A 144,179-nucleotide genomic window follows, 5' to 3' on the forward strand; every position below is an offset into this window, starting at 1 on the left:
CATATATAATAGATGATAGGTAAATTTATATAGTATGAATGGTACGAATCAACGATAAATAAATTATATAAGTGACTAAACGGCTATAGTATACCACAGAACGAACGACTAACGAAAAATATTACAGTTAGCTCATCTGCTGCTCACTAATTCAGTAGGTGGTTAATTGTAATTTGTAGTTGCAACTTGTAATACGTACACTTCTCTGGGAAAATGCGAAATACGTTTAACCGATTTATTGGGAAGGGAAGTGCCGTGCGAATTTCGAATGTGGTCATGGAAATTCATATTTATTACGTGCTAAAAATTGGAAAAAGAATAAAATCGATAAACCTAAACAGTTATGTTTGGCAGGGCTGGAGAAACGTTCTCCTTCATGGTAATATTTTTATTTTATGCAAAATATGTAAAATTACAAAAATAGTCTAGCAAATACATGAAAATTAATTTTATAAAAAAATTGTAATATTTTCTATATTCTTGGGCCAGAGAAATTAATTCAGTTATAATAAAGTAATCAACTATGCAAGTATGCCGTATTGAATGTTTAAAATTTGAAAATAGTAAAAAATGGGTGTATGTTCAGTAAAGCAACAATGATCGTTACTTTTATGACATAGGTATAATAATAGGTGTTATAATATAATTGAGAAACTATTTTCTTTATGGAAATAATGGAAAAAAAGGTAAGAGTAAAACATTTATCAATTTGTTTCCACTGTATACAACATTGTTTTTTAATCCCAATAAAAATTACTGAAATAATTTCAATCAAAAAAATATTTAATTACTCTAATAACATAATTACATAAGTATTTATATTAATTAATAGTTGAAGCATATTTTAACACAGTAAAAATAAAAAAAATCTTATACAGATAAAAACTAAAGTTAAATAGAAACTATTAAAAGTATTCATATATTAAATAATAATAATAACGTAATAACATCATTTAAAGCATACTTGTAATTTAAAACATAAAGAATATAAATATAAAATAAAACCGTAATAGTATAAAATCACAAAAATATCATATATATTTTTTATCTTCCACTCTTTTGAGAAGTAAAATAGTTTATACTTTGTAATAGTTTATATTTTGTGTACCTAACTTTTTTTATACATAAGAAAGGCAAGAAATACAAATAAGGCACAAACATTTGAACATTTTAATAACTTTTAACAAAAAATAAATGTATAGAAATATATTTTAAAAATTTGATCTTATAGTCGTAGTATATAGTAGTAATAAATATTATTAACTTGGCCACGTAAATTGGCCGACAATTTTTTAATTTGTTCAACCAAATGGCACTGTTAGTACATTCAGTGCATGCTTAAATTTTCAGACTTTTGTTAATATTAAAGTCAAATTTTATACATAAAATACATCAATTTTTGTTCATTAAATTACTCTTGATGGATGACAACAATTATGATTTATAATTGTAATAATAATAACAAACTGAATTTCCTTATCAGTAAAATATGATTAAATTAAAAATAATATAGATAAGACTTAACAAAAAAATAAAATAAAAATAAATTACTGTCAATCAGTCCATCAATTGAAAAAACAAATTTATGAACATCTTATAAATATTTTAAATTTATATAATAAAATAAAATTTTCGATGAGATAAAATTTAGGTAAGCGTGTATGCTCAATTTGAACCCGGTCAATCAACTTTTAAAACCTGACCGGATACTGTCGTTGTCACCGAAGCGCATCTACATTGTAGTGTCCACCACCGTTCGACATTCTGTGATCACCACCATTGGACATTCTGTGATCACCATTTGACATTCTATAGTCGCCTCCATTTGACATTCTATGGTCACCAGCTACTGATGGTTTCTTGTATAATTCAAATGCACTACCTCGTTGGTCACGATGTTGTGTTAAATCTAGTGTATTTGGATCTCTATGGTGTTTGTAGTATACATGGCTACGGTCCATCTGTTGAGAAGGCTGTTGTCCGTTACCACCTCGTCGATCATAACCTCTATCTAAGCTACTACCGTGACCTGAATCAGCAGTATTTACGTCAGTTGATTCAGATGAATACTTGCTAGGTGATGATGGCATCTATGTATAATGGTTTTAAATTAAAAATATTAAAAGTTGTCAAAAATAAATGATTCATCAAAAACAACTATTATCAAAAATACTCACCCCATTGGACATATGTGATGAATATGTGCTATCTGCCATGCTGAATGATTTTGAGTGCTGGAAACCAGCAGGAGGTGGTTGATAATATTGCTGTTGATGTTGCTGTTGTTGCTGCTGCTGTTGTTGTTGTTGCTGCTGCTGCTGCTGTACTGGTGGTCGGTAGTTTTTAGGTTTTGGAGGTGGTATAGGTTTATAGGGTTGTTGTTGTGGAGGTGATTTTGGTAATGGAAGGGGTTTACTAGTCGCATACTCAATCATACCTCCAGAAGTACCACCTGGAGGTCTACAAACAAACAAAATGCTAAATAAGTAAACAACACTACTTATGACAAAAAATTACTAAAATTAATAAACTACAATAAACTACTAGGAAAAATGAATTATATCAAAGCTATACAATATATCTTTCATAAGAAAAAGATATATCATTTATTGGATCAATAACATTCAAGCTTCTATAAAACTGTAAAGTTTTTAATTTTGAAATTTCCCTATAAATCAGAAATAAAATTTGAAGGTATTTTCTTAAAATTAAAAAAAATAAATTGAATTTACTGACCTGTATTTTGGATAATCTGATATTTTTGTGTCAACTGGTTGTTGAGTTGACCTAGTAAATCTATAAGGATCATGATGTCTACCTAAAGTGTTATTACTGCCTGCCTTAAGATCGTCTTGTGAGTTTGAACACAAAGTTGTTGTGAGGTTAGCACTACCATTGCTGCCCCCATTCATGCGTACACCATAACTATCATATGACGATACACTGTCATAGCTATTGTGCATATCATACAACTAAAAGATAAATGTACATTTTTTTTATAATTAACTAAATTATAATATCTTTACAAGATTTTATTATAACATACTTGTTTACTAGTGCTTGTGTGGGTCCTTTGGTGATGGGGTGTTGCATTTATATAATTGGGTATATCTTCCATACCGTTTGGACTAAATAATCTATCTGTGGCTGATCTTTGACCATTAGTACGGTTTCCATGCATTGGTTTTGTGTTTCTATCAACGCGAGGTGGTAGATCTGGAGGACCATTACCATTTACCATTAATGTTGTGTGAGTAGGTGGACCAGCCATACGTAATGTTTGAGGAGGCTCATAACTTGCCTATTTAAATTAATTGATTCATATTAGGTTTATATAATAAATAATTTTTTTTTTTACTAAATGTGAGGAATAAAAAATATGATTTTCTTCAAATAAAAAAGGACTTTTAAGTTAATTTCTAATTTTAATAGATTTTTTTTTCTTATAACTTAATAAATAGTTCATACTTGTTTAAACACTGATGGTGAGTATGGTGGAGGTGGATTATAATTAGGAATGGCTGAATCATCTTGAGTTGTAATGCTTGGATCACTTGAACTTTTCACTAGCCTTGAACCAATTGCAGAAGGACTGGCTGCTGCAGTGGAAGTTGGGGACGCTAATGTTGTGTTACTAGTCTCCATATCACTTTCAGGAGATGATGCATATGACAAACGTAAGGAGGTCATCGGGAATAACAAATCATCAGACAGGTTTTCTTCAGGCTGAACACATAATGCATGCCACATACACAAAACAACATGTTAGTAACTCACAATACATAAATTAGTTAATTTACAAACACAAATTAAATAAAGTTAATAAAGGACATAATATTATGACGACTTAAAGTTATCTAACAAAATTATCAAATATCTAAAACAACTAAAATTGAATAAAAATTTAAATAGAAAATAGGAATAGAAACATTTTTGTAATATTTATTATTAGATCAAAAGTAACAAAAATTAAGAATTTCTTTGGTAATTTATTAGACATAATTATAAGCAACTAAATCTAGAGTAAATAATATATTTTAAAATAAAAGTTAATTATTACGTAGTATAATAATATTTATTAAAAAATAATTTTTGTTATTTAAGATCAAATTTTAGATCGTTAAATTACAAATAAACTGTTAATCGTGCAATATATTATAGTATTATAAACAACAAAAGGACACACAAGTAGTTAATCAGAATTTCATATGTAACCAAAAAAGTCATTTGGTTTTCTAGCATAATCAGTATCACTAGAAATAACATAAGGATCACAAAATGGATATGACATGGGAAGTAAATAAAGATCCGATAAGAAGTCTACAGTCTATAAATAATAATATATTTATAGGTTTAGAATACTATTTTTTTTTAAATATGTGTATCATTTATATGATAATAACAATACCTTTGTCTCGCTGACCCAAGTTGGAGAACTCTGGTGTTTATCGATTAGTTCTCGAAGCTTGCGATACCAAGCATCTCCTCCATTTAAAGTAAGAGATGAAGTAAATACATGTGACCAAACTTTTTCTAATTTTTGACATTGTTCCAATAGCTTTTTACTACTTTTATGTGCAGTTCTATAAAATATCATAATTAATTATTAGTAAAAATATACACACAAAATAGTTAAATATTCATTACTTTGGTAATCCAGTACGTAGTTCTTTAATCACTTGTTTGTTATCAGCTCGCAACATGATGACTATAGGATAAAATTGAGCATAGTTTAAACGGTCTACAGCATTTGGAGTGACATCTAACAAGGCATGTTTCCCTCGGTCCATAATATCACGAATAGCACTTAACCGTATTATACCACTGATTTTCTTGCTACCGTCAGTAGTATTGTTTTCAAGTTCTAATAAACCAAACCAATTTCATTAACTATAATTGAAAATTATGTCAAAATGTAGATATAAAAAATGTTAATACTTACGAGGAGATAAGAATTTGTCAGGAAAATCTTTAGTAAGTTTTTCTCGAGCAATATCTGATATCGGTCCAAACAATACGACTGGTCGTACAAACCCTGTATGACTCAACACCACTTTTTCATAGGCTGGAAACTTGCTTATACTATCCCCAAATACCACATCATCCCAATTTTCCTAAAATAAAAAGCCAATAAATATATTTTCTTATAGAATAATGTTTATGATATTATTACCTTGCTCAATGATTTTGATCTGCGATGATTGTGTTTTCGGCGTCTAAAGAAACCCCCTTTACTTTCTGAAGCATTCATTTCTTTCTTAGTAGCGTTAAACTGTGCTGTAGCTAGTTCTTCAGCTCTAGCCTTATTCGGTATTATACCCTTTTGAACTTCTTGATTGTTTCTCCCAATACGGAATACTTGCCAGGAACCGACTACACCATTATGCAATGTGTCCATTACATGGAACACATCACCTTTGCAGAAGCTCATTTCACCTTTGTTCGGTTGCTCATAGTCAAAATGAGTCCTATGGAGTTTTACAAAATCATATTAAAAAAACTGTTGAATCATTTATTTGAACCTGGTTATTAATTACTTGATATGGAATGAATCGCCTCGTTGATTGTTCATAATTTGTTCATATTGATCGCGTCTGTGTTGAACGATAAGATGTATTTGATCTTGAAGACTCAATAAAAATAGCACGGCTTCTTCACGAGTCACACCTTTCATATCCATATCGTTCACTTTTAATATCTTGTCACCTGGTTGCAGACCTTGGGTGAATGCAGGACTTCCTGGTTGTACGGCAGTGACAAATATACCGACTTCGTTACCACCTGTCAATCGAATGCCAACTGACCCTTCTTTTTGGAATGTAATAAACCGAGGATCAGGCCTGTTATTAAAATTCAAAATTAATTTAATTGCTCATCAATACTGATTTTATAATTAATAACTAACTTTAAATGTTTTGATTTTTGAGGTAATGTATCTTCATAAAACTGTCTAGTCGTGCTGTAATAATCTGTAAAATAATAATAAAAATAATACTTAAAAGAGTGTTTTTTAGTTGTAATCAGGGATATACTCAAAAATTTCCAATTGTTTTTTATTTTACATATTATTGGCAAACAATAAATGCACATAAATTTAAGATAAAAAATTAAAAACAGATAATACTATACAATATTATGTACACTTATTTAATATATTTTGAATTTTTTTTTTTTTTTTTGTAACTTAAACATATATATTTATAACTAATATTGGTATTAAAATGATTTGATAATTTATACCTCTATTTTTTAGAGCATTTAAGTGATTAAACTTGTTTATAAAATTATCATATTTCAATGCTTTGGTTGATGTATGATACTAAGTATACCACAGGTTTGTACACATTTGCATAAATTTTTTGATTAATTTTGTTTCATAACATTGACTATATAGATTAAAAATACGAAATTTGTTTAATTCATTTTCTTGGAATTTTGGATATTTAGATTTTTTGACATTTAAAAAACTTTTTTTTATAATTTTAACCACACTCATTTTTTAGTGAAAATTTAAGTGTTTTCTAGAAAATGTCGAAAGTAATTATTGTTATTTGTCAATACAAAAACTATTATTGAATTTTAGTTTTTATATTTATCGATTAAGATTGAAATAAGTTATAAACTGATTTCCCGCAATTTCAATAATATTGAATAATTTTCCACTATCTGTAAATACTATGATGAGAAAATATCGATTTAGAACTCGGGCAATTGTCCATTGATATTATTTTATGTACCTATAACCTTTTGATTTTATACTATTATTGTTATTATTACTATTATTTTGTCTGCCGTCGCTTTGTTAAGGCAATAAAAATACTTTTTTCCTCGATTTCATACATTTTCTATAATAATTTTAGGAATATTAAAAATACATAATTATATAATTGTATATAATTGTATTTGACAAGCGCTTGAAGCTCAAATGGACAAAATTTGTCAAAACAAAAATATGCAAATAAATTTAAATTTTATAATTAAAAATAAATTAAAAATGGAAAAATTAATAAAGCTATGACGGGTAGTTCTTTTTAAAATCCAAAATTCAAGAAAATATGTAAGCACTAATGATATTATAAGACAAATTTTAAAGTTCAAATATCGAAAAACTCGGATATTTAAACACAATGTAAAAACAATATTCGATTTAATTTTATAATTTACATTTTTCTATAGCAGTGAATAACCCTAATTGCCAAACTTAAATAAAAAAGAAACATTATTTATGATATCGTATTTTTTATTATTTGTACCTTCGGGTCTCGGTGGCGGCGGTCGCGGAGGTTCTGAATGATCTTCAGCACCACTTCTACTACGACCATGGTTGTATGTAGGTCCAAGATCACCGTTATGTAAATTATTAGCTAAAAAAAAAATACCGTATAAAGCATAACATTAAGCAATCTGGGCACCCCATGTAGGCACAAATTATATATTATAATCTTATAACTACTTTTAAAACGTATTAATTGTTATAATAATAAACTTGAAAGTCTAAGTACAAAAAACATCGTTTACAATAAACATACTAAATAATTTATGAAATTTTAAATATTTTTAGTATTAATAGTCGATCAAATTAATTACACAATTTATAAATTTTCAATTTCCCGTTAAAGGTCACATAAAGGTTTAGGGAAGAAAATGTGTTCTGCACTATGACGACAAATTAAAAGCACAGGGTATAACAATAATACGTTGTATAGTATGTAGATTATTTTTTTATACCAGACGTGTTGTTGTCCATGGCAGATGTGGGCCTGTCCAATTGACTCAAAGAAACGGAATCCAACAGCGGATTACGGGACCGTCCACGAGGTGCTAAATTACTTTTGGCTTCTTCCAACATGCTCCTGCTGGGTGGCTGTACGTACAAGTTTTGTGACGGATAAGCTGATCCGTTAATGCCGTCCATGTAGTTGTTGTTTTCTAAATAACAAAAATGAAACAAAAAGATAATAATGTTAATATTGAATGTTTTAATTTTTTCAAATCAAGTCAAAATATTAGACACCCTCTCATAGTCCCATCTAACTAATTAGCATCCTTTAGACGAGATTGTATTAGTATTTTAATATTATAAAACACTATAGACTCTATATTATTAACTATAGAGTACCTATAGAACAAACCCAACGTTTCGCCTTAATATACCTTTTGTGTGCAGAGATGTCGGTTCGGATGAGCCGGAATATTGTAAGACATGTCCGTTGGCACTCCCTTCTCGGCGCACGGTCAAACTTAGTTTGTCTTTGGCTGATTCGATCAATCTCCTAGCTTCTTTCAGAGTCATGCCGTCCACCACTGAATGATTGTTGATCTTTAACAACACGTCACCTTCCTGGACGCTGTTGTCGCCACCTTTCGTCCCCTCTTTGATGAATATCCTGCTGCCCAAAACGATTCCGAAATCTAAACGGAATAAAATACATTCAATACTAAAAGTAATATTATGTTCATACACATATATGTATCGACTATCGGTTATATAAATTAATACTATACGCTTTCAAGATAATATACAAGTTCAGCGCATGAATTTGGAATAACTGAAATCTTCTCTTATACATAGATTAATTAGGTATAAACTATAGTAAATAATATTATAAATCTTTGGTAAATACTAAGTATTTTTTAAGGTTTGAATTTACCATATCTATTACATATAATTAAAAAATAAATAAATTTTAAAGAAAAATGTACTACATTAATATTATAACTCTCCAATTCATGAACTACAAACGTATAATCGGTCTAAAAATTCGAATAATTACCGTCTTTTTTCCTGGTCTTATTTAGATGAATACGCAGCGTGTGTGGCGTGTTTGAGGGCAACACTAGACGACGTCTCAGCGACAATGTTACGTTCTCGCCACATTCCCTCAGCACGGCAACAGCCGTACCGTATTCGACGTTGTCTAGTGACACGCCATTGGCGGTCATTATTCTATCGTTAACCCTGTAAATATTAAAACAAAAATCAGCGTCTGCCAGATTCAAGGATGAATCTATATTATATTGTAGAAGGCGATTGATTCACGTTATACGCCATAATGATAGTTTCAGTAATAATATAAAACACTCACATAAGCTTTCCTTCGGCAGGACCGGACTTCAATACATCAGACACGGCTATTGAAGGGTCACCATTGGCAAAATGAGGATTGTCTCGGCCACCGCTAACCGCAATTCCAAACCCGTAGCCGGGAACACGGTTCAGAGTGACTTGATGAAACTCCCAGACGATGCGATCTCCATTCTGCAGCAAATAAAAAAAAATAAATATTAAGTATTAATTCTTTAATATATGAATATATCTATGGTACATGATATCCATTAATAATATAAATAAATAACAATTATTATATAATGAACGTAACAATAACATATAGGTTTAGTATTGAAGTGGGTGGACTATAGAGGAAGAGTAGAGGATAATAATTACTTTTGACGCACTTCATAAGCAACCATTACTTTTGAAATATAAATATTAATTGTAACAACATTTTAAATGTATATTATATACATATAATATAAATATATTAAAATAACGAGTGAAATATATATTATAGGTAATTAACAATAACAATTATTAATTTTGTAAAGCGCGGTTATATATTAAAATCTCAGCGCTAATAATTTTATTATGATGAATACAATATACTTCATAATTTGTATAAATATAGTATAATATGTTTAGGTATATATATATATATGTATTACTAGCTGAACTAGTACGGCATTGCCAGAAATTAAATAATGCCAATAGATTTACTCTGTCTTAAAACTATATACAATTTTAATGATAATAATTATTAAGTATGTACCTATGCTGTTTCAAAAAAAAAAACCTAACCAAGAAGTTTGTTTTTGATTTTTACATCGTTTAACCTTATGGCATGTATTTGGGAAAATACGGGTTATTATATTATAACATTTGGGTTAGAGTTGTGCGTTGATCGAATTATCAATTTTTAAACCCCTTTTCACCTCTCTGGAGGTTTAATTTTGGAAAATCCTTTCTCAGTGGGCCTCTATATCATGAAACAAAACTACAGATCAAATTTCATCCTAATAGCTTCAGTGGTTTAGGCTAGGCGATGAATCAGTCAGTTAGGACAATATATAGATACACATTGGACAGAAGCAAACATTATTAACTTTCAGATGGTTAATTATGTTCGGCGAATTAAAAAAATAATAATAAAAACCTAACAATAATATTCAATTAAAATGATATCGTTACAACTACGTAACGTTCGTATAAAAAGTTGTATGTGCGTTTACACATGATGCAGATCCACTACCTACTTACAAGTAGGTTGCTCTTCCTAAACATCCTCGTTTGATAAAATATCTAACACTGACGCATAATGCATTCTCAATTGATAAGCAATATATGTATATTTATACTAAGTATGTGACCTATAAAAAAAAAAGATATTTTTCTTAAAATGTTCAATTGTTATTATAAGTATATCTTATAATCCTATACCTACTTATAGAAAAGAGTATATAATAACAATAATTTAGTTTATACATACGAATTTTATACAAATAAAAAATGATTCCCTATCCTATATATTATAGGATATTATTATACTTGTAGTAATTAACGCCAATTCATTGAAAAAAAATATATAGGTATATAATTACAATTCAAAACTGTCAATCGTCTACCTGGGGCAATAAGTATAGACATTAGACAGCAATAAACTAATAATATAACCTAGATTTCTACCGTATATTTATAAATATAAATATATAATTAATATCAGAACGGATATAAAATCTTCATTTTTCAGCATACATAAAATTATAAAAACGTATCCAGCGAACACAAACACATAATACGACACGATCGCTAAATTACTAAAGTTCAACAAACACTACGAAATTACATAGTAATATCATAAAATTAATAGTCTTACACGCATGTGTGGTATCCATTTAACTAACGTAAAATATAGCAAATTTGTGTTCAACGAAATCCTGAATCAAGGGCGTATGTAATTTGTGCCACATCTAAAAATTAATTTTGGTAATTTGCACTATTTTTCAAAGTTGTAGTTCGCGCGTCACATAAAACTAAATTAAAGAGCATTATGTAATTTGAGCAATAATCTTGTGCCTTCGAAAAATTGTATAATTTTCACCATTACTCATCTTATTCAATTTGTAATTTGAGCAACTTTAAAATAACTTAACATTTTTTTTTTTATATAGATTACTATATTGTATTTTTAATTAATCATTAATCAATCAAGTTCATTTAAAAATTACTAAAAATTATTTCAAAAAATATTAAAAAATTAAATAAGAAAAAAAATATATAAAAATCCGTCATATTAAAATTATAAATTTATAAATAAATGTATATAAGTTATTTTCCAATACATTGTTTTTCCTATAATGATCTTTATGTTTTATATGCCTAAAATAACATATACCTATAAATTATAATACTTAAATAAAAACTAGCTTACCCGACTTTTTTTCATACTTGTAACCTAGGACGAAACTTAAATTTTTCTATCAATTTTCTTATGTCTATAGTCTTCAAATATTTTTTTTAGATTAAATTAATCTAGATTAGGCATGTGTCGGTATTATCGTATAGCTGATGCAATATTAGTAAATTATCAGCTGGTAAATTCCAACAATTGAAGTTAAAAGTGTGGTGCAGATAACATATTATCCTATTTAATTTTCTGTCGTACCGTAAATTACCAAAATTCATTTTTAGATGTGACGCAAAATACCATCTCCCTGAATCAGTTATGCTGTTTAGAGGACGCTTCACCCGCATGCGTTGTTTCTGTCCTACAAACGTACAACATATTAAAAACCGTTTCACGCGGGCAAGGACCACTCGGCTATAGTCCAAGTTAAGCAACTACATTTTTACTCTAGGTAAAAGATATTTGGGACTGTGCAACACTGCAACATCGTTTATATTTATTTTCGATATCAGAACTACAAAAAAACTTCTTATAGATTTAAAATTCATTGTTTTTATGTTTTTTTCAAAATTGAATAACTTTATCTGTAGTTCTGATATCGAAAAACGTTTAATCCCTTGCATGATATTTTTATTGCAATTCTTTTTTTGAGTCCCAAGTGCAGTTCGACCATTACTTTATTTCAACTCAAGTGCAATCCGACTATCTCGTTAACTTTCGCAGAAGAGTTAATTTATCAATTATTATCAAACTTAAAAGTAAAAATATCACAAAGTGTACTTCTGAAAATCGTTCGCATTGATCTTAAGAACAAACCTACAAAATATAAATACGTAAAATATACGTAACAAATACATTCTGGGGAGTATAAGTTTCAACAACCATAGAACTATTGTCGGCTATGAACAGGTACCTACATCGTTAGCCGAATCCATGTACCTATTCATCATTTTTTAGAGTGTACCCGTTGACAATAATGAATTTTTTTTTAACTATCAAATAGTATTATAACGAATACAACAATTATTTTCAAGAGGAGACATATTTCTCTCGTCTAAATAATATTAGTTTTTATGTAATTAAATTTTAATCTTACTAAAACTGTGTCCAATTGGCAACTCAAATGGTGAACGGTCCATTTTATATCTTATTTAATAAAGTTGTTTATATATTTAATACATCACTAATCACAATTATATATATTAGCACTACAGCACTCGACTGTGCATGGTGGTGGGAAGAAGATGATGGATTTGAGGATGCTACTGATAAACAATAATATTAAATTATGTATTTAATTACTTTGTCAGTACTAGCGTTGACATCGTAACAGTTTGCCACCTTATCTGGAAATACAAAGTTTGACGACCAATCTGTCGCAATCGAATTTTAACATACGATACTAAATTTATTGATTTTTAACATCAATAATATTTATTATATTATTAATTATTACAATAATATGATATATTGTATATGATTTTTGAACATAATTGTTATTTGGTAGCTTTAAGGTCAATACTAGCGTACCGTAGTACAGACTACGGTGTGATTAGGCTAGTGAAAACAGCTCAGAATTTAAAATGGAATATTCAGTGTGATTAACTCCTCGTCATATTTCAATATTTTATACTCTACTAACAAAACGTGCGCGTGCACACGTGCACGTACTATTGAAAGAATAATCGATTTGAATTTTGATGTAAATTACAAACGCAGTTCAAAAACGTTGGTACAAACTACAAATTATACATGTTTTATATGTGTTTGGTCAATTATGGTGAAAATTGAATACAAACATTTACATGTTATATGTGTCGCTGGGATTTATTTTTGGAAGGTCTACACGAAAATTTCATCGCAGACACATTATATTTATATACTGATTATATATTTGTATTACTTGAGAGTACCGTCAAAGAATTAAAAATAAAATAACATTTAAATAAAAATAAAGTATCAGACGCGAATATTTTCACACACAGTTGTACAGTACCATTTATATTTTATACTTACATGTCACCTACAACTGCAGGGGCGGCGATGTGGTCACTATATCATATTAATATATATATATATAAATACGTATTATGATATATGGCATATAGGTTAATGTATTATATACGGGTCGAGAATGGAAAAAAATAAGAATATTTGGCTATCAGACTAAGTTATAAAAAACGAGTAGTTTTAAAGCTATACAATGATAATAATTAAACGTATATATATATAAGAATGATAATGATTTATAAACTATTCTTGACTTCTAGTGTATATATATATATAAAATATATGAAATAATGTATGTATGACGCAAACAAACATTGGGGTTGGGTAGAATAAAAACTCAATTTTCGCTGTTCGTGGACATGTGTGTGTATGTAATAATAATAATTATTATTGTTATTAGTTTGTCCGTCCATGACAATAAAATTAATCACTGACTTGATAATTTACTACAAATGCCGGTAAACAAACCCGAAGAAACTGTTTAAAAACGTAAAAATATTACAAGAATCAGATTATTTAGTGCAATAAAAAAATCGGTTACGGTGGTATTTTAATAACCGGAACACACGATGATCTGGTTTCGTTAATATTATTATTATTTCTAAATACATATTACCACAAATAACACACCTCGTTTTTGTCGGGAATCGCATATGCAAAACGACGGTTTAATTAATAAGGTAATGATTTATATTTTCTATCACTCGCACACATACTATTTTTATAATATCTCCGTGCTTGCATATAAAATTGAATAAATTTTATTTGACATATTACATATAATAACATAACATACACCTAATATAATTTACGTACTGTGAATGCCAGATGTCTCGATTTTTATTTCGACAACATTGGTGATTACGTAGGTGTTTATAAAACAAGATTTTGTAGTTTTATATTTAATCAACAAAATGAAATAATAATAAAAATAAATAATAATCGTAATCACTTAGTATCATATCATAATTTATAATATGTAATCACGCGAAGACGACGCATATTCGTTAAGGTTGATGAACTAATATCAATATTATATTCAATAATTATTATAAGCACGCCGCGCGTATAACAGAAATCAATTCGTAAAAAATACGTTTTAAACGAATTCGAATCGACGGTAATGAATGTACATGGATACGTATTATATTATAGTTTTCGATGTAAACTATTATATTTATCGACCGGTTTCATAAAATGGAATTCTTAGTAATAGTATATTACATAAAATGTTGTATCAATACACGGAGTTTTGACCTTTGGCTTGGTCACGATAAACAAAAACGAAAATCATCACAGTTTTTGACACAATAATTTACATAGCATTGCTGTATATATAATTTGTCAAAATAACACGTAGTCAAAATCAACATGTTTCAACGAAGAAAATGTAAAAATTATTAAGTTGATAATGCTACGAAGCAGGACGACGGTCGGAAATTTTTTAACGGTTTTTAAATGTTTGTGTGTAACAACGCGACACACATAAACAAGTTGAGAGGAATATATAAAAATAAAAATTGTATATACATTGATTTTTTTAAATATAATATGTGTGACGAGTTTTGCGGTCAAATAATAAAAACACTTTGACTAATAGGAAAAAAAATTCTTTACAAACAACACGCGTGTAAAGAAGATAATATAAATAATTATTACGCGATAAACAAATTAATTAAAAATAATTTCAAACATCTTTACTTTCTAAGCCACCTGTCAAAAACTGGTTGTACATAATATTTTTACAATGAAGCAATGATTTAGTTCTAGGCGAAAATCCCTAATCCGGTCTTAATAATATTATTATTGTATTATAAATTCATAAATTATAATAATTATAGTAGATTCTTCTCCATTCAGATTTCTTATTTTATTTAGCATTTAATTCAGCTAAGTTTTCGAAAAAAGTAGGTGTATAATATTATTACATCATCATTTATCACATACAGTGACATACTCTGATATCTATTCACATGTGCGAAACAAAACTAAGAAAAATAATATATTACATATTTGTAATATTAACAAGCAAATATGTTTAAATTATTCACGGTTTTACTGTGTATGATAAGTGCTAAAAATTAAAATTTCCGTTATAATAAAACTTATTCGTAATACTAATCAAAATATATACAAAAGAAGTAGCTTTATAAAGATTGTAGACTCAAGGCTGCATGATCAGTTTAACTGGGACCTTTTTTTAGAAAAACACCACCATATAGAGCTAAATCAAAAATCTACATAGAAACTAGTCTGAAAGGCATGGCGATTTATACATATTTTATAAATAGATAATTATAATTATATGACTACATATTCAACATTGAAAAAGAATAATATAGTGGAGAACTATAAAGTTATTCGTTGTATGTATCCCAAGTTAATAAGCATGAACACTATTTTTCAAAACGTGAGGGAGGATTAAAATATGGAAAACCCAAAACCTAAGGACGAAACTAAAAAAAACTAAAACTACTCTGTCCAACGAGAAAACGTGTCAATTTTACACATTTCTATTCCTTAAACAACACCCTGCCATCGAAATCGGTTTTATATAGATTTTACATCGACAAGCATTAAAATCAATTTGTATGATTATAGAAATGAGCTGGATAATAGATGTGTAAAAACACATTTAAATAGGATCTCATTATAATATCAAAAATATGGTGTACAATGATAGATCACTTTTTTGTACCAAGTGTATTGTATAAGAACTTTAGAGTGACTGAGTTTATATTAATTTTTAAGCAAATTAAAAGAATTTTTATAATTTTATAACTCGATTAAAAATTAAAGTATCGTAAAAAAACGACAAGAAATAACATATAATGTTTGTTACTTTAAGTTTAATCATAGATCAATGCATTTTAATGTTAAAGATAACAACACAAAATCAGTTCTATAATAAACGCATTTGGTATGTCTTAATCATAACTTATGGTAATTATGACATACAATAATATAGTATATACTATTATAATAAACTAAAAAAATAAGAAATACAGAAAATAGAATGTTTGAAACGATTTTGAGATTGATAATACTATTGATTTATACCTTATGGTACAGCTAACTTTTTTCGTAAATATTATATTATCGTATTACAAATAACTTTTTATTCTAATTCGGCTTATTGAAAATAAGCGGTAGTTTATTCATAAGTATGAGCATTTTTATAAATATTATATTATAATAGTGTACTTTACGTTATAAATCTATCCCCTTTGATTGCGATTTCCCACTTCATCAGACCCACCCATTTTTCATCTATATCAAAAACATAATACAATAATATTAATATCGTCAGTTTTACTATAGTAGTTGTCTCACATATTGACAAACCCCAGTTGTAGAAGTTTATAATTTATATAATACATATTATACAGATATGAATATTATTATGAGTTGTGTTTCACGGCCACTGAGATATATAACACTATTAAAATATAAACATGTATTATAGGTATGTATAATGGATATATATATTCACAATGAAATCAATTTGTAAGCATATATCTAATACCTATCGGACCAACGGCCACAAATGGATTTCGATAATTCCCACGAGGGGTAAGGGAATAGACTATAGTGTAAGTATATTATACTTTTTTATATTCTTATACGACAAGTCTTACCGCGGCTGACCGTGACTGCTGCAATGTGATAAATATTATAGTCGAACGCATACTGTATAATAATAATAATATTATATTATCTTACACCCCACGATGCAAAGAAAAAAAATTGTATTTAACAAAATCGGTGGTTCTATATATTTGTAAACTCATAGCTTTTATAGGTAATACAATAAAAATAATTTATAAATTATATATTGTATTGTATAGTTGTATACTTATGTACATATATTATGTGGTAAATTACGCGTAGGAACGAATCCGATGAGCCCCATTATACATATTATTATTATTATTATTATTATCATGATAGTATGTTAGACGAATTTGAACAAAAAATGTGAGCTGACGAACAATATTTGAAAAATAAAAAATTTAGGTATTTATTATTTAGATATTTTTAGATAAAAAAGAATTTTTTAACTGTTTTGACCGCTACTGTGTACACCACTGCTGTCGCCGTCTTAATGCAGTGTGCGCAAAATTTATACACTGTTAAACATCGAATATAAATAATATATATTGTAATGAAAAAATACCGTAAACGATTGTTTCGTGGTTAAAATCGTGCAGACAACAGCACCTATACATATATTATGATATATACCAATTCACTATGATACATACTATAACATAGACATATATCATATTCTTGCGGTCATTAGCATATAAAGATGACGACGGCTTTGGATTGTATATTTTCGTCAGATACGTATAGAATTTTAAATTATTATTTAAACGAGAACGAATACGGAAAAAAACCAAAAACACATAAAATCGTGTAAGTACATGGCGTCGTGTATACATTACTTTATAGTACTCGTAAATACTGTATATTATTATTATTATTACGACATACACGTCATGTTAATATCATTATAATGCACCACATAGTTAACATTTCGACGGGTATTGTTGTGCTCGGGGGCAAGTGGCAGTATGTATGAAGGGGAGGGGGGTATCGAATCTTCCACTACGGGTGACGGGCCAGCCTTATTCGGGCTCATTGTTTGAATAATTGACTACCAATATCTTGGTGCCGTGAGGAGGCATTAATGCATTATTATTATTATTGAATACTTTTAATACAGAATACGTGTTTAAAACAAATAACTATGTATAAATAATATTATTATCAGTGGCGAATGCTGACTCCAAAGTATGGGCATGCTTATTTATCATAAATCATAATGTATTATAGTTCTATTCAATTTATAATTAATAAATAATAGACAAATTTGTGTTTATTTATAAATAAATATAAATTAATAAATCATTAACGAAGCGCAACACGATGAGGATACGATTGAGTAGGACTGACTCAAGTATTTAATACACCCAGGCAAACTTGAGCCCCTTACATGCTGAATCAAATATTTTTTTTATCTACCTATAATAGAAAAATGTTAAATGCCGCCCTAGGTGTGGGCCTATCGTCTACTCCTTGAGCTGGGCCTGACCTTGGGTGGTTAATATTGCGACTTCACAGTGAGTAGCTGGTCTCGGAATAACCGATTTTTCACAGCGATAACAATTAACAAGCGTTGTAGGTATTATAGCGCACATTGCGCACATGGTTATCACAATATGCTCTGTCAATAAATGTTAAGACCAAGATAAACACATCAGATAAGTATAACATAAATAGACGAAATTTTTGTCGTACATTACGATTTTTTGAAATACATAGTATGTTATTGATGACATAAGCATGCGGCGTATGTTGAGCATACCCGGAAAATTCGCCACAAAAATATTATAATGAATAAGTTAAAAACTAAAAAGATTTAGTGTTCGGTACATAGGAGTCCTGATTGTTTCACAATAAAACGTTTTTACTACTTTACGAACAATTTATTTCCCCCTTCCAAAAAACACAATAACGACAAAGACTTTTTTTTATCATTTTAAGCAAAGTTTTGTCTAAGTATAATTTATTATATTTATTATTTATATTATGATTTATGAGGGCTATACATAAATACCGTTAAACCATTGAATTTTTCAAATTAAATTTTAAATTTTAATATAGTCAAATATTATTACAATACAACGAATTCAACAATTATTTTTAAGGGGAGAAATATAATTAGCCTAAAGAGCATTAGAGCTTTTATGTTTATTATATCGTGAATGAGAATATTAACTTGATCATTGTTCTTAGTAAATATCGTGTATTTATACGTACATGAGGTTTTTGTTTTTAAGCGTATAATACACATGACTGGTTATGGTCGTTTCACTTAAAGAACATTCTAATAGAGTACTCGATATTATTATAAAATATAATAAATAATATAATGATATAGGCGCGGTCTTGTTTAAGCATAATATTATATTATATACCGTGCGTATATTGCGTGTGTGTATTATTATTAAAGTAAATAATAAGATTATGATTAAACGCGTTTATTGTTGACGGGACGAAAACAATAACTGTATTGTGTGAAATTGTTGTCGAACTGACGTACCGAATACACTCAACGTATAATACTATATAGTATAATATACTATAACAGTATACATAATATTATAGCCTTAGTCCTTAAAAATAACAATAATAAAATAGTATATTATGATCGCAAGGATATATTTTTTTCTATAAAAACTGATGAATCCAATAGCCAGGTAGTATGAAAAGTATAGGTATTGTATAGGGCAACAGGTTTAGATTTCAAGAGAAAGCCGGAGAGAGTGAGCTACTATATGTATATATATATATATAATATATTATATACTATACTAATCAGTCATTTTAATTATAATATACACACGTGTGTTTCGATTTGAGCCGTCGGGTTTCAATGCCTCATTGAGTTCATCGTAATAATCGTCATCGCCGTCTCGTCCTATGATGGGGAGCGCTGTGTGTGTATCATCAAGAATATAATATACCTAAATCATACCACTTCAGTGACGGTGCAAGCGGCAAGTCAGTGACAAACTGACCAACACCTATATACATATATATCATATAGATGCCTAAGTAGTAAGTACAACTGCAGCTAGTGCTTTCTACACAAGCATAATATGTATATTATACACAACTCTGTACAATTTATATTTATGTATAATATATTGTGAAGTACGTGTGTGTGTGGTACGTACGTTTTTAATAATTAAATGAAAGTAGTAAGCGTGCGCGTCCTTGGGAACTGGTTTCCGAACAGCAAAACAGGGAGTCCTACTGTATTTATACATATATAGAATATATATTATATAGTAGTATTATAATATACATACTGCGGAGCTCGCGCGAGCACTCGAGATGAGATAACCACAAGGAATGTGGTTTTTTTTGTGCACATACACAACAATTTATTTTCCTGCCTAATCGTAAAAAATAAAAATTGATAGAGCTAATGCAAAATACCCTCCCCCTCCTTATAACACATTTTTCGGCGAAGGCTTATTACTTGTAAATTGTATTACTTTGCATTAACGATAATAATACATGCATCATGCATGTATAATACTGAGTGTGTATATAAAGTTATTAAATTATGTACATTGTACACATAATATAAGAAATTGCAGGGGTCAGCAGTCGTTGACGCCTTCACATTTAAAAATTAGAGGGGATTACACTGAGAATTGAATGCACAGAATTCCCACTAAATTTGTAAAGCGCATGATTAAAATGACACACGATAACTGTGAAAATATCATCACTTGTTACAGTGGTGGGGGTGGGAAAGTAGCTTATCGTTAACGCAATCGCAGATATATTCCGAATTAAAAACTGATTTTTTTTTTATGTCAACTATATGTATACATCCATATAACAAGTAAAAATTCCAATTGGTTACATAAGTCACAATTTAACAATATTACATCGATCTAAGCTGTATAAACATAAATATTATATGCACTACAATACATATAAAAGGGTGTAGTTAACATATTATATTACGAAAAACAGGGTCACCAAGGTGCCCTGGGGACAAAATGAAAGCGACATTGCTTGCTGAAATTGGCTGGTGGCAATTTTTATTGCACACGTGAATATATAATAATATTATTATACATATTAAATACAATATTGGTGCAGCATATTATATAGGTACCTTGATGCATTTAAACACAAAGCGTCTATGAGTTTTTTAAAGAAAGGGTAAGAGGTTGAGGACGAATGGATCGCGGAGTGATAGACATAAACATATAATGCACATATATATTATAAAGGTTTCAATATGAAAATATACACATCGTATTGAGATCGAATTATTTAGGTAGACATTAATTAAGATTAACAACGAATTTACCGATTCAAACGTATTATGGAATAGGAACTCGCCGTAAAAATCAATTATGGCATCTCCGTATCAGATCGATTTAAAATTTAAATTGTGAAAATCTCACGTCTGGAAGATATCTTCTGTTGGATAACAGAAAGTAGGTGTGGTTTTTATCAACAGAAATACATTAAATAAATAATTACAAACATCATTCGAAGCTTTGCATACTTAGCATATCTATAATTATTAACAGTTAACACATATATATTTTAATAATAATACATAATAATATTATTCTGTTGCGATAGAGGCATGGATGAGCTAAACGATATTAGGTATAATTGTTGAATACTTTATTCATTATTATAGGTACTTATTATACGAGACAGTAATTATTTGCAAACTGATGAATGAACGTTAAAGTACGAAATCACAAGTCCTAAGTATCTATTAAACTCACAATAGTTTCGTCGTTTTGGGTATTAATTGATCGATGTATCCGGATTCATATTTAGTGTGGACTTATTTTCTTAGTAGATATAATATATTAACGTCACTAAACAAATCGACAATATAAAAATATAGGTCGAATGTGAGAAAAAATATGCAATTACATGCATGTTTATATAGGTATTATTATAATAAATGGAATTAAAAATTATGGATCATATTTCCAAAGCAACCGTCGTAAAAAAAAGCATATTGTTTTTAAAAAAAACACCATAGAGTTTATGAGTGTGTACACTGTCACATAAGTAGATATATATTGTGAGTATAAATATATAAACTATGTGTTTCATTAAATTGATGAAAAAACTACTGTTAGACCTGTGACAACTCTGCGAGTCTACTTTTTTGCTTAAGTCATTCGTGGTTATTACAAGAACGTACAAAAAATACAAAACAACTACCTAATGACTATTATAATACATTCCTTCCGTTCGACCTAGTAACCAAATAAAACTAGTAAATCTCGTAGAAATATATAAACATATTATATTGTCGTCCCATTATGGTATAGATGATATACATATAAATATACCATCGTGTCCGCAATACGTTTAACCTACTTAAAAAGCGGAAGGTATAATCGTGATCGTATGATGACGGTATACACGATATACATTTGTCACGGCGCATACTTACAATCTTCGAAAAAAATCACCATACGTGTTTTAGATAAGTGAAACACAAAAACAAATTGCACCGTTTGTTTCATAAATTACTTCAGTAAAATGAAAAAAAAATTATGGACGAGATAAGATCGACTATAAGACATCGTTTTTTAGGTTCATTATAACAGCCACTGGACATTACGTCATGTTAATATTCAATACAAATGTTAAATGGTACGTAAAAAATTAAAGCATTATTTAATATCGTATGTAAGTCAGCACTCTAGAAAACTAACAGACATCGTATTATAGATATTTACTACTAAAGCACTTTCTAGAAAACAAAAGGTTTACGTTGTTATCTAAAAACAAGACTTTCGGGTCGGTTTATTGGTTAGAATGATTTAAATAGTGCTGTATGCAACTGAAATTAAACAATAGTTTTTCATGTTTTTTACATTAACTATCAAATAGTTATAAATCATTGTATTCGAAAAGCGACGATTAATTGAATCAAAAATGATTAAGAATTTGTACATAAATGGATTTGAATAAACTTCTACAAAATTGTATTCTGATTTTTAAAATATTCCCGAAAACACTGATAATTTAAAAATTAAACTAGAATTTTTACTCAAGTTCACTTCAGTCTACACAAAGATACAGTAGAGAACTTTTTAAGTTATTTTACGGTATAATAAACAAAATATATATATATATATATATATATAAATATAATAAAATCAATTGATTGGTTAACTCAGAATATAAAAGCAATAGTTGGCAACACCGATGGTATAATACACCTACACGATTTTGGTCATTTTTTAAAAAACTATTTTAATTTAAACACTTAAATATCACTATACAGCATACACACAAGACTCAACAGTAAGCATATTTTGAAATTTGAACATATCGCCCATAAATGCTTTTCCACATTTATTTCAACCGAGTATATCGATTTATACTTACGATAAAATAAGAATATAATTATTAATTAATAACCTATTATTAGTAATACATATTATGGGTACCAAACAGATATATGACATCTTCAAGTATCAAGTATAGTTGTTATAAAAATTCTATGTGCGTAGGATGTTTTCTGCACATAATGCAGTATTATATAATCAAACGGCCCGACAACAATTATGACTGTAACTCATTAGAGTATGACTAAACCATCGATAATAATAAATCACCACAGAATATAAAATTGCACAGCCATTTCAAATTTTCCAAAAAAAAAAAAAAAAGACTAAGGAAGATGAGGATCGCAATATTATCACATAGATTAAAAAAATATATTAGAACTATCTACTTGTTGTAAATTAAAAAGAAAAAAGAAATGTGAATCCAAAGAAAACGATTGTCTAGTACAAGAACGTCAGTTTGCGAGAAACGTAACTGGTATAAAACTAAAGTATTAACATTGTTAAAAAAAATCGGTTATAAAATAGCAAAGGTATGTATGCAGCGTTTATGCTGTATGTGACTTGATTCGTCGACCAATGCAGGTGGAATTGGATAGTTCGCATGCTCTGCGACAGGTTGTGCACACGTAAAAACAAAACTGGTCTATTATAGTATCCCCCGTCGTCGCTCGTCGACTAGTCGCTTCTTTCATTAAACATTGGACGGCTACAATGTCGAATATATATTTATATTTATTATTATATACGAGCGACATATTTTGTGAGCATTTCTAGTTTCTATGACATTAATAGTAAATAATTATACATAGTAGATGCTAAACATAACGACTATCACCAGTGGTTTGATATATTTATTAATATTACTGTTTGAAATTGCAATACAATATATCCTGAATCGCAAATAGCGAATATAATATAGTATCATCGATTATGTCTAACGAAACAACTGTGAGATCTTTATGATATAATACATAGAGGATTGAAGACTATGTTTATATTTTCTTATTTGGACCACTAATCACGATAACGGTGAAGGCAAGCGTACTATTATATCACTAATAAAATATTGACGATGACGATGCGACGAAAAAACGAGGTGGTCTTGGATGCAGGTTAAGTAAAGAAAAAAATAGAACAAATCTTTATTTTTTATCAGGGAACAAAAATCTCAAAAACCAACTTTAAGCAACTTATCTGTACTCACGAAATATTTTCTATACGTTTTAATCATATTGAGAAGCAACAAAAACGTAATTTCCTTAAATAACTACATTATCATTATCAACGTAAAAATTGTACTGAATAGCAACTAGCAAGTGTGTGTGATTTGGAAAACACGTGGTAGTTCGTATATGATTTTATTCTGTGAACCATAATAGTTTGTCATCGCGGTTACCTATATAATATATCACTGTTCATTATTTTATTTTAATTAACAATAACAATGCCCAAATTATCTAATATAGCAATTTACATAGGTAGTTAAAAAATATTCGTGACCGAATAATAGCAATTATACAATATAATATGGATTATACAATTGTTGGAACAAAGCTGTCCGCCACAGGCATAAATTAATTTAGTCTCATGAAATATCGGATTGTTTACTATGTAGTACAAGTAAATTATTTCAAGTGGTTCCAGGGGGGGGGGGCAGGTTAGGTACACTAGAAGGCCACTAAGTGTCAGTAGGCATATTATTCTATGTTGACGATTTTTAACAGTACGGCTATGCATATAAATATATACATTGAAAGTGGCGATATTGTCCATTTCGATTAAGTTTATGTGCCATAAGTATTTACCCATGTAGCTAAGTATTATAATTGTAAGTAAACGTCATTTTATTATTAATATATTAGATATATTATTATACACAATGTTCGCGACTTTGACTTGGTGCCAAAGAAATCGGAACCTATCGGTTAGGTATTCGCGTATTCGTCGACCAGCGCGGGCATACCGAGTATATTACGCATACGATTAGGACGAATTCCAAGAAATTTGTCCTTACCACGCGTGAAATATTGTGTATATTATCCTCAAAAACGATCGATATATAAATCACGCTCGTACGAGTTCACCCTAACAACAAGTATAATAGGTAAGTTATAACACGACCCCAACCGACAGGGTCAATACATACACACGTAAATACAAAGGTATAATTCGTCCGAGAGCATTAGTACGCACACGGATTCGAGTGCCCCACGGTGAGTGAAGAATAATATAACACACAATGATATACGATGAAGTCTTCTTTATATATAGTATAAACCTGTTCGTATGTATTTTTTAGACGGGGTGTAATTAATTTACTACCCTCGGGCTATGGTCGGCCAACAACAGGTGTATAATATACGTGTTATCCAAACGTATATATTATTATGTGCTCGGACGGGGCGTTACTAGGACTCACTCGGATTTAAGATATCACCTAAACAATTAGGTCGTACATAACACCTATATACCTATATAACATCCAAAAGCACCTGTGCATATAATATTATAGTAGACATGAGTAGTATATTATCGACATTACTTCACTCGGCATTTGGATTCTATTACGAAAGGAATGAAATTCGGATATGTACGTGAATCACAGTTATATGTACGTCATATCGTTCTCCTACGCTCAATTATATCTAATAAATTATGGCACGTCGCACGAACAATAATGTACAACAGTTATATTATGAAACGATGTAATCATAATTTGATCGTTACAAGTAAAACCTAAGTACGTAAACATTCATCATTATTATTGGTTAACGAGGAAATTTAATAAGTTAGATAACGCCAATTAATTCAAATACAATAATCTAAAATCTATGTTGACACACGCACACATTTATAAGAAAACAATAGGATAAATTATAAAAATTGATATTGTTTATTCAATACTAATTGTTGGTGAATAAATATAATGTAAGCGATCCAAATGGCAAATAACTATATAATTATATAGTTTATAAAGGAAAATTTTTAAAAGAAAGATTCGATACTCTAACTACTTAACTATATTTAAAAACATGTTTTATAATAATTGTGGATAATAATAATAAATAAATAATATAATAAATAATAAGTGGAATTTGAATCCGCTTTTAAGAACTACAGAAATTCTGGGCAATAATCAGTTAAAAAAAAAAAAAAATCGATTTTAAAATATACCTATTCTATAGTTTAGAAGCTGAATCGAAAATCAATACAATCATTACAATCACGATTCACTAAACAGTCAGAATACAACGCCAAACAACAATTTGTATACATAGACTGTGCATACTTTTTAAGACAATAGACGAGCATTGGACTCAAGCATCCGCAACCATGACGAGAGACCAGAGGATGATCCTTGGAACAATATCCAGGCCATTTCATATCTACCTATATACATCACTATATTTCCCGGAAACACGAGTAAGGGAGACGATAATTATTACAACGAAGAAAACTCTGGGAGCGAGGTATATACCTGATCAGTGTGATTGGCGGGGGGCGGAAGCGGTTGTTGCTGATGCTGCTGGTGTTGCTGCTGCTGGTGTTGCTGTTGCTGATGTTGTTGATGAGGTGGTTGTAGTTGTTGTAGTTGCTGCTGCTGCTGCTGCTGTTGAGGCAACGGCGGCGACACGCGCTCCCCGTATTCCCTATGGTCCATATCCACGCTACAAGACGTCTCCGACCCGTTATAGCATCCTCGGGGGTCGAGGAACACACCGGACGCGCACAAACGCTCAATTTTGGATATAAAGACGGAACGGTTTTTATGTATGAAAATATGATACAAGTACGAAAACGACGGTTACGGTCGCGCACTATCAAACGACTGAGACGGACGAACTTGTCGTACAGATATAGTTGTAAACGCCGAAAGAGGCAGAGAGACGTAATCAGATAAAAAAAAAAAACAAAACGATAACGAAACGTAAACGCGGCGTATTCGTCGGTTTTTTTTGAATTTTTTAAACGCACGGTGGTGGTAACGGCGATAGCCGACGACCGATCCGGTGGCTGAACGGTTACGGAATGCGGCGCGTACAGCAACAGGTATGCGCGCACACGCACACGTTCACGGCGGGAACGCACGCACACACACACAACAGTGGTTACGACTTACGAGGAGGCTACGACGGCGGTGACTGCGTTTAAGTACCAACAGTACTGCGCGTGCGTGCGACGGTATCACGCTCGTTCGTAAACGTGTACGGTGTACCACACAATAATGAATAATGATATTATAAACTATATTATATTATCGTATTGTACGAAATCCGCTTTAGGCTATAATATTATTGAATTTTATGTACGAAAAATTATAATATCCACGTAAGAAATGAAATACGCAAACTGCGACGGGAAATCGAGTTTTGCTTGACGGTGTGTGCGTTTGTGGTGATTCGGGGAAAATGCCTCAACCACCATTATCATTCCAACCGATAAAGTGCGAATCGGATTCTTATTTTTAACAATTTTTGGGAGCGACACCGATTCTTGCGCTACGGATCAAACGGGTTTGAAGTTGAAAATTTCGATGGGTAATCTTCGATGGAAAAAATATATATTATTTTGATGTATCACTGTAAAGTGACAAAAAAAAAAAAAAGCGGCAGGTAAGTATACGTGCGTATCGTCAGATTTCCAACGGGGAAGGAAGAAAGCGACATGACGGGGAGACGTACACCGACCGTCGGGCGGGGGATGCGGCCGGAGTCAGTGACTGCGCGCCGCCGTTAACCCCCCCACTACCAGTTTTGAACGGGTGCGCGCGCGCTCTCGCCGGACAACGTGCGTACCACAGGGTCCGGTTCCGACGTGAAGGTTGTCTGCGTGAACATTCAAGGTCTTTCGCTATAGCTCGCTCCGCCCCACACCGTCCGGGGAGCGAGGAATGCAGTGCCGCGGCACCACTTTCCGGCCACGACGACGATGTTATATTATATTATAGGTACCTGCGCGGTGCACTTGCCTGCCTATTACTATACGACGAATGACGACAACGGTCCATTACGCGCTCGGACCGAACAAACATTAACGACGATCACGAAATAATAACAATAATAATGTGAGCGCCCGTCCTCTCCGACCCACCGACGGGGTATTACGTCAGTTTTTTATACAATATTATTACTATTACTGAACAGACTCTGGTCCTCTGGCTATCTCTGTTATTGTTGTTGTTCTTTTTCTTTTTTTGTCTATAATTTTTCTTCGGAATAGCGGTAGTATACTCATCGTAACAATTTTGTTTGTCTCCCTCCTATAGTTATCAATGAAAAACTTTTTGAAAACCGTATAAAGATAAAAACAAAATACAACAAAGATGCTGTGTACAAAAACAACGAACTAGTCGTTCGTTCCTCGATGAGTACCTATTATGATAATATATACCTACCTACAGTGTATATGCATATTTACGGACTACAGTGGTTAGGTTATAGAATAATGACAAGAGATTACGACTTAAAATTTAGGGATAATAGTAATAGTGTGTACATGCAGAACTATCCACATAATTTTATATTAAAATATACCTAAAAAATAAACTAATTGGTTTTGTCTAATCAAGAGTATATGGTATACGATTATACGAATAAGACAGAAACGACTAACTCGGCAGAGAAACTGAGTTTTGATCGGAAATCGTAATTATTATGGAACTGACACAGGGTTTATAGAAGTAATAATATGTGCCTATATATAACTCTTCGAATACGCATTCAAACACGATTTATATCAAGGAAAACCTGGAAAACTACATTACTCGCCATAAAAGTCAGGCAACGGGACGTACAACGTCATACTTCAGTTCAGCGCAATGCTGTAAATAACATGTCTAATGTATATTTTTAACTATACAGATGAGTTCTAAGTTCTTATGAATTTGATTAAATATTATAATATACTTAAGTACACATATTGAATCACATGATACTTGATAGATGAATGACATAATTTTTTACACCTCTGTCCTTGCAAGGTTACGATGTAGGTAAATCATTTCCTTTTTTTTTTGTAAGGGTCATACTTGAACTCTAGGTGATCGGCTTTGTAAATTATTCCCGGAATCGAATTTTACTACATATTTTACCAGCCTATGACGTCCATTCTGGAAGGGTTCGACAAACCTAATTCGGCTACTGAATAAATAAGAGCAATCATGTGGTACGAAATTCATGAATGTAGGCTGTTAATGGGTATATATAGTATACACTATACCAGTAAAGTACTATACGTATAAAAATCTATTAACATTATATATTACCACCCTCTATATAAAAAACAAAAAATAAAATTTTATATAATACGAATATCAAACACCAACGTTTTTCGATGTAACATTATATTTTTTTGTTTATGATATATATTGCATGATACGAGTATTGATTTCACTCGTTATAGACACTACGTTTTTCGACTGGAAAAATCAACTTGATTATGCCATTATTTACGGGTGTTGGATAAAAGAAAAGTACACGCTAGATCATATTATATGATGTCGTTGCGAGAGACCGGAGTGGTAACTATAGTGGTGTACGCTGGTAACCGAGGTTCATAAACGTTTATAATGAAAAAAAAATAGCAAAAGCATTATACATATTATATGTTATTCTGCAATTTATACCCTAAACGAATTTGAGACTTGCATTATTTTTTTCATCTACTCATTTCACGAACAAGTCGTCACAGTTATTATGCGTAAGACATAAGTTGTACTATAATTATTATATTTATAAGTTGAATATATATACAATATAAAAGTCTAAAACATATTAAAGTACTCGAGTTATTATCTGAAGTATAAATGTGCATCATGTGCAATAATTTATTTACTTTTTAAGCAGAATAAAAATAAAAAATTACATAAATTCTATTTAATATCAACGAAAACATTGCAAGTGAGTGCTAGCAGCATTGGCAATGGATTATACATTTTAAACCGCTTTTAAAGCAGTATATATAAACCGGTTACTCGCTACTTTTTCACATATACAAAATAAAAATAACATTTTAAACGTTAAAACTGTTAGTATGATGGTTCTATATATTATTTAAATTTTTAGCGATTACTAAGAAATTAATTTGAACGACAAATTAAAAACATATGATTTACAAGTAACAATAGAAGATAATATATTGTTTTAATGCATTTTAGACGACAAATCAATAACCATCAAATCTATACTGTTTGCTATTCTGGAATTCATTTCAAACACTTTCAATCCTGTTACCATTAACTAAATCAATTAACACGCGCATAATCAAAAAGTTACAATTATTCCAAAATTAATTGCAAGTTTAATAGTTATATTTATGATACAAATTCTAATATACGTACATAAACAATTATGATTACAGTAAAATAATTGAATTTTTCAAAAAATATATATTCAAAAATAATAATATTAAGATTTTGTATAGAAAATCAATAAAAATCATAATAAATAGTAGCAACTACCAACTATTATTTTATTTTAGTCCTGGTACAAGTGTTAAGCGTGTGTAGGTATGTGTTATGAGGGTGCGTAATTTAATACAAACAATATTTTTGGTCCACAAGCATCCTTGATCGGTATTATTTATGTAAAATGTTATTATAAGAATACTATAATGCGACTGATAATAATATAATATTTTCGATTCTCTGTCGTAAATAAATAGTATTATGTAATCGATATAAATTATTTTTATACAATTAGAATAAACGCCTGGAAACATGCGACATATACTGCATCGGTGTATACAGTATTGTGTATACGAATAATAATCGGGCGTAAGTGTTTTTACTTTTGTAGTATAAAAGACAATAAAAAGTGAAGTTTAAAAACAATATATTTTTATACTTAGAAGGTACCTTAATACCTAATAATACTCTAATTTCAAGCTTTAACCTTAGAAATCTAAGATCCACCGTCAATTTTACATTGAGATTTAGTTAAAAAATTAGATTTATTACCCTTTTTTTTTGTATATTTTAAACTAATATACATCACGCATAATTTGAATTTGTATACAAAAGTTTATTTTGTCAATACAATATAAATTTCACTATTTAAATAACATTCTATATACACTTTTGTAGGATTACTACGCCACCATAATTATATTTTATTTGTGCATACCTACACTATATACACCATAAACCATAATGGATACCAATATTAAAATGTTTATTCAAATTTTCTGGATCACATGAAACCTAACCTAACCTATTATATATATAATATAATCAGTTGTCTAATAAGTTTATTTTAAGAACCATAGCATAGAGGTATAGTCAGTAGGTATTGTAAGATAAGATAGTGGTGTAAATGGGCAATATTCTTAGGGGCCATAGTTCCTCAATATTTTTAAAAGTATAATTCAACTTTTTAGGAAAAATCAAGAAAGATGTATTGAGCAGGTTCATACACACATATAGTTAATCACATGAATATTGTTTAAGGGCTTTTTAAGATTTGGGAGACATTTATTTTTAAATTGAAACTATTTTTGACAATTTATAGAATTTAAATTAATATAATTTATAGGTAGGTATAAACTATATTTATAATTTAATTATATTCAATATATTCTAAGCGTTTTGAAACCAAATCACTGAAATCAATTATGAAAATGAAAAACACATAAGTTGTTAAATCGGTTAGGTTCATGTTAGCATTTCCAGAATATTAAAATCACGTATTGGCTTAGAATATTAAACGAAGTAATAGGTATATTCCATCAAAATTTGATTAAAAAATCATAAAATATTAAATCGTTTTAAAAAATAAGTGATACGGATAATATTTACAAAAAAATAGATAATCAGTCTTACAAAACATTTGTTAAATGTGTATGAGAAAAAGTAATTTAGGTTTTTATAAAGCATTACACATTAGTAATATATATCAAAATCAAATAAAACAAAACTGACCTTTTTACGCCTATGCCTTCTACTAGACGATGACACAGAGTCTCTTCTACTTCGCTTTCGACTAGACGAACACACAGACGGGGATGGAACATAATTTAAAGGCTGACTCGTGCTTGGCCACATGAGTTTTTTAAATAACCCCATTACGAATTTGTATTTAATTATATTTACGAATCACAGACAATAACCATTTCAACAAGACTCAAGGAATACTGAACAAACGTATACAAAACTTAATGTGAATTGCAACACTAGTCTGGTCAGACTAAATTTACGAAGCCCCTTATGAAAATGATATGCACTAACTAATAACATGTCATTTTATTCCCTCGGGTACAATGACATAACTGAGAGGCGTATTCGCTATACAACAGACAGCTATCAATCCAATTAGGTTAATGTTACATTACACGCGCAAAATGTCAAAACAGCCATGCGATAACGTCATTTACATATTATATGGACATGTGGCAAAGTACTTACTATTTCCTCCACAGGCTCTTCGAACATTTCTGACCCTTCCTCGTGTTCCCCGTCGGGCCGTTGCTGGCATTCCGTGAATGATGGAGGCGGCGTTGACGACCGACTAGAACTTTTACTCCTATAAGAAATATTACAAAATTATTTAAAAGTATTATATACAATTATATTACATTCTACCATAATACAAAACAAACTATTTCCTTCAAGATATAATTCTACAGCAATTCGTAAAATCATTATAAAGAAATAATATGAACTAAGATGGTTATAACTCATAAGAAAAAATAAGCTTATAATAATAATAATATTATACTAAAATATACTTTTAATTAAATATTTATATTATACATATACCTACTGTTAATTCAGTGTTTCCCAACCTTTTTACCCCATACACCCAAACACGATTCATTTTAAAATAAATTGATGAGCTTTCTTTTTTGGTTATAGCTTATTAGCTTATAGGTTAACCTAACTATTGTAACTTGTAAAATGATTAAAACGAACAAATAAATATATATAAGTTTTTTTTTAATTAAATACTTATATTGTTCAGCGGTAGATTTATTTGTGTTAAATGATTTAACTTTATCTCTGTTTAAAATAAAATTAATGAGACGACAGCATATAATTATAATATATAATATGTATTCTTCAATATTTTATTACCTTTATTTGTTTTACTATATTCGATGTTTTGTGTGTAACTAAATAATTAAAATTACGAATAATTTAATTACTAATGTACCTAATTATTTTTATTTTTAACAGCATAACACGCATATTTTGTTTGAGCGGGAAAATATAATATTAGATACAACATACTTATAACAACGAACACAAATTAGAGAATTTATTAGTATAATTATGTATAATAAATACGCATCTGCTACAGATTACAAAATTCATACAATTTATTAGTCTATAGTCAGTCTATAGTCACAGTCTTGACAAGTGTTCACTGACTCACTGTTCAATCTCTAATGATTTTTTTTGTATAACTATACATTTTTTTTAACCAAACACTGTTAGTTAAATTTTTTTGTTTGAATACTTGGCTGACATAATATAATGTGGGAAAATGTTGCCCAATTAATTTAAATAAAAATTATTTTTAAAAATTAAACATTTTTTACACTTAAAATAAAACACATAATGGGTATAATATATAATTATTACGTCTATAATCTATATATACATATAGATATGCTTTTACGACATCGTAATGTGGAAACTTTTTTTATCTGAACTAACTCTTCTTGTTTTAAAAAAAAAATATATAGGTAATACAGAGTACTGATTGAAGTTTTAATGATTAAAAAAAGCTGAATATGGAAATTATATAGATATACCTAAACGTAATAAAACAATTTCAACATAATTTTAGTATTTTGTACCCTACTTAGTTTATTTCAAGTTTTACCTATAACATCACAATCGCGCAAAATGTTATCATCAAATAAATATGACAGCTAGATTACCTCATTTGCTGAACAAACATGCAATGAGTATACAACGATAAACAAAAAAGGATGAGGTCAACTGTAGCTAAAATAATGAATGTCTTAACAAATATTTTTATTGGAGTATAACACACTACATATTTTATTGTTCCCATTATTTTTTGTTTCTTAAACTATTGAAGTACAAGTATAGGAAATTGTTTAATTTCTTAAGCTGAAGTTAAACGAAAATTCTCAATGAATATGAAAAAATGTATGTTTTAGCCTTAAACCTTATCAAAATAATTAAACTGAAGACAAAGTTTATACTTAAAGCTCATATCATGGACACAAAACGTTTATTTAATATAATATAAATCATATGTGAAATTGATGAAACTTCTACCTCATCGTTGGACGTAAGTAATTAAAATAAGGTATCTAAATAGGTTTATAAGCTGTAGATCGTCTGATAACTGCAGTAATAAATATAAAATAATAAAGAGAAATAATTAAAAAAATAATAATTATATTAAATATATAAAATATATATTATTAATAGATAAAATTATCAGCACCCAGTGGATATGGTGGTAGTGCATTGTTTATATATCATTATAATCGTAATATAATAGGTATAATGTATAATATATAATATACATTAATCTAAGTTAGCCCAAACAAATAAATCAACGATAAAAAACAGAATTATTTTTAAATAGATTTTAGTTTACTCGAATATTTATAAATATTAACAGAGTTATATTATCAATATATATTATTTTGTTTATTTATTTATTTTATTATCATCATATTAAATAATTTATAATTATAAATTGAAAAAAATGACTATACAATTCTACAGTATATTTAGAAATAAATAGGAATAGAAAAAAAAGTAATAAATAATTAATAAGATAGGTTATCCGTCAAAAGGAATAAACGAACAAGCCATTAAAACTGCGTGTCATGTGTAAGTTACAATAAGTACATATATATTATACACAAGACAACGTAGGTTGTACCCGAGCTTTGGCGTCTACGATTACTATACATGACCAACGGAAATGCCTTATACGCCCCCTCCCTTCCACCTACAGTGGTGATACTTTTTATTACTACTGTATAAAATACTAGCCATCGATGACCGGCCCTGCAAAATATTGCACTATATATATATATATATAGTAGTGCGCAGGACTGATGCAGATAGGCCAGGTATGGACTTTTGTCTTATATACACTTATACGCTTACTTCGGGCATTCTAGCAAGTGACACGCGCACATTTTCCGATAGATTAACAGCGCCGTCGCGCAGTCCGGCGCCGCCAACAACTGTCTGGGAGCAACGGAAGTTGTCGCATCCACGACGCTGGAGCACCGTTGTGGTTTCCTTGTCCTGCTGCGAACTGGGATAGACCCATGATGGTAGTCGACAGTGCTATATTTCCACGAAAACGACGGCGACACGGATCGCCTCTTGTCGCGATTGTGCGCGAACGACATGATAACGCGAGTGAAACACAACGTGATCGATGCGGTAATAAAATATTAAGAATATAACCGTTTTATTGGATCGTATGTTTTATGTTCAATTATTCAATTCATCGCGGGTTATAGATCATATTTTCTTCTCACCCGACGGACTTTAATTGATTGACCAACCGTCTGAGCCGGACTCACCGCGCATGTGAAAGAATTCGATCGTTTTCATATTATTATATTAATATGAAGTATATTATATGCAAGCGGAAACGATGACAATGACAATATTCAGAAATAATAATGATATTACGCAATCGGAGGGCGCACAATAAATTATAAATCGCGACGCAGTTTTCGGGACCACGCGTGCTGTTACGCGAGTCGAGTCGTAGTTATCCGATGGGTTTATAGCAAATGTAAGCCGACGTAGGCTGAGTAATACTGTGGTTGATATTATAGTAGTGCAAGCAATCGACTCGATAAAATACATGTATACATTATTATTAAGACGCGACACTGTTGAGTAAATATTTACGCCGTTGGATTGGTTTTTTTTTAAGTGTTTTATCTATTACCTTCAAGCTGAATAATAATCTTAAAAATAAACTTTAGACAGTCAAAAGTCAAATAATAATATAACAATAAAAATCAAATTATAGTATAAACGATGTATGTTATAACGATATGATGGAATAATTTAATAATATAGCACTCAACTATGCGACACTGTGAAACGCAGTTTTGCGTGTAAACCGAATGAACAGGGACGCGAGACTGTCAAATATATAGCGTTTATTAATAGTCGTTCCAGCGAGAGCGTCTCCAGGATCTTGGCCGGGTTGCCAAACGGATGCGAACAAGCAGAATAAAAAGAACAATGGATCTTTTGTGGACGTAAAAAAACACACATTGACATATGATTAAAATGTAGTAAATATGTACTGAACGAGAAGATGACGACAAATCTGTTTGACTTCGACCCTTGACCAACATCAAATATCAAATACCTAACATTCTGAACCGTTTGGAATGTAGATTATTACTACCTACTTCATTCACTTTCAGCTACAAACAGAACATAAACATAATTCTTGACTGTCAAACCAACATTATAATTTATAATACGTTACAGAATCGTATATGCAAAAAAAAAAATATTAACTATTAAATGGTTATTTACATTAGCTAGAAAATTCATATTTTATTCTTAATTGGTAATCTGTAATACCAAAATAATAACAGATACATTATTGTAATGTATAAAAAAAATTTGTAAATGTACCCAAAGGTCGTCTTTACAAATGTCCAGTTAAGTTTCCGCTAACGCTAATACCCACGAATAATAAAATTCGCTAACCACCGGTTAAGCGTTAATGAACACTTAACCGGACATTATAAGATCGGCCCAAAATTTAATTAATTTGCGATAAAAAATAATATAATACAAACATTTTGGATGTTGATAGACACAAATAGTATTTTAAATTAGGGGAGGGGGAATCAGATGACTGAATTTTTACGAAGCTTTTCTGATATTATAAAATCCTAAAAAATGGTCTCGCTAATATCAAATGAAAAACTATTAAAAATTATACAATAATTCTTTCACACATATTTTATTCAATGTCCCTACCTTTATTTATGCCTATGTGGATGTAAGTAGAGAATTCAGAAAATAAATATCAAGCAAATTAATCATGAGTTTTAGTTTTTATACATATGTAAAATTTGTATAGAAGTTGATTTTTTATATCATTCTCACAAATGTGTTAAGATAAAAATAAATTGTCATTAAGTTTTTGTTTCAAATAACTAACCAAATTTATTGCAAGTCATTGAACATGTTGAATTTAAAAAAAAATGATTTTCATTCAAAATCGCACAATGTATCAAAATATAGTTCTATTGAATTTAATAATAAAAGTAAAACGAAATATTAATACAATTATATTAATTAATATTTTTCCATAGTAACACGTTAAAAATATGTTGATATAATATTTTTTAAAACCAAATATTGTTTATAATGCTGCTACACCACTGGGTATATACTATATACGTACCACAAGTAAATATAAATTTATCTTTGAGCTCTCTGTTCACATTAAGAAAACCTTAGGTATATATTATATAATAATTATATAATATAAATACTTATATTTCTTTTTAGTTTTTAAAAGTTACCAATACTGATTAAATTTTTATTATAAACAATACATTAATACTAATGGTTTAAATATTGAAAAAAGTGAATGTATGACACAACATTAATCCTTCCTTACTAAATATTTTAATTTTTCTGATTTAATAGTTTGATATAATGTGTAGATATAAATAAAATATTTTGTGTAGACATTCTTTTAGTATTTATAGATATTTGAGTTAACTAAAATCTATTTAAAAAATACTTCTGTTTTTTATTGTTGATTTATATGTTTGAGTTAACTCAGATTAATGTATATTACATATTATACATAATATAATTTATATTATACTATATTAATATATAAACACAATGCAATACCACCATATCTGCTGGTAATTTTTGCTTGGCCAAAAATATTTTTAAGTTAAGTCAATAAACTAGGTACAGTAGAGCCTTGATAATCTGATACCCCTGATAATCCAGACAGCATAAGCCCATTTGTTCTTAAATACATTTTGTAGTTAGTTCAGAAAAATTCAAAAAAAAAAATTAGTGGCTAGGTTCTATTATTAAAAAAATTATTTTTGTAATTCATAATGTTAAAGTTATTTATTATTTTTGTAATTTAAAGTGAAATGAATAAAATAAGGGGGTAGAATTAAAAATAAAAATCCTAGTCATTTGTGTAAGTTATCTTGAAAAACCTCCGGTAATCCGGACTATCGAGGCTCTACTATTGTATATCAATTGAGAAACACTTGGTTTTTATGACTTTCATACTTTTTTTATTGATTATATTAAAAATTTAAGCTATAAATTAAAATTAAAAAATATAGGTTTTGAGACACTATTATTAGTTGTTACTGTTATTATAACTGAAATATAGTATTTACTACTTAAAAATTTAAAAATTTTAATAAAGAAATTAAGAAAATCCTTTTTAATCAAATTAAGATGATAGTGGCAATATATATTGTTATAAACGACAGTAACAGTAGTGTGTGAATATATAAAAAATTATTTATGCTTTTGATTCCGTTTTAACATAACACAAATACCAACTATTGCTAAATAAAAATTTTATTTTCTTCTTATATAAAAAGATTAACCATTTTAAACATTGATCATTTGTATTTTTTAAGTGCAAACAATCACCTCTTCCACCATTTATATCCCACTATTACCAACAGCTGTGTAATTCTTCAGATGTGTCATGTACTTGTTTTTGACCTTTGTATGTGTATTAAATATATTTCAGAATACAATTTTATATTAATATAGAATAATTGAATATTTGCATTTATTGTAATTGTCCAGAAAAATTTTATCTTACAATGCATATTTAATAAAAATATAAGTATATTAATTTCTATCTCAATTTCTATGTATATGTTGTGAAAATCTTAAAAAGGACCAACTTTGTTGCTAAGTAAAAAAAGCTGGAAATCCTTAGATTAGAGTCTAGAGAAACAAATACAAGTAAAGTAACAATTTTAAAAAAAAACCTTGTATTATTAAGGTAGGTATACATACCTACACTAAACATAATGAATTATTATTTAGGTAGTTTAATTTATAAAATTTACAGGAAAAATTTTAATTATGAAAAATATAACAGGTTTATTTAATTAGCAAAATAATCTAAAATCTATAATGAACTATAATAATACTTTATTTAGATCTCGATTTAGATTAAGAACATAATTGTACAGAACCAGCTTATGTTTATACTGGTTAGACAATGCTTATCCTTCATTCATACAGAGTTTATCATTTATAAGGCTGGTCTGAGTATTTTCTTAATCTAAATAGGATACTATAGATATGTGTAGGTAAAAACATAATTTTAAATCTTGTCAATATTGATTGCTGATGTTATGTTTTAAATGTATGACTTATGAATAAAAAGAAATATTTTAACCTATTGATTTTTAAATGCTTTAAAAAATTTTTCTCAAATACTTGGACAATTAAATAGTTATTATTTCAATGATAAATTACACAAGATTATAATTAAATCAATGTATAGGTATATACATAGGTATGTAAAAGAAAATACTTATAATCATAAATGCCCATTTAAGTATAATTGATATAATATATTATGAATTTGTATTTATCTCAACAATTATAATTAAAATCTACAAGATAACATCCTTGTTATTGACACACACAATGAATAGTGATATACAAATTATTTGTTATCAACAAGAAAACAATAAAACAATATATCATTTATATTGATATTATTCTTTGCCTATTTAGGTCAGTTGATGCCAGTATAAACTAGAGGCCTTCACGTCATTTTAAACTAGGTACTGACAAGTGATATTTACTATGTTAGTAGTCAATATTATTCTTAATAATCTCATGGTAAACATATTTATATATTTGATTTTATTGTCATAAAGGTTATAATATTATAAGGTTATATAAGGTTTCATGATTTTACTATTCTTATTTATTATAACAATATAATAATTTGATATACCTAGGTAATTTAAACAATTTAATCTACAATTTTGCATATATGAATAATTAATAGGGATAAGCATTTTGTCATTAATGTAACTTAAGTTAATTTATATGATATAACATTATGTAATAAAATATATGTTTAGAATAGGAAGTTTTAAGTAGGTTAAAAATAAGTTAATTGAATAAGAAGAAACATAAAAATACCATACCTATTTATAAAAAAGTGTTTATAGAAGATTCATTCATAAAAATCTACTATGATTTTACAACAAACAACAAATTATTAAATGAACATAAAATAACAGTACCTAACTATTTTACCCATTTTAGTTAACATACATATATATATATGTATATATCATTCTAAATTATTATTTCCTGTATAAATATCATAAGCACCGATCACTATATTATACAAATATTGTGAATGCAAAACCTCTTTTAAGTGGATGGTACTAAAAGTTATGAATTATAATAAAAGTCAATAGGATATAAGTAAACAAGTTATTGGTGTTTGAACATCAATACATGATATTTGTTCCGTATTTTAGTGAGAAAAATTCACTATTTACTGGTACTTCCTATTAAGAATTTTATTTTTATGCAATATAATTTAAAGCTGATATTATCGTCACTGATCAATTTTAAACACACGAAGAATTGAAGTAATATTTTAATTTAATGATATAACTCACTTGTTGTCAGAGATCTTTTTTCCACCTACACTTTCTTCTTGGTCATCCGAATCGATGTAATGCATTTCTTCGTTTTTAACCATAATAACTATTTATATATTATATTTTCGTTCACGTAAAATATGATATTTGTATATAACTTGTATAACTCGCACAACGAAACGAAAAGAGTACTAGGACTACCGTTCAATAATCATTAACAAATAACGATGATAGTCTACGCCTCATGATGTCCTACTTACGTATTTCGGTAAAACGATAAACGATACTTCGAAAACAAAATGAACGCAGCGCGATTTTAACGAAAAACTGGACGATGTCAAAATAAATGCCCCTATCATATTATAATCACACGGGTTAGAATAAAATGTTTTTAAACCCGAACAAACGATGCGAATAATAATAACATTGATACCTACGCCACCCACAATTAATAATAATATTATTATTATTTGTTATTATACTATAACGAAACCACTTCGGACACAGCTATGTAAACAAAACATATCACACTATCTTGGAAAGTTCACGTTTTTAACGCTCTTATCACGGGTCAAAGAGTTCGCAATGACTTGATAACCTTACAGCGGTATCTTTGACAACGTTACCACAAAGTAAATTTAATTTAATCTATCCTGTGATGTTACCGCCATCCAACTATCCAAATCCTAGTCATCACAAAACCAAACAAATATGATGAGTAGGTAGGTATTAAGAATTTCTGATTGAGAATTTAGATCATTAATTTATCTTATTATTATTAAGTCGCCCGTATATTCATCGACCATCATAATCATATTGAATATTGATAAGATATTTAGGCACTTAAAACTTATAAGTTAAACCAGTTATAAGTTTTATAACTTATAAGTTACAATATTATGTGTATGGTATCTACTATCCACTATTCACCCACAAAACCCACTTCATAAATATTTTTACATATTAATTACCTATTTACCTTTTCATTTTTTTTTTTAGTATTAATTTTACAATGATGTGTTATACTATGTGTTTATCATATTTTAAGGTAGTAGTTAATAACTATTAACTAACAAGTTCCTTGTACCTAATGCTTTGTTTGTGATATTTAGTAGCAAGATTAACATAGTTGATACTTTTGACTTTTGAGAGGAGAGTGTGATGGGTCATTTATTCATTAATAAAAAAAATTCAGTTGGTACTTTACAAAATAGCTTTTAAAAACAAAAAAAATAACTAAGGGAAACCTAACCTAACCGTAGATACTTAAAATTTTCACTAAATGTATAAATTAGAATTTTCTTATCATGATATATATAATATGTTATCTGTATGTTATCTATAGGTATAGTTAAACTTTCAAAATATTTTAACTTTTTTTGAGCTATTTTTAGACAACTGAAATTTTCGATTTTTTTTTTTAAATGTCGATAAAAAAATGTTGGGTGTCCAAAAAACTTGAAAATTTAATCTAAGGTTCCTTATGAGTTGTTTATAATAGTTTTAAATAATCAAAAATCGTTAGTCACAATTTATTTTTATAAGCATTTATAGTTCAAACTTTTGCGATATATGTCAAAATCGCAAGATTTTGCAAGTAATTTTGTAGTTGAAAATTCATACAATTTTTTGTGTTTATATTTAAGGTTAAAAAAATCAACACTAAGTTTTCCTTCATATAGCTATTGAGAAAACTCGAAGCGTTATAATAGAAAAATGTTATGAGCGTTTAAATTTTAAATATTTACAAAATTGCGTAACGATAACGATTTATCCATAATCGATTTTAAGTATTTGTTGTTATTCATAAAGTATAAGTTGTATATACTTAAAAATTTCATCAGTTAATAAGATTGGCATTGCCTTTACATGATTTAATTTTCAAAATATTTTGATTATTTTAATGCTATTTATAGGCATTTAAAAATTAAAATATTCGTTTTTGTTTAGTTTTTTTTTATAAATATCGATAAAATTTTTTTGGTCGAGTCAAAATATTTGAAAATTATTACAAAGTTCTTCGTAGTTTATTCTTATAGTGATTCAAAAATTATAAGAATGTATAGGCACAATTTTTTTTATTATCATTTGAAGTTCAAATATTGACAAAAATTCATCAAAATCATAAATATTTACAAATTATCTTGTAAGTTGTAGGTACCTACATATTATAATTCATAAAATTTATTGTATAAGTAGCTAAGAGTTGAAAATTTAATACAAGATTTTCAATAAATTTGGCTAACAATAATTATAAAAGAATTTAAATTTTAGTGTATTCAGGTCATTACAACATAAGCTCCCTTTTTCACCAACCATATTGGGCCTCGGCTGACAAATCATCTCCGTTCAGAATCGTTTTTCATATACAATGATACCTATCATAGGATTCAAATTTAATACATCCATTATAGTGATCTACTAATTACTATAGAGCAAAGCGTTACTCACTTATTGATCACTCTTTTTTATATAAGTACATTCAAGGTTTAAATTTGGATATAATATTTAATTGACTGGTAACAATGCTAATAATTTTGTTATAATTGAATTACATTCATGAACAACATTTACTTGAATTATGTTTATGCATATTTCTATAGGTACACAACAATATTTTTATATATGTTGATAAATGTAAAGATATTACCTATTTATACCATTCAGTATCTACACGGTTTGGTAGGGTGGTATTAACAATAATATAATAAGACATAAGAATACATTATTATAATGATTGAATATTAATAATATAATAAATACAATGACATACATTTCCCCAACCTTGTCAATTTCAAAATTTCCACATTTTTCTACGCCAATATTTAGCACGTAATTTGCATGAATTTGCACGACTGTTTCTGGAATTTGTACAGCACCTGATCGCTCGGAAAACTCAATTTCTTATTTTTTATATAATAATTTGTTTATGCTTCATTTTATTGATGTTTTACATCCGATGTATGTCACTACTCTGGTATATTTATAGCAATAACATTAAAAATTTTAAATATTATTTTCAATCAGTTCAGTACAAGCAATAACCATTATTGTAAATTTGTAAATAAATATTACATTGGAACATTTAAATTTCAAGTTCCAACCAACATTTTTCTTGGATTTTATAAATTTATACGGCTTTACAGCTTTATTTAATACTTGCTATAACTTAGACATAGACCTATTATATAGAATGGAAAAAAAGTCCATACATAGTAGATAATCTCTTAATTACAAACAAGGAAAAACTAGTTTGTACCAAACCTGGCATGACCTGCACAAAAGGATGGGATATTACACATGCAATTTATATAAATAAAATAGTTAAAAAAAATAATTACTCTATATTTTACAATTTTAAGTTATACAATAACTTTAGAAAAAAAGCAATTTATTTTATAAATTACTTAAAAGTAACTTAACTTTAATTCTTATTTCGTATACCAGCCTTGCCATTTGGTATAAAATTAAATACATATTTACAAGACATTGATTATAATTATGGGACAAAATATTTTACTTAAAATAACAGTGATATGTAACAAAATGTACAATGGTCTAGGCTTTATCACATATTTGGTTTTAAAAATATATTTTTAGAATCAAAATTATTTTCTAATGTATTTGAAAATTGCAATAAGATCAATAGAACAATTTTAAGGAGCAGCTGGATATTTAACAGGTCTCAAGAAAGGGTTGTCAATGGGCTCTTCTGGTTTTGATTCAGTTTCATCACCGTTGTTTACTTCGTCTTCATCATCATTTTCATTTTCTTGTTCTTCATTTTCATCAAATTCTTCTCTGATCTGAATATCTTTTTTGAACTTAGTTTTTTTACTAGATGCTGGTATTTCAGTTTCATCAGGATCCTCATCAAATACTTGATCTTGAGGCAACAATGCTGAGATGTATGCAGGTTGTTGTGGCTTGTTTGCTATCACTATAATATAAAACATTTATTATTGAAAGCTCTTTCATTTGTTTTTTTTCTGGATTGCTAATAGAGTAATTTATTTGGTTTTGAAAAAAAAATTATAGGTGATCGAATAATAAACACTATCAGCAAAACTATTCATAATTTTTATTAACCATATAGATATAATATATTAATGTAAAAATTAAATGTTTAAGACAAGACGTTTAAGTATCAATGTATAGTAAATATCTATTAATACTATTATTGATATAATAGCTTATACTAAAATATATTTAGACAATAGACATAGCATGCATAAGCAATTCAAAAATAATAATTTATATAAATTATTTTTATTAGCAGTGAGGTGGGAACGGGTCAGCTATAAAACAGAAAGTAGTTCTGATAATATCTTTTTAAACAAAACACTTAAGTTAATCAAAAATGTCAATTTCATCAACATTCATTACGTAAGGAGCCCAAGGCCGTAGCCAGAAAAATATTTGGGGGGGGAGTAATGTATAAATTTGTTATATTATGTAATAAAATATGAAATTCTAACTATTCAGTCTTATTTCAAAAAAAATTTTGGGGAGGGGTTGAACCCTAAACCCCCCCTGGCTATGGACTTGAAGGAGCCAACCCCATAGACGTAAACGGCCAAGCCTATTACTTCATAGCAACTGTCAAGCATAAACCTCATACAGGTCGTCAAATAATAATATGCTGCACTTCTCAATAATTTGTGATTAACAATCTTTATAATACTAAGTATAAATTAGTATAGGTAACCAAAAGGTAACTTCAAATTCATACCATTAATATTACACTTATAATTATCATCAAAACTACTTATTATACCACATTATTATGCAGGTTGTATTGTTTTACATATTTTATTATAATATTATAAAAATGTGTACCTAATAGAATTGGTAAAATATAATATTTTAAATGTGATCAGAGTTTAAATGATTTCAGATATTCTTGTACTTATTAAGAGTGACTAGTGAACAAAATTGAAAAAAAATTATAAAAATATATCATAAAAACATGGTTATGTACTTCTAGTAATAAATTTTCTAGATGGCGTTTAATAATTAAAAATACCTATTATAAAAGTTGTAAAGGAGAATTTTATAATATAATATAAGACACTATTGATACTTACATGCAAAGCAATCATTTTCTTGGTTCAAAAATAAACTTTCAGTAGGGCCAGTTTTAATTAAAAACTTTATTAACGATTTTTCAAGTTCATGTTTTTGAATTGCAGATTTTTCACGGATTGCTTCATATTCAGTAACTGGTTGTTTATGTGTCTGTAAAGAAATAATGTATTACAAAAATGGATATGTGTTGTATATTAGTATAGAACTTGTGTTCTTACTGGTGTTCTTATGTATGCATGAGGATCTGGGAAAGCAGGCATATAACTTGGCATGTATGATGGATGTGGTAGTCTAGTTCCTGCTTGTAGGTTACTTGTTTGGCGGGGCTGTACAGACGGTATAGGGCTAGGGAGAACAGCTCGATTTGACCTTTTAGCATAAGCTAATAGACTGGATGCGTTTTTGAACAAACCCATATCAATTAGACCCATCATAACATCGGCCCCGAGAGGTTCAAGACGCCCAGCTATTTCTGCATAACGACGACTACTATTTCCCATTTGAGATAGTACTATAATTGAATAAAAATATTTAAATATATATCATATAAAATATAAATGACCATTGAAAATATAAAATATTTTCACTAGGATCAGTAGCATCAAAACTTTTATTTTTTTTATTTCATATAAATGTAATTCAAGTGTGGCTAATCATTCTTTACCTATATATTTTAGTAACTCTGTATTAATAGCATTGTCGGCCTGGCCAGGGTCATGAATACGACCGAGGCCCTGAACTTTTTTTTTTTAGTTTATAATTTGATAAAATATGATGAATAATATTGAAATATTATTAAAAATAAATATAGAATATTATATGTATACATATTAATGTATAATTTCAAGTAATGTTTAGAAGCAATACCTACCACAATTACTGGTAATTTGGAATTAATAAGTAGTTATTTTGGTATAGATTACTAAATAATTTCATGATTTTATTTATCAAATTTTAATATTGCTCGATTCATAAAATTTCAGCCACTAAATAGTAAGTACTATAAAAAATATAAGTAATGTATAACTAATTAGCCATTAAAAAATGTGACATTTCTAAATAAAAACCAAATGCAGTAACAAATTTTTCAAGTAGTTTAATCAGAATATTTAGATACAGTTTCAATAAAAATGAATAAATTTATTTTATGTTTGAAATGTCACAGCTTATAAATAAATTTTGTATGAGAAATCTTTTATATTTTTTCCAACTTAGAAGGTATCTATAATTTCAATCATAAATCTGTCAATACCCTTTCTGTTGAACTGTAAAATTAGTTAAGGAATATCAACAAATAGTTATAAAATTTACTGACCACTATAAAGCATTTCGACGAGAGTCTCCAAGGCGGCTGGTTCTGTAGCTTGAAACCCGATTTCCATCAAAATTCCGGCCACAGTGGTCTTTAAAAATTTTCTCTCCATAGTTTTATCCATTATTGCGCTGGTCCGATACACAGCAGACCAGACACAGAGTAAAATATTTTAATAATCCACGCCGCGGTTACGTTTGAAAATCCAAAATTCAAGTATTCATTTATTGTATTATTATTGTTGTTATAGATTATTATCATTACAAGATATTATAGGACCGTCTCCGTTTTTCAAGATAACATTATCATTTTTTTCATTTGATAATACAAAATTAATTTCATAACTCCTTTGAGAATATGTGAGCTGACATTTTTTTACGTTAGCACGTGGCCGTGATAAGAGTTAAAAATTTATTATCTACGCCGTCGTGTCCGTCGTTGATAACTGTGTAAATGAAAACAAACTAATAATAATTTACTACTGTATAATAAATTATAATATTATCATTATTATAATATTATTTATATTTTAATTGTTTTATATTATTTTTCCGCCTACTAGTTTACCACTACCCTCAATTGGTATTCAATCGTTCGTTAAATATCGAGAGGAAAAATGTTTTTGTACTGTTTTTTTTCTTTTTTAATTTAACAAACGCCTGGAAGATTGTCTATATCGATGGAATATTTCAAAAGTGGCTTAAAAACGGTGCTCGGTACACCCGATGTCGAAGACCAACCGTCCGGTGCTGATATTGTATGTTATTTCAAGTCTATTATGTCACAATTAATTAACACATATCACTTGTATATTTTATGCAATTTAAATATTATGCATAATATTTGTATGTGTTTTTATTTGTTTCTTGTTTTTTGCTTTAACTGGCTATATTTTGACTTGCCCATAGGTTGAACGATTGGTAGATCGAGTTCAACATTCCACGTTGCTGGCAGACAGACGTGATGCGTGCAGGGCACTTAAAGCTCTATCACGAAAATATCGTATTGAAGTGGGTGCGAAAGGAATGGATGCCCTGTGTCAAGTGTTGCAGCAAGACCGTGCTGATGCTGAAATAGCTAGCTATGCTTTGGACACATTAAGACTCATTATGCATAATGAGATTTATGAAGAAGAAGGTAAAATATCAAAATTATGTTAAAGGTTATTAGTTATTATATCTCTATTAAGACAATGCCACACCCATATATCACAATGTCTCCATTTTACAATCGTACAATATACCAAATTTGTATTCAGCAGTTCCGATTTAGAGTATTAACCTTTATTAATAAAGTGAATTAACCTATTATGAAACTTAAAGTTAAAAGTATTAGGTATTTATGTTTTCAGATAGATATTTACTATAGGAATTTTAATTTAGAAGAAAGTTATAAGAATTTTTAAATTTAATACTTTACATAGGTACTCATTACTTGCTTAAAAATTAAAATATCACAAAAGTTCATGTACATTTACATATATGTTCTTACCTTGAAGTTTGATAATGGGGGTTAATTCACTTTATTATTAAAGGTTACCTAATACATGTTATTGTAACTGTTGAACACAAATTTAGTATGTCATAGTAGTTGGTAAGACTCAAAGACAACACTTATGGGTATAGTGTCCACTTAAGTATTCAGCATGTAACATAATTTAGGTGTTATTATTCTCTGATTATTTTTTACATAATTTTGATTTTGATCACTTGCACTTCCTAGTAGTTGTATTTTTTCTGCTTCAACCATACATTTTACTCATTTTAGTATCCATGAATAGTTACATAGTTAGTTCAAAAGTTAGATTTGAAATCATATTTATTATACATTTTATTATATTTAATATCTATATACTATATAATTATTTATAAATTACCAAATTAATCTTTATTAATTTGTAACAATTTATATATACCTATATATATTATATTATTAATCAAGGATCTCCTAACTACGGCCTGCGGGCCGGATACAGCTCTCGAACAAATTTTAACCAGCCCGCGGCCCTTATAGGATAATAAATATACAAGATGATATATCTAACATTTAAAAATTAAAAATTGTATGTGTTAATGTGTTATAACTTATAATGTATGTGTATAAACTTTTGGCTCGCTAAGAGATGATGATATTTTTTGTGGCCCTTGAATAAAAAACTTTGGAGACTCCTGTTATTAATTATTGATAGGTTACCTATTCAATAGATTTATTATTTAAAAAAATACTATTTGTATTAAAAGTAATAGACTAAATAGTAAGCATGTTTTATATTTGTGTCTTAAATACATATACAAGTTGTATAATATGCATAATAAAATAGGTAAGGTAAAATATAACTGTATACAAATTACAAGGAATCAAAAGGAAAAAAGTAGAAAAATAATATTACAATAATAACAAATTTAAATAGAAATATTAATTTAAATTACTGATAATAATATAATATCTTATAATAAAATTACAAAAAGACTCAATAGAGTGAAAATTTAAAAAATCAATTTAGGTATCATTAATTTAATATTATTGTTTTTTGATACATTTAATTCCTGTAATACTAATTCAGAAGGAACCTTAAATTACATTTTTAAAAAATTCTAGTATAAATCTTTTATAAAAAATTTAGTAGATAGGAATGATATGATTATTCATTTTTGAACAAAAAAAAACAAAATTGATTTTATTGAAAATTGAAAGCTGGTTGTGTATAATAATTTATTTTTTATTTGAATATTACTAACAATTATTTAATATTATACACCACTCATGTTAACAATTAAATCATATTCACTATTAGAAACCGTTTTTAGAGTTGATATTGAATCTTGTTGTTCTGCTCAATTACATGATACATTAAAAAAGGGAGAGTACAACTAATCAAGTTGAATATCTATTATATTTTTCAGAAACTAGAACTATATGATATACAGTGGAATCTCGATAAAAAAAAATTTTGTTCCCTTGCAAAAACCTTGATTACTTGAAAAAATAACTATAGATAACTCAAACATATTGTGGTCCGAATATAGACGGATAATGACGGATATTTTCTTGATAATGATGATTTTTTCTAATTTTTTCTTGTTTATTATTTTCTCATTTGTATTGGTATTGCTAGTTGCAATCGATCGATTACGCGTGTGCGGTAATTTTATCTAATCTTATGTACTTAAAAACTTTAATACATACATATATTTTAAAAATTCTTTAAGTCGAATTTTTTTTCTAAAACCTTGGTAACTCGTAAACCTCAGTAAGTCGAAAAAATTGCATTTCTCTTAAATTTCGACTTATCAAGGCTCCACTGTACTTATTTAAACTTTATTGAGTGCAATTTTCTAAGTACATATGATTTTATTATGATTTTTTATTATTTTTTAAATATGAATATAAACATTTTATTTTTTCCTAATTATTTAATAAATAAGTAAAATTATTTTTCTTTACAGAAATTCCCGATGTAACTGCAAAAGATTCAAATAAACTAGGTGAACGTTTCACAGAAATATTCATAAAAAAAAAAGAAAATGTTGGCTTGGTTTTGGATTACCTAGAGGAATTTGATTTTCATGTGCGGTGGCCAGCTCTTCAGTTACTCTTACTGTTGTTAACAAATAAGTAAGTTAAAAATAAAGGAAATGTAATGCTTACAACTGCATTTAATTTTAAATAAATATATTCTAATTAATATAAATTACAATATTGTATATTTCTAAATTTGTTATATACATGTATACCTATTATAAACTTATTGTTTATTTTTGTAAAGTAAAATTTTTTTAAAATTTTATCCAGCTTAAAATTAAAAATATGTTATTATTGTTATTATGAGTCTTATTCTTATAAAATAGTTCTCATTGATATAGAAGTGAGAGTCAAGTAATTATTAAATCTTAATAATCTAATAACTAATAAATATTGACATGGGCGCCCATTGGGAGGGGCAAGGGGGGCACTTGCCCCCCCCCTGGACAAAAAATATTAAAAACTTGTAACTCAATAAATATTACCATAATATAATATAATTGTCTTTACATTTGAGAATTTTTTATTTTGACCCCCCCTAAAATTTTACTTATGGGCGCCTATGAATATTGATGACTTAACCCACTAAAATCTATGCTTTTAGAATAAATAAAATAAATGTTACAAAACTTCCATTAATATTTAAAATTATTTAGATAAATAAATTAAAATTTTTACTTTTGGTGATGTTAATCTGTATTTTTAATAATTATAATAAAAATATTAAATGATTATTATTTATATTAAAATATTTATTATAAAAAAAAATCTAAGTATTATTTTCTTTATATCATTTAACAACTTATAATTTTTGATTTTGTAATCTGAAACAGGGTATTTTTTAGAAAAGTATTAATTTATAAATATATTAATATAAAATATTGAAATAATATTTATTTTTTTTTTAGTTATAAACATTCATAGTTTCAATTGTTAAATTACTAGTTTTATGAGTGGGTTAAAACTTAAAAATTATAAAGCATACATATCTTACAAGAATTGTTTGCTACCATAAAAACGAAAAAGACATAAAAATGCATTAAAACTAAAGAAAAGAGTACTTAGTTAAAAAAAAAAAATACCAACGACATTTTATTTAATGTACACACTTTTTTTTAATTTTTAATTGTAACTGTTTTATCACAAAAATAAAAACTGTTTGAAGTTTTTAAATTATTCTATTAAATTGATAAAATTAAATCTTGTTAATAATAGGGCTAAGGACGTACAAGAAATGATTTTGGTTAGCCCAATGGGAGTTTCAAAACTAATTGACATGTTGAGTGACAGCCGGGAAGTAATCCGAAATAATGTAAGTTTTATTATGACTACTATATTTCATTTTCATTACAGACCCTTTATTTTTAACAAATAAATAAACAAGTGTTTGGCTACATTTTATTTTACAAAATTGCCTTTTAACAAGTTTATTTAAAACTTATTTAAACTATCCCAGGAGAAATCCAATATATCCACTAACTCCCAACAAAAAAAGCCTCTGGTTACAACCTAATAAGCAACTTAACTGTCCAAAACCGCCCAGACATATCTATCATTCTGCTAGCATTTATTTTCAATTCTATTCTTTGTTTATCTTACTTCCCAACAGCCTGGAAGTACTCAAACATAATCTTAATCCCAAAACCTAACAAACTTCCTGGTATCTCATCCTCTTTTAGACCAATCTCTCTCCTCCCCACATTAACTAAGATATTTTTAAAAATACTCCTCAAAAAGCTATTACCACTATTAGATAAATCTAATATCATTTCAAACCACCAGTTTGGATTTAAGTTCAAGCACTACACCATATACCAACTGAAGTTGACATACTATTGACTTAATCTCTACATGCATGGAATCAAAACTTTACTGTGTGGCTTTACTCCTTGACACGGCTCAGGCCTTCGATAGGGTATAAAATGAAGAACTTCTCTTCAAACTGAGTTCAAACTCAAAAAATTTCTACCTGTCTCCTATTACCTTCTTATTAAGTCGTACCTTGAAAATCGCACTTTCTTTATCTGCATCAATAACAGCTATTCTGTAAATTTCCCAATTTTAGCTGGAGTCACTCAAAGAAGTGACATAGCTTCCTTCCTGTACTCTATTTTTCTTCCATGACACTCCAACTTCTCCACATATAACACTGCTCAATTATGCAGACGACACGATAATCTTACCTCCAATAATGACCTGATAGTGTTTCAATGGCTACAAAGTCGTCTTAACTCTATTTGATTATGGTCAAACTTTTGGAAAATAAATATTAATGAATTAAAATCATCCTTTATCACTTTCTCTCTAAGACCAAGAGACTGCTTCCTGTATTGCTCAATAATAACCAAATTTCCATTCCCCTAACAATAAAATACCTAGGCTTGACATTTAATAGACGCCCCACATGGGCCCATAATGGGCCCAACATCTTAAAAACAAAAGAAAAACAGTCAGCTCCATACTCCACCTGCTCCGCCCACTTCTATGATCTAAGACAGCAATCAGTAATAAACTACTTATATACAAATAAATTATCAGACTTGTTTGGTCTCACAGCATCCAAATATGGGGTTCTGCTAAACCATCCAACACGAGAACGATTCAGGTTTTCTAGTCAATCTGTCTGCGGCAAATTGTCCCTTGTCCATGGTTCATCAAGAATAAAACAATCTCTACAAAGATCTAAATATTCCATCGCTCTCTCAACTAACTAAATCATACTATGTCTCTTTTCACTCTAAGTTAATCCATCACAAAAATTAACTAATAAAACACCTACCTATCTCCGAAAACACCCTGACGTCTTAAACGACCCTGGCTTAGAGATCTTTAATTTAATCTGTTGTGTGGCACTACCGAGTGCTCTCCAAATCTGTTAGTCTTGCTATGTATATATAAACTTTTATAAAAATTACTTATTATATTTAATGTGTATATAGTCTATTCCAATATTAAGAAACACCCGCGGCAGCTGACTTCTGTGTATGGGTATAGCTTCACTATTCGAACTTTGCCGTCGTGGCGCAGTCGAACAACTACTAGGTGGGGGAACCTGACCGCCGCCATGGGTGTTTCTTATTTAGAATAGACTATAGATTGTAATTATATTTTAATAATAATAAAAAAAAGTATAATTTGTTAGTATACAATAAATAGGTACCTATTATTATATTAAAAATAATTTTTATAGATAAAACAAAAAAAGATTTTTAGCAATAGTTTATTTTCAAATTGTAATAAAAAATTGAATAACAAATAATTTATTTATATGTACCCATAACAATTTGTTTTAGTCTGTTCTTTTGCTAACATTACTGACAAAAAGCAATGCAAATATTCAAAAGATATTAGCTTTTGAAAATGCTTTTGATCGATTATTTGATGTTATACAAGAAGAAGGCAATGCAGATGGAGGAATTGTTGTTCAAGATTGTCTAAATTTAATGTTAACTTTATTAAGAAACAATATTTCTACACAAAATTTCTTCAAAGAAGGTCAGTTATCCAACAGTAATTAAAATTTATTACTTATTAGTAATTCATAAACTTGTTTTGTTTAGGTAATTTCATATCACGAATATTGCCCCTTTTACAATTACCTACTGTTGATGAGTGGCCTATTCAGAGAATAAATAATGTGCATTCGGTTCTTCAAATTATACGTACACTGGTATCACCAACTAACCCAGCTCAAGCTACTTCTTCATGCCAACAAGCCATGAACACATCTGGAATCCTAAAAGCAATATGTGACTTGTTGATTGCTAATGGTGTACCCCGTAATCCATTGACTGAAGCCATATATACTGTAGCAGAACTTATACGAGGACACAACGATAATCAATTATTTCTTGAATCAGTAAAGTCCTTTGAAAGTCCTCCAAAGTATAGTCTTATATCTGTACTAATTAATAAATGTCTGATGAATATAGAAGTAATTTCATTATTATGTATTTTTTTTTTTAGGGATATTCTGTTATTATTGTTATGTACAATGTTAAGTGACAAACAACCATTTGATATGCGCTGTGCGGTTTTGTACGTTTTCCAGTGTTACCTATACAGAAATGATTTTGGAAAAATGAAAATTGTTCAAAAACTATTACCATTAGAAAAAGAAGGTATCATATAATATATAATGTGTTACTTGTTGCTACTGTTTTGATTATTTTTACTTACTAAATTATATCTCTCTCACTATCTCTTTTTCTTTGTATGGTTTATACAGTAACTGAAACTTGCATCAGCAATCTTCTTTGTCGAGGTTTGTTTAACAAGGAACCGTTAAACAGCTGGTTTTCAGCAGTGGTGCTTTCACATGCTCTTATTGATAATCCAGAGGGTAAGGAAAAGTTACTAAATGTCAAGTTGTCATCCAGTGATAATAACCCCCCGACATTACTGCAACAGATAGTTAGTTCTATCCAAACAGTATGTATTTTCTTTGATTGTAACAGTTAAAATATTTAAAAATGAATACTCAATTAATATTGTTTTTAGAATGATAAAGCACAGTTTAAAATTGGCTACTTGATGTTTTTATCGACTTGGTTTGCTCATTGTTCACTGGCTGTTGAAAGTTTCTTAAAAATTAACACCGGTATACCATACTTTATAACTCAGGTTTGTATTTATTATTTATTCATAATTATTTTCTATGTTTGTTGCAAAAAATTAAGTTATTACTAAAAAGTTAAAATCCCTGTATGGTTCATATTTAATTAAACTTTAGATTCTGTGCAGGGTAATGAATATATAGGTTATATTTATACAATAATAACAGTTTTTTACATTTGTTCATTTTTTTAAGTCTTATTGTATTTTGAACAGTAAAAATGTTTCAATCTTCATCATTGTGGGTAGTATAAAATCGAATCTATTATTACTTTGGAGGACTTTACATAGAAGCCTTAAAAATACAGTACAACATTTCTTATAAGTTTAAAGTTAACTTCTTAGTGGTTTTTGTATAAAAGTTCAATGTAAAGCTATATTAGTTTTTAATATTTTTCAATGTTTAAATATTGACAAAATTTGATGTTCAAACATAGGTATAATGAAAATTTATCTTTCTACAATTTTTGTTATTTTAATTAAAAGAATATGCATAGGAAAATATCATTTTCAAAATATTTTGAGACTTATTTTAGCTTTTTATATTATGAACCTTACCTAACATATTCATATCATTATACAGCATCTGATATTGACTAATACATTATAAGATAATAAAAATAATGTATAATATTAATACTTATAAAAGAAAATATTTAATTATATATGAATGCAATGTTATTGGCAAAAATTAGTTCAACATATACTAATAGAAAACTTAATATAGACTTTGTATTTTTAATGGTTAATCAATGCACATTTGAAAAACAATTCTAGTGAATGTTTTCAAATCTTTTAACTATATTTTTTGGTATCTTACCAAAAACATCAAATTTTTTATGATACTAGTTTTGTTATATTAAGTTATTCTAAATATGAAAATTATTATATGGTATAACACTATGACTATACATAAAATAATAATACTCAAATACTATATTTGTTTAAAGTTCTTATGATTTATATTTTTAGAATAATAATACAATGATTAAAATCATTAGAGCATTTCTCATTTTTGTTGTATACAAATTAGTTTGAAAAAAATATTCATTATAATATTTTTAAATTTCTGTAAAAATAACTTATTAGAATTTTTGTTTTTAATATATTAAAGTTTATAATTAAATATTTATGTAAGATTTGAAAAAAATATATAACTACAAAATAATTTGGAAATTTACCTTATTTTGCTAAAAATTGAATTCAAACACATATGAATAAAAGTTGTACTTTTTTGTATTTTTAAATTTTTATAAGGAAAATAAAATATAGTCTTGTATTATATTTTCAAAATTATTAACTAAAAAATAAAATACAATTAGATTTAATTAAGATGCAATTTTAATTAATGTTCCAATAAAAAAAAAAAACTAGGAAAACTAGAAAATATTAGATGTCTATAAAAATCTAAAAATTAAATCCATTTTGATGCTATTTACTATATTTAATATAAATCATCCTCAATATTGAAGATTGACTTCATTACTGCCCTAAAACTTAATGATAAATTTATGCATATTATTGTTAAAAAAATTAAGATCATAATTTTTTTATTTTTTCAAAATTAAAGGTATACTACCCATTAAAACTATAATATAGGTACCTATGAAAAAATATATAAATGAGATATACTGTTATTATACTTATTTACTGTTAAAATAATCCCTCTGTGTAGTATACTATGTAAAATGTATGTATAATATTTTATTTATAATTTATATATATTTTTTACGACCATTACGACCACCAGTTATTAGTAAAATGCCATAATTAGGGCTCGGATTTTAAAGCATATTAAGCAACTAAAAAAGCACACGATTGCTTTAAAAATTAAAAAGAAAGCATATTATTTAAAAAAAAGCAAAAAAAAGCATGATCAAAAATTAACATGAACTAGTTATGAAAATGAATAAAAAAAATTTGAAAAATGAATTTAAATAAAAAAAAGAAGTAACTACCATGTATTTAGGTACCTAGATTTTCAGTAGTGAAACTACTATTGTCCGACAGAATATTTTTATACGTAAGAAACAAACTCTTTACATCTACTGAAGTGATCGGTGCATACTTCATACCAGAGGTTTCAAATTACAACACTAAGCCTTAAATTTTGAAACGATCGATATCGATCTTATAGGCATACTGACTGCAGGCTATATGTAGATCGATAATATTTTATATCTATAGTCTATACGTTAAATATATTTAATAAACAAGCCGATAACGAAAACAATAATAATCCAATACTCGCATTCTGGGTTTTTACATTTCTTATTTTCTTATTTTTTTTTCTTTTTACAGCTAGAATAATTAAAAAAACAATAAAAAGCAAAAAAAAAAGCATTTACATAAAAAAGCCAAAATAAATTGGTTTATTTGGAAACAGAATGAAGTGAAACGAATTTATGTGTAAAAATTAGATTTCTATCTCATGTATAAAAAAAGAAGCATATGCTTTAAAAATCGAGTCCTAGTCATAATAATGATAGTGTGTGTTAATGTTTATTACTCGTATTTTCGATTTCAATCCAATTGAACTGTATAAACTATTATGGACATTACACGTGACATTTTTAAAATTTTTTGTCGCGTTTAATGTCTTTTAAATTACTGTATGACCTTTACTGTATACTATACAGTGTATAGTATAGCACGAGAGTAAACCTAGTTTGCTCGTCCCTGTCCGATCTTTTTAGCCATTGTTGAACCGCTTTCAGTGGAAGTGCTATTAATCTGAAAATTCTCAGAGTCGACTGATTTTGGCCAGGCTGTAATGTATTCTCTCGCTAGATAGAGTATAATATATTATTATTATTTGGTTAGTTTTAAATTCTCTAAAAATAAGAAAAATGCACTTAAAAATAATAAATAAAATAAGAATCACAAATGAAATTTTAAAATTAAAATTAAAATCTTATGTTTCAATATAGCACTGGAAAATCATATGCTGTTATTTTTAAATAAAAAAACTCGATGATTATCGGCAAGTGTTGTTTTGTTTCTTGAAAAATTCCATCCTATGTCAGATGATCATATAGGAGCGGCTACTATATATATATATATATATATTTTTTTTTTAATATGTATAATATATTTTTATTGATATTGTCAATTTTTTTCTTTCATTTTCTCTCCCTTCACCATTCTAAATTCCGGAAAAAATTTCGGCGATCGTTAGTAGCCGGTAATTAGATGTTTCACTATATATCAAAGAATCATGGGAAATTAGATCATAAAATAGATAAATTATAAAAGATATTAGAGCCTTAGAACTTTTATAATGTTTGCAACCTGATTCACTTTTATTTAATTACACGTTTTTTTGTGCACTGCATATCACCTACGTCTTATGTACAGACAAATCGTCTAGAGAATGAAGAAATCGAAGAAATCGTCAGTGGCCTAAGCACATTTGTTATGGGGATATGTTTAGCGTTCAATCCTGACACAGTGGAAAATTTCAAAAAAGTAAATTTACAATTTTTTTATGTATTAACGCACTAAAATTTTGCAGGCTGACAACGTTTCATTCTTTTTAATTCTCAGGACAGTCTCAGACATTTGATTACCAAACGGATAGGCGTTGAAACGTTCGTGGACAAATTAAACGATGTCTCTCGAAACGAATCGTATACCAGAGCCAGCAAACACCCGCAGCCGATGGCCCAAAACTCTAACAGTCTATTATTAGATTACGAGTTTTGCAAGTTGTTTAAAATGCTCGAAGGTGCGTACTTACATAGGTACTATACATTATAATAGTATAATATGTATAACACCTGTACATGGCTGAAATATGATACTATACAATTTTTTTGTTTTTGATATTGACGGTTTAAAATAAATTGTAAACGATGCTTGCGAAAATATTTATGATAATAACAGTATATGTATTATTATATTTTGCGATCACTAATAAATAACTTGCAATTTATGTTATCTATATGCCACATAATTAATGCATTCGAAATACGTACCTAAATATACACTATACAGACTGATTCACCAAGTAAGCTCTAAAGGTATGGGCAGATTGAAAATTTGCAGCCCGGTCAAGTTCAGTTATTATTCTTGACAGGTTGGACCGGGCCTAAACATCCTTATGTTTTTGTCAACATTTAAATCAATATGTCGTAATAATAATAGTAAAAATGTAAAATAAGTAACTTTAATAGCAGTATCAAAATACATATACAAGAAATGTACTTAGTGATATGATATAGGCTGACAATCTCCGCTCAGTTATTTTTCGTATACAATGGTCAATGGTAAAATATAATTGAATTCAAATATAACACATCTATTACAGTTACCTACTCAATACCTACTAACAGTAGAACGATAGATACTTGTCCAAATTGCAAAATATACTTTAGACTTAGTTTTAAAAATTTCGAGATACTTTTATCTCCAAAAGAGTTTGCTGTTGTAGTATGAAATTATTTTTTTTTAATTTCAAAAATCAGATTTTGAATAATTGTATTGTTTATAAAAAAAAAGTAAAGGATGCGCACGCTTGCTGAATCGCGCTATTATGTATATGTAATCGGTATTTGAATACAGTAGAATATTCGTTAATATTATGGTTTATAAATTCACTTAACGAATAATGTAAGCCATGTCATTTGTTAATTTGTTATATAGTTTATCGGCCATCAAATCTGTATAATATTATCCCATAAACTTGTGTATGTATACGCAGGAATGATCATGAGAGCTCTGAATACACTTCCCGGACAGGATGATAGTGAAAAATTAGTGACCAATCAAAAGCTAATCGAAGAGCTCAATACCACTGTGGATAGTCTTAAAAACGAACTTTCTGAGAAGACAAACCGGATCGAAGAATTATGCAGACTGGCTAACGATTTCCGAGATGACACGGATCGTATAAAAACCGAAGTGTGTATGGCTTGAAATTGATTTTGATATTTCTAACTCAATGTAATCGCGAATAATAATGTATCGTGGAATGATACTAAATTAGCGTTGTTAATCCCTGTCTGTTATGCTTCAGTTGTTTAGACTCCAGGAAAATCACATGTCGCTCATACAAGCTTATCAAATGAAAGAGAATGAGTTGGAATCGTACAGGCGTTTACTAGAAATGCATGGGATTTGGGTAAGTTGATAAATATATATTTTTATGTATAAATAATTATATACCGCGTAACGTTTACGATAGCCAAGTTTTGAAAAAAATGTTAATGTCAAGCAAATCTTGTTTCTTCATTTAACGGAATTAGAGTCTCTATTTTCTTAGTTTTAATTCCTATTCAGGTGGTTACATAATTATTTAGTAGAAAGGCACAAAACCCCTTTTATTATACATTTACATTTACATATATACATTTCGTCTCAGCAATAGTTGAATTAATCGTGTACAATAGTGTACTAACTACTGCGTATATACAAGGTGATTCATCAAGCATGCTCAATGCTCATCCTTATTTTTTCATTTAGATAATAATGAATTTATTCATATTTGCTCTTAAAATATAGTATAAAACTATTAACCGTGTTAAAAATGTAAAATACATTATACGTCATAGTTTAACACTATTTTTAAATTTCTTGGAATAATTTATTTAAAATTTAAATAGGTAGGTATTGTACAATATTGTTCAATAATAGTTAAAAGCAAATAATTGTTTTTTTTAATATATTAAAAAATACATATTTTTTTAAGTCTTATGGTATTTCAAACAGTTTTGCTTATAGGTTTTAAATTATTTTATTTTATTTTATGCTGTGGTGTCTATATATTCTATGATAATAATTATAATAATGCAAAATAATGTAATTAAAATAAGTCGTGTAAGATAATCGAAAGTACATCTTACAATCTAAAATTAAAATTATATTTTTTCATCGTCACGCTTATAAACATTATCGTTGTAGGTATTTTTAGCTGTAAAATAAACACCATTGGGAATTAATTATTATTTTTTTTTTGTCACAAATGCATTTTTGACAAACATTTTGTTTATAAAAGTGATTGAGGTGAAAAATTGGAAAAACAAATTTTCGTTGACCCACAGAATCCTTATATGACGTTAAGCAGTTGCCAGTTAATATAAAGATAAAATTTAATATAATAACTTGTTCATTTAAAATTCTGAGTAGAAGGATGAATGTAGATATTGATTTTACAAAGATGCGGTTGTTATTTTTTTTGTTATCTGTGTACACAATAATTAGTCCAAAAAAGCTTAAATTTTCAACTTTTTGGATGACAAATTAAATCTAGTTTATACTTTAGAATTTAGATGGTTTTCTTAAAACTTTTATATTGTATAGTATTAATTATACGAAATAACGTTTAAAAAATATATATAGATTAATTTTAATATATATTATCTTTACCTATTATTAATACCTATATTATGTGTATAGCATGGACTTATGTACGTGCTTTTACAGTAAGGTGGTATTAACTCAAAAGTTAATAAAAAAAATATGACAATATGGTATAAATTATAAATATATATAATTTATATATTATTTTAGTTACTTCAAAAAAACATATCATGAAATATTATACTTATAGTGACATAGGCTATATCAGAGTGTTTCTGCTCAGAATCGCTATTTGTAGATATATATATTGATATTGAATTCAACTTTAAACACTCGTAATACTAATTCATTTAACACCTGATGAACAGCAGAGTGATACGTATTTGACCACTATTTTATTTTATTATTTTGAGGTAAAATATGTAGTCATAGTCAAATATGGCAGTCACAAATCGTAAATATTGGCATGACGTAGAAAATGTACAGACCACATAATTTAATAAATAATATACTAAATTATTATTATGTATAGTGTTCAAATAAGTATATGTATGTAGATATATAATTATTTTTTCCTTAATTAGTATTGATCGAAATTTGCACTGGTATAGTATACCTAATAGCTTTTTGTCCTTGCCTGTTTTTTTACACAGATATTTAGGTACATTTAAAATAAATGAAGTGATATGACAAAGTTCTTTCATTCATCATTAAATTCGTGCACTATTCATTCATCTATAAGCTTATTAGTTATTAATAGAAAATATAAAGTAAAAATTATTCATTTAATATTTATTATGTTTAGTGTTAACGTTAAGTTTTCTACTTTAAATGTTTGATTTATAAATGTAGATAAACATTTAAAAATCAAGTTTATATTGGTTTCACCGACAAATACAAGTGTAAGAATTATAAATTATTTAAAATGTTAAAATTGTATGTATAAGTATCTATCTTAAATTTTCCGAAATTAGTATTATTTATAAAAGTTAATAGGTATATTTTGGAAGAACGACGGTTTGCTGTTTAAAAAAATAGCCGTGTAGCGTTTGAGTAATTTTTTTAGTAGTCTCTTATTATTATAATTTTTACTATAGGAATTGGTAAGTACGTAAAAAATATAGGAGCCTTATAATTATAGCCTGCTTGTTTGGTGTTTGGGGGTGATTACTAATTAGTTTGTATTGTTTTACCTACTTTTATATAATTTTATACATTATATACTAACGAGTAACGAAACAGTTTTTAATTTGTGGGACGATTGTAGAAAAACATCCGACGCAGACGCAGTCATATTATAATTGATGTATACTGTATAGGCAATGCGTAAAAATGGTATAAATGAAGGCGTAATAAAAGTATAGTAAAATATAGTAATAGTGTTATCATACCATTTTTATGTTTACATTTTACTTTTGGAAAATTCGATTTTAAATATTACAATGTGGGAGCATGCATTTTCCCTATAATTGAACATGTTAAAAACAATAGCCAATTCTCATGTTTTGATGATTCTCCCCCGGTATGTGTCGAAATAGCTATTCATGCCTTCGTAATACGTAGAATATTTTGTTAGTTTTTCTAGGTAGGTTTTTGGTTTATTTAATTTTATTTAAACTACGTTAAATATTGCCCCTTTCGCGTCGTTTCATATTTGATTTTATTATTCATTGATCTTTACAGTAGAACGGAAAATTACTCAAAATCGTATAAGTTAAATAATATTTCAATGTATTTTAAACAAATAGACATTTTCGATTCGTACAATTCATATATTATACACAATTATTTATAACAAAATTAAATTATTACTTAAGTTATCAATTAATAAAATGCTTTTGAATATTCATTTTTTATTAAAAGATTTAATTTATAATTAATTATATATATTTATAGCGATGTTGACGATATGTTAACGATGGCTGGTGACTAATTATGAGTAACGAGTTAAAAAAAAAAACCATAAACTCTGAAAAAAATTAGAACTGTTAAAACGATATATTATAATATGATTAATAGCAAATTGAATAATGTTTATGATTTATAAGTAAAATAAAAACTTTAAGATAAACCAGTAGTTTTGATTTGTGAATAATTTATTTTATAATATATTAGTTTCTTTATTAGGTCGATTATTAAACTAGTAAAAAATAAAAACGAACAAATATTGAAACGCCGAAATATGCGAATTAAAAATGGTAGTTTTGAATATTAATATTTATTTATTTATACACACACAAAACAAGATCATAGTGAATTACAATTTATAAAAGGCCTCCTCCAATTGTTTTCTACCAACTATTTTTTTTTCACTCCGAATTTGTTCAGATGCGTTAGTATATATTACGTGACAAGTTTTCATTTAAATTTTACCGGATTTATTTATGTGATTTTAAATTGTTATAGTTTAATTATAATATTATATTTAACTGTGAGTTAATGATTTGAAATCATTATAAATAATATTTATATCATATTTATTAAATACACAATATATATGAGACATCAGTTTATAATATCTTTGTTTCGCGCCGCAATCGTCCCGAATACACAAAAATTAATAAATAAAAAATAATAATAATAACTAATAAGTAATAACAAGTCTAAATAAAATTCGCTCAAACTTAATATGTAAATTGTAATAAATACATGTAACTGTACCTATATGGTTTTAACTTTTATGTGGTGATCGGATTTTCAATAGAAAGAAGTGAGTTTATCTTAGCAATTAACAATTAATCTTGGGCCCCTTCTTCTTAAGAATATTATACAAGACACTATCATACGTAAATATTAAATTTTGTGTACGTGTTAATGTTTATAATAATATTGTATTATATGCACAATGCACATAAATACATAATATATACTATATTATACATTTGTACATTTGTATTTATTATTTAGTTTATTATATAGAAACTGTTATTGCCAAATAAACACCCCCGTGATATCTTAATATGATAATACGCAGTATGACAGTACAACATAATATATTATAATTATTTACTCGGCCGTGAATTATACAGTCACATATAATTCATAATATATACGTGTGTCAATATGCTTATCACTGTAATACTGCAGTCTGTTGTATAAGGTATACAGAAATGTATGTATTTCAGTAAGGTTTGTGCAAATGAAACCCTGAATATTATTTGAATCTGTAGAGCAAACTATTCGCTGATTTATGGATCTACTCTTGTATTCATTCCATTTAGTTTTACAATATAAAATGGATGTTATATCGAATGTTGTTATTGTTACATTTTTAGATGTTATGCTAGCTAAAAAAAGCACTATAGGTTTCATCAGTTTTTGAGCAGTTGAGCAATAAATTTAGCCATATATGATGTAAGTATAATAGTACGCGAGACGAAAAGTGAGCCGCGATCGTCACGCGCCAAGCGGTCATTTTTCCTGGTTTCAGGGGTTCTACGTTTGAAAGCAATGGAAACAGCTGGCGTGCATTTTAAAAACGGCAGGCGGTAATTTATTGTGCTATTCATTGTATTTTGGAGACCAATTTCTTTTCATATAGCTGTAGCTGTTGTATACCACAATATCTTGTCAACGTTTGGTTAGTCATTCGGCATTCGTGATACGAGTTTACACGTGTTATTATTCACTAATTATATACGTTTGGAATCATATTTCCCGTGTTCTTACATGGTTGGTTTTTAAAGTGCGCGCTTTTAAAGTTTGAATGTTTGTGATATTTTAATTATTTCTTTAATAATTACTCGTATATAAAAATATTTTTAAAATGGCATTTCAAGACACACAATCTCAAACGAAAAAAGTAATTTTTCATGTTTATAATTATTTCAAAACATTGTCTGGTGATAAAGGTAAGCCAGAAATTAGTAATTTTTTTCGTAAAACTCGTGAAATGACTGCTGAAGCGTGTGGCGTAAGTCTTGCTTGTGTTAAACGAGTTTGCGCTGAAGGGAAAAAATTATCTGTGGGTGAAAATCAACTAGGTGCCGAACCGTCTTCATTTAAATCTCCAAGGAAAAGTTATAAACGTGCCAAACGTATGACCAACTTAGACGATGTTGACAATGAAGTTGTTAGAAAAACAGTTCATAGTTTTTATGATAATGGTCAATACCCAACAAATGCAAAAATATTGGAAGCGTTACGTGAAAAAATTAATTATTCGGGTTCACAATCGTCCTTGCAACATATTTTGCGTGATTTAAATTTCAAATACAAAAAATGTAATGATGGACGTACATTTTTAATGGAACGAAATGATATTATTTGTTCTCGGGTTAAATTTTTGAGAAAAATGCACGAGTTCAGACGTAATAACGACCCAAGGCCAATAGTTTACTTAAACAAAACATGGATTAACCAAAATAATACGCGAGGGCACATATGGCAAAACTCCGACAACACCGAAGGATTAAAAGAACCCATTAAAAAGGACGGTCGGCTTATTGTGTGTCATGCTGGGTCGCCTTCATTTGGTTTCATAAAAAATTCAAAACTGGTTTTTCGTTGCAAGTCGGGATCGCAGGCAGACTATCATTCTAAAATGAACACGACCATTTTTCATAAATGGTTTGTAGATATGTTGAGCAATTTAAAAGAACCGTGTATAATTGTGATGGACAATGCCTACCATTCTACTTTAACAGAAGAATATCCTAAGGAAAATACTCGAAAGGCAGATGTTCAAAAATGGTTAAAAGACAAATCTATAGACTTTTCTCCAATAGAGACATTAAGCGAACTACGGGAAAAAGTCAAATTGGCGATGCCAAAAGAAAAAAAATATAAATTGGACAAAATTGCACTTCAAATGGGCCATGAAGTGGTAAGACTTCCTCCTTACCACTGCCAATATAATCCAATGGCATTAATCTGGGAGCAAGTTAAGGGTAAAGTCGCGGAAAACTTCAAAATGGAAGATGTAGAAGTATTAGTAAATATTGCTTTAGATGCAGTAACAGCAGAAGATTGGGCAAAATATGGAAAATACTGCAATAAAATTCAAGAACACGATTTGGTGAAAGAAGATTTAAGAGACAAAATTTTAGAGCCTATTTTAATCACAATGAATCCTGACGACAGTTCTAATGACGAAGACGATGATGAAGATAATATGATAAATTAAAAAATTGTATTTTATGTATTATTTGTGCTATTTGTATTTTATCATTATTAAATAAAAAAAATCTACATTACGTCGTTTGAAACTACTTTATAGGCGGTAAAATAGTAAGAATAGGCGGAGTAACCCTGACGAAAAACAGCCGCTTGGCGCGTGACGATCGCGGCTTACTTTATACCTCGCATACTACTCGGTACAAACTTACTCGTTTCTTCTGTACAAATATAAACTATTCATTTACATAATATTATGAATAACCATTCTGTTCTATAGTAGGATTTTATAATAAACGTAGAAATTAATATATAAAATAATATAATCATACTTACTGAATAGTATATAAATCAAGATACCCATATGACTTAAATAACAAAAAATATTATTGAAAAAATTGTCATTTTTGTTAGTTCTACGAATTTCTGAGTGTGCTAATCCTAGTTTTACAGAATAAGAACCTCTATAAAATCTTGAATGATTTTAATATAGACTGGTATATTCAGGGCCTGATTAACCAATAGGCTTAGTAGGCTACAGCCTAGGGCGCCAATTGGTCAACGTTATATTGGGGGCGCCACAAAAATTTTTTTTTTACGAATGTAGAATTTTTGCTAACCCTAGCCTACTGGTGACCAACTCCTTAATCAGGCCCTGGGTATATTAGGTATATACAATACTATTATGGGAGTTTCTTGAGTGTGCTCCGAATCTATCAATAATTTAAAGTTCTTAATGTACCTTCGAATATAATGTATGAAGTCTCCAAAGAATGCACTTTAAAGCTATATCTGCAAGACACTCGCCTCAGCTTTTAAAAGATCTAGGTCGCATAATAGATAATTATTAAATTATTAATCACGCCAAAAAAAGAACTGTAATTTCACTTTTTATCAAGTACCTAGTACCTACAACCCAAAGTCTTAGATGTTAACCATTTAGCAGTTAATATCTGTTATAAAAATCCTTATCACTTATCAGTAAAGTATAGGTACTATATCAATCGGAAATCATTACAATTGACTAAACTACAAAATTAAAGAATTTTTGGTACATTAAAATCTTTTTCAGAACCGCTATTTAGAATATACGAATAACATATCTAACAAATTTTCATTGACCGTTCTTAACCTTATCGACTATATAGATATATGATATATCTTTTACTTGTCTGACTTACTAATTGTATTAAGTACTTAGTACATATAGGTACTTGTTTACGATTAATTAATTATAATTTATTATATTCATGATTTTTAGAACACATTGACATCAACATTAATTAATAGGGTTACATTTTAATATTTAAATATAAACAAAGAAGAAGAAAAGTATAGGTAACCGCTTTGTTGTACAGTAAATGTCGAGTGTACTTTGCATTGATAGGCATAACTGCATAAGTCACTGTAATGTGTGTATTTAAGTAAATAATTAAATAATAAATCATTGCATACGAAAAACGTAAAGCCTATTTTACTACGTATATTTTGTAAAATTACGATATATTCCGGTATTGCTATTAAAGTAATTTATTTAACTATTTGTTTTATTACTTATTAGTAATATAGTTGAATAAACTAATTTTTACTGAAAATATTGTATTTTAAAATTTCGTGTGTGTATAAAAAATAATAATATACTTCAAACTTGTATATTCTCAAATATTTTTTTTACTATAAAAAGTGGCCTTAGAAACAAAAAAAAAAACCTGTAAAATCAATATTATATTCTTTTCTTCGCTCAGAATCTAAAAATATTTAATTTTATAATTTTACTGCTGAATATTCAAAGGTGTATTATTTAATAAATTAAAAGACATAAACTATCAGTTTTTTGCAAAATTGTTTCGGCTTCTATTCGGTATCACCATTATTGTTTAATTTTAATCTTCATACTGACACTCGTACATTCACAACTTATACATAGCGTACCTATCTAAAGTAATCAGTAATCACATAATATATTAATTATATAATAATTTACTTGATGCTGGATGTATATAATCGTGTTTTCTTTTAGCGGTTTATGAAGGAACGTGAAAACCCAATGGCCCACTCTGTATACAATAATAATGTTATGAGTGTTTTTTTTTATTGATTCAATTTAATTGAATTGGCTTTTCGTTTATTATTATTGTTCTTTTTATTAGTTTCTTGAATAGTACAGGCTTGTGTTCTATATATGTATATAATATTAAATTAAGTGCTAGAGGTTGATTTTTTTGTGATATTTCTTATTTTAGTTAATTTATATGTTTTTCATTAAATTATACTATAATAATCGTTATGCCGGATTCATGTAGTGAAATAGTGAACAAAAACTCAATCTTCCGATATTGAACAGAACTTATAAAATACTTTTAAAAACACAAACACTGTTTTATTTTAATTTTGTTGCCTTTGGGTGGTTCCGATTTTACATTATTATTAATTAATTACGTACATTTTTATTATATTTAGCCTTATTGATAATATGTAATATTTTGATAAATTATATTGTATTAGGCATTTTATTTTTTCCATTTTTATACATTATTTTATAAACTTCTGCTGGGATTGCATTACAATGATAGCTTTTTTTTTTAACTGTAACTCTCAACTTATTCATATTAGTAGTATACAACCACGTTATAAACTAATAGACGTGTATTTAACTATTTAAGTTATTTTGAAATACAAATGCTGAATATTATTTTCGTTCTATATTTTTACGTGAATATCGCGTTCTCTTTTAAAAAGGTCACATTGCCTTAGAATAATGTACACATAGTACAACATTTTTATACATCTATTATATTTATTGGTGTGTAGAAGCGTTGAAGCTCATGTGTTGGGTTTTTATTTTTGGTATTGCTTTTTTTTTAAAAAAAACATGTAAGCCTTTTATATCGCCCAGCCTTATTTATGCGTCGTTACATTTAACTACCTATTAAACTATTTATATATCTCGTGTATGTATTATTATTATTTCATATGTACCTCTTGCCGGCTGTTATAAATATAATTTAAAATATATATTTAATGTATTAGGCAGTATATTTTTTGAATATCTTACATTCAGAAGTATACATTTCTAATCGCTTGATTTGTATTTTGGTATATTATGATTTATATATTATTGGTACGATGTACTCAACATATTGTTATTATATAAGTACGGAGCCCACTTGCACAAAAATATTACCGTCTACATAATTTATAAACAAATTCGAAATTATATAGTTGGCCAAATATATTATTATTGGTACCACAGCCATAACTTTTAATGTAGGTAATAATAAACAAAGACAGTTGGTGGTCCGGTCGTATATATTTATAAATTCGTTTATTCGATGTAATATTATTATTATTTATTTATTTAACTATGTAAAATTATTATATAATATGTTAGAAATAATTGTAGATATAGCATTCAGCAGTGGTTGTGATATACTTAAAATGGGAGGGACAATTTCTTCAAATGCGCTGTGTGTTAAATTAATTTAGATATCGGTACTTACATTTTATATTTATGTAAAACATTTTCATATTAATAAATTGATAAACTATGATGTTTGTGTACACCATTTATAAAGTTAATAAATTGAATATAATTTACCACATATCTTATGAGTTATAATTCAAACTTAATACATTACTCAGTGTGTACCTATATAAAATATTTTTGCATCATTTGTTTAAAAAATATTACTTAATACATAAATAAATTCATAATTTTTAAGATAAAACAATCACACTACGATCAATTTAAATTAAATTAATTTCAACACATGCAATATGACATGTTAAAAACTGTGATGTAATATTACATTGATATTATTCGCTTAAGGTTGTCATTCTCAAATATAAATTAATAACAGATGTTCCAATAAAATTCGTGGGAAACATAAATGTTTTTTATGCTTTTTTAAATAACCGTATAATATAGATTGACTAGATTGATATATATTTGATGTCTAACGCGTTTACGTCGGAATCAGTTAACTCTACTGTAATTATGATAGGTAATATTATAATAATACATATTCTCCGAACTTAGTTCGTATAGTAATTGACATTCTTGAATTTTTTTACTGTTTTGCCTCTCCAGACTTCAAAACTTACTGAATTTTTGATTTGTTTGATTTTATGTTTATTAGCAAACCGAAAATACGATCATCAATCAGCAACAAGAACCAATGGTTAACGCGACGGCGATCGCGGGAGGACTGCCGCCACTGCAACAACAGCAACAACAACAGCAGCAGCAACAACAGCAGCAGCAACAACTGCAGCAGCAACAACAGCAGCAGCAGCAACAGCAGCAGCAGCAACCGCACCAAGAAGATCCAACGGCGCACCAACGGACGCTCGATGAGTCGTTTAGGAATGATTTAAACGTCTAAAAAGTCAACGGGTGCTACTTAAACCTGCCACCATACTTTATATAAATGTTCCCCACCCGTTAACGAGTATTATACTTATAAACCATGTATTTGTATTAACATATTATACTTGTAACGCTATCGACAACCAAGGGTTAGATTAACCTAATCCGTACACACGTGACCAAAAAGTCTAAAATTCATATATTATGATTGACATCAAAGTATCAAACACCAGATTATTTACTTAGACATTTTGCGTCGTTTTTGAATAATAATAATAAAAAAAAAGCATTGTATTCATTTTTAACTGTGTACTTATCAATATATTAAATAATCTATTAATATTGTTGTTTTTTTGTTACAACATAACACGAAGAAGAGTAGGTTACCGTTAAAAAAATGTCCGTTACAATTCGTAGGTTTTTTCTATTTATATTGTTGTTATTAGACATTTCCGTCCACGGTCGTCAATTATAATATTATACTCTCGCGCTCGCGGATCGTCAATTGAACTTAATTACTCGACCTATGCGCCGCCGCCGTCCCTACTGACTACGCGTACAACACTTGCGCGAATTGAACTCGGACAAACAACTGAAATTGGTTTTAGTTTATATTATTATACATAATATTATATTATTCGCAACCGCTGCTCTCCGTCGCCGGCACACGCGAAACGGCTGACATCCGCGGTATCCTGCATATTATGCCGCCGCCGTATGATTTTATGGATAAGAGAAGTGAAAGGGGCAAAAGCGCCACTCTGCTAAAACGACTAGATGAACCTCTTCAAAAATATCGCTTACACCTCGATATTTTTTTTTATTTTTTTGTGAGACAACGGTAATTTTTTTATTCATCTATTACGGAATGAATGAATGACGTACCAAGAGTATAATATTATATGCTATTATGTTGTTTGATAAAATATTGACAGTGTACAATAAAAAAAACAAAGGCTTTTTTTACATTTTTGTTCAATAAAAGTATAAAACACCCCAAACAATCCTGGATAAATAGCCACACTAAAGCTGTTTACTTAAGCTTAAGCTAGTTACTCGAAATGCTACAGCAAACCGTGCTTGGAACTTGTAGAATATTTGCTGTTTTTGCGATTCATGACTGGTGAATTTAGGATTTTATATAAAAAAATGTTTAGGGTTTAATTGTAAAGCATTATTTATAATGGGTTAACGACGTGAACAAAAACACGATGATCGTACTAGTTTTAAGTTTCTATTTATAAATTTAATTTTATGAACATAATATACGATTTGTGTTATATTAACACTTAATAGTATAGCCTTTATAATAACCTAGTAATGGCCAATCAATTTTACGGAGGGAGAAAGTCATAGAATAATGATATGTAAAGTATCACAAATTAAAATTATTTATATATCTCGTATTTAAAAACTAAAATAATACAAATAATATGTTACATTAGATTTATCAGAAATGTAAAATGTTATCTTTTATGAAGTAATAAAAATATTTCTGTGACTTTATTCTAACAACGGTGATCTTGACTTTTGATAATGTTATTATCTAATATACTAACACTGTAGTGGTGTAGACAGGGGTTTTCATCGGGGGCGATATTATTACCCCAAAAAACTAGCTAATTTTCGTAAAAAAAAATTGTTTTATTTTTTCTATTATCAGTATAATGTAATACAAAATATACATAAAAAAAGTCATGAGGGATTATCCCTCATATCCCCCCGTGTTTACACCCATGTATCTACAAATCGTTCAGATGAAGAACATTCTTTTTAGAAGTTCTAAAATGCATAAAAATATGCTATTATTGAGCCTTGAAGTCCACTACTACAACCATCCGATGATCGATTATAAATTCGTTATCTCATCTATTAAACATAGATTATAAGAATGATAACAGATCAATTCACTTTAAGGATATTGTTATACTCTCTGGTTAAAAACATAAAAAGAGTTTGGCTGAATACAAATTTTACGATTTTGTTATTTTGTATGACAATGACTATATAATATGTTCAGATGAGTAAAAATATTTCATTATTAATTATTAGAAGTTTTATTATGCAAATCCGATTTATTTAATTTCAGAATGTTTCATAGCTTACAGAATTTCCATAAATATCCGTGACACCGAGGAAAGAACTTGATGGACATGAATAGATTACAAGTAGGTACTACATTTAAAATATTTATTTTTATTATCCAAAATCCAAAACATAATAAATAATAATTGAACATACTTAATACCATTGTAATATTAATATTAATATATTAACAGTATTTACACTGCAAAAGTATAAAACTTAGTTACTTTAACGAATAATCCTATTTTAGACATAGGTATTTATATTTGGAGCTTATGTATTATTAACAATTGTGCATAATCATTATTTGGCAGTTGAACTTTATTTTAAAACTTTCCAATATTAGGTATTGAGGCAACAAAACTTGAATATCATATTATAGTTGATTTCATGAGCATATTTGCATTAAAAGATGCTGAAATATGTCACGGATTACGGCATTAGACACAATCGGCTTTAAATTAAAAAAAGCGTAGGTATTTAATCAATCGAAAAAATAATGCTAGGTATAATAAATATCTTTAATGGGTTCCTTTAGTGTTTTGACTACCCTGTACCCTCGGTATATTATTACATAATTCATATTTTAACTCATCACAATTCAGTTGTTATAACAACATTATAATGCATTTTACTTTATTTAATTATAACTTTTTTCGACATGGACATTTTTATTTAAATTTTAAGATTATATAGGTACAGTGAGTTTACCAATTCAGTGTTCCCTAAATTGGCGAACACACTGTATATACCTAAACTATTTCTATTTTTGTTGGATGTCGATTGACGGTTTTTAATACATTTTTATCCAAAAGCACACTAAATCCTCGATTATTAGATGTTAATTTCTTAATGAGTCACATAACTTGCATTAATCTCTAAGAAGAATTTTGATCAAAAACATACTGCAAGTATTACTCATTTATATCCATTAAATTTAATGGTATAATAATAGGTTTTATATTTTATATAATTCTATCTACCTATGTATTAACAAATATATTAATCAACATCTTAAGTTTTATTTTAATACAAATTTATATTATAATTTTTTAATAAATTGACAACATCTCTTTCAATGTTAAGAGTACCCTGATTTAAGATTAGTCTTGCTAGTTGATTTTAAAAATTACTGATTTATGATTGTTAAATTTTTATACGTTATGCAAAATATAAATTGTTAAAATATTAGGAACAAAATGAATTTATTAAAATGTATTTATAGTAAATTAATTTCCTACTTAAAGACATTTTTAATTCTAATAAAAATATAAAATTTATAAATAATTTAATATACCTGTACTTATATAGTTACATCAAATGTCTTTTTTAAATGTAGTGAACTATACCAAAAGACAGACTTGGTTAGTATTCCGATTACTTTTTGAATACTTTTTTTTTAAAGTATTCAATACGGTATTTTGATTACTTCTTACAAGTATTCTAAATACTTTTTAGACGTCCACCACACTTAAAAAATAATTTCATTACTTTTTTCGTCATTGAAGTTTTAGCACTTGTATATGATTATAAATAAAACGAGATTATTATAATATTCATTTATGAACAATGAATTGAAAAAAATATGTTTTTGTCATTGAAATCTAAATCTACTAAAAAAAGTATTCGAAAAATATTTGGAATACTTTTTGTGAAGTATTCAAATATATATTCTGAATACTTTTTTTTTAAGTATTTGGAATATGTATTCAAAATAATTTTAAAAAGTATTTTACCCAAGTCTGCCAAAAGGTTGTATTTAAATATATTAGCGAAAAATTTAGGACCTATTGTAAAAACAATAATATAATTACGAAAATATTATAGAAAAGTGTATTAAAGAACTATTTAAGAATTTTAAGATAGTCATATTTAATAAGAAAAAACCCATTACTTAACATGATTTATTTATATTTGTGATTTGTGAATGGTTAGCCAATTTTATTATACTATAGCCATTTAATAAGTATAATTATTAGTTACATTGTAGAATAAATGCAATGTCTTGCTAGTTTTACAGATAACGTTTCTCTAATTTTATACCAATTTATTACATTTTTTTAGTATAAATTATAATACTCGTACGTTGTATTTGCTTTTACTTTGCATAAATTACTTCAAATAGTATAAAGCTTACGAACTTACATTTACTAACATTTATAATTTTTTCTAAAACATTATTGGTTATTACAATTTATACAGCAGTACATAATTTGTAGAAGGTAAAGTTCTTCTTTCGAAGACATAAATTATTGTGTACCTATATATTATTAAAAATTAAAACAGTCAACTCTAATGGGCACTTTCCTCTTATTCAGAGGGGTTATTTTCATTCTATAATATTGATATATTTAAACGGCTTTTTGACAGTTATCTGTGGAAATGTACGACGTATGATTTATATTTGTTGGTGATTATTCAGTCCATCGTGAATAATATATTAACCACCGATTCAAAGTAAAGTTTTTTAAATCGTGATGTTAGTTTTTCCACAAAAAGTTACTCTAATGAGTCAAATATAATGAAGCAAAAATAATGATTTTACCAATATATATATAGTATATACCCATAATCCATATAGGTATATTATATATTTGCGTGAAATAGATGTTTATTAATTTTAAGTTTTTCCGTACTCTTAAAATATATACTTATGTATAATCTTGAATATAAATGAAATAATTTAAAAAATAAACTGGCAGGACTCATTTAGGGGAATAGCATAAAAATACGCTTTGTGCGTATTAAAGGTATTTAAGGTATTAATTATGCTATATTATATAGTAAATAATTTTTTAATATTATTGGCAAACTGTATATAATAAAATAATTAATTAATTTACGGTTAATAACATCCGAATTTCAGTAAATTGACATTATATACTATTCGAATATGATGTTAGATGTATTAAAATGAAACCCAAGTTTAATTTTTTACTTATAGATCGTTCCTTTGCTTATCATCTGATTTTCCACGAATGTGGAGCAAATAAGGTGTCTCAAATTCTTAATTGCATTCCTTACATTTATACGGTGTCGTGAAAGTGTGCTTTAAGTTTTTAACTGCTTGGGGCTTACATAACTAATTTAATAATTAAAACACCACGGATCACTGCTTGATTAATAAATTACATTTTTTTTAAATTTTTCTTTTTTTTATACAAAAAGTACAAGTAACAAGTAAATTATATTTATACCTCCAAACATGAAAATAATTCAATTACTTTTATAAACCATACTTTTTTTTTAACTTTTCCAATCCATAAACACATGAAACAATTACACTTTTCCTTGACATTTTTTTTTCTATTTTCTAATCAATAATATGAAAATAATTTACGTATATTAAATATTATTTATGAAATATTATGATACTTACAATAATTTATAAATAAAACAACACACGAAACAAATAATTTTACACTTGAATTCCTGTACAATTCCTTACTTATCGATCGTTGCTTTGCTTATCATGTGATTTTCCATGAATGTGGAGCAAATAAGGTGTCTCAAATCCTTGATTTGCATTCTTTATATTTATACGGTGTCGTGAAAGTGTGCTTTAAGTTATCGTGGTATTTTAGATCTAGTTGGCAAGAAAACGTCGAAGGACATTTTGGACAATGGATTGTGGTATCCTCTTCGCTATGAATCCTGTTAATGTGTCTAGTTTTGGCATGAGTTTATTAATATATATATATTATATATAATAATAGTAAATTTAGCATCGCATATTTCACACGAATGCTTTATTTTTTCATGGACAGTTCGTACATGTCTGTTCAGGGTATCTTTCCTATTGAAAACCCTGTCGCAATGTGTACATTTATGAATCGGATCCATATGGGACGCAATGTGTCTCCCCAACCAACATTTGTAGACAAAAATTTGTCCACATATATTACCCGTATAAACAACTTCTCTGGGCGTCCTTTCTTCACTGCAGTCTTCTTCTTACATTATATAACCGGCACCTTGTTTATTTACTTGATAATGTCCAATCCCTTTAAATTCGCATGAGTGACACATACAGTCTTTGTTATTTATTCCGAAATAATGTGGGCCGTAATATACTGTTATTTTTTCGCCGCATTTGATTTTTTTTTTTTTGAAACTTATACAGCTTATAGCAAGTACTCCGGGCTACTATACCTGCGAGTTTGGTGAACCTATTACAAATATCACGGAGACTGCGTTCTCATTGTGCATTGGTGGCCTACCGCTATATTCCATTTTTTATATTCTGATAAATGATAATGTTTTATTTTCAAATTTTATTATTATGTAGATACACATATATATATTATATATTACATTTTATTAAATATTTCATACTCGTATTTACCACGCCCCACCCAACCCAACCATAGGACGCGCTTGTATATTTGTGTATGTAAAGGGTGCGGAATTTTATATAGTGTGTGCCTGATTTTATATACGATTTTCTAAGGACGAGTACTATCGTTTTACACAAATAATGAAATGTTTCATTCGAGAACATTCTTATTTTTTGTATGTCCGCTTTGAAAATTCACCAAAAATCCAAATCTTGTACTATCGTTATGAAAACCATATCGGTAGTTTGGTTTACACGTTAGCTACCAAACACGTTGGTAACCCAACTCTATGAATTTATATATTTCTGATACATAATTACACGCTGAATCGTTTTATATATTATAAAACTTAGCTTAGGTTCAAATATATTTCCAGAAAATCACACATCGAACATAATTATTCCACACATATTTTCATCGTTTTAGCGCGTTTTTTTTTTTTTTTACTTATCTTTAATTTTTAACTATTATTCTATTTAAGTGTATAGTACAAAAAAATTGCGCATAGATGTTAGATACATACAAAAGGATTATCTGCAGACCACGGATTTGTCTAAAATACGATTGAACACGAATTTGTACATGTATATTATACATATATTTTATATCCCGTTGAAAAATGCATATTTAATGATTGGTCACGTTTAAGAGTATAACATGCGTCTTGTCATATTTATAGGTAGGTAATAGTATTACAACGATATTATATGAGCATTATAAATTAAAAATCGAACTCTTAAATTCTACACCGCCCAGCTATTGCATCAACTTTCTTTATTTGTACATCGTTATATTGTTAATTAAATATTATAGTATGACATTGTTTTTAAATTCAAAAAGTGTAAGACATTGCCACATAGGTTTATACTGATTATAGTAAAATCATATTGGAATTCGAGTCAAAACTATTGACATTGATAATTTTTAGTTCATATTTTATATAAATTATTGACCTTAATTGTTTAATTACCTATTGTATAATAATAAAATTGTGTTGTTTATTTAAAAAATTTTATATTTAAAATAAAAATATGATTAAAAATGTTTACATTACACGCATATAGTTAAAAAACAATATATTATCTAAATAATTTTTAATTTTTATTGATAATATTGAACTATAATTTATGACCTAAGATTGAGATCGTAATATAGTTCACAATAAAAGTTATTTACGACTTTACGAGTATACTCAACACAGTGAATGGTTTTGGCAGAGGATTAAATATTGTATATAAAATCTTATCTTTTCTGGATATGTATTAAATATCATGCTGATAGTCAAGTCAGTTTGAAATTTTAACATATCTTATTTAGTAATTTAACAATATTAAGAAACATTTATTTTCTCAGACAAATCTATAAGATTTTGAAAAAAATTGTTTTTATTTAATTTGAAATGCCTATATTATTAAAATACTTTATAGGTAGGTAACACCATTGATACATTGACATAAAGACTATGCAAAACATAAAACACTGTTTTAAAAACAATTAAATAAAAGCACAAAGTACCTGGGGTAGGTCGCATTTAAAACTATAAAACAGGTATTAGACTCTAGAACAAGCCTAAAATTAACTAGGAACAGTGAATGGTTTTTGTTGGCATATCGATTAGGGCCTGTGATATGCGATAACATTGGCAGTTGGCACAACTACGACAAACCCTAACTGGCCTTAGCTAGTATATTGATAGTGGCCCGTAATTTGGCAGTACTAGGTCGCCACTAAGTTACCAGTGCTGATTTTCCAGTACTGGTGTAGTACTGGCTAAAATTATGGTCAGTATTGTACGCGTAAGGGCCAGCCAACTGTTGACTGCCAGTACAGTCGCAATACTGCGCCTTTTGTGAGTGTCGGCGTAACTCTAAACTCATAATATTATCCGATTGGGCGCTGACTGGAAGAGTATAAAATATTTTATACAAAGTATATAAATTTGGATAAGAAGAAACCATGTCTTGGGATATCATAAACGTTAATACTTCATTTAGTTTTAATGGTTCAATTTCATTGTATACTTGATGATAAACCAAACAAAATGAACGGTATTCTACTTCTATATCTACTTCATCTACATCAACATTATACAATTTTGATAAATTTTGAATAGAAATAATATTTTCATCTATGTTTTCTTTGGACATTTTTTTTGGATTAAGTACTTCGAATTTTACTATGTGCTGGATACCCAACAAGAGGTGATAAGAAGTTATTCAATTTAATTTATTTTATAAAAATAGTTGTAATTTTTTTAAAAACGTAGTAAAGAATGGCTGTCGTTCCTATTGAATATTTTACTATATTCATTGCTCTTTCATCATTTTCTTTTTTTAACAATTCATTTTATATTATATTTATTTGATGTTTTATATTTTTAACCTCTTTTTCATGTTTAATCACTTGATTTTCCATTTCAACTTTCTGAAAATTAAATCAAAACGAAGTCATTATTATATCAATAAAATTATTGTTCATTAAATTATTCAAAATGTAAAAGTCGGTAGGTGGAAAATGTATGTTCTGGAACAACCGCCTCCCTATACTAGGTTCCACTGCTACCGTCACTGCCGCCTCCTAATATCGATACCCACCGCAGGACCCACTACGTAACCGACATATTATAATGGTATCAAATGTTATCATTTATTGTTAGCCACTACGTAACCGACATCAAGGTGGATCATAGAATATAGATTTCTATATAGAAGTCTGTGAGGTTGATACATACATAGACATATAATAGAATTATATTATATGTCTATGGATACACAGTGTTGGTGCATAAGGTGACCACAATAATAGTTGACGAGCCTTGTAGCTATATAAAAGGAGTAATTTGTGGACTGTATAATAATATAAAAAATTAAATAAATAGGAATAAAAAATAACAAAATAAACTATCTGGTTTGCAATATAATCAAATAATAATTAATACAAATAAATAATATATAATATAATGTGTATAAAACATAATACAAATGACCACTTGGTCCAATACAATTACAATAAATAATAAATTTAATAAGTCACAGCCAAGGAAAAATAAATACAATACATTTTTAAAAACATTTTTAAGAAATTTCACAAAGACAAAATTAATTCTGAAACTAATATTGTAAAAAGACTAACAAAGTTAATTAAGAAAAAATGTTATGACATGCCAGAAGATCTGATAAAATCATTTGTCCTTCAAAGAACTTATATAAGAATAAAACAACTTAATAGTACCTTAATTGCTGCACAGAAAAGGCTGTTTGCGCCGAAGCCGCTCCTGCGATTGGTGCGGTTGACGGCAACGATTCGAGGGATGCTGGGATAGAGAAGGGTACCCCCAAGGTATAAAAAATTAGGTATAAGTAATACAATAATATAAATGTTAGAGCAAACGAAATAAATATAATTAGTGCAACGGATGCTGCACGCTGGACATCTAACAATATATGAATACAAATATATATATATAGAACAAATAATAAATAATGCGGGCCCGTACGCGAAATAATAATAATAATTAAAAGGAAACCGAACAAAACGGTTTCTTTTACATAATATAATAATATAATATAATATTATGTATAATAATAATAATATGATAGACCTGCGCTGCTACACTGCTGTCCTGACGGATCCAAGCTGGTAAGGCGACAGCTCTTTGGTATAATAGACGTATAATGTTACAATAATAGTTGCTCGCCCGAATAAGGTATTTTAGGTATTAGTTAAAGTACTTAATTTAATAATATATATTATTTTTGTTGTTTGCTCATATTCATTTAATATTAATAATCTTTTTTAAATTCTGTTTTTTTTTTTTTTACCTGAATGAAGACAACTTATTATTTTGGAAATCATCGTTTTCCGCCAAAATCGACTTTTTCGTTTACCACCAGTACAAAAATATATATTTTCTTTTACCGCCACCACAAATTTCAGTTTCTATATTTTGGTAGCCCCTTGGTAATAATTTTTAAAATAACACAAATAATTAGGTAATCAATTTTTAATTAAATATTAAAAAAACAAAGTGATTGTTATTCACCGACGACTTTATGAGCGAGTATCCGATCAATAAAAGACTACAAAAATTTGCTGATTATTTTGTTGAAACATATATTCTGAAGATTGTATTTATCCTCCAAAACTATGAGCACTTGCATCTTTAGAACTTATATATTGCAAAATAAGCAGCGTCGGTGAATAAAAAACACCACGAAACCAAATTTTAAGACGATAAAAAAAAAACCAGAATTTAATTGACCAGTATAAAAGAGGAGAAATATGCCGATATACATTTGTTACGTTTGTTTTTTGTAAAATCATATATTTAATTAAAAATTTATTACCTAATTATTTTTGTTATTTTAAAAATAATTACCAAGGGGTTACCAAAATATAGAAACTGAAATTTGTGGTGGCGGTTAAAGGAAATATATATTTTTGTACTGGCGGTAAACAGAAAGGTCAATTTTGGCGAAAAAGTAGATCACCCATTATTTTTAATGAGTTTCACAAGTTTCTATTAATCTACAATCTATTAATTAATTATACTGGTTAAGAAACGTCTACCTATCTTTTTTTTTTTTTTTTGAATTGAATCGACGACCGGGAGGGGACCGCTTTCGCATTGCTTCCTCCGGGGCATCTATTTATTAAATAATACATTAAGAAATAAAACATTTTCAATTTTCTGATAACATAAAATTATTTTTTTTGAAATTAACTGGGATTGTAAAAATTATTGTATATTATAAAATCAATGGTAACATAAATGATTTTCTTAAACATTTAAAGCTGACATTATAATCGTCATTGGTCTTAATTAGTAAAAAGTAGTACGCTAATAATACATACCTACATATAGTTGTTCTTATTAGTTAAGTAGGTTTAAAAGTTTAAATTTAGTATATAATTATAAATGTAAGTTTATAAATTCTTATTTGTTCGATTTTTGTTACCGCACTTACTTATCTACAATAATGACATAATGTAAATACGTGCTATAGGTAGCCAGAAAATGCCCGTAAATCATAAAGACTACCAATATTAGCTATCAAATATAAATTGAGTAAATAATAATGTAATTAATTATTATTTATTAGTTTCACTTCAAAATTAAAATATTAATATAGTTATATAATATTATTGTCCTTGAATTAATTATAATATTTATTTGAATTAGAACTGATTTATAAAAATGAATGTATTTTTACCTATTATTGTTGGTATTCAATGATATAAGTTTTTGAGCGGAAAAATGAATGTATTGATTTTACAAGAAAATGTGTTTTTTTTTAACGAGTTACACGATAAGTTGTCGATAAAATGCTTTAATTTTCAAAAATGGGAATGGTTGAATATTTAAAGGCAGTTATTTGTTATACACAATTTAAGTTTTGATTTGAAAGAAATTGCTTATTTAAACGATAAATAATGATGATAATTATTTTCTTAATATTCAAAAATATTATTCTTCTGTATAGAGCTGTATCCACTTGCCTACATTTTTAATTTATGGATATATACCTAAGCAGTATACATTAATGCCATCGTTTTATCAATTTTTAGTTTAATTATATTATTATTTTATTTAAAATATTAATTAAACGTAGGTATGCTGTTTTATGCCAAAGTGACAAAATCGAGTAAACGTAAATATTAGTTTCCGGAATAAATTCACGTCTGTCGCTCGATTCGTCCTATAATGTCAATCGTCCATACTCCACAGTGACAGTTTATAGCATTTTTCATTTTTGTAGACAATAGCTTATAACTTATAGAAGTTATAGCACTCGGGTGACGCGTCATCGTATCGTGACTTATAATATTATTTATAATAATAATAAAAGGTTGGCACGCATACCGCGTACGTGGTTGATCGCACGCATGCATCGTACGCATATAATATTTGTTGGGTTATTATGACTTTTGTAAATTTTTTTTTCTTCGTCCAACCGTCCCACCGCTGGCTGTAGCTATCACGCGTATATTCATAAAACTAATTATGCACAGATACACCGTACACATCATTATTGTCTATTATTATTGTAATATTAGCACGCGTATCACATTGAACCGTGGGCTAAATGGAATAAATTCGTTTACCGATGTGTCTAATAGTATCTACTGTCACACAATACCCTCGTACCTGTTATTATGTATATTTTAAAATCTATTTATAACGTTTTGACCTGTGGAATTCATGTATAATATTTGTTTTGTACTTTAAATATTGAATGTTGAGCAAACACATTATAATATTGTTATTATTACTATCGGTAAATACATTACCTACCATTTTGAACAAACCTCCGAATAATGTGTGAAAAACTGAAAACAGCATCTTCACGAAATTCGTAAAATATTTAAATCAGTTATTATTAGATTTTGATAATTAAAATATTCTACAAAAGTTTGTGCAGTATGACCACGTACATATAATACTATTATACAAGGAATTAACGATAGTTCTAATTGCATAATAGTATATAATAAATAAGTGAAGTAAATAGTAATCGACAAAATTATACCGTAAACGAGCTACATAGCATTGGTAATAAGGAAACTAGTGCCTTTAGAAAAATAATATTATACAAATTTTAGTTATTGATGTAATTGCAATATTTAAATTGTAAGAAAACTTTAAATTTATCTCGAGCAAATCTTATTATAAGTTATGTTATTAGAAATGTAATGATGTGCGCTTAGTCATGATTTTTAGTTAGTTTTTAGTTAGTATTGGTAAGTAATTATTATATAAACAGAGGGATAAACCTATTTCATCGACTACGAATAAATATCAAATTGATCAATAATGATGTCAAATTTAAAAAAATATTAAAATATATGTATATGTAGTTCTTTGAAAATCTTGTATAATATCAGCCTTTATAATAATACCTATTTTTATATGTTATATTTTTAGGACTTGTTTCGGTTATTTTGTATTCACATTTATATAAATATTATGTATTGGAAAATTGTGTATAAATTATTGTAATAATTATTGTATATTAAGACTCCCTACTCTTACCACAAGATATTGCTTATAGAGAGTAGGTATCAACTTAAATATTAATTGAAAATTTAAATGTAATCATTATTATTACAAAATTGAATAATTAATTATTATTATAGATGCAAATATATTAGCCATAGAGGATATATATTAGCCATAGATGCAAATATATTAGCCATAGAGGGTATATATTAGCCATAGATGCAAATATATTAGCCATAGAGGGTATATATTAGCCATAGAGGGTTTACACTAGCCATAGAGGGTATGTAGTAGCCATAGATGCATATATATTATCCATAGATGCAAATATAATAGCCATAGATGCAAACATATTAGCCATAGATGCAAATATATTAGCCATAGAGGGTATATATTAGCCATAGAGGGTTTACACTAGCCATAGATGAAAATATAATAGCCATAGATGCAAATATATTAGCCATAGAGGGTTTAAACTAGCCATAGATGAAAATATATTAGACATAGATGCAAATATATTAGCCATAGATGCAAATATATTAGTCATAGAGGGTATATATTAGCCATAGATGCAAAAATATTAGCCATAGAGGGTATATATTAGCCATAGATGCAAATATATTAGCCATAGAGGGTATATATTAGCCATAGATGCAAATATATTAGCCATAGAGGGTTTACACTGGCCATAGATGAAAATATATTAGCCATAGATGCAAATATATTAGACATAGAGGGTATATATTAGCCATAGATGCAAATATAATAGCCATAGATGCAAATATATTAGCCATAGATGCAAAAATATTAGCCGTAGATTGTATATATTAGCCATAGATGCAAAAATATTAGCCGTAGATTGTATATATTAGCCATAGATGCAAATATATTAGCCATAGATGCAAAAATATTAGCCGTAGATTGTATATATTAGCCATAGATGCAAATATATTAGCCATAGATGCAAAAATATTAGCCGTAGATTGTATATATTAGCCATAGATGCAAATATATTAGCCATAGATGCAAATATAATAGACATAGAGGGTATATATTAGCCATAGATGCAAATATATTAGCCATAGAGGGTATATATTAGCCATAGAGGGTATATATTAGCCATAGATGCAAAAATATTAGCCGTAGATTGTATATATTAGCCATAGATGCAAATATAATAGCCATAGATGCAAATATATTAGCCATAGATGCAAAAATATTAGCCATAGAGGGTATATATTAGCCATAGATGCAAATATATTAGCCATAGATGCAAAAATATTAGCCATAGATGCAAAAATATTAGCCGTAGATTGTATATATTAGCCATAGATGCAAATATAATAGCCATAGATGCAAATATATTAGCCATAGATGCAAAAATATTAGCCGTAGATTGTATATATTAGCCATAGATGCAAATATATTAGCCATAGATGCAAATATATTAGCCATAGATGCAAATATAATAGACATAGAGGGTATATATTAGCCATAGATGCAAATATATTAGCCATAGAGGGTATATATTAGCCATAGAGGGTTTACACTAGCCATAGATGCAAATATATTAGCCATAGATGCAAAAATATTAGCCGTAGATTGTATATATTAGCCATAGATGCAAATATATTAGCCATAGATGCAAAAATATTAGCCGTAGATTGTATATATTAGCCATAGATGCAAATATATTAGCCATAGATGCAAATATATTAGCCATAGATGCAAATATAATAGACATAGAGGGTATATATTAGCCATAGATGCAAATATATTAGCCATAGATGCAAATATAATAGACATAGAGGGTATATATTAGCCATAGATGCAAATATATTAGCCATAGAGGGTATATATTAGCCATAGAGGGTTTACACTAGCCATAGATGCAAATATATTAGCCATAGAGGGTATATATTAGCCATAGAGGGTTTACACTAGCCATAGAGGGTATGTATTAGCCATAGATGCATATATATTAGCCATAGATGCAAATATATTAGCCATAGATGCAAATATAATAGACATAGAGGGTATATATTAGCCATAGAGGGTATATATTAGCCATAGAGGGTTTACACTAGCCATAGATGCAAATATATTAGCCATAGATGCAAAAATATTAGCCGTAGATTGTATATATTAGCCATAGATGCAAATATAATAGCCATAGATGCAAATATATTAGCCATAGATGCAAAAATATTAGCCGTAGATTGTATATATTAGCCATAGATGCAAAAATATTAGCCGTAGATTGTATATATTAGCCATAGATGCAAATATATTAGCCATAGATGCAAATATATTAGCCATAGATGCAAATATATTAGCCATAGATGCAAATATAATAGACATAGAGGGTATATATTAGCCATAGATGCAAATATATTAGCCATAGAGGGTATATATTAGCCATAGATGCAAATATAATAGCCATAGATGCAAATATATTAGCCATAGATGCAAATATATTAGCCATAGAGGGTATATATTAGCCATAGAGGGTTTACACTAGCCATAGATGAAAATATATTAGCCATAGAGAGTATATATTAGCCATAGATGCATATATATTAGCCATAGAGGGTATGTATTAGCCATAGATGCAAATATATTAGCCATAGATTCAAATATATTAGCCATAGAGGGTATATATTAGCCATAGATGCAAATATATTAGCCATAGATGCAAATATAATATCCATAGATGCAAATATATTAGACATAGAGAGTTTATATTAGTCATAAATCCACTAACAATAGTGGTTATTATTATTTTTTAGATTCCAAAATATTATTTTTGTTGAAAGTTTTGACGGTCGTGATTTGGGGTATCATAAAATTTTAGATATTAGTCTAAATCATTTTCCTAAATATACCAAATACTATTTCAATCGATAGCCCACTTCATTCATATTAGTTCTTTATATGATGTATTTAATCATGCAGTTTTTAATGGATTTCTTTATTTGTATTTTTATTGTTTCGTTTTTTTCCAATGTAAACCGGATTATATTACTATAGTTTTATACCATTTAAACTAAGAGTATAATCGTAATTAAACATTTTAATAACTGTTCTATAGCGTTTGATTTTACAAAGTGTAAAGCTTTCATTGTTTACACTCATGTATGTATACATATATATATATATATATATCATTGTTATTAATACGAGTATTCGACTTATTCGTACACATAAACAGCTATGAACATGACAACTAATTCTATTATATTTTTTAGTAACTGATTATTTTTGTTTATGCTGTGTACTTGAAAATCTACATTACAAGAGGAGTTAGTTGTCCAAGCACATAGGTATATATGTTAAAGTAATACATATGTTTGTGTATATTATTTATGTATATTTTAAGTTTTATTTATAAGTATGTTTTTTAAAATATCGAAACATCTCTTTTACATAAATATATATATAATATAGGCTAGGAAGAACCCGGAGGAGTTTGGGTCTATGACGTATGGACATTTATTTTCTATAGGCTAGTCTAAACAAATAACACTAATTACACGGTTTTCAATTTGCTATTATATATTACTTTTAGGTAAAAATAATTAACCTCGTTGCAACAATAACCGTTACAAAAAAAAAAACTTCCTTACACTTAGGTTAACACTTCTAACTATTTTATACTAACTTACTTAAGTAGTGTAGCTACCTATATGTATGTTTACATATTGTTTAACTTTTCAAGAGAGCATATTGCAGGTATTTGCTTTATGCAACTGTATCCTGTATGGAGAGGTAATATAATGTCGTTATTTATCGGCAGTCTACTGCAAATCATATGTATCGTGCAGGCATCCCTTGATTTTACATTTTCAAATTTCAGGAAAAAATACCTAAAAACATTATTGTATAAAGTTATATTTTGATGATAAAAGATAACTTAATTTATAACACATACGTTTAATACTTGACCTAATTTATTATTTCTTCAGTAATATTATAATATGTCTTTCTGCCCTTAAATAATGTAGAGAAGCAAGAATAAAATAGCGATTGCATCATTCTTTTTGTTCTTACAATTTTTTATTTCATAACCTTTTTTATTGGTACTTTTTTAAAAGCTTATCTTTTTTTCACGCCATAAAACCCCGTAAATTACAGTAAACAACTAAGAATTCCTTACAAATTAAGCCAAGTGAAAAATATTAGTTTAGGAAATAGAAATATACACACGGAGGCAATTTTATTATCCAATTTTTATAAGAAAAAACAAACAAAGATTATGGTGGCATATCCGGTTATTACATCAGTTTAAACTGATTTTTTGTGCATATTTAAATAATATATTGTAATAATAATATGCTATTCAGTATTCAGTATAGTCGTCATTTTCTGTAAAATGTACAAAATTAATTGCAGTTTTCCTTTTGAATTAAAATTTAAAAATACAATTCTTATTTGTTCTATAATTCTGTTAATGTTGTACTGTACTTGTACTGTTAAGTACAACAGTTCTTATGTATTCTTATAAGTATAATATATGCACAGCATATATGTTTTATTATACTATTTCATTTGGAATATTAATACTAAAAATTTAATTTCGGATATTATTATAAGCGGAATAATAGGTATCTATATTTATAATTTATTTTAGTATCATTAGTTTGTGATCAATGATGAATATTGATGAAATTGGTAAATGAAAGTTTATTATGATTTAATAACTGTAGGTACCCATCAAAAAATTTATCTTATCACATGTTAAAATTCTTTTGACTTTTGTAAATAAAATAAAATAAGGTGTGGTACAATTTATTATAAACTGAACATTCCACGCGCACGATACAAGTTAAATTAGATAAGATATTAATTATGTTATTTTTGTTTATGCAACCTATAAGCATAAAACTAGTGTTTCATTAACATTTATCGGCTTAACGTAGATACATCATACAATATAGGCGTAACTATATAGGTCTTCTGGTTGGAGCCATAACATTTTTAAACATCAAAATAAGATATGGCGACAACGAATCATAGTTATAGGTTAAAAATTTAATTGTGTTATTCAATATAGTTAGAGTTTAAACCAAATATATTAATATAGATAGGTATATTAAAAATCCTATACACAATAAAATTAACTTAATTGTGTATTTATATACTCAAAAAATTTAAGTGGACTCAAAACATCTCTACAAGGCGGTATATTTTAATTAATAATGTATGTATTAATCATGTATAAATTGTAGCCATTGTAGGTATGCCATATTACTTAATAAAATTATACAAACAACAAAATTTCACTTGAATTGTTATGTTAAATTATAGTAAATAAATTATATTAATAACTTAAAATCTGAATAAAATTATTGTAGGTATAATTAAAAACTCTGAAAACTCAGAAAATATTTCTTAAATAAATATTTTTAAGAAAGTTTTTTTATTTTAACTAAAATCAAATTATTTTTTTTAGTTATACCTAACTAATTTTCATTAGATAAAAATATTTGTATCAAAAATAAATGAATATTAATATTAACGTTATTGTATTTTAATAATTTTATAAATACACACACACACACATACACACAAATTCTTGTTAGTTAAGTAAGATAATAAACTCATAAGTCATAACTATCATTAATGAATAAAAATAAAACGTAAAATCATAATTTAAGTTTTCTTATTGGATAAAGTAATAATCATTTTCACGTTTTTATATCGTAAAAAACATTAGGGGGATTGTAACCATCCACCCACCACCAACACAGCCACATCAAATGATGTGTACCTACGCTATTGATTACCAAGATAATTAAATAAATTAGTTATAAACTTAACACTTTGTAACCTTTTCAATCTTTAGTTCAAAACTTCATAATGCGATTTTCCAGTAATATGGACAACAATATAATACAGATCGCGTTTGCATGCAGGATTATGCAACATGCAGGTAACGTTTAATTTGTAATTAAGTAGATACTAAAGATTTTACTTTTCTTTCCATACCCGTGAAAACAAAATAACGTACATTATGTACATATTATAAACTTTAATAATTCATTATTGTGCACAACGATTATGTAATTTTTATAAATATATATATACTATATACATAAATTATAAATACTAGGTATATCAGGTATATGAATTACCTATACAGTATATAAGTACATAATATAATATATTTAAATTTAGCAATAGTTGAACTCAAACACTAACATAAAACTACAAACTTATTCTAATTTTAACTTAATTTAGCTAACGCTGCCATAGATTAAATACCTTGATTACATTTTAAAAATGTCATGGTATATCAGACTTTTGATGAATTTTAAATCAACTCCGGAATACGCTATAAAAACCTTATAACAACTGTATAATTAATATAACATATAAATTATGTTACTGTTTTATTAACTATTTAAGCAATAGTACTTAAGTATAAAAAATAGTTAGCATATGTTTAAAGTGTCGTCGAATGATTGCAGTCTACTTCAGCAAACTTATTGCTATATAGGATATGCGTAAGAAAGCACAGAATTATTTCATACATTAGGTGTACGCTATGTACAAAATATCATATTCTTATTATCTGGACTTAATATAGCGAATAATATTCATTAAGCATTTATGTGCAATTTAGTGCAAATGTGCAATGTGCATGTTACTATAAGATTATACTTTTTGGTGCATCGTAAATGCACCATATGAGTGTAGGTAGGTACATAACACTTTTATTTTCACCTTCTTAAATACAAATTTAATGATTTTGCTAAAATTAAATTTAAAAATAACAAAGTTAATTAATTTAAGAACAATAAAAAATAATTATAGTTATTAGTAATTACCTACTATTTACCTATAAGTTATAACATTGATTTAATAATCACAAATGAAATCAATGCCTATCGAGAATCGATTGTATAGCATCTATACGGATATTGTAAGTTGTAATTATAATAATAATAACAATAATAAGAACAAGAATACATTTTTATATTTTCTAAAAATCTTACACTTCTACATTATTGGTAAATCGATAAATATATACTTGTATGTATTTATAAATTATTATGTTAAAATAGGCAATTAGAATTACACAATAAACATTAATTGTATAAAACAATACAAATTTATATATAATAGACAATAGTATAATACCCAAGTATTCAAAAGCATATTTCTCAATTAAAAAAAAAAAAAAAAAATGAAACCTTTTTTACAAATTAAATATTGTATACACATTGGCATTACATTTTTTTATAATTTTAATTGAATTATTTATGTACCCGTTATTGATTTTAAAATTAAATAAAAATTAAACAAAATATTATCAAATAGTAAAAATCAATGATCGCACATTATAATAATACCAAACATATTATATATCTTCTATTGGGTAATAAAATAACTAAAAAAAATTCCATATTAATAAGTACTATTGGTTTAACAGGCATAATACTGCTATAATGATAATTAATAATTAGCCTTATTATTATGTAACGAGTGACAAATATTTTTGAATGAAATGAAAGTTTGTGTGATTTGTTTGATTTAAAAAGAATTGAAAGTTTTAAATCATTGTGGATGTCATTATTTTTTATGAATCAAGGAATAGAGACAATTTTATACAAGCAAATTGATTGGAAAACCAGTATTATTAAGTTGAAAGGCTTAGCATATCTCTTTTATCTCGTTTTCATAAGACCACATTGATATCATAGTAACTTTATAAATGTGTAATGATAATGAATATCTATAGGACTGGAGGAGAGGTGTAGTCTATAGTAAACTGATAACCATTTATATTTTAGATATTGATCCTAAGTCCTAAGTTTTATCGAACGTCAAGTATTTTATTATCGGGGTGGTTAAGATTTAATAGGTAAATTAAGTAAATAATAAATATAAATAATATTATTGTGTACTATTTTTGGAAACATATTAAACTTACTGGATATATTCAGTATGGCTACCGAAATACTAAAAAAAAAAGTAGAAAATATAATTACAAAGATTGAAATACGGAGGGACCGTCTTCGCTTTGAGTCGTTTTTCGTATGCAATCGCCAATCCGTTATTTATATAAATAACACAAAGTTTTCTTATTCAATACGCTGTACCTATTCTTCGTAATGATAAAATACACTTAAAAGTTTTAAGTCAACTATACAGCAGAGCGAAATTTTTTATCTTTTTTTTTCTATCAATATTTGTCTGGTATGAATATGACTCGAATTTGTAACTTTGTTAAAAATAAAAATAAATTGAATAGTTAATTTTATACCAATTATTGAAAAATAAGAAATAATACCGAATTGAATTATTTTACATCGTTATTATTTATTCGTCATTAACGCTATTTTATATTAACACGTTTTTATTTTATCTCAAATATTATTAATAATATCCTGTGCTGAGTGTATTTTTGTGTGTATTTAGGTGTACCTAATCGTTATGGCCATTATTACACGATTTAACGTTGCTATTGTTTCGTTTTAAATGTACCACATGCAGTAATAAATGCACACCGACGCTTAAAAATTAAATTTGAGATTATGACATAAAATTGTATCCATATGGAGTATAGCATGTATGTATAGTTACACAATATTATACTTAAACCTTCACCATAGAAAAACTAATCATGTCCAGTGACGAATGGTTTATTGTTTACTATCAATTAAAAGTATATAGGTAGTCGCGTAAATTATCATGGAATATGTAAAAATCAGAAAGATATCATATAGTTATATATATCATCATACACGTACTTACTATTTGCATGTTTTTTATTCTATTATTTTATTTTATAAAATTGAATTAGGCTATTTCAAAGTTAACTTACCATTACATATTATAATAAATAATAATTTAACTTAAATGGCTTGAAAACGAGTAGAATTTTTTTTATTGAAATTATTGTAATAATATGTAGGTAATTAAATTCCATTCGTCAAAAGAAGCTAATTGACAATAAAACCACTAGTCTTATGATCTATTAAAAAACTGCTTTGTTCTATCTACTAAAATTAAAATACCAAAAACTCGTACATTCTGATGTAGAACGTGATACATTTTTGAGTATAATAAATTTGAAATGCGATTCTTTTGAAACACAATTTTGGTAGATCCACCCTTATATATTATATGAAACAAACGACCTCAATTGCACGATACGTTTTAAGACCCTTAGATTAGAATTTATGTCCAATTATACGGGTATTTAAAAAAATAAAAATAAATAAAAACGTTATAACGACGCTACTGTAAGCTGCAATAACTATTTTATTATACCAGACACTATAACGATATTATTCAAAAGTCTCGAAACGCTGTTCAAATTAATTATAACTTAACCGGAGAGAATTAAGAATATAAACATATAAATTCGGAATTCGGATTCGAAATCGGGTATTCGGATTCGAAATCGGGTATTCGGATTCGGAATCGGGTATTCGGATTTGGAATTGGCATTAACGGATTCGGAATCGGCAATTACAGATTAGGAAACTGCTATTACGGATTCGGAATCGGGAATTCGGATTCGGAATCGGGTATACGGCATACTCATGAGAAAAATAATAAAAATGTTTTTGGACTTTTATTATACCGTTTTATTAATTGTGTTCTGTGTCAGTTTAACAAAAAAATAAAAACAAATAAATAAATAATTTGATATATTTAATATTTTTGGTTCCAAAAAATTAGTTATTAACCTATTGTTTATATTGGCTATATTTTTAATTAGTATTTGAATTTGATGGTTAATATTTTTTTTTTTAAATTCATCTAAATTTTTATAGTATATAATGTTCAACATCTAACGAAAAATGTTTCTAATAAGTGCCCAGTGCCCATGGAATCCATTTTGGAAAAAAATCTAAAATCATAAAACCATTTTATATTTAGCTACATTGGCTATACCTATTGTTATTCATTAGCGTATTTTATTGAGGTATTTGTAATTTTTGTTTATAAAATAAAAAAAGTATAATAAAATAGTAAATAGCTAAAACAAATCAATAATCATGATTATTTTAAAAATAACTGAGAGTTGGAGACTATTTCAGGCTACGCTGCTAAAGTACTACTAATTATGTAATTTTCAACCATATACATTTTTTATGAGAAACCATAATTACACAGTTACACTTATTATACCTACCTATGTATGTTACAGTTTCTTCTATATAGATAAAATTAATTTCATATCGAGTGAGTGTACCCTGAAGTTTCATGAGATATTGATGTGTAATTGACGGTTCTTGTTTTCGTAAATGATTGGGCAAAGAATTTGGTATTATTGTAAATAAATCGAGACGAATCATTCATTTAATTAATATTATGTGTGATCATTGCTTTTTTTTCTTCATAAGATGCTCTTGCAAATAAATAATATGCATAAATAAAACCGATAAACAATAGTTAATAAGATATTTATTATCTGACAATATGGATACAATTATTTATGCATTATAAATTTTAACCGCAATTAAATTTATAACTGTACTGTAAGTTCTTTAACAAACCTATCGGACCGCCACACTGATTAATAATCAGTGATCAATAATAATATGTGTGATTGACATGCGAACGAAGTTAATTTCACTCGAATTCACTAGTACTTTTAAATTGTATTCGTAAATTTTGTTTTCCTGTTTGATTAGGCATGGTAAATATTTCTCGCCTGTAGAGAAAGATATTGTAGTTCTAGTTATTTTAGAATACCGTTTTGTAACAGGAATATGGTTTTATCAATAATAAATTCGTAAAATCAAAAGCTGCAAAGACAAATAACTATCATAAAGATGTGACCTGTACTTCAATAGATTATTGATTTCAACTTTATTATAATCATTAATAATACCATATCCCTATTAATTGTATACAATGGCTTATTAATTAAGATTGATATTGGTATTATTTGTTTGATAAAAAAAATAATTATAGGTAATAATAAATATTATTATTATTATTTAAAAATAAATTTTACATATTAAAGTTAATTATTAATTTAAAAATCAACTTTGTTGTTGAACAAAAATAAAATATTATAACAAAAATAATGAGAAAAAAAATTTAAATTATACCGAGTAAAATCTAACAATATAATAAAATAATGGAACGTCAGGCGAAAATATCATTATACACTGACAAAAGTTCGTTTAAAGAATATTTAATGATGATAACAAGTTTTAATATCGTGAATTATCATTTTAAAATATTTCATTTACTCTTTTTTTATACACAAGAATATAAAATATGTTTCATTTTCCTTTGTAACATTATTACCTATATAGGTATTAATAACTTTATTATTATTATTTATTAGCTTTAGGAACCAATTTAAATAAAAATGATCATAATAATATTTAATGTTATTAGCGATCGATATATTATTATTGAAACTCGGTGATATACATAAATATTAAATTATAATATGACCCCGAGATATAATCCATAATCCATACGTCTACAATTTATGAAAAAAACCTATTAATTTGAAAGTGGTTCAAATCCATAAATAATTACAATATAATAATCATGAGAATAAAAAAATGTTTTTTTTTGGTCTTAAAAATGAATTTAAGCAACTATAAAACTGTACTCCAAAACATTTAAAGTTTAAATATTTTTTTCGTTTTAAAATATTAATTGAAGTAAGGTGTCCCCATGTATTCCTTATTCCAAAATCATAAATAGAACATTGAAATAATACTTAGTTTTACATTATACTAAATAGATTAAGCATATGAAATTCGGTTACCACAGCCTACAGGGAACCGATATTATAAATTTATAATACTGAAATTGAAAAATAATATTTTAATATTTTACGATTTTTGAAATCACAATTTATTTTATTTGTTATTATTCTATATTATGTTTGATTGTACCTATTTAAGACTTAATAATTTAATTTAATTCAATTTTCAAAAGTATTTTTATAGTTTTTGATAGTGACTTAAAATGTTAACGTATACATTTATTATATACTTTTTTGTTTATCTAATCAAAATAAAATTATTTAAAAATATTATAGTACCTATTTATAATTATATATCTTCTTGGTGCTATCGATGATCGATGTATACCTAATTAATTTGTGATACATTTACTAGCGCAAAAGATGAATATATTTCTGGTAGTCTAAAAAACTTGGCTCAATTGAAAAAGACAATACATTTTTTTTTTAATTTCAATTATTTCATTCATGATTTTATACTATTATAATATAAATAGATACCTACTTAATATAATACTTATTCAGGGATCTTAAATATAAATATATTTATAACATTAGCTATGGATTAAAATTTGTCTTTCGTCGTAATCCACTTATATTATTTTAAGACAAATTTTAATCCATAGCTAATGTTATAAATATATTTATATTTAAGATCCCTGAGTAAGTTATATTAAGTAGGTATATATATTATAATAGTATAAAAACATGAATGAAATAATTGAAAATCCACTTATATAACTTTTGTTTTTATTTTTTCTTACATGTAATTATATATATATATATAATAGACTCTTACTAAACTCCGATGGTTACTGATTATGTCGACCTTTCTACTTCGATTGAACATAGTTAAAAATCTGCTTTAATCGGATTAAAAGACAATAACAAAAAATAAATTATATTATATTATAATCATAATATAACAAATATAAAGACTACAGGGACAAGGCTGTCGCAGCAATAATAGCGTATTAATATCAATATATAATATAAACTGCAGTCTACAGGACTGATTTTAGAGAATGTCTCAAGAAATAATAACTGTTTTGAATAAATTCGTTAATCCGGATGATCCCATAATTCCATAATTTTGTATTTTAATGAAATATTAATTAAATTGTTGATTTGGATATTTTTGAATGTTCGGATAATTCAGATATTTAGAATATGCAATACACATTATTATTACATATTTACATGTTATATATAAAAATAGGCACCAACTAGGTACATCTGTACCATCTGTATACCATCTTATACATTAAAATATATACAAAAGTATACTTTTGTGTATACACTGGCACACAGTAGGTGATATAAGAGTATATACTGCAAGACTAATTTTAGTTATAACCAAATTGGTTTTTATATTAAAACGAAAATAAAATGGATGAAATAAAAAGTTAAGTAATAGTCGATTTGTATTATGTAATGAAAATCGTTCTTAGTTATGGGCAAAGACTAAAGAGAAAACAAAATTGTTATGACGAAGTCGCACATAATAGTAAGAATAGTTAGTTCTTTATGCAAATAATTTTTAAAATATTCTAATAACCTTAGACCTTAGTGCTTCGAAGTCAATTAAGAAAAAAATTTAGATAATTTTAAAATTCAGTGAAAATATAATTCATACCACAAAATGCATAATATCGTAATAAATTATAGATATACCTGCAATATAGATAAAAACGTGTAAGATGATGTTACAATAATATATTATTCAATTCTGTACTATAATTTCATATTTATAAATTAAAAATGTATTGTAACATTCTGTACAAAATAAATAATGTAATAATATTGTATAAAATTCATTTGTATTTTCAAATGTTTCGTCTTTGGATAATAAAGATTTAAGAGTGATTTACGAACTTTCTTACAAAATGTCAAATAGAATTTGTATGCTTTAAAATTAAGATAAATATTTTTTAAACTCTTTTAACAATTTTTTGATGTATTGAAAAAAATTAATTCGTAATTTAAATTTTGAAATATAATGCATATTATATGCCTTACATGAGTCATCGCAGCTGCCAGCTGTGTTATATTAATAATTGTTGAGCACTTGAGTTTTTATATTCTATTAGTTATAGGCACCGATATTTCTTACATCATATATTCTTGATTAGACTTTTTATACTTAAAATATTTCAACCAAAAATCTATTATATTGACGTATAAAAAATAACGTTAAAATACAGGATATGAAGAATTGAAGAAATAAGTTTTGTTAGTTATCGCTCGCCTTATCAATTAATTAATACTTCAATTAATTTTGTCAACATTTAAAAATTTAAATATCTGTAGAAAAAAGTTTAGTGTTAATAGTGTAAAATATTGCAAATGATATAAATTAAAGATACCAAGTTTCTATTGAGAAAAATAAAAGTTGGGACTATACAAGATAGGATAGTGGAAGAGTCGCTTTTTTTGGGAGAGAACGAAGCTTCAAAAATATGTCGCCCTGGAGTATAACATGTTCAAATATATACTGAAATACGGCCCTGGCTGCAATCAGATACACGGTAGCTGCGTACTACACGCTCACACGACAATATACACGATATCTCGAACTCAGGGTTGTTTTTCTTTGAAAAATTTGGTTGTGAAAGTGACGGTCTTGCGCGTCGAAAAGGGAAAAAAAACAGAAAAATCGGCCCGCACGACGGATACGGAGACAAAGGAATAGACGTGTTTAATAATACTAGAGACGCGGTTCTGTCTGATCAGCTGTTGGTTACTCTCTCATATGTTTTCGACCAACGACGAGGCAACAGCTGTCCGCCGCCCGGCGAAAGTGGCGACGGCGCGGCGTCCCGGCAGGTCGTTGTTGTCAGGCCACCGCCGCCGGCGATCAGCAGTGTTTGGCCGACAACGTTCCTGTACGGTCTACGGTCATGTCCAGCAGCAGTCATCGTCGCGAAGTCGTACGGTTATCGGACGTTTTTAGAAAAATTGCCGGCATGTGGCACAGTCAAGACGCCTTGGTGGCACCCGCTGACAAGGAGGGGCCGCTAATCACTGCTGCAGGTCAGTTTTCCCATTACATTCAGTACAGCATTTGAATTACAACAAAAAGCGCACATAAGATAATAATATTCATTACGATTTTGGGATGAAGGGATAATCTAAATGTATTTTTTTAGTACTGGCAAACAAACTTGTGGGTGGTAATTTTAAACAGAAAAATAACACAATTATATGTATTAATACAAAATAATATTAGGTGCTGTTATAGAGACGAAAATAATTTCAATTATCAGTGACATATCAAATAATTCATAATTGTTTATGAACAATACTTTCTTCTTTTTGAGCATAAATTAAAATTAAATTACCTATATTTTTATTAAAACAATAATAAATTAAAATTTTTTATCTATAGAGATTTACCATACTATTTTATTGCTGTAATTGTTCGTTACACCAAAAACAAAATTGTAAATTCAGAAATATATTCGCCAAATATAGGTAGGTACCCTTGTTTAAGGTATAACCTCAGAGCCAACTGCAGCACTGAAAATAATAATTAACGTTAGCCATTTAGTCTTATATCTAAGTATTGTTTTTTGGTTATCTAGGTATGTGTTTCTTATAAAACCATCATTTGTAATCGTTGCTTATTGTATTCAGTAATGCTTATTGCTTCCCATTGTAAAAAAATACGTTTGATTCGTTATTGAAATTGCTCATATAGATTTTAAGGTTTTATAAAATTAAACAATAATTAAGTTAACTCTTTTTACTCTTTCAAATTTTTCATATATTTTGCTTGGCTCATTTTTGGTCTTAATTTTAATTTAAATTATAACTAAAAATGTATTATTAAGTTATTTAAGCTTCTATAATAACATGTTATTATACGTTGACACATTATAATAATAAAGTTAAAACCGCAATAATAGTTGTTCGAAGTGCAGTAACACTATTAAAAATGACATTTTCATTTATTCTTATCAAATAACTCTCGAGAACAGAAATAATTGTCAAATCAAAGTTATCCCAATTTTAGCAACTACAGAATTAATTTTGCAATTTTTATCCAAAACAATAAAAGAAATTAAAAACATTTAATTTATGTTAAACCTTGAAGAAATAGTGTCAAAAATGTCACTGAACTCTCATAATAACAATGTATTTATTAAATTCAATGTTTGTCTTAATTTTTTTATCGCCGTTTTATCATGAATCATGAATGCATCTATAAATATTTAATCTAAAATTAAAATTTTTCCTTTTTTAAATATATTTTCGAGATAATGTTAAATTTATTTTGTTATTTTTAATCTGAAATGCTATGGCTATTATAGAAATCAGTAATCACTGAAAACTATAATGTTATATAATATTTTATAAACCAATATATTAAAAACAATAAGTGCCTATTCATTAAATAATGATAAGTCATTAATAAAATTGAATCATTAAAATATTTAATTAATTAATTAAATAAAAGTTATATTTCAACATCGTAATGTTAAAATAAAAAAAGGTATTAAACCCGTTTTGATACTATAAGAAATTACATATTTCTTTCATCATTTTTATACATTTTATTAATTTTTAGAGTATAATATAAGTATGGTGCGTGTTTACGCAAGTAAAAATTTTTTTAATAAACTGGAAACATTTAGATAATAACAAATATTGAATAGGTATATACAATTTTTATCTTTCGTATAATAACAGTGGATGTACTTTTATTTTTCTGTTGTAATGTTAGTCTATAGAGAATGATTATAGTTTTATATACACCGTCAAAATATAATGCCATATTTAGACAATACATTACATAGGTTCAACTTGAAATTACATTTTGTTGTAAAAGATATTACACTACGTAGCTGTTCCAGATAACACTAAACTACAGTGCACAAAATTAACTAGAATATTATTTAAATAAAATACAGCTGACTAGTGGTCTTAAAGAATAAGTTGATGAAAAAAATACGAATCATCGACAATTTAAAAACATAATTATGGAAGAATGTTTGAAGAGAATTTTTTTTTGCATACGTCTAGAATTTTGATTTGTTAAAAGGACGCAATCCTTACGTGTGTTGTCTCCGTCTTACAAACTTATAATACAACACAGAAAATTTAAATTCAGTAAAACCAATTGTGTGTTGTTAGCCTTAATATTAGAGTAAATTGATATTTTGTTAAAGTTGACTTCTTCTTTTTTTTTTTTTACGTTAACTTTTTTTGATACCTTAATTTTTAATGAACATTCTTAACTTGTAATATTTACAATACTTTTATCTAACTTATAAATTAAAATATCGAAAAAATCCATCTTTTAAACACATATTTTGTTCTTAACCTTTAACTTTGATAATAAGTCAATTTACTCTAATATCAAAGCTAACAACACATAATTATTTTATTGTACGCAAATGTGTTATGTTGTATATTATTGTATGTTTATAAGACAGTGAAAATAAATACGAGAATAGTGATCTCTAGAGGTTAAGATAATTGGATGCTGTAGTTGAGTAGTTCACTATATAAAATATATAATACTAAATATTACATACAATTTATATTAATATTTTGATATTTTAAGAGAGTTATAAGTGGCTATAGCTTAAAAACATTTTTCTTATTATTATTTTCTTATTTTATACTACTTATATTCCAGTTTTATTATTAATTATGATAATAATATTTGTGTGACCTTTATATATTACTAAAACGGCACCATATTTTATATAGATGGTGGAACATATGTAACTACCATAGATAAATATAAAACATTTATATGTATATGACAATTTATATTTTTAATTCTTAGAGGCTATACATTTTTGTACATTATCTGTAACCCATGTAGAAAAAAATCTCTTTTAAATTTTAATAATAATTGACTGATTTACTTGTGACGTAGTCTTATTCACTCAAAGAAACTTGTTATAACTATTAATTAGGTAGGAAAATTTTATAATTTCTAAAATATTGTAACAATTCTGTATTTTGGTTATTTTAATTATCAGTTCAAAGTAAATAATATTCTAATATATTGTACTGAAAAGAAACAACTCCCAGAAATCGTCAAACAAAATCATAATTTTAAGAGTGTCCCCCCCCCATAGGTAAAAATATTGTAAGATGGTGCTCTTTTTGATTAGATTACATTACAATAATTGTATTTTATAAACTAAAAAATGAAGTATTTTTCTATTTGCTATATTTTTACTCATATATCATGGAAGGGGTGTCAAATTGAAAGTTCTTTTATTTAATCCGAAATCCGAAATTTACTATTATGTCCTTGTTCGAAAGCTCTTTATGTAGTGTATACGTAAACAAACACACTATACCTAGGTACGCTAGATGAGCACAGTCATATATAATACATACCTAGTCTATATAATATAATTACTGATTAGGATACAATGAGTATTATAATTATCATATATCCTATTATCTCAAACAATCATGTATATAATCTCAGTATTCTATGATGAAAAAAATATAGGTTTTTTGTATTCCGTACACGTACCATGTTAGGTTTGAACATTGTATAAAGGGAGTAGAATTTAATAACATATCGCACACAATCATCAATTTTTAACCATTTCCAATGGCATATTCAAATTTGGTTTTCCAAAACACTTATAATGTTTACTCAGCTGGAAATTAATGACCGAAAAACAGTGTGTTCAGTGTTGTTTTTTACTAATTTATCATTTGTTTCTTTATACACGACTAGTAGTCATGGAATGATGGACGGTTGACCCATTATGTCCAGAACGACCAGAACCGATCTTTATCGTCCGCACGATTTACCCGTAACGATTCAACCTTGAATGAATGGCTAGTACAGCGGAACCTATATCTATAAAAGTGCACAACAGTGGGTTGTTGCTAACAATAATTGATGGGTACAATTTTAATGCTATACAAAATCAGAAAAACAAACCATTGTATTATCGATCTATGTATGAGATAACATTGCACGTTTTGCCCAAATTTCTTACTCTTTACTCTTTGGTCATTTTATATTTTACCTTTATATACACACTCATATATAATATTATATACATATTACATGTACAATTACAATTGCATTTAAGTCCCCTTCGTATTGGACTATCGATATCTATAATGAGTAATGACTATATCACGATGTTAATGTTTATATATATATATTATTATATTAGTGGTTCCCAAACTTTTTATCTTTACCACCCACTTTAAAAAAAAATATATTATAGACGCCCCCCTCCCCTTAAAGAAAAATGTATTGGTATATAAGTATGCAATGAAAAATTAATTAAACTTGTAACTTTCATCACCCACTTTGGGAAACGCTGTATATGTTCAGATAAATAACGCATTTTTCCGAGGCTTGTTTTTCATTTGATAATTGGAACTATATAAATTCATATAAGCTATGTATTATATTCAAACGGAAAATTAAAATTTATTCTATTAACTATTTGACATTCATATGACTTACGATGTACTTAGCCCTTCAGAAATTAAATTAAATTCATTAAATTCACTATACTTTAATAAAAAATGTGACAATATGAACATATTGATTGTAAAAAAAGGGCTCAAGTAGGTACAATTTTGACTTAACCAATGGTTGAAGTAAATTTTTTTTTTTATAACAATAATAAAGCTATAAATTTCGTGATATTATTATATGATATCGAGTACTTAGAAATTTATAAAAGACGATTACTTTATTTATTATTTATGCATCTGAAAAAATAATATCCCATAGAGTAGGGATGGCTTTGGTATTATGTCACCACGAAAAGAAGAAATAAATATAGATTAATTTATAAAAATCTGTCTAAGACTGCATCAAAAATTTGTCATAACCCTTCCCTCGAAAAAGTCCTAAATGCGCACTTGTGTCATTTACATAAAAATAATTCATAATTAAACTTTATATACGTATAACAGTATAATTACGATTTAGTTCATTTCAGCATTTGAGTATCCATAATTAATATATTATAGATCATATATTATTATTATTATTACACATAATATTATGTGTGTTTGTAGTACCTACTATATAATAGTACAATATCGTGTAGTGGTCCAACTCAACATGTCGGTAGGTAAGCCCGGTAATTACCAGTTGTCAGTACTGAAAATACTGCAGAGATAGAAATCGCCACGGCAGTTATATGAACGCGGTAGATCTCTCTTGCGCCTCGATCGGTGCGAAAAAAAACAACTCGTGAAAACCACTGCAGGAACACTCAACCCGTACCGAGAATATCATCTGAAATTTAGTATAATGTATATTATTATTGTAGTATTATTTTGTATACATATGCGGTTTATGTTATTACTTATTATATTAGGTATATATAATACATTATTATTATTTTTTAGCACATTCGTACCTATATTTGCCGTTTGTTTTGTTTTCATCTCGCTCTAGTTTGACCCACATGGTTGATGATACTGCTACAACTAGTTATTTCATTTTTTTTTTTTTTTAATTCGCGTGTTCGCTTGAGTTGTTGTACACAATCTTAATACCTAAATGCTATTTCAAATTATTCAAATAACGATAAAATAATGTAAGCGCATATTTCATGCGAAAACAACGCGTATTAAATAGGTGATGCCTACCTGTTTTCGACAATTATTAATATTATTATTAACGGCCGCCGTCAGCGCCGATCCGTGACGCGAAGTGCGTCAACGCGGTTTCGTATCCTCCTCCGACCCAGTGCGAGCGTTCATAATACATAATAATATATATATATATGTATTAATATTTAAATGATTTCACGTGATTATAATGTAGGTAGTCAGAGAATCGATAAAAAGCAAAAGAAAAACATTTTTAATAAAAAAAAAAAAAAAATGATACGGCGATAATAATACCTACCTCGCGAGCGGTCGTATAGGTACTGCACGATACCTATAATAACATTCAATATTATAACGCTTACACGTGTACCTCTATACGGAGGATCGTACGGAAAAGATTTGTACGAACATAAATTCGTATTATACTATATATTACTGAAATAATAAGCAATAACAATAATATACGCGAGAGCACTAATACGCTATTCCTTTTGAGCGCGCGATCGCACGCGTGCTGACTATTATAATATTATTGCACTGCATATATAACGTCTAAAGTGTGTATATGTGTGGGTGCTTGTGGGTGAATGTGTATTCGTGTGACTGGGATTGTGCAGTGTTATCGGTGAGCACAATCTTCGCGGGCGGCGAATGATTTGTGGTGCACTCGTGTAAGTCGTATGTTGCACATTGTACACATACAGTAGGTATGTATTATAATGTAGTATATACCTTATATATATATATATATTATGTATGCATATAATATTATAATATAAAGTAGTAGCAGTATTATAGTACCTATTTATTATGTATATTATATAGGTAATTGGTATAATATCAAGTGACTATAATAGTATAATGCATAATATAATATATAGTGGCTGAATAGCCTACATTCGGCGTAACGTCCATGAATTGCGCTTCTCCCGCTTCGTATACAGCGTGTTCCGTCTAAAACATTATATAATACGAAATTGTCTTTACGAGAAACGTTAAATTACTGTTGATTGTTTTTTTTTTTTTTGGTAAATAATGAAACATTTCGAGAAAATTATTGATCTTTGTTGTGTGCTATACAATTTGCATAATTTTCGACCAATTTACATCTTGGTCGCGTATAGCTCTTAATTCAAATTTATCAAAGGCGAACAAGTTGTAATTTGATCCAGTGTAACTTACAACGATTTGTTCTCGATAAGAAAAATCCCTGAGGTTTTAAGGAATGTGTAGACTGTGTGTAACAACTAACATGCTTTAATGATTATTATACACCTGTACACTTAAATAGATTTTTTCCTCATTACGATTAATTTTATAATTTTAAACTAAAATTTAAGAAATTAATAGGTATTTTATTATTTATTAATTAAATAATCATCAACATTTTTGAGTAATAAAACGTTCACAACATGTATATTACCTACTAGCACCACACGTACCTTTACCAAAATACTCGATTCAAATTCAAGGTCTTTTGTAAGAATAATTTCGTGTTACTTAAAAGTGGAACATACTGTATACAATGAAACGATGATAACATAATATATGTAAAAAGATATAGTAGAGAGGCGTGCGCTACCGAAGGACATTCAGGGCGAAAGGCATATACCTAATATTAATGTATACAATATTATTATTGTTATGATCTACGTGCAGCAGCAATAGCTGTGTATATACTAGTATTATATGGTATATTGAATATAGATATATTCCAAAATCTTCGTGGTTAAAAATAAATAATTTATAAACTATTTTTCCCACCAATGATTCAGAGTTGTTCACTACAGTGATTTTCGATGTATGTCGTCCCCCAAGTCATTCGTTGTAACTAATTTAATCATATTTAATTATAAATACATTTTGATACCAATTTCGGATGAGATATTTCAGTGGAATTAAATCGAATTCATCTCTGCAGAACTTTGATAATCTTCATCTGAGATGGTTGGGCTGCTGTAGATAATTTCCGAGAATGGATACACAAGTACCTATAACATATTTGCGGAATCGAAAGTGTAATACTGTATTTAAACTATATAATATTAAACCGATTTCGTGGGAAAATCGTAGGTGAGATACCCGCGGGCTGCATGCCGAATTGATCCGCTCATATAGTTTGTGTACAATATTTATTATAGAGGAGAAGATAAGTGACTTGAAAGTTATTCTCAAAATGTCGGTATAAGTTTAGGAGTGATCGATATTGCTGTGCATTAGTATAGTTAGCGATAATTACACGCGATGTGTAATTATATGCCATAGTGCCATACATACATTACAATATATTACATGCGTATTAATGTAACTGTGCTCGACAACTGCAATTGAAGTGTCCGGTAATTTTCAATTAACGCACGTTTTCGCGAGACATGTAGTAAAGTGTACAGTTAATACTCAATATTTTTATAATGGTATGGAAAATGTATATGATCCTGCCTGGTGGCCTTTCGCCAAGTATGCTAGGACGGACGATATAATATTAATATACCTTAGAAATAGTTAATAATCATATCTATATGCATTTTATGTACGATTTTTTAATATTTAGGAAGTCGTTTTGGTTGTATCTTAGGTAGTTTTATGTTGTGTAAGAGTAAGACCGTCCTCTCACCCCATATTTTGGCCCATGCTTCGAGGTCACGTATTTATCGTATATTTTTCTGTCTGATTGGACACTTCGAACTGAATCGCCTTCCGTACGTACGAGGGTCCTCTAAATAGCCTACAATAAATATAAGTAAATCTGTCAAAATAAAAATATTTCCAACATAAATGTGCGTGTTTCTTAAGAATATTATAAATTTTATAAGCGCGTTAGGTTGCGTATAGGCTGTGTCGTAAATAACCGTTCTATTCACTTTTAATATCGTTACGATAAATTTTTTTTCATTGAATAATTTTATTAATACTTTTGTTTTACAATTAATACAACTATTTACATATTATAATGATCAATTGATAACATGCGTACGTTATAGACATGTTTACAATATACCAGTGAGTTTTTGTCACGCTACACAAATGAACAAAAAAATGTACAAAACTCTTTAAACTACCACAACTTTGCTCACAAAGACTTGCAATGAAAAATCGCTCAACACGGCGTACATTATATTTTTTGAAACTGCGCCAACAATAATCTCTATACACATATATACACATAAGCAATATAATTGATGACACGCCATCTACCCCTCTCCCTCACACCATTATTACCACCAACAATTGTCGGTGGGTCGACTTTTAAATGGAAAATCCTTGAAACCGAAATACCGTTTTTTCACGCCGCTAATATAATATTTAAAACTAATATTATACATCGCGGGCAGCTGTGTATACATATAGGTATACTTATTAATTAATCACTATTTTATATATACATGAAAACAACGTTTTCAGACCTAATTATTAGACATTTAGAATTTAGATGTATTATTTGGGTTCGAAAATAGCCATGTTTAATACATCGTTAGCAATGTTAGCATACGTTAACATTAAATGAGGTTTAAAAAAAAAAAAAAGAATAATATTTATACAAACCGTTTTAAAAAATAGTATCGCATTCAAGTGAGATAAAACACATAGAGGCATAGGGCTAAACGACATGGAACCGGATGATTCGCTCTTATGGTAATATTGTATTCTCTTTCGTTGAATATGGTATACTTCGTACAGAGCTTAATATATAATATTACTATACCTAGGTATAGACTATATAGACGTATAGCCAACAGCCGGTTTAGGAAAATATTACGGAAAACAAAGCCAAATGGTAACGGAGCGTGTGATACCTACAAATGTTATATGTTTATAAAACATCTGTAATAATTGTGTTGAAAAAATATAAAACTTAAAACATATTACGAATATTGAAAATAACTACAAAAATTAACATTTATACATTGAATATTGAATCAGTATATAAAATTCAAACCTCGGATATTCTTTTCCAAAGTTTTCAGTGATCTATACAAATATAATATTATCTTAGTTGATCATATCTTTATTATTTGATTTTTTTTTTTAAATCGTTTTTCGTTTTATTCCCTTTTGTAAACTATATATTGTCCTAATTTTAAATCACAGTTAAAACAGTTATATAGTTACACTATAATAGTATAATAGCATGTCCTTAAAACACATATCATTCTGACGCATGCCCTTGAATCTCTGTCAAGTATGTATACTTGCATTACTATCAACAATTTTGATTTTTTTTTTTTTTCGCGTTTACATCGATGTAGCCACGTAGGTTAAGTATACAACATTGCAACTGTTGTACAAGTGTTTAAGTCTAAGAAAATGTGTACCTACTAAAAATATGAATATAATATTGGTATGGTTATATGCGGTATTTCGATCCGTGGACACTGATTACACCCATCCTATTGTAGACGATTCCAAACGCAACCGTGTAAACCGGCAACAATGTATAGCCGGCAAATAATAGAAAATATTTTTTCGATCATTTTTTATTCTTTTTCTTTATTTTTGCCTGTATACGCGTTTGTTTTCTTGTCCGAACTGTACGCGACGTATAATATTTATACGGTGTATAAACACACGTATATATACGCTACACAATATACATGCACGAGTATATATACCTATAACGCATATAGGTTCTTATATAATATATATATATATTTATTGTATAATATATTATTTGCTTTATACCCGACTTGTACCTAACACTCGGAAAAGTAAATAGTTGTTGGCAAGGTTTTAAAATATTTGACTGAAATCCCTCCTGAGTCCCTTCTAAGTCTCGACGTGGGTGTGGAGACGAAGAGTGTAAATACATCGGCCATAGTTTAACACGTTAGAGCAAATAGAAACCCATCGATAAGTATTGATTCGCCGTTGAACAACTTTTTTTTCTTACGAAAGTGGGTCGTAACATTTTCCAAGATTATATTATGTGACACGTTTATACTCAATATAAATTTTTTTCATACAATGTATAGTAAAACGTGCCTGAAGTATAACGAAATATTGTATTACTTTTTTTCGTTTCCAAAAATAAGTATATTATTACATCTGAGTATCTGACCAATAAATCCCACAGCTATCGTACTTATTCATATATAGTATATAATTTCAGTTGAATTATTTTTCGATCGTTTTATTTTTTCGGCTGTTTGTTATTTTTACGTCTTCAGTGATTTAACAATTTATTTTTATAACGTTGACAGTGTTTGTTAAAAACTGTTTGAATATTGTTAGATTACATATATTATGTCGAGTGTACGACGAGATATTTTAAAATCGGAAAAAAATAGTTTCATACGTTATACAGTCCATAATGCTGCAACGTTTTATTATACTAATTTCTAGTTGTTTAAGGACGTAGGTAAGCGTGTGTGTTTTTGTTTTTTTATCATATTTTAGTATAGTAACATAATTGGCAAAATATTGTGGGTTAAGTATGTTTTTAGAAGATTTTAAAAATAATATCAAGACATTTTATTTTTCCCAGACCTAAGAAGAAAATTATAAAAAAAATGTCTAAAGTTTATTATAAACAAAATACATCATAAATCAGTATTATCGTTTAATTTTAATATGCGATTGAAATTATGAATTAATTATGTTTTGTACTTAATATCAGACTTACATCACCATAAACGGTTATTATATATAGTAATCTCTTTTTATTTCTAAAAATGTGAGTACAAACAAACATTAAATACTGTACGGCAGCGTTTCTTAAATAATGGGTCTCGACCCACTGGTGGGTCGCAAGGCAATTTTTAGTGGGCCGTGAGAATTTTATTAATTATATAGATTCTAGGATACTTATGATATTTTGTACTGTGTAGGTACATTTAAACTTTATAAATTATAAGGTACTGTTATCAACCACAGCAGGAAACCAACACTTCGCATTCGCCTAAATATTAAAAAGACTTTTGTAAAATTATATTCATTACAAACTTAAAAACTTAATAGTAATATAGTATTAGGTAATAAAAAAACTTTGATATTTTGAACTACTTCCTGTAAAAGTGAAATCATATGGGTCGCGAATCACGATAGTTTTCAATAAAAAATTTGGGTCGTGGTCCTAAAAAGATTGAGAACTATTGCTGTACGGTATGACAATTTCACTAATACACTATATAATATAAAACTATATTAAATGAAACATATTTTTTTTACAAATTTGTATAAAAAAAAAAAAACAAAGCCTAAAATTAAGTACTTAATACTTATTTATGATTTAAAAACAACATACAAAAGAAGAACACCAATTTTATAACGATATAGGATTTATTTCGATTTTTAAAAAGTCGTTTAATCTGCAACCTTCATTTTTTTTGTGCTAACATCAAAAATATGTCTAGAATTGAAAAATAGAAAAAATAAAATAAATTATTGAGCCGTATTTGTATTATTTATTTTAGTTAGTAAAAAAAAAAAAATAGAAAAATAGATTAATTTTAACTCGGATGAAATCTCAAGTCCTTAATATACATATTAACTATATTATTGTATCAATTAATAAATATAATTAAATTATTGATTCATTAATATAACCACCTTCAAGATACAATGCATTATATAGGTAAAAATATACAATTTTTTATTTATTCATCCATGTATACTTGTAGGTATCATCTATATTATATTAAGATTCAAAAATCAATTTCGCTAACTTTTTTCTGTACAAAGATTGGGGGGTTGCGATGAAAGCTTATGTTACGTAACCAATTCAAGTAGCTATCAATATGAATTCTATGTATAAATTGTAGTATTGTACTTTTATATTTTCATTTGTACGCTTTTCCATTAGACTGAAAATTTGTTTATATTTAATCATTTTAATAATGATTGCTTATGTTATTATTGTGTAGGTATAGTGCATGTAGATAGGTACTTATCATAGGTTAGGTTATATTAATATATTATATTATATACTTATCTCTTATCATACTATACCGTGAAGTATAATAATATACCATTGACTATCGCGTGATCAATGAAATATATTGTTTTTCCTCATTGGAAAATTCGTTTTGAAAAAACTCGCGCATGCGTAACGTGAGTTGTTTCTCCATAACGGTTTTAACATGGATATATGATATTGACTCCAATAATTTTCGATTGAAAATCAATCGCTCTTTCTATGAATGTTATAATTCTATATCGATTATGAATATAATATTTTGTACATTATAGGCGCGCGCTAGTCAAAAGAAGGGTGGGAGGCTTGAGGCTTCCCTGCGTGGTTTTTTTTGGCAGCTACACAAATCCTCTATTTTTGACTCCAGTGAATTCGGATTTGGTGGCTTTGGCGCGTGAGGCGATTTCACATTCGTTTAAAAATAAGATCAATGTATTTTACAGTATATAATAGTATATGTAATGGATTAAAATATATAGTTTACTATACTATAATAGGAAGCTATGTATATAAATGGATTATATATTAAGTATATACAGTGGGGTTTTCACATGGCCTTTACCTACACGAAGTTGTATTATGTTATATACAAGGATGTCACGAAAAAAGATATAAATGCATCGTTTCATTGGTCATCTTATTCTTCTCTGTAAAGTCCCATGCTGCCGCACCAGCCGAACACGATAGAAAGTTGGCTAGGGTCCCGCCTACAATGCCAAACGAAAGAGAAAAAAAAATTACAAAGAATATAAAAGAAGACCCATATAGGCGACCGATTCCAATGTCAAATTCAAAACTATGTATGTGTATATTATATTATTATATGTGTAATGCAAACACACACACACTGACTTGTGAGTATCTATATACTCTATACAGTGTGTAGTGTGGGTCTTCTGTTGGCTCGTATATAATATTATTATAAGTTCGATATCTATATGAAAATATTTTTACAACTGAAAAATCGTTTTCTTTTTTTTTTCTTTTTATTATATTTAGAAAATCATTAAAATTCTACATTGTGAACACTGATGTGTGATAATATATATTATTGTAATTATTATCGCTCTACATTCAGACAACAATTCAGTATACCTACCTACGAGTGTTGTTATTATTAATTTATGATACCTACTTTATAATATACCGAAAATCTACCGTGATCACCGTTTAAGTATATTACAATATTATACAATATATTATTCTATAAAAAATGAATATTCATCTCATTTTTTCTTTGATTATACAACACACGTATATTTTTATTTGTACAATATATCGTATATTCGTATATAACCGAAGACGACACATTCAAAAATTGAAATTTCATCCTTTCGTTTTTTTTTATCTAAATCGGATTGTTTGAAAGATATTATTCAAATAAACTCTATGAGTATTATAGTAGTATATCCTATGTATTGATTTACGGTCAAGGTCGGGGAAGAACCGAGGGGAGTAATATCGCAATATCACCATTAAGTTTTTTATTTTTAAATAAATATTAACTCCGACAAAAAAAATGTGAAGTGACCAATAATGGCTCAAATTGTTTCAATTATCATTGAACCACTTATCTGAATTATAAATTCTGCTATCAGCAATATGTTATATCGTTTAGAATACTTAGCAATACATAATATACTACCTAATCTGTCGAATAAGCAGAATTATTCTTAAAGAAGTATAGTATTATTCTGTTCCCTGTGTGGAAAAAATCTCAAATACTAAATTATGTACTATTTATAATAAACGTTTAATGCTACAAACTGCAAAAACAAAATACAATTAATATTTTTGGTGGTAGTGCCAATCATTACCTAATTGCATTCAAAAAGGAACAAAGTAACTTACTCATTACTCAAATAAGATTACTACAAGAACTTTTCCAAGTTAAGTATAACTACATTATATTTCCACTTCAAATTATTCTAATTTCTTATCAATCTACAATCAACGTTAGTATAAAGAAGTAGGATTTCTAGTTATAAGGGTATGACTTAAGCAAGACAGGAAAAAAATTATGATTTTATTATATTTTAATATATAATACCCATGTGATTTTTGTTTATAGTGAAAATTATTTTAACTTACTGTATTAAATTAATAACAGTAAAATAAATCACTAATAATTAATAATAATCAATAGTAATAATTTTAATATACAACAATTTGTTTTTGAATTCGTAGTACTTGTAAAATATAAGCTATAAAAGGTATATATTATTATATTGTACTAATTATTGCTGCAAACGAGTTGTATTGCAGTGCAAAAAGCGAATTGCCAATCGTGTAAAACAATATCCCAACCACCGCTGTCGCCGAATCGGTGAAAAAAATAATTTACAAAAAAAATATTAATTCAAATAATTAATCATAAAATCCCCGCCGTACGCCGCCGCCGCCGCCGGTCAACCGGCGTTCACGACCTGTGTTTCTCCCTCCGAACTCCGGAGTGGCAGCCACAGCGCGCACACACAATACCGATGGATGTCCAAGGACACAAACACCAGACATGCACTTAATCATTGTCCTATAACGCGCGTTTGATGGGTTAGTACTTTGGTTGATAGGTAATAGGTACACGATGTAACGTAATACACACATATGTATATATATAGGTATATAGGTATGTATTAATATATCATATGCCTGTTGCCTATATAAAAGTGGTAATACGGTAGCTAACGTCATTAATACCGTTTCAACCGAACGACGCGGCGAAGATAACGTGGATTGTATAGGTATATCAATAGTAGAATATTATAAAATACAAATATTATAAGCGCGTATAACCTATCTTATACTATATCGTAGAACCTGTGAAGAATATATTAGAAATAAAATTATTTCTAGCCATTTTTTGTTTTTGCCGTATAGTATTGACTTGGCTTGGTTCTGTACAACGATTCGTGTTTTCATATGGAGCAGACTATAGAGCGATAAAAAAAAAGTAATTTAAGTGTATAGGTCATTTTTCTTTTAGTGTTCAAAAGCACTAAAAAGTTGTTAGTTTTTATTTTGTGTTATTTACAAATAATGTTTAATAAAAAATAATTGTATAGAGCCGTAAAGCATTATATATACATGTGAAAAAATTGTTATTCTAAGGCACTTTAAAACGTGAAAATAAACCCCAAGAGCACAATAAAATGTAAAAATAAAAATATAATAATAGGTACATCTGTAGAAAATTACTATTATGTATAATATTTTTTGTCTACATCTAAATTTGATTGTTAATACCTAATACTTTATTATTTTAGACGGTAAATCGGTAATTCAATTGATTGATCATTTTTTAAATTTATTTTTCTACATTTTCAAAACTAACACATTTTCGAAAAATCACATTTAATGTCTACAAAAAAAAAATGTGTCATTTATTTTCAATTTATATCACGTTATTTCGTTTTCCTTTATCGCTGTTTTTAATAACCGTTTTAAACTCCGAAATTGAACAGTTGTGCTCGATTGTATAGGAGGTACCTGCCAGAATTGGAAGTTAAAACTCATTACTTCACAACTAGAACAGTTTTATACTTCTATTTTAAAATAATAAATAATACACGTTTAAATGAAATCCAATCCAACAATCAAACAACTAATACAAGATATAATCATTGTATACGACAATAGTAGATCATAAAATAGTCTGTGTTAATGAATAATGACTACCTATATTATAAATATATATATATATCAGCAATCAACAATAGTATTCAGTAGATACCTAATGCATTTTATTTTAACTTCAGTGATCTTATATTGGTGCTCATATTAATTATTATAATCAATAATTATAGAGTTGAAAATTATTAATTATAACATCCCAAATATATGGTATGTGTATTAATTTAATGCTGATACCATTAAATTATTCAAACTGTAACTATACTGTATTACTGTAGTTGTTTATAAAATTTGTATAATAATATCTACATAAATATTTATGAGACCTCCGAATCAAGTTACGCAGTCCTATGTTTTTGATAAATCATGATTGGTAAAAATAGACAGTCGTCAAAACTTACAATTAACGATACATTTAATCACTATTAAAACTTATAATTTTATATCACGAATATGGTAGACAAAGTATAAACTCGTATTGAGTATTGACAGTTGACACTATACTGAAAACGTATATTGGATAGCCAACTGCCAACTTACTATCAATGTACCCATCACCATTGATTTTATTAGCCTCTAATAAAATCAATGACTTAAGTCAATATATTACATTATATAATTAATATAATATATATATATATAGTAAATTGTATTTACATCCACTAATTATAGTGTACACCGTACACAAATAACACGACAGTGATATTACTATTACCGACTGCACCTACTGTATGTCAATACATACCCATGTATAATGTATTCAGTATTGTATAATTAATTTAAGAATTAAATTATCAATTTAATTTGATAACGGGAAATGAAATTATTAAATTGTACTAATTGAGAACGGTTTACAGATTTTCTTTTATTAGGAAATATTTTATTTTTTAGGAAGAATTATTAATAATGATTTCTATATAGTTGGTTACAGATTTTTATGTTTTTATCTAATTTAATGTATCATAGTACGAAAATTATATTAATGTATAATATTTTTAATGAATTCATCACCATAAATTTTAAAAATAAATTGTTCTATAATAATAATATATGATACCTATTTCTAAACTAATATTTGTTATCAAAAATTAATGTCTCTATAAGGAACAGAGTACAATTTATTGTTTATTTATCATTATTATTATATAGTGCAGAGCTATAAATTTCAACGACAATATTGTTTTAAAGGTGTGTTTGCGACAATTCGTAAGATTAATTTTTGTTTTAATTTTCGTATAAGTTGTCTGGAAATTCAATAACATGAAATGCATACGATCGTACGAAACGATCGTAACACCTGAATTATTTCTTCGGTATATCTTTTTTAGTCTATCGTATGATTATAATATTATGCCATATCGTGTGATATTATTATAATACGATGTAATATTATGCGTTTTCCATCGCTCGAAGTAACCCTACTCTAGCACCTACGACTTATGAGCCGAATAACAAAATCCTGTCTCGATTGAAACCGAAACGCATTAATTACAGATAATGGGATTCGTCGGTATAATATACCAACTATAAACGTTTCAAAAACAAAATTCTATAGAATAATTCTGACGACGACGATGCAATGGAGTATTGTACGCATTAAAGTAAATAGGTACCTATCATTGTTACTTATATATATAGATATAAACGCTCTGATTCATCGTGTCCTGAATTATTCGTATCGTTTTAAACGAATGCGTTGACGATTATTGTCCTGATGGAGTCGATGGAACGAAAACAATTATAACGACCTATAATCTGATTTTATGGAGGATGCGTGTAACCCGTGTTATGTCATACTTAACTGTATAATGTCTATAATTTTTATTATTGCATGTGGATTGTCTACGTAGGAAATGTTTTTTTTACATCGTGTTTTTAGCGATGCTAAGATTTTAGGTAAATACATACACATTTTAGATTTCGTATTCGAGTAGGGTATAAATAGCGGTTCTGCTGCCCCCTCTTCCCACCACCACCCCTTCGCCTGATCGTCCAGATCGTCCGATCGTCCTTAATCATTCTATAGTTCTATACCCTATATTATTTGTACTAATAAAAATGTGCAGGCTTCGTACTCGATGTATTAGTGAAGGCCCAATTTGAATTTTTCATAGACTAGTCGACAGCTAAAATACAATTATAATAATTACATTTTGCATTACGCGTATATAAATCATGTATTATACACATCAAAATTCAAAGACTAGAAATAAAAATTATTAAAAATCGCACTTTAAACGTATAAAAACAACCAAGTTTAATAACTATATATGTGTATATACATTAAATCAACATAATACATAAAATTCTTATTATTCGAAAAATTGGTACTGGTGAGTTTTCTTTTCATGTATTAATGTATTATGCATTAAGAATTTGAACACCGACTTGAAATCCGATTTGTTTTTTTTATTACCAAACATCACCAGGCCGAGTTAACACATCAGAGCAAAACGGTATATTATGGAAAAAAAGAAAACACCAATTGTTTTTGCGACGGTGGCGTTTAGTGTTTTTTTTATCAAGAAAATCTCGGCAGTGGCGAGCACTCAACAAGAGAGATTGGGGAAAACCCGAACAAAGCTTAAGTTATATACAGGCGAATAAGTCCCGTTAGGTACATATTATACATGACATAATGCATATACATACTTGGGCGGAAAAATTGCGGATGAATTTTTTCATTGTTGAGGTTGGCTTTTACCCTTCCTACCAACACCACCGCCGTATACAATAAGAATCCTCGCTATATATGCCAACCATCAAATATGTAGCCCGTAGGTATTATAATTTAACTAAATCCTATATATGTACAATGTACATACATACATATATATAATATATGCACTCGCGTGTGACATATATTTATGTATATATATAGGTATATACGTTATATTATGTATAGTATATTACGTGTATATATGCGCATCGGATTTCACCCCAAGCGCTGCAAGGGGGCGGGCGAGAGTCTAAAAAATAATAAAAGCGAAAACTACGACCGCTGTAACGGAATGAGGAGAGGCGAATAAGAGTGAGAGGGGCGACCTCCCCTACCCCATTACCACTCGTACGCTCTTCTTCACCACCCGATCATTTGTACTTATATATATATATATATAGATGTCAAGCGTTAAAAATCAGCGGCGTCATTGTCCCTCTCTATGACTATATATATATATTTACACGTATATATATATATATATACATAAGGGCACGCACCCCTACCCCTGTCGTGTACTCAAAGTCACCCCTCGCCCCGCACAGCTGCAGCATGGATCAGGGGTGGTGATGGTGGCGGCGGCGGGGCAACGGCGGACGGATGAATGAAGTGCACCGGGACAAAGAAACTGGCAGTGCGCATGGCCGCGGCGGCCGGTAACGATTTTCCGGCGTCCGCCGCCACCGCTGCCTCTACCTCACCCCGTCCACGTACACCAGCTGGTCGCTGACTGGCTGTGTGGCCTTTGCCTGTGCGTGTGGCGTTCCACCGCGTCGCCTTTGTCAAGGTTGACTATTGATTTGCCGGGTCGATGCAACGCGTCCCTTTGTTCGCGGCCGAGCGCGCGCGTGTCGCTTTCGCCCCGAGCCTTTCGGGCGATAGTGTTAAACGCGCACGGTCTTCGAATCGCTCGCTAATATTTCACTATGATGTGCATGCGAAAATTCTAAAACGCGACTTAACGTTTAATATAATAACGTACTACACGCTTTTTCAAATATATATATGTAATATTGATAATACATTATGATTATCGTCACCGCGTTTCCGCCTAACTTTCCCTTTCTCTCGCCTTCTTTTTGACCGGGCGACCTGCACGTGAAAACTTTTTTCATTTTTGGTCGTTCACGCACTTTTGTTTTTCGTACCTACGCAACGTAATCGCGATAATAGCCACATGACTATTTGTTTGTTCGACGTGGCCACCGGTGACCGCGTATTGTTGATCCGTACGAAATAAAATAAATTTACATTTAGGAAATTCATTCTGCTGTAGTACGTATAGTAGGTACATAGAATTCTGGTGTTCTTCGTCATTATTATATTAGGTATAACTGTGGTGAATTTGTTAAATTCGAGTTAAATTGTACACTCATCACCCACGAAAAACAATTCTCAGCGGGGAAAGGGTGTCGGCCTTTATTTCTAATGACGTTTTATTTTGAACAAGACTTAAAAAATTATTTAACATAAATAATAATTAGAAAATACTAAAAAAAAAATATTTTTGTTAATTTTAGTATCCTATAGATTTTTTTGAAAACATTAAATAATGCAACAGAGAACCAAATAACAGAACCGTCAAGTTTTTAAGACAGAACTTATGATCACTTAAACCATGACAATGACATATTATACTTAACGGTGTCATGATTCCGGGGTGAAAGACTCCCACTAAATGTTTTTACTTTTGCAATTCATTTCCCGCTTAATCTTGTATAAAAACGATGTCCCTTATCCATAATCAACTAAACATATTTTAATTTTATACGTTATCATTACTATAGTTTATTTATACACCGGCTTATTGTATTCAGTTGATTTTTTACCTCAAATAAAAACTAATTTTTGGATATTTTTTATACTTGTTCAATTTGATTTTTATAACACAAAATTCAAACTAAGTATAATTTTCAATGTTTGAATAAATACAAATAGTGCCACATTTAATTATTTTCTATGGCTGCTATACGATCATGCCAGGTATATCGCTATGGTATATCATTTAACAATTACGTACCTATAAATAGTTTTTCATGATTCGGGCAAGTATTGAAGTATGTGGTCTAGTACAACCATATTGTGCACATTACGACTTTTATACGACGATTATTGCGTGATAAAAGTTTAAACGCCTCCTTGACCTAAACGCGTAATGATGGAACATAAAAAATTGTACATTCAATGATCGAAGAAAGGAAAAAACTCATAGGTACCTGTTTTTACAATTAGATGTTCGTGACGATTTAATTCTCGTACATTTGTCGGTTTATTATCTTTAAAATTCTATAGTAGGTATACTATAGATAGTTAACGAATCGTTATTTGCAATTACCTACGGCGCGATCTGACCGATCGAGCGATACATTTTGCTATTAACAAACTGAAATATTCAATTTTTTGTTTTAGTTGTATAATGTCATTTCCCACATTGTGCTTTGTCCTTGCAATATTGCAGTTGCATTTAAAATCAAACAATCGCAGCGATGTATACACTACGACTACATACACTCGAGCCTCAGTTCTTACTTATAAATTATAATATTTAATGAAAAATAAGCTATTCGATTCTATTATTGCACATTCGCGTAAAATGTGTGTTTGAAAAGTTAAAACTATTACTCTAATCAGTCTAAACCAAGGACTGAGGAGAATGATATTTTTTGTAGATATATAATATATAATTGTGTCAGAATAACAATTTCAAAGTCTATCTAAATATAAAATTTATTTTAAATAACATATTATTCGATACAATACATAATTACTATTTTTGTACTGTGTAACTGTTTAATCAAGTGTGTACGTTTCGATGGTAATAATGTAAAAAATCATTGACAAGATAACTAACAAACATATTTTATTTGTTTTATTAGTTGAAAACGGTTCAAAACCTTTCATCGATAAAAATAGAACATTTTATTCATAGCACCCATGTACATATACATGTATATATGGGTCTTAAATGTTATTAGTATCACAATTCTATATTTGTTGTACTTTTGACGTTAGTGATTTTTTATAATATTTAAGGTTTTTATTGTTAATGGGCGATACTTTAATATAAGGATTACTTAAAATATTGTAAATACTAAATAGCTTATTTACAAGTCAATAACAACAATAACATTACTGATACTGATAAAAAAAAAAGAAAACATTTATTTTTAAATGTGTTTCATAGTTTATTGCACTGAAAAATAACATAAATCGTAATTTGATTTTATTATTAACTATAATCATTAATTAATAATTATTGTCTATAACTAACTTATTACCCACAACATATGTGTAACCCAATTATTATTATTTATTTATTATTAAATATACATTTTAAGGTAATCATTTCCAACTATTCTCTAAATATTATATCTTAAAATTTATCTAAAGTTGTCGTTTGTAGTATTCGAAACAGAAAAGGGTAAACATTTTAGGTTTTTTTACAATTACGATAAGACACAAGCCTATGATAAGTCGTTACTATTTATATAGTGCTCATACATTTCATTATTTAAAATACAATACGCTTACCAATATAGTACTTATCATGTAAACTCAGTCGAATGGTTTTTTTACTGCAAAATCGGTCAGCTAATGCTTCGGTGAAAATAAGAGAATCGGAACGTTGGTATGTGCAGAGTGTTAAACATTTTCCAAAGCCCATTGGAGCAATGCTGTGAAACTCCTGTTGTTTTTTATGTCGTAAATAAACCTGTATAAGGAATTGCACGCATCAAAAACAATTAATTTGTTTCGCTGTCCGTTTACAAGTACCTACGTAACGTCGGTTGATCGACAAACGGTAGTTGTGTAAAGGTTAAATAATATTGAAAAAAAAAAATAATAAACATCGATTTTCTCTTAGAGTTAATTTAGCGTACCCATCTATATTCTTATCTATATATCCATCTAAACCAGAAATAAAACATAATGGTACCAACAAAAGGATCGAAAACCTTTTGTTACCTATAATATACGACGATAGTCCCGCATAAATGTATATACAGTAAAACCAAAAATAATGGCTCAGGTTTCACAAAAGTTTAAATAATATATTATACTATAATGGGTATATATACCAAAGAAAAAAAAACTTCAAGAAAAGGCCGACGCAAAAACCCACCCTCATAGGTATACGATGAATTTCGTACAGAAAATAAAATTAACGTTGTTCGAATTTACTTTAAGCATCAAAAGAGTTAGAATTTGTAAATTAATAGTAGTATCATTTATTTTTCCGTTTAAAAATGCGAAGAATCTTAATACTGTTATTATTATTATTATTATTATTATGTGTTTGAGAATGATTTGAAGAAGTAAGTCTTACATATTATAGGTTAAGAAATCAGACAGAAGTATATACATATACTTAATTTCTTTTATTAATTTATGTACCTACAATAATATGCAACAGTGAGAATAAAAATTAAAAAGATTTCGACACTCGACTGTTAATAGTCATAGTATTAATAATATAGTATGTTTATTAGTATTTATATACATATATATATATTATTTAAATTTTATGAATATTACTTTTTTAACCACCGCTACAAGGACGTATTGTAATTTGCCCTTAGACAATATTATATAGATTTAATTCAAGACTAAATTATTATATTATTGCATTTTCTGAGTGAAGTTGATTATGACTTGTCTTTTGAGTTATGACTTATGAGACATACTGCTCCAGTTCGAACTACAATGAATATATTATAAAAAATAAGCCGCTCACCAGGCGCATTTCAAAGTATTCCTGTCAAAAACATCATGAATATCAAATGCGCGTCGCAGTGCATAGATCCTTAAAAGTTAAATTTGAATAATCCAATAATGACAATAAGTTATACTACTGTGTTAAACGTTATGTATGAGTTTTCTAGCTGCATGCAAAACTGCTATGTAACACGTCATACGCCATAATGCCATTAGATTGTAACCTAACTACCTAACATATAAATTCCTAATACTAACTCATACAGACACAACTCAGTAGGTTAACCTTAACATCCTAACTCGTTACCATCTTATAATCAATTTAAATAGCAATATAGCATCTACATTCTACATATACATATAGGTGCATACAATGTCCTGTTCAGTATATTAGATGTACAATTGTACCAATATAGGTATCGCCTATTTACCATTTACGGGGTGTCTCATCCGTATCGCCGTATTTGTCCTCGTATATACTGAAACGTCTATCATATAATTTTACAAAATTTGCATACAAATATAAAATATTTCTAAATAATTTATGCAAATTGACTATATTTGCAGATTTAACAAATACAAAAACCACAATATTTTGTTTTTCTGAATTTAAGTAAACTAAAATTACCATAAATTATATATAAATAGATATAATCCACTCACAATAATCTATAACACATACGAGATTACGGACTTCTAGACTATATAGCTGTACAAATATAATATATAATGTATTAATATTGCGTATAATACAATATTATTATTATTATTATTACCGAGTTCAAGATAATAGAAAACGAAAAACTACTGATGTCGTAATCGTCGTTGTCGAGCTCCTGTATAGCAAAAGAAGAACGATTATTATTATATGACCGGTTAACACCCACAACCATTGTCGTGAGGTTTTTTCACCCATGAAACCAGCCGAGAACAATCTTAGCTGGTCCCCTCGCCTCCTCCCCAACATAAATCCACCCCTCACCGTCACCACCACCACAACCATTGCCTGAACATCATTGTATAATAGTCGGTCATATCATTATATATAGTGAGTAATAATTCTTTAACATCGTCGTTGCAGCTCGTGTATAATAACACAATAATATAATATTTTCATTGTCTGATCGAAACCAGATTTACGTCTTTCTACTGTACACAACTGGTATGTGTACCATACCGTATTAATATACTTATATACCTATAATACTATAATGTCTATAATATTATATTGTCATTATTATACTATGCACAAAACGGTGTATGGGTAATTTTTTATACTCTCATCATAATATATATTATTATTACTATTATCATGTGATATTATGGGAAACACTAATCCGCGCACAGAAATCCCTGTGAGAAGACCACACGCCGACGCGAATCGACCGGGGGAGACAACCGCGCGCGCAATGGTCAGGAAAAACGCATCAACCCTTTTCGGTATTTTTTTCTTTATTATTTTACAAATGTCCTCGGCGCGAGGGGACCGTTACTATGGCGGTGGTGTGTAGGAGGGGGAGAGGTCGACAAAGAGGACTATTCAACTCGTACACTTTGTATATGTATATGTCATATATATATATGTATAGGTACACTTAACACAATGTCCCCCGCTGTACGGATATGCATATATATACTATTCAGGCATATATCGATATCCTCGGCACGTTATACACGCGGGATCTATCGATCATTGGACGATGCCACCCCTCTCGTTGTTATTATTACTATTATTTTTTTTTTTTACGATCCACACAACTGGCACGCTGTAGGTACATACATTATGTTTTTGGCGTCATTGTGTAGTCCTCGCGATTGCAACGGTGATTTTTCGCGTACAAACAATATAATTCTTACAAACATATTATACATAAATAATATATACGTACATGTCGATGACAATAATGTACAGCAATGCAGCATGCTTAATAGGTACCCGCAGAAGTTCTATTATTCATTCTAATCCTTTTTTGTATTTTTTTAGTGTACCTACTACCTATTATATACAACAACTCGTAACGTACAAAACTATCGTACCCGTGTCCTGTAAAATAATTAATAATATTAATGCATGAGCATGAGCATCAGCAATCTGCAATATTATATAAATATATAATGCCATAGTCCATTATTGATTCTGACCATACATGGTTTTAAACGAAACCGGACTAAACTTTATAGCATAATACCTATAGTATTTGAATAGATATAAATAGAAAGGTGATGCCAGTGTCGGTTCAATAATAATAATATCGATTAAAGTTCAACGGATAAAATATTAAGTATACCTACAAAAGGAATTTAAAGTTGTAAGAATGTATTATAGAATTATAACATGGTATTTTTTGTCTTCTGTCATTCGCTGTGTATAAAGTTTACATACACTAATATATTTGCGTTCGTAATCGGGAAAATCAGTGTAGTTTTATTTTTGTTTTTTGATATTGGAATACATTTACCTATTTTAAGACTTAAAGATAAGATCACTCGCGTTGAGTCGCGTCGTTTCGTTTTTGGCATTTTATACGTTCAGCTAGTACACATAATATAAAATAATATTACAAAATTACAAACGTTCATGAAATGCACGTTATGAAAAGCAATTCAATTATTGGTAAAAAAAACTGACGATAGAACATGTATAATTTTCATATTCTCGGTGATTTCCATTTACAACGATATTAAAATAAACAAAGTTGTATGCTAAAGTGCAAGACGTAGACGACAAAATGCGGGATACTATGTCCTCTCGAACCCAGTGTTGATTTATGTATTACTTATCTCTCTTGCACGTATTATAAAATTTAAGCAAATTATAGTATAATAAAAACCATGTTCATTTTTTGTAACCAGTGTTCAAATTAGGTTAACAAAACTCATTACAATACCGTAAATGTCATGTGCAATGTATAGGATATTTCAATATTTTTACTTTTAATATATTTGAAATTATAATTTAAGTTGACCATACTTTAAAAATGGATACATTGTATTGTTGTAATACATGATTTATTAAATTAAATAACAATTTACTTTTTAGCATTAATAATGGATTATGCTTATTGTATTTACAAAATGATAAATGCGATGTGTGATTTTACTATATTGACAAATGACAATATTAAGACCCCCGAGCTCGTGATAGATGAAGGTCGTAAACAAATATTATATATGTGTTGACATCTGACGAAATTTCAATAATAATATTAATTTTTCCGATAGAGTGTAATTTACAATGATTTTGAAAATATTAACATCTAAGACGCTGCCATTTGTAGTTGCCTACACCGAACTCCTTAAAAACGAGTCGTCGAGTTCATCGTTGAGAATATATTTTTATCTTTCCTCGCCGGCCGAGCAACACTTCCGTTGCTAAAGTACGTTACGTTGCCTATTGTGTTTGCAAGACAAGGCGTACAATTTTGTTCTCTTAATATTCTCTTAATATTACGCGATCACTGTTCAAAATTCGAACCTTGAATATAAGAAAAATGTAATTTGTTGATACGTTTTACTCGTGAAATCGTAGTTATCGAGTTGATTTTTTTTTTTTTATTTGTTTTGAGTGATCTTGTTTGATTTCTAGTCAATAATTATAATCTTTAAGTTTTAATATTATATACATTATATATTTATATAATTATAAATATCATCCGTTGTCTCAGTTTTGTTTTAGTTAATATTCATGTCACATAATATTAACAAAATCATAAAACTAATTTTGTTTGTTGGTGTCGATTATCTGACATTGTTCAATATAATATGATCAGACAGATCATTAGATTTACATAAATTAAATCTATGACAGTCGTGCAAAGTTTTTCAATTGCAATTATTATTATTACTATGAAAGAAAATGTACATTTTAACTTTTTAAACAATCTAAAGACAAACTAATAAACTTAACTATTGTTCGGATTAATTTTTATACAATTTGGCGGTGAAATTATTATGTCAATTTTAATAGATTTTATTGTATAAAATATGTTTTATCCATAAATGTTGTATTACAACGTTTTTATATTATAATATTATATCAGAAAATACAATAAAATATAAGCTGCTCGAGTGATGCAAACATTGCAAACCATTATTAGTAAGATAAAGATAACACTATACAAATACATCTATTAAAAATATATTCTGATAACTTTTTTCTTTTATATTCACGTATTTTTTAAAGAATAAATATTTGCATGGTATAATATTATATTAATTACTGTTTTAGTATGATAAAAATAACCAAAACTTCTAGGACAAAATGGTATAAATTTGTTGGCTCAGCATTTAACAGCAGCTATAGACATTAAGTCAGATAAGAAAAAAATCAAACTATACACGATTTCCAAGAATATTAAACTCAAATAATACATGAAAATATAGGTACAAAGATTATTGTTGTTAATACTATGTGGACATGATTTTCCTTATCTCCAAAAACCATTTATTTAATTCTATAATACATAGAATTTAATAGAATGTCTATTAATAATCACACATTATAATGAACGGTGAACTAGAGGAGCTAACGGCTCATAGTTTTTTCTACAATATCGATCTTTACATTCCGTATTTTAATCTGGTTGAAATTAGAATAATTAGATTAAAAATGTTCGCCATTCTAAATTCTCATATTTACGTGTAACCTAATACACGTACTTTGCGTATATTGTATAGTAATATTGTTCAAAGAAAACATTCGTTATTTATTTGCTCTTCATTTTGAATTGAAGTTTCCTTATTATTTTACTGTTTCACCAACCGAACGGTTTATTTTTTATATTGTAAGGTCGATGTCATTTATCTTCTTGTCCAGCACTGTAACGCCACTGACTGCTATGTGGACATATGTCGTAAACATCTAAACACCTTATTTTCCTTTACTTGACGCATGCATTATATGTATAAATATTTCAAAATATTATATACACGGAGACGTACTTGGCCACTTGGGTCAACTACATATTTTTTTTTTCATACGTCGAACCACGTAATAAAACTGTTTCTTTGTATCGATCGTAAAGTAATAAAAACCCCTGAACAACAAAATTGGGTTCAAACATTTTAGTAAATTATCTATATACCTTAACCTGAATTCATTCAAATTATTTCGATTTTAAAATTCAAGAAACTGTCTCAGTACTCTCAATTGCATAATATTATACTATACTTTTTGGATGCTAAGTAGTACTCAACTAGACATGTTTTTACACAGCATTGTCATATAATTTAGAATATCCGTGTATTGTATACTTACAGTGTGTTGAACAATAAACTGATTTTGAAAACATTAATGTATATAAAATTACATGTTCGTAACCCATGGCTTAATAACAAACATAAATATACGCGAAGTTGTACAAACGGATTAGATTTTAACAGTGAAAATTGAAATCATTTATCGAACGCCTAAAATAGTAAAACTGATAACAGCCTTTATCGAAAAGTGAAATCGTTATGTGGCTATTGTTATAACACCTATAATAGTATGTATTATGTGCCAACTACCAACCTTATAATATTATACTGCACTATGGCATATAGAATTGACGACAGATGGATCCTCGCTATTAGTACACATGTTCACAATGTAGATAAATATTAATATTGATTCATATTAATGTATATATATATACATCGCGTTAATGTGCAAGAGGAACGTTACACCCGCATGTGTTGTTTCCGTCTGTTTAACGCATAGCATAGCAAATTTTGAGTTAGACAAATTCGTTTTATTATTTTGTTATTTTTAGTATAAGATGCAATTATAATTCAAGGTTTCATTAAAATTTAAAATTTTTTAAACGTCCATAGCTTGTTTCAAAATTAAAATGTCGTAGTAGCTTTTTAGGGCCCTAATATCGCTAATATTCGTGCCTTTGATTTGATAAATTCACTCGAGTATCAAAAATAACAAAGTAAAAAACGAATTTATTAAATTTGCTATGTTGTGCATTAGTTAAAGATAGCATTAAACGGCTATAACATTCTTTTAAATATTTTTATAGCACTGTACAGTTCGGTATCGTACAACACCCGTACACTAGATAGAAGCGGTTAAGTATAATATGATAATTTTCGACTGCGAATCAAATGGTGTGTTGGAAGGGGTTCGCGCGTAGGAGCGTGACGACGATAATAACCTAACTCACAATATATTGCACCGTTAGATATCTCTTACCCCCTGGCGGCTGATGTTATTACCTTTTTTTTTGTTGGCGGAGCTGGCGTTGGTGATAAAAGGTTTGGCAAAAGGGCCGATACCGTGTCCTGTCTTCATTAAATTTGGGCGCGGCAATAGCTTAGATGAATATCGTCGGTTGGAGGGATGAATCAGTAATTTCCCCTTAAACTACCTGGAATTCCGTCGGACGTGTAATGATTAGTATACCGCACAAAATATTATAGGAATACGTAGTGTACAGCTCGATATAAATAATATTAAAAATTATTATTATTATTATTATTATATAGCACGGTGTGTGCAGCAGCTGTACCTATACCAGATTTCGAATGATGAAATATTCAAGCAAATTTGTAATAGTAACTAAACAACGTATAATATTATATATTCTTATGTACGACGACGTGACATTATATACATTCGTATGGTTTCGTAACATTTAATAAACAAAAAATTGAACAAAAATTAATAAACCAAGTTGAATATGAATTATAAAATATAAAATATCAAAATAAAATATGAAACATAATATTTAGGTGGGATATAATTCAGTTACAGTTAGTAGGTAATTTTAGTCGTTTTATTGTCATGGTATTTATCTTTAGTGAGTATGTGTAGATGGTGGATCGTTCAAAATGCATTATATGCGTCATTGTTAGTATGGCCACAGTCGCATTGTTTCAGTTTTAAATGTTCTATTTTTTGGACTGTTATTTTGCTATTCTCCGCGAAGTTATAGTAATTTTGATGACTATTAATTGGAAAATAAAAGAATAAAATTATTTCGTATTTTCCATTTCTCTCGTAATCGTACAACACGTTATTATAATATCCGTACTACTACAGCCGCTTAAAGCCTCTGTTCTATCTACGAGTAGTAACAATTATATAAAATTATGATACCGCAATGGTACATGATCGCCGGTCGGTTAGATCGAGTCGTTCTGTTTTCTCGCCGCATATTTCATAAAGGTTTTGAAAGTTTTAATTTTAATCGGTATAATATTAACGTTTCAGCATTCCTATTATAGCCACAGCACAGCCGTTCGGGTTATGTTTAAAATCATTACACCCTCCGTCGTTCCCCCTAATAAAAAAACCGTAAATAATACAACGATCTTTTGTCCAAGTACCTATATTACTGTTTATATAATACTTATTGTTCGTTTATCCTGTATATGTTAAAAACATAATAATAATATACGCTCTGTCGCGTGATTCACTCGCAGGACGGCTCCCGTTTACAACTCTTGAATACCCGACGACCTTTCAACGTGCAATCAATCACGTATACACTCGTATCGCCGCGTTGCCGACGTGAACGTTTTCGGTGTAACGTTGTCCGTTGTTGTAATTATTTCGAGTGATTAACACGTACCAAGAGATTTACACACGCGAAATCCGAATACAAATACGCGACCGGATCCCTCCTACTAACCCCACTGATCACTTTCCCCAAATATCGGATACGTGGTCCTAATGGGTGACAGCTGTCGTGTGGCGGAGTTGGGGCGAAACAGGACTTATAATAACCGTGTTTTAGTATATTATAATATAGCGGACAACGTATATATTATTGTCCGCACGAGATTTATTTAAAAATCCGTTTTATTTCACGGTGCAGAGTAGCGGCGTTCAAGGCCGGCTGTGACCGTCACACTGAAAATCTCCGAAGCCATTTTCGTCACGACGGCGGTTGAAAGTTTTTTTTTATACGTTTCCGCGGTAGGATATTAAAATAATATATAGTAATAATATCGTACGCATAATGACGCTCAAAGGCCGAATCGCGACGACGATTTCCGTAAAATCGCCTCCCTACCACAAGTAATTACGTACACGCACTCGGATGGCGTACGTGCGGAACAAAGGCCGGCTTGGCGATGGTTGTCCTATCTCTATCGGTCGGGTTTTTGGAACGGAATCGGATAACGACGACGACAACGACAACGACGAGAGAGAGAGAGAGAGAGAGAGAGAGAGAGAGAGAGCGAGCGTGCGAGAGGGAACGTGCGAGAGAGATACACGTATACACTCGCTCACAGTTGGCGAGAGACGCACACAAAGAGAGCGAGTGAGAGAGAGAGAGAGAGAGAAAGCGCCGTCGACAAAGAACGAAAGACCGAACAGATAGATGCAGCGGTGGGCGGTGCGGGGGGGACCGAGAACAAGCGTAATCGTCGGCGGGCGGGGTGAGCGGGGGTCGTGTGTATACGTGTACGTGTGTGCGTGCGAGTGTATATTATTTAGGGCTCCGGGCCCCAACGTGCGCAGAGTAGGATTTTCGGTGGTCGGGTAAGCGGCGGTGGCGGCGCAGTGCGGGGGGTTAGCCGAGGGGTCCCCCACTCTCTCTCACAATATTGCAATCGGCTGGTGTGCGACCGACCGCCGCCGCCGGTAGGGGGATCGCGTTGTGGCGGGGCGCGGGGTTTCTTTGTTCGAACAGCTGATCCGCGTTTAGCCGGCCGGCGGATGGGACTGGGACGACCGTCGACCGCCGCCACTCGCCAGTTCAGTCGTCAGTCCGCACACCACAGCCGCCGCACGTAGTGTTTCGTTGCCGTCGTCGTCGTAAACCGTCGTCAGTCAGTCGATTAGCTGCCGCGGTCAGATTCGGTTCACTCCTTAGCTGCTCATATATACACGAACTCCGATCGAGTATATCAACGCCAGTGTGTTGTGACAGGCGGATATTTTAAATATTATTATTTCTCCGTTGTCGCGTTTTACGAGCAAATTATTATTCGTCGTCAGTCGTCGTATTGTCGGTTTTCGAGAAGATTATTATAATATTACATATATTATTATTTTCTCTTTTAAACCTTCGTCGAAAATCAGTCAACATTAATTCTTTCACTACTTCATTCGTCATTACAATAGCTAGGCGCGAAAAAATTCCGAAAAAAATGGAAGTCGTACCTCCGTACTATATACAACCGTCGTACCCGGTCCATTCCACTCTCGGTACTTGGCTTTTTTTTTTATTATTTTTTTTTATTGAAAATTATTATTTTATTTTTTTTTACATCACAATACCTATTACATTTTACATTACATTTTTTTTTTATTCAAATCAACTTAAATTATTTTATTTGACATTTTTTTTTTTTATCATTTAATATTTTTTATACTTAAAATTTTATAATTTTATATTATTAATATAATTTTTTTTATTGACATTATTCTAAAGATCCGTGTTATTTTATGTGTACACAGGAATCTTGAAGTTGGAGGACATCGAGTCGGAAACCAGCGCGTTTATGGCATTACACCAACGACTTGAAGAAGAACTTCGGGCCGCTAAACGTGCACAACTGTCGTGCGGCGAAGTTCTATTGCCGCCCGACTTACTCCACCGAATAGCTCATGATGTTCTCAAAATGGCCGAAAGCGAACCCTGTGGTCTCCGGTGAGTTTCGTTTTTTTTTTGTTGAAAATATTTTTAACACTTCCCTCGCTTATTTACTCGAGACCTCAGCATAAATTAGGAAATTTGTTTTTTCTTTGTTCATGATGTATTTTATTTATTTTTTAAATCGATTAAAAAAACTAATACATTTTTTCTATCCTCGCAGAGGATGCACTTTGTACCTGAATTTCGAAGGTGAACAAGAATGCCGGAAAATCGGCACGATCAAATGCGACACCAATACTGTGTCCACTTTTGAGTTGTTCCTCACTCTCAAACAAAACCCTAGAAATGCGTGGTCACTCATTCCACTATTCATTAGGTAAGTTTTCCGAAACATGGTTTAACTTAACATTTTTTTATTTACTCGCTCCGCCACACATCAAACGTTTGATGCAGCGCAGTATTTTTTTCTCGTAAATTTTCCGACTTAACAAGTTTCGTTTTTTTTTTCTTCTGGTATAGGAATTTTACAAGCGGCGGCACTATAGTGATCGATCACGAATTCACAATAGAAAAACGGAAGCTATATAGGTCTTTTTTAGAATAAAGAGCGCCGGATGTCCGGCGCCGACGAACGCCAAATCCTCCACCTCCTTCTCATTATCAGTATCTCATCAAAACACCATCACCACCACAACTAAAAATCCAACCATAACTAGTACGATCGATAGTACTCGTACCACTAATAGCACCGCCGTCGCCGTGATTGAGAGAGAGCCAAGACTGATCCCCTCGGAACAGCCTGTGCGTTACAAGACGAAAAACACTCGTATCAACCAGTAGCGGTCTTTGTCGTCGTCGATTATCATCAAGTAACAAAAAAAAAATCCCCAATTTATAATATATAATACTTGTAATAATATATTGGTCTCGTGAGTGTGTGGAAGTGAATATTTATATATATATTAAATAAGTAAAATTATGAAGATAAAAAAAAACTAGCATACGGTATAATATATTGTTTCCATACGTTATAAACCGTGTGCGTAAGTTTAAAAAAAAATCAATTGTGATCAGTTCTTTATGTTACGTTTAGTTTTTTGTTCTCGTTATTATTTTTGTCGATACATTTATACATTGGATTATATTTATATTATATATATTATATATATGTCGCCAGATTATAATATGATTATTATTAATATTTTTTTCCTTTTTTATTTTTATTTTATTTTTTTACCCGTATAAGTTGTTGTTCTTTATAGGATTTTTAATAAACAATATAATATATATATATTATATTCATAGAATTTAAACATTTAAGATTAAATTATTATAGATTAGAGTTTTATAGAGTATAATTAAAAAAAAAACAAAAAAATATATTGTGTATTAGGTGCAAAATAATTTTTTTATTAATGTACGTATTTTAAGTGAATGGTAGAGAGAGATATAAAATATATATAATATATAAAGCGAATATAATATTATTTCTAATATTATCAGTGAGGAATTATTAATCAAAACGAAATAAAAATATGTTTATATTATCGAGTGTTTGATGTCGCGTGTGTCCTCCAGACAATGATAAAACTAAAGTAGTTTAGAATTTTAACCAATATTAACTTATTTAGGCTATAAATAGATCGCACCAAAAAAATAAATATATATATATAATATATTAACTAAAGCAAAAAAAAATCCCATCTCATCAGGCGTTTTTTTTATTTGTTTTGCCAGATGTCTTTCATGTTCAAATATCTATATTGAAAAAAAGATATGTTAATCTTAGTGTAAGTGTTCCTAACTGACATCACACATACAATTAATACAATATGCTATGCATTTATATATACTAATATATATATATATATATTTATGTATAGTTATTAGCGATTTTAAATTATTTAAAAAAAAAAATCCCTAAGAGCTTTTATTATTTTGTGTGATTATCTCACAAATGTGATATAATTTAGTATATCTATATGTGTATATGTTTCCATGATATATACATGTATCGACGAACGGAATGAGATTATTATTAATATATTTCAAGAATAAATGTAGTAGAGGTCTTTATAAAATTTTTCTTATGCAAATAAGATAAAAAAAAAATATTTTATTTTAAAATCCAGTCAAAAAAAATATATAAGAATTGGCATTAAAACTAATCATTTGTTTTTATAATAATTTTTTAATTTAAATAGGCTAGTGAAAAATACCTATGTATTGTGATAACGGATTTTGACTTTTTTCCTTAAACGTAAATTTTCAAATTTCGTAGGCTTTAAGCTCGAGTGCGATGTGAATTTTTTATATAACAGCCTGTTTTTTCCTCCAAAAATTAATAATTTATAATTCTATAATAATAACTAAACCATTGTAATAAGATATATTTTTATTTTTTTTATTTTTATTTTTTTTTGGTTATTGTAATGTATTTCTGATCTCAGTGGCACTGCATGAAGTGTAATCTTAACAGTATTTTTTATTTTTTTTTTTTTTAAAGTTAAGTTTACCTTTGAATTGTGTTAAAAGCAAAATAATAAAATGCTGCGCTGATTTCGAGTAGTAGTATTGTACTAGTACTACTCAACAAAGCGTCTAAAAGATTATATATTTTTGTTTGTATTTTACATATATGTATATATATATATATATATGTGTGTATATATATATTATATTATTATACTTTTTTTTTTTGTTTCGTTTATACGAAGAATCCCCTTTTTATTGTGGCACAACCTCACCACCCCAGGCCAGTCTCATATCACTTCATAGCAATTGTCATTTTTTTTACTTTTGTTATGTAGTAGATAATGAACAAAAAAATTAATGCAAAATATAAAATTTTAAAATGAAAAATAAAAAAAAATATTTTGACAAAAGAAAAAACCGTGTTATACAATTATTTTTCCTTCTCCATCATCGGTATCTAATATAAATTATATCATAATTTATAACAATTACAATAATAATTGGTGTTCGACAAAATTATGATGTTATAATATGTACCAGCTGTGCGCTGGCCGCCGGAACATCGAAACGACGAGCCGCTGACGCAACAACGGACCTCGACAATAAGTAGTAAACTCGTAAACGTAAAATTTTAACATGCAAAATTGTTATTATTTTCAATTCAATTGTGTGCTCGGTTCACCGAAGTTTAATTGTTGCACACACCATAGTCTATAACAGCATGTTGTTTTTGTTCGATTTTTCGAAGTTAAAAAAAATAAAATATAAAATTGACCCCATTTCCACGGGCCCCGGGTTCGTTGAACCACCTCCGCGGGCACGCGAACCGGCAGAGGACGACATCGTGAATCGGTTGAAAGTATAATTTCGCGTCAGATGACGATTATATTTATTATTATTATTATTATTATTCAGTGGCGACCGACAATAATGATTGTGATAATAATTGTTTCGCTCGTGTGCCAAGTGCGTGCGGTGAACGAGAGAATCGTGTGTGTGAAACTACACACACACGAACGCTTTGCCGTGCTGAACATCGCGTGAGCGTTTATTCGCTTTCTACAAATCGAACTCGCCAACAATAAAATTTACGACCGCACGCCGCTATTACTGGCTACCCGGTATTCGGTAACAAACTTTGGTGATGATGATATAAATCGATATAATAGAGCCACCAGAACCGCGGCTGTGAAAAGGTGACTACTAACTGGCGACCGTATGTGTTACAGTAGGAAATGGGAGTAATATTCATCAATTTTATTATTGTACTTGTACATTATGTATTAGTATGTAAACTGCGTACGCCGAAAGATAATAATAATATGATGTACCCGTTAGTACTTGGTATCCGTTTTACGGTTTTGAATAAAAGTGAATTAATATTATTAATATACACCCAACACACACTGCTTACGCGATAATAAGATTGTCGGACGACACACACACACACGAGCGATCGACCCATAAAAACCTTTCTATACATTAACTATAATATAATTTCCCCACTTTTGCTACCGCTTTCGTCACAATGTCCTTGAAACGTCTCCGATTACGATGGTCCGTAATTATGTGTGTTGCGTTTGTGTGTATATTCGCGCGCCTATGACCGGTGTAGTATAATTATGTTCGTCTAGGATCAAAATTTAAGTACAGTAATTGATTCTGCGATTGGGCAGCGTGTAGTCTTAGGTATTTTGGTCTCAAAAACTTACAAACGTATAGGTAAGCGTGTGCACTAAAAAACGTATTAATCATTTCGGCCGGTTTACGAGATTTCGGTGCAAATGTAGAGAAAAAGAGGTTGTACGTGTTCTCCAGTGTTGTTCCTACTACCGAGTTTTCTATACCGCGTCAGTCAGATTTCGTCGTGATTGTTACCCGCTGCACAGACCTCGATATGATATCAAAAATATTATAATGCTATATAATAATCGTTGCTGGAAACCAGTTCTCCCGAGATCGCAGCCTCTGGTAAATCGGACGGCAGGAGGGCCGTCGAGACGTTGACGTGCACGAACCGACCTGCCACGAACATGTTACGACCGGTCGCCGGGCCGTTATTCATCCGGCGGCCGCCAAATCACCACTCGCTCCAGCCGTTCCTCACCAACAACGACGATTGACGACGACGACAATACCAGTCCTCGCCCGCTACAACAGGTTCATGTTCCTCTCCCCCCCGACCACGAATAAGAGTTTGTAGGTTTTTTTTTTTACTGACTTACGATATTCCAGTGAATACACACACACACATATTATCATTGTGAAAACAAACATTCGGAATAAAAAATCATTAATTTTTGTTCGCCCAAGGACTATCCTTTTAGGCACAATTTCATTTTTATTTCTGCGGGGGCTGAACAAAATGATGACAAAACAAACCCGCAGGTCCTTGACAATATTTTTGCGCTGCATTTAATAAAATTGATGTGATACGAATACATTGTCATTATTATTCAGGCCTATCCTGTGAACGGGTGTAGACGTACACTCAGGTGTGTACTCGGTACACACCCTACACGATCATCTGTAACAAAATAAATTATATTACCAAATAAGAAACAACAAGGAAATAGTGCTAAGTAAAATTAAAATGAAAATAACCATTAATGTGTAATACTTACTACGAGTCAAGATAATATTATATTTAGAAAAAATTTAGTCAAAGCGCTATAATATGTATTTTGTTTTTTTTTTCGCACCTACGTCCTACGTGCAACACGGCACGTCTTGCTGAACAAACGATAGCCGAACCAACCTTGTATTGTGTTTCCTTGTATTTAATTAATTAGGTTGCAAACGTTTTGGTGAAAAACAAGGAAACATTTGGAAAAAAACTATTCATTAGCTTATTTTTACTTACATTTTTATTTTAATTTAATTTAAATTTGTTATGATTGATCATAATTCATTGACATAGGTAAACACTACTTAAATTATTTGCGAAATAAAAATAGGAAGCTAAATTAATATAGTATTTATTTCAAAGACGTAATTTCAGATTTTTTTTATATATTTAACAACAATAATAAGTAATAACAATACTAAATACGACTGCAGTAATTGAGAATTTTAAAAATATTAAATAAAACCAGAGGATTTTTAGAAATAACGGATAAATTAAAAAGTTACAGTACTGATAGTTATGCATTTAGGGATTGAATTATGTCGGTTAATATTAGCGTTGCAATTAAAAAATGTAATTTTAGAATTAAAATGATATAGATTATGATATTATTATCGTTGTACATGTCCGAATACAATTCTTCAAATTTCTGTAATGTTTGTGTACCTAGTACCTTTATATATATAACTACATGCATTATGATAATAAATATTAATATATGTATATAAATAAGTACGTCCGTGTCTTTCCGTTCGACAGATAAGAATAAACTATTAAAGAGTTCGCACTTAAATACATAATAAGTAATAACTATGTTCCATCACACAATAAACATACATATACACACGCACACAGTTCACAATATACAATATGTATTATATTGATATACACTCCCACAGCAGAACGGCCACGTAGCAATATAAATATTTAATCCCACTATTAAAAACTAATAAAATTACCATTCATGAGTTTTCTGTTTTATTATATTTCTTCAAAATTATAAAAATAGGCATATTTTCTTTTCACCAACAACCGGTCGATCGGTCTTCTTTCTGACCGTAACAAGTGATAATGCCTATTTTAATAACCTTCCCTAAACAACGCAGACAAGTGGAAAGTTTCCTTCTCAATCTTTGAAACTTATTTGAGCGCAGAACATGACTGTAAATTTGCTGTGGATCATATTGTGCGCCTTTCGTCAATTATTTTGGTAGTATGGTTCTAATCATTAACACCAGGGACGTGAGATGCATTTTAATAAATTATGTACTGATAATTTTCCGTGTACTGAAACGCGCGATTAAATTAGGATTACAGAAATGAAAAATAACAACATTAAACAGCCCACATTCCTTAGTTAGGTCGTAAAATAAATAATAATAGGCAGGAGTAAAATTACATTTTAATAATATTATCCTGTGATAACAGTGTGTTGTTGTTGTTTAAACTCGTATCTATTTGACGATTAAAATCTAAAAACGGCCGTGTGTACAATAATAATAATTTATAACGTTCTGATTATTATTGCCGATGTGATTTTTAATGTGCAGAGAGTTCATAGTTTAATGAGCCCATCCTAATCGTTTCAAGTTTTTAAATAGCTTGCCGGGTATCTCGGCCAACGAATGAAATAAAGAATTGTATTTTGTCGACGAACCGTGCGCACTACGCGTACGACGATAAAACACTTAAGTACACGACATCAACGGTCAGCAGATGACGGCGCTGGCGCCATTTATTGGAGATATACCGATCTTTTTATTTTTTTTTTACTTTACGGTCGGCGAGTGGCGATATAAACTCGAGAGGGCATTTCGGACGGTTCGACGTCCACCGGCACACTTTACGGTATCGTCCAAAAATTCCACTTTGTTTTTTATTCCTCTATTGTCGCTGACTTTCGAAATTGACTCGATAGACCGATAAACACCCTCCGACAACTGGTCAGGAAATCGTTTTCGACGTACGAGAACCCGACAGTCGACACCATAAATAGTTTGATGAGCAAACGAATATCCCCGTTGTCCGCGGACTCTTTCTCCTCCTCTCTCTGGGCGGCTGGGCGCCGTCGTGAGTACCACACCGGGGCTGGCTAGGTTTCGCGTTGTTTCACCCAGTTTTCCTCGTATTCTGCTCACAGCGCTATTATTTGTTTCACGCACTCACACACAAGTACGGTATTATTTTTAAAACGGTGCTTTTTTCTTGTTCGACCGCAAACGTCGTAACACAATATCACATTATGGTCTACAGATAAGACCGGGTCCGCGAGAACGAGAGTACGCTATTAGAATGTATGTCTATAAATAAAAGAGCACCGAGTTTACGACTGTGCGTGTGTGATTCGTTGTCAATCTTTGATGGTATTGTTGTATTATCAGCGACAACGACAACGATGACAATAACACGTTAATAATAACAACATATTAAACCAGATATTCCTCGTAGTAAAATAATATTAATAACTTCCTATAATAATAAGTAATAATAATAATATCGTGATCGTTTTTATTATGATCGCGCGTGTCGTCTTCTCGGATTAAATTGATCGACAAAGTGACGCGTTCGTAACAATATTATTATCGAGAAATGAGAATTACTATATTTTTTATTAGTCTCGAGAAGTTTTCGCCTTTCACCCGCCGCCGCCGCCGCCGCCGCAGCCCGCAGGTACATTATTATGCACATAATAATCATAATATAATAATATGTATTTCCGACAGTGTTAGTCGGACGTATTTGCAGGTTGCAACTTGCCGCGAGAATCGCGATACCGCACAGGTCGTCGTCGGCCTCTGGCAGCGGTGCAACCGAGTCAGGTCACACACACACACACACATTTACAATACTTGTGATACAAATACACAATAAACCGTATACGAATGTACTCAACATTTTATGATATCTTTCTTCCGACGGGTCACCTACTGTGAGCGCTCGCTGGACTTTCGCCGTTTTTTTCATTCGATCGTTTTTTATAGAAATACCGTTTTGTTGATCATTGTCGATAAGGCTTATTTTTCTATACTCGTGCTAGTCGTTCTTCGTTAGTTCAATCGTCAGAAACAGCCATCGATCGTGATATTACACGGTAACAATACGATGTTATAAATTATTACAATACAGTTTATTGTGCTAATTTTCGTGCACACCACATACGCGCATGAATGTTTATTCGTGTTTTATAATCGAACGCGTTGCTTTTTTTGTCGGCATTATGATTGCGATTATTGATCGTCCGACTCGGAACAAACTCGGAAGTGAACTCGGATTTAGTCACAATTTATAGTATTCTTTTATACTGGCAGTATTAATGATTCTGGCATTACAATAATTATTACAATTTAGTTTAATTATTTTTTCTTTTGTGAATCCTTATCGGATAGAATTTATGCTCAAAACATTTCATACGGAATTAACAAGAAATAATAAATATTGATGAGTTATCTAATCATTTAAATCTAGATGACGCTCTAGACTTTTGAAGTGATGATTTTGTTTTTATTTTGTAATAGAATTCTTAAATGTAGAATTTGTTTACAGAAATGTCAGTAAGAGTGTCATTTATTTAGCTCACAATTTCTCAAAATCGGTTTTTTAAATTTTTAATTAGATTATTGATTATTATACTTTTTAAATGTACTATATTTTACAATTTATAATACAATAGACCTAGCTTTGAGGAATGTTTTTTTATGAAATTAAAATACGGTTGTGGTAATGCGGTCAAATTAAAATCAAAATTTCAATACAAATAATGTGTTTTTATTAGTGTAAATACTAATTTATGAACTCATATTGAAAATCATTATGCACATGTCAATTTTTGAAAGTGAAGTGCTATATAAAATTTATGTAGGCTTTTATGAAACGTTCCACCATATGTAAGCACAAACACAGTACCAGTGCACGCAGACGTGTATAATGTATATGTATGTACGCTGTACGCATTCAATATTAAACCAGGCAAACATGTAATATGTATATTAAAACTACTTAGGTCCAATTGGATTGCATGTAAATGTGGTTTAGACGGCGCGATCCGTAATGGAGTTTTAAACTTTTTTTTTCATTTCGATTGTTTTGATAATATACAATAATATAATGCTGTCTTCTCTTTTTTCTAAGTTTTTCCTTTCATCAGTGACGGGAATACGAAATATTACTAAACCACACATTTTTATTACCCCCCCAAGACAAATTTCATATATCATATTTGATAAATGATGTTTTACATAATGTGTAAAAAAACTATGTACTATATATAAAACCGTCAGCAGTAATTATTGTTTATGTTTATCTTATATAAATCTTAACTAATTAAATATGAATACTTATACTAAAGTATAAGTGAATTATAGAACATAATATTATAATTTTATGAAATAAAACGTTGAATAATTGATGACATCTAAAACACCTTCCCGCATGGATAATATATTATGATTGGTAGATACATAAAATATCGATAAAATTATAAAAAACACGGTTAGATATTAATATTTTAAACAATGGTAAAAATATAACGCATAATATATAGGTATGGATTTTGATTGTATAATGACGATGACTAATATTATTTTCCACCTCCAAATAACATAATATAATTTTTACTGATATTATATATAATTTCATCGTCAGAAAAAATTATATTCAAGCTTGCTAAACCTACACCATGTATATGTGCGTGCGTGCGTTCATCGTAACATCGATCGATGACCCGCCACCGCAGTCCTATTTGAAATTCGTTTCTAGGGACACATCTCTCGTGTGTATATTGTACGTTTATAGTCTTTACTAGATGTTATAATGATGAGATAAACGGCGAGTGAAATTTATATGCATACCGTTTTTTTTTAAAGTATTATCGGAGATAATTGATCTCGTTAAAAATGACTTACTGGCTGCAATATAACATCGCCGATGATGCGCCTTCGTAATTTCCTTTTGCGTTGATGTAATTATCTGTCTATCGACGATTTGATTATATACTAGATTTTAATTTAACATTGTAATTTGTATTATCCACGATAAAGTAAGTACAAAATATCAGTTGGATGTTGGATTATATGTGTCGGTTAAGGTATTATCCACATCGTGTTTATGTAACATGTCTCGAGATCGTTTCACAAAAACTGAAAACAAAACATTGAAATAAATTGCAGCTTTTTTAAGTTAAAATAATCCTAACCTAATCTACCTAAATTTCTGTCAGTTATAAAAATTGGCTAACCCCTATAGCTTCACCGTTTGCCATTTAATAAATCTCTGCACGAAGTCTGTCGGTACACCGGAAAAGGAAAAAGTGCAAAGGACCTCCTTCTCTTTTATGCTCTTCTTCTGTGTAAATACATTTTCCACCTTTCTTAACAAATGCTTACTAATACATCGAAAGTCATAATAAATTAACTAATGCTTATCACACCGTTACAATTTTTCAAACTAATTTATTTTAACGAGGTAGCTCAGTGGGCTACATTGTACATTTCAATGTAATATTATACTATTTATTTGTAAATTAATTAATAAATAAGAATAAGAATATAATACAAATTTTCGTAATTATTTAGTATTTTTAAAAATGAAACTAATAATATTTCTATATTTTTCAGCCATCGCTGAAATGTGTAAAAATCCCTTTGAAGGTATAATATTCCCTCCACAACTAATTTTCTCATAAAAGCTAAAGCTGTGAATGTTATAGAGCTTAATAAATACACTTTTGTCATTAATTATAAAGTTTGCTTATTGGTGTGTATCACTATACAACATTCTAAAGAAGGAGTATTGGATTCTATCTTACAAAATATTATTAAATAATTATCGTTTTCCAATTTCCATGGATATAATATTATAATATTTTCATCGCGTTGCTGGTGGTAGAAGTGCGCGGCCGCGCGTTGTGGTTTGGTTCGGGCCGTGTTCCATCGGCCTAAAGTCACGGTCAATGGATTCGTGCCAAAAAAAAAAAAAAAATAAAAAAAAATACAAATAATAAAAAAAAAACCCCATCGCAACTCACAGTGTAAACTCACAACAGCTGTTGTGGTGATTTCTTTGTTCGTGATTTTTCTCTTCGCATGCGCGTTTATAATAGTATAAATAATATGTATTCAAAATATCGTATTCGTATATACCTATTAAAATGTATAACCCAACGATTTTAACTTAACCTCATATCCACCGAGTGTCATTTCCAATAATTTGTTCATGTCAATGCCGCGTACAACCGTTGTACACTACCTACATAGTACTACTTTAATAACGATAGTGTGTCAGTGTTACAATGACTGTTAAAGGTAGTGTTATATACCGTACACTATATTATTATAGATAAATATTTTGGATATTTAACAAGTAGAAAAATTGGTTACTCAAATATTTTTTTGAATTTACCCAAAATCCGGGTAAAAATTTGATGAAATTTACTGTATTTTTACTGTTATTGTTATCTTTTTAGTTTTTCATTTTTTTTAATGTACATTATATAC

The 144,179-nt window shown here is 28.7% G+C and overlaps 5 protein-coding genes and 2 long non-coding RNA genes across 9 annotated transcripts; 2 read left to right on the top strand and 5 right to left on the bottom strand.

Moving 5' to 3' along the window:
• Positions 1-762: 762 nt before the first annotated feature.
• On the bottom strand, positions 763-32,535 carry LOC114121897 (tight junction protein ZO-2). Of its 2 annotated transcripts, none has more exons than XM_050199178.1 (17): positions 32,319-32,535; positions 9,087-9,259; positions 8,775-8,959; positions 8,155-8,412; positions 7,729-7,929; positions 7,254-7,364; positions 5,906-5,969; positions 5,538-5,840; positions 5,174-5,468; positions 4,943-5,114; positions 4,648-4,864; positions 4,409-4,583; positions 3,469-3,726; positions 3,047-3,301; positions 2,737-2,972; positions 2,178-2,460; positions 763-2,090 (listed from the first exon to the last, which is right to left on the bottom strand). In XM_050199178.1, exons 1-17 carry the CDS (start codon positions 32,460-32,462, stop codon positions 1,719-1,721), a joined length of 3,702 nt encoding a protein of 1,233 aa, XP_050055135.1. In that variant the 5' UTR covers positions 32,463-32,535; the 3' UTR covers positions 763-1,718. The 2 variants fall into 2 exon arrangements, with proteins under 2 accessions (XP_050055135.1, XP_027840195.2); XM_027984394.2 differs by lacking the exon at positions 32,319-32,535 and adding an exon at positions 26,880-27,411.
• Positions 27,181-37,265, bottom strand: LOC126549589 (uncharacterized). Its single transcript, XM_050199179.1, has 3 exons — positions 35,499-37,265; positions 32,802-32,919; positions 27,181-28,661 (listed from the first exon to the last, which is right to left on the bottom strand). The coding sequence occupies exons 1-3, from the start codon at positions 35,747-35,749 to the stop codon at positions 28,503-28,505; spliced, it is 528 nt and encodes a 175-aa protein (XP_050055136.1). The 5' UTR covers positions 35,750-37,265; the 3' UTR covers positions 27,181-28,502.
• Positions 37,266-44,353: 7,088 nt separating this feature from the next.
• Positions 44,354-47,689, bottom strand: LOC114119043 (transcription initiation factor TFIID subunit 8-like). Its single transcript, XM_027980496.2, has 4 exons — positions 47,433-47,689; positions 46,336-46,628; positions 46,117-46,267; positions 44,354-44,969 (listed from the first exon to the last, which is right to left on the bottom strand). The coding sequence occupies exons 1-4, from the start codon at positions 47,551-47,553 to the stop codon at positions 44,686-44,688; spliced, it is 849 nt and encodes a 282-aa protein (XP_027836297.2). The 5' UTR covers positions 47,554-47,689; the 3' UTR covers positions 44,354-44,685.
• Positions 47,690-47,806: 117 nt separating this feature from the next.
• LOC114119042 (general vesicular transport factor p115) lies at positions 47,807-71,691 on the top strand. Its single transcript, XM_050199703.1, has 14 exons — positions 47,807-48,186; positions 48,338-48,566; positions 50,876-51,044; positions 52,167-52,263; positions 54,245-54,446; positions 54,512-54,836; positions 54,918-55,072; positions 55,180-55,382; positions 55,452-55,574; positions 58,923-59,033; positions 59,112-59,292; positions 60,268-60,467; positions 60,583-60,687; positions 71,120-71,691. Exons 1-14 carry the CDS (start codon positions 48,109-48,111, stop codon positions 71,363-71,365), a joined length of 2,424 nt encoding a protein of 807 aa, XP_050055660.1. The 5' UTR covers positions 47,807-48,108; the 3' UTR covers positions 71,366-71,691.
• A 16,547-nt stretch (positions 71,692-88,238) lies between these two features.
• LOC126549639 (uncharacterized) lies at positions 88,239-105,191 on the bottom strand. Its single transcript, XR_007603740.1, has 4 exons — positions 105,110-105,191; positions 104,878-105,023; positions 104,538-104,753; positions 88,239-88,637 (listed from the first exon to the last, which is right to left on the bottom strand). It is a non-coding gene; the product is annotated as an uncharacterized LOC126549639 (long non-coding RNA).
• LOC114130362 (protein charybde-like) lies at positions 99,360-135,479 on the top strand. Of its 2 annotated transcripts, none has more exons than XM_027995326.2 (4): positions 99,360-99,535; positions 132,449-132,641; positions 132,808-132,963; positions 133,107-135,479. In XM_027995326.2, exons 1-4 carry the CDS (start codon positions 99,403-99,405, stop codon positions 133,189-133,191), a joined length of 567 nt encoding a protein of 188 aa, XP_027851127.1. In that variant the 5' UTR covers positions 99,360-99,402; the 3' UTR covers positions 133,192-135,479. The 2 variants fall into 2 exon arrangements, with proteins under 2 accessions (XP_027851127.1, XP_027851128.1); XM_027995327.2 differs by lacking the exon at positions 99,360-99,535 and adding an exon at positions 131,731-132,196.
• Positions 106,966-120,637, bottom strand: LOC126549640 (uncharacterized). The gene is made up of 4 exons (XR_007603741.1): positions 120,549-120,637; positions 120,353-120,476; positions 107,688-107,819; positions 106,966-107,064 (listed from the first exon to the last, which is right to left on the bottom strand). It is a non-coding gene; the product is annotated as an uncharacterized LOC126549640 (long non-coding RNA).
• Positions 135,480-144,179: the final 8,700 nt, after the last annotated feature.

Source organism: Aphis gossypii, chromosome 2, assembly GCF_020184175.1.
Source record: "Aphis gossypii isolate Hap1 chromosome 2, ASM2018417v2, whole genome shotgun sequence".
NCBI classification, from domain to species: Eukaryota; Metazoa; Arthropoda; class Insecta; order Hemiptera; family Aphididae; genus Aphis; species Aphis gossypii.

What these genes read in the sequence shown, in the direction of transcription:
- LOC114121897 (XM_027984394.2), bottom strand. Translation starts at nt 27,062, where the DNA reads ATGGACCATAGGGAATACGGGGAGCGCGTGTCGCCGCCGTTGCCTCAA. An exon ending in CCGCCAATCACACTGATCAG is followed by an intron (nt 9,260 to 26,879) that starts GTATATACCTCG and finishes TATTTGCTGCAG; the next exon opens with AATGGAGATCGCATCGTCTG. An exon ending in CCTGCCGAAGGAAAGCTTAT is followed by an intron (nt 8,960 to 9,086) that starts GTGAGTGTTTTA and finishes TAATATTTACAG; the next exon opens with GGTTAACGATAGAATAATGA.
- LOC114119043 (XM_027980496.2), bottom strand. Translation starts at nt 47,553, where the DNA reads ATGGATAAAACTATGGAGAGAAAATTTTTAAAGACCACTGTGGCCGGA. An exon ending in CGTCGAAATGCTTTATAGTG is followed by an intron (nt 46,629 to 47,432) that starts GTCAGTAAATTT and finishes ATTCAATTATAG; the next exon opens with TACTATCTCAAATGGGAAAT. An exon ending in AGAAAATGATTGCTTTGCAT is followed by an intron (nt 44,970 to 46,116) that starts GTAAGTATCAAT and finishes TTTATATTATAG; the next exon opens with TGATAGCAAACAAGCCACAA.
- LOC114119042 (XM_050199703.1), top strand. Translation starts at nt 48,109, where the DNA reads ATGGAATATTTCAAAAGTGGCTTAAAAACGGTGCTCGGTACACCCGAT. An exon ending in TAGTTAGTTCTATCCAAACA is followed by an intron (nt 55,383 to 55,451) that starts GTATGTATTTTC and finishes TATTGTTTTTAG; the next exon opens with AATGATAAAGCACAGTTTAA. An exon ending in GTTGTTTAAAATGCTCGAAG is followed by an intron (nt 59,293 to 60,267) that starts GTGCGTACTTAC and finishes ATGTATACGCAG; the next exon opens with GAATGATCATGAGAGCTCTG.
- LOC126549589 (XM_050199179.1), bottom strand. Translation starts at nt 35,749, where the DNA reads ATGTCGTTCGCGCACAATCGCGACAAGAGGCGATCCGTGTCGCCGTCG. An exon ending in CACTTGCTAGAATGCCCGAA is followed by an intron (nt 32,920 to 35,498) that starts GTAAGCGTATAA and finishes TATTTCTTATAG; the next exon opens with GAGTAAAAGTTCTAGTCGGT. An exon ending in AAGAGCCTGTGGAGGAAATA is followed by an intron (nt 28,662 to 32,801) that starts GTAAGTACTTTG and finishes TGATAACTATAG; the next exon opens with GAGGGAGACAAACAAAATTG.
- LOC114130362 (XM_027995326.2), top strand. Translation starts at nt 99,403, where the DNA reads ATGTCCAGCAGCAGTCATCGTCGCGAAGTCGTACGGTTATCGGACGTT. An exon ending in GCCGCTAATCACTGCTGCAG is followed by an intron (nt 99,536 to 132,448) that starts GTCAGTTTTCCC and finishes ATGTGTACACAG; the next exon opens with GAATCTTGAAGTTGGAGGAC. An exon ending in CTCATTCCACTATTCATTAG is followed by an intron (nt 132,964 to 133,106) that starts GTAAGTTTTCCG and finishes CTTCTGGTATAG; the next exon opens with GAATTTTACAAGCGGCGGCA.